Source organism: Oncorhynchus nerka, linkage group LG23 (assembly GCF_034236695.1).
Source record: "Oncorhynchus nerka isolate Pitt River linkage group LG23, Oner_Uvic_2.0, whole genome shotgun sequence".
NCBI lineage: Eukaryota > Metazoa > Chordata > Actinopteri > Salmoniformes > Salmonidae > Oncorhynchus > Oncorhynchus nerka.
In genome coordinates this window covers 32,171,315-32,299,750 of record NC_088418.1, presented here as the reverse complement: position 1 = coordinate 32,299,750, position 128,436 = coordinate 32,171,315, and the positions used below count along the sequence as shown (strand labels likewise).

General features: G+C 41.6%; 1 protein-coding gene across 2 annotated transcripts; it reads left to right on the top strand.

Moving 5' to 3' along the window:
* The first annotated feature begins 6,868 nt into the window (after positions 1-6,868).
* On the top strand, positions 6,869-71,670 carry si:ch211-180a12.2 (uncharacterized). Of its 2 annotated transcripts, XM_029629763.2 has the most exons (13): positions 6,869-6,951; positions 14,561-14,872; positions 15,229-15,531; positions 24,979-25,287; positions 25,771-25,881; positions 39,223-39,384; positions 40,917-41,150; positions 42,701-42,751; positions 43,039-43,293; positions 54,799-55,143; positions 56,777-57,055; positions 57,469-57,738; positions 71,319-71,670. In XM_029629763.2, the coding sequence occupies exons 1-13, from the start codon at positions 6,900-6,902 to the stop codon at positions 71,348-71,350; spliced, it is 2,715 nt and encodes a 904-aa protein (XP_029485623.1). In that variant the 5' UTR covers positions 6,869-6,899; the 3' UTR covers positions 71,351-71,670. The 2 variants fall into 2 exon arrangements, with proteins under 2 accessions (XP_029485623.1, XP_064864126.1); XM_065008054.1 differs by lacking the exon at positions 56,777-57,055.
* Positions 71,671-128,436: the final 56,766 nt, after the last annotated feature.

Sequence of the window (128,436 nt, the reverse complement as noted above, 5' to 3'; positions counted from 1 at the left end):
GGCAGTCTATGGGGTTACCACAGGGTTCAATTCTTGGGCCGACTCTTTTCTCTGTAAATGTCAACGATGTCACTCTTGCTGCGGATGATTCCCTGATCCACCCCTACGCAGACAACACCATTCTGTATACATCTGGCCATTCTTTGGACACTGTGTTAACAAACCTCCAAAACCAGCTTCAATGCCATACAACACCCCTTCCGTGGCCGCCGACTGCTCTAAAACACTAGTAAAACTAAATGCATGCTTTTCAACCAATTGCTGCCCGCCCGACTAGCATCACTACTCTGGACAGTTCTGACTTAGAATATGTGGACAAATACAAATACCGAGGTGTCTGGTTAGACTGTAAACTCTCCTTCCAGACTCATATTAAACATCTCCAATCCAAAACTAAATCTAGAATCGGCTTCCTATTTCGCAACAAAGCCTCCTTCACTCATGCCGCCAAACATACCCTCGTAAAACTGACCATCCTACCGATCCTCAACTTCGGCGCTGTCATTTACAAAATAGCCTCCAACACTCTACTCAGCAAACTGGATGCAGTCTATCACAGTGCCATCCGTTTTGTCACTAAAGCCCCATACACCACCCACCACTGCGACTTGTATGCTCTTGTCGGCTGGCCCTCGCTACATCTATAAGTCTTTGCTTGGTAAAGCTCCGCCTTATCTCAGCTCACTGGTCATGATAACAACACCCACACGGAGCATGCGCTCCAGCAGGTATATCTCACTGGTCATCCCCCAAAGCCAACACCTACTTTGGCCACCTTTCCTTCCAGTTCTTTGCTGCAAATGACTGGAACGAATTGCAAAAATCGCTTGTTGGAGACTTATATCTCCCTCACTAATTTTAAACATCAGCTATCTGAGCAGCTAACCGATCGCTGCAGCTGTACACAGCTCATCTGTAAATAGCCCATCCAATCTACCTACCTCATCCCCATATTGTTTTTAATTACTTTTTGCTCCTTTGCACACCAGTATTTCTACTTGCACATCTTCATCTGCACATCCATCACTCCAGTGTTAATTTGCTAAATTGTAATTACTTTACTACTATGGCCAATTTATTCCGTTACCCAATTTATTCCCTCCTCATGCCATTTTCACACATTGTATATAGACTTGTTTTTTAAATTATATTTTGTTATTGACTGTACATTTGTTTATTCAATGTGTAACTCTGTGTTGGTCTTTGTGTCGCACGGCTTTGCTTTATCTTGGCCAGGTCGCAGCTGTAAATGAGAACTTGTTCTCAACTGGCCTACCTGGTTAAAAAAAAAAAATTAAAGGTCTCAGAGCAAATAGCCTTGATTGTTACTCCCATCTCATTCCTCGCTCTCTTCCACGCGTCACTCAGCACTCGCGTGGGTGTGCTGGCAGGATGTACTGTTTTTTCATCTGTATATATGAATTACAAAATCATGTTTCTAGTCTATTGCATAGTTACAATGTGTAATAATTGATGTCCCAGGAGCAGGAGTGTTAAACACAGTTGAAGTGTACATACATATATATACACTGTATGTATACATACATGCCGACACAGCATCATTCACAGAAATGGCATTTGATACACCTGGTATTGGATATGACAGAAAAAAACTTCCAAATAGCGATCTCCTCGTAAATTAACTTTATGACAAAAAAATATGCTCAATCGTTTGTCTCTACATTAACTAACATATTCCTCTCAGTTGTACATTTTTTGCTTGACTCGTTATGATGTTATAACTACTTACATTTGCCTCCCCGTAATGTTTTGTCAGCCATCTTTGCTGAAGAAAGTCACCAGGGACGGGTGGCTCGCATCAAATTCGTCATTGGAACCACTCGATATGATTTGTCATATAAAAACCTTGGGACCAAAATGCATAATGAGTGCTCTAACTCCCCCTTGTGGTGGTCTGTGTAATATTTGTGTTGTGGAGAAATGACCAGGCAGGAGACGGGAGTACAGTTAGTTGTCGTTTAGTCAAAAACCCTCGTGCTCTACAGTTCCCGGCATTCCAGTGCGCATGTGCATTTCCTATTAGGTGTAGTAACGTAACACTGCCGATCTCTGTGTTATAGTGGGCAAGCCACTTGCTCTTTAGCAGACGCTGTTTGCAAGTCTTGAATGCTTCTTCGCATTGTGGGGACCAATTCCACTTTGTATCGGCCTGCAGCAGTTGGTGAAGCGGATGCAACAATGTGGACAAGTTTGCCACAAACTTTCCGTAATAGTTCAGGAGCCCCAAAAATGACCTCAGCTCTGAAATATTTGTGGGTGCTTGAGCGTTTACGATTGCTTCCACCTTGCTGTTGGTTGGGTGCAGGCCTTGTGCATCAATCTTGTATCCGAGATACTCCACTGAGTCCTGGAGGAACTCACACTTGCTGCGTTTCATTCTCACTCCGTATTTCTCCAGTCTTGACATCACTTTGTCTAGCACTACAAGGTGCTCTCCAATGGTTGGTGCTGACACGAGGATGTCGTCCATGAAGCACACAACATGGTCTATACCGTCCAAGATCTGATCCATTGTTTGTTGGAATATCGCTGGAGCTGTCGAGATTCCATAGGCCAAGCGATTGAATCTGAATAGCCCCTTGTGTGTATTAATGGTCAGATACTGTTCTGACTCCGGATCCAGCTTCAGTTGCTGATAAGCGAATGCCAGGTCCAGCTTACTGAAAACCTTCCAACCAGCTAGAGTGGCAAACAGATCTTCAGCGTTTGGTAGTGGATATTCCTCTGGTAGTATGCAGCGATTTACTGTGACCTTGTAGTCACCGCACATTCTGACGGTCTTGTCTTTCTTTGGGACTACAACAATCGGAGCGGCCCAGTCGCTCCTCGCTACTTTCGTTATTATGTTATTCTTCTGTAGGCGTGGTTTGTGAAAGATAGGCTTGGTTCCTTCTTGCACTCTGACTTTTGCTGTGAAGTCTTGTATTTCACCGTAGCCATCTTTTTAAAAGTTCTTTGTGCTTCTCCAGCATGTTAGTGAGTGTAGCCTGACTCACTGGTTTGTCATTTCTCAGACTGAAGATTTCTCCCCAGTTCAACTTGATCTTTTGTAGCCAGTTTCTGCCTAGCAAGGCTGATTTTTCTCCTTTAACAATGACGAGCGGTAGCGTCCACTCCTTCCCCTCATACCGGACTGGTACCTGGATCTGCCCTAACACAGGAATAGTGTCACCAGTGTATGAAGAAAGGCGGATGGACGCGGGCTGAAGAGGGCACTCTTTCAGTTTTTCTTTGTAGAGTCTCTCTGGAACCAGGGATACAGACGCTCCGGTGTCCAGCTGCATTTTTACTGGTTTTCCCGCTAACTCCATGTTGAGATAGATTCCATCTTTTAGTTGTTGAGCTGTGTACACTGTGAACAGTTCCACTACTGTTTCAGTTGTACCTTCCTCTTCTTGTGCTGCGTCTGACACTTTGTGCGCTCTTGCTGTGCGTTTCGAGGCTTTACACACTCTCTGTAAATGTCAAACCTTTCCACAATTGTGGCACTTTTCCTTTTGGAATCGACATTCACTGTGCTGATGATTATCTCCCCCACATCTGTAGCAACTTGGCTTAGACCTTTGAGATGTGGGCTGTTTTGTTCTTGTGTAACCTTGAGGACGGGACTGAAAAAAGTGTGACTTTTGTGAGCTTTTTTCACCACGTGCATCACTGACCTTGTGAACACCTTTCTGACGTTCTGCATGTCCCGATAGCTCAATAGTATCCCTGTGGGCAAGCTCGAGTCCAAGTGCTATATCACAGGCCTTCTTAAAGGTCAGGTCCTTCTCTGACAGGAGCCTTCTGTGATATGCTTCACCTGTGAGACCACATACAAACTTGTCTCGGAGAGCATCATCAAGAAATCGTGCAAACTCACATGTACTTGCCAGCCTTTTCAAAGCAAGGATGTAGTCAGCCACGGTTTCCCCTTGACTCTGGTGACGTTGGTAAAATCTGAAACGTTCTGCAATGAGAATTGGCTTAGGCTTGAAATACCTTGAAAGAGTTTCAGTCAGTTCTGCATAGTTCAACTCCACTGCTTTCATTGGTTCAATGAGACCTTTCAGCAATCCATACTCAGTTGGACCCAAAACACTGAGAAATACGTCTGCTTTCTTTCCATCTTTGATTTCATTTGCAGCCAGCCAACGCTCAAAACGCTACAAATAGGAATCAAAATCCTCTTTTGTAGCCTCAAACTCTGGTACTCGACCAATGGTTGCCATTTTCACAGTTAATTGTTCAGTTTCCTTATATTCCTTAATTTTCTGAATATTCATCTACTTCTTCACTTCAGAAGTTTCTGCAATTACTTCATTCACTGCACTCATTTGTATTAATGTACACACCGTGTTACGCCCCTTCTTCCTTTTTTTCCCCCTTGACAATATTTCTCCACTGAGATCGCCTAATTTCAATGGGTTCAATGACAGTTTCTTTTATTTAACCACCAGAGGGCAGTGTCGCTATTCTGGACTCCAATAGTCTTGCTACTTGGCAGCTCCTGAATACTGTACTAGCAGTGCTAGAAGTGCTTAGCCTACTCTACTGGCGAAAGAAAATAAAAAATAACTGACGAATTACATAATTATTTTGAGTTTCATTACTCACGCAACATTCTTCCCTTCAAGCAATGTCCGTTTATGTAGTTCAATCACCTCGTCACCACTGTAATATTTGTGTTGTGGAGAAATGACCAGGCAGGAGACGGGAGTACAGTTAGTTGTCGTTTAGTCAAAAACCCTCGTGCTCTACAGTTCCCGGCATTCCAGTGCGCATGTGCATTTCCTATTAGGTGTAGTAACGTAGCACTGCCGTAATGCATTACTGCTTAGTAACAGCACAGTAACTAATATAAACAGATGTAGATCCCAGATACTACACTCTGGAGCAATGAAGCCGTGACGCCGGGTATCTCTAAGTCCCGCGGTATAAACTCGCAACTTTTAAAGGAGGAACCACTGTAAAGCCTTTATTAAACAATTTATGTAAATGATGCTTTGGTCCTCTTATTGCTCACACAATTTCTATTTGGTGCAAAATGTTTAAACAGCATGATTGGGAATCAAAATGGCATGCCTTTCAATCTGGAGGGCAACCTTTTGCATCTCCCCAATGGTCCAAATGTGGAATCCGTACCCTGACCGATATCATGGTCAGTAAATATCCCGTAATCCGAACCATTAATTACACATTTTAAGTTTGTTAACAGACTGTATTTAATGCCAATGAAATGTTTTACAATGAAATTGGCCCCAACTCCACACTGTTCACTGTGTCCCCTAAATCAGGTAGGAACATTCCTTCATATGATGTGGGAGTGCCCTGCAGTTGAATGCTTCCGGGGAAAAGTTACGGAATTCATTTTGAAGTGCAAAAATTTTAATATTCCATGCTTGCCATTATGTTACTTAACATTGGTATTGTTGTGGGGGTGGGCAGGGAGGGATTTGGGGGAATCTAAGAGGAGACTCAGGGGATGGATGGTTGGGAGGGGACCTGATAAGTAACCTTGGTTGATGGGTGGGATAGGAATGGGTGGGCGGCATGCGGTCTTCGGGGGGGAGAATAGGTCAGGGTTATTTTTGTATGCATTTATTTAAAAAATGTTTTTACCTGTAACCCAAAACTAAATAAAGAAACGAGACTAAAAAAGAAACGTGTGTCAAATACAACATTGAGTAAATTACAGAGAGTAATTGAAAACACAAACTAGCTAGACTGATCATCGTATAATCTCCAAACAGGGATTAACACACAGTAATAATAACGACTGTCTAGTTACTGTCACACCCTGATCTGTTTCACCTGTCTTTGTGCTTGTCTCCACCCCCTCCAGGTGTCGCCGATCTTCCCATTATCCCCTGCGTACTTATACCTGTGTTCTCTGTTTGTCTGTTGCCAGTTTGTTTTGTTTCATCAAGGCTACCAGCGGTTTTCCCGTGCTCCTGTCTGTCTCTAGTTCCTGTTTTCTAGCCTTCCTGGTTTTTGACCATTCTGCCTGCCTTGACCCTGAGCCTGCCTGTCGTTCTGTACCTTGTTATACCACCCTGGATTACTGACCACTGCCTGCCCTGACCCTGGGCCTGCCTGCCATTCTGTACCTTTCGGACTCTGCTCTGGACTACTGCCCTCTGCCTGCCCTTGACCTGTCGATTGCCTGCCCTCCTGTTTTTGTAATAAACTTTTGTTACTTCGAAACTCTCTACATCTGGGTCTTCTCCTGAACCTTGACAGTTACAGCTAATAAAGTTAATGAATAATTGGTGAGGGAGGTAGTAAATACTTTATTGTTAAAAATTCAAGCAGTGGGTCTGGCTAATGGTTAACCACAATCAAAATGAAAGATCATTATAGGGGCTGGCCAGATAGCTGGAACAGGGACAGATCAGGAAGGAAAGGTGTGAACTGCTCTCACTGCTCTCTCCCTTTCTCCCCCATCAAATTGGCAATACAGTCCTTTCCCTTCATTCAAATCCAAGGGTAGCCTTCCTTGGGTGTTTGCCTACATAAGCTCAGTGGGGTTACCCACCAGCATTTGGCCATCGCAACGCAGCACCAATGTAAAGTAGCCAAAAACCTTGGCCGTAGGCCCAAATGAATTTTAAGTGACTGCTATCCCATTTGTGTGTCTTTGCACATTACTCTCACTCTTCCTTTGCTTTTTCTCTCCATCTGTCAGTTTGACTGGGGGGTGTGGGGGTGGGGTGGGGGGGTATTTAGCCAACTACAGCACAAGCCCCCTATTTTCTCTCCTGAGGGGCTTCGGGACAAAATGTCTTATCCCCCTGTGTCTCCTCATGGATAAAAGCCCGCCCACTGCCCCCCACCCCCCATATAAGAGCCGGTGAGGGAGAGATGATAAGAAGTTAGTCTTGGGACAAGCTCGGACCATGCAGTGTAAAGTCCTTCTCTGCCTCTACTTTCTGACAATCATAAAGCATGGTGAGTGTTGTGCCATTGCCCTCACACTCATGATAACAAACAAGCCACATTGATTTGCATGTTTGCCCTGGTTTCACATTAAATCCAGGTGACAATCTGCGAGTGTGGCGTTGTATGCGTTCAACTATCTCAGATAGCTGAATGATTGCTGTAATGTCGTTTTCTGATAGTGTCAATAGCAGTAGTAATAGTTAAATGAGGATTGGGTAAGTGTTAGACCATTATTCTGGTAAGCATTGGATTTACATGATGTTAGCATGCAGGTCAAACTTAAGTGTTGGTCATTTTGTTTATGGAGAATTCTAAGGTTTATATGTCAGACATTGGATTGTTTTTTCCGCAACACCTAATTTTGACAGTTGTCGGACTAGGATTCAGTATAGGCCTACAGTACGGTGGTGACTTAATATGCGTAGTTGCACATTATAGGGAATACATAAATTATTGCTTTTACTACTGTATGTGAATATATAATTAATGTTTGTTGCTAACCATTTTCTTTTTCTTTAAATGTGATACATGTCCATGTAAAGAGTTGTTTTAAAACTAATTAAAGGGCACAATCTAACGTTTTTCAGCCAAAAGGCAGTCCTGCCACTTGGTTTGCTACAAAGCTAATGGATGGGGTTGGAGAAATGTAACCACTTTCTGATTAGAGCTATGATGCAAGGACTGACCACTGTCCATGAGATCAACATGTTTAAGCTGGACATTGTCAGTGGCGTGTATTCATGGAAAAAATGTACAAAGAAAAAAATGTAATACATTTTATTTTGTCTCTTTGTGCTCCATCATTTTCCTTCAATTGACAAGAGACTGAATATATCTCACTGAAGAAAACATCAGAGTGAACAAAATAGCGCCTCTCTGTCTCTTTATGTGTAGCCCATCTATCTGATGCTATCTGGTCAAAAAGAGTATGATATTGTTGCTCTCCATAGCATTTGGCCTCCCTTGATAAAACATTTTTTATAACAATAATAGCCCATCAGCGTTGAGCTAAACTAAGTGAGCTCAACTGTAAATGGTTCTGGCTTTGGATTCACACCAATCACATCACACCAAAAGCCAAACGGAATTTAGAGAAAAAATTTGAATTGTTGCATCTTGTTATGTTGTTGTCCTCCAGTGGCTATAGCTAGCTAGCTATCTTAGCTAAAATTGACACTTTCCTAAATTAGCCATGGATGGAGATAGGGATTTGAACTTATGGTTTTACTGAATTCTCCGTACTGGCCAATGAATATATCGGCGATTCTGATCATACCTTAAATACGTACATTGTTCCCCTTGCCTGAGAGGATGGAAGTTCAATATGTAACTAGATGTAGCAGGTTGATGTTAATTAGCTGGTTCATCGTTGCACATGAAAGGAGGTTAGGCAAACATGCATTTTAGCCAGGTAGCCTAGAACAACAAACTAAAATCATGTACAGTATGATAGTTATAGACCGTTTTGGCAACATGAAAGAGAGGAGGATGGCATTTGCACTTTTCTACAAGTAGGGCGAGTCAACATGTTACGGCCCTGGATCGCTATTGATTCACTTTGACTGAATGAGCTGCAGAAGATCCTGAAACAAACTAATTGTGTTTCCATCTATGCTCAAAAGTGCTTAGGGTTAATAACAGACTCTTGAACTTGCCGAGTACAGTGTATTTGTAATGTCTTATCATCTTATCACTTGTCTTCCACTTCTTACCATGGTCATTCATCTGCATAGTTTGCTTGAATGCTTCTTGGGCTGTGTATAAGGCCTCTCACTATTGTTTTTTCGTTGCCAGAATGAGCTGCAAAATATTCTGAAACAAACTTAATTGGATTTCCATCTTGCCTGCGGGCAACCAACATCACACTGTGTTGAATGTACACTGATATTGTTTTGAATTATCAACTGAATAAATTCAATGTACACCCAACTAACAAAACTCAACTAAATGTGCATGTTGAAACTCTTGTACTTGCCTGGTATTAGCTTTTTGCAATGCCTGATCATCTTCCATCATTTTATACTTTGTCACGACTTCCGCCGAGGTCGGCTCCTCTCCTTGTTCGGGCGGCGTTTGGCGGTCGTCGTCACCGGCTTTCTAGCCATCGCCGCTCCGTTTTTCATTTACCCATTTGTTTTGTCTTGTTCCCTGCACACCTGGTTTTCATTCCCAATCACACATCAAGTATTTATTACTCTGTTCCCCCTCATGTCTTTGTGTGAAATTGTTTGTTACGTGTAGCCCGTATTAGTCTGGTTAGCACCGGGTCTGTGTTTGGCCCGTGTGTGTTGGTTATTTTGTACCATTTCGTGTACTTTGGGCGTATATGGCTATTTTCATTTGGATATGAATAAAGTGCGCCTATTATCACCCATGTCTGCTCTCCTGCACCTGACTTACCTTCAACCAGTAGCCCACACCGTGACACACTTCTTACCGTGATCAAACATTTGCATATCTTGTTTGAATTATTGTACTGTTTTATTGCATTGTTGTGTATTAGGCCAATATAAAGGCCAGGACATTACTGTAAATGAGCGCATTATTGCCTATTTTAAATTCATCAGAGAGCGAACAAAGAGACCAAAGATAACCCTGAAGAAGCTACAAAGCTCCACAGCGTGGATTGAAGTGTCTGTCCATAGGACCACTTTAAGCCATACATTCCACAGAGCTCGGCTTTACGGAAGAGTGGCCAGAAAAAACCCATTGCTTAAAGAAAAAAATTTGCAAACACGTTTGGTGTTCACCAAAAGGCATGTGGGAGACTCCCCAAACAACATCTAAAATGTATATTTTTGGCCATCAAGGAAAATGCTATGTCTGGTGCAAACCCAACACCTTTCATCACCCCGAGAACACCATTCCCACAGTGAAGCATGGTGGTGGCAGCATCATGCTGTAGGGAAGTTTTCATCAGCACGAACTGGAAAACTGGTCAGAATTGAAGGAATGATGGATGGTGCTAAATACAGGGAAATTCTTGAGGGAAACCTTTTTCAGTCTTCCAGAGATTTGAGACTGGGAAAGAGATTCACCTTCCAGCAGGACAATGACCCTAAGCGTACTGTTACAGCAACACTCGAGTGATTTAAGGGGAGACATTTACATTTCTTGGAATGGCCTAGTCAAAGCACAGACCTCAATCCAGTTCAGAATCTGTGGTATGATCTAAGGATCGGTGTCCCATCAACAGGACAGTTGTAAATCATGCAGCGCGTTATGTCAAGACCGCAAATTTTAGAGAAATGAAAAATGTCGGTACATATAAGTGTCTTATATCGGCTGAAAGCTTAAATTCTTCTTAATATACCAGCACCGTCCAATTTACAGTAGCTATTACGACAAAATGCCACGCTATTGTTTGAGGAGAGCTCCTAACAACAAAACACTTTTTTCACCACGATAGATTTGATAAGTTCACCTCTGAAGGTGAAATGTGTACTTACATTCTGAAATCTTGCTCTGATTTATCATCCAAAGGGTCCCAGAGATAACATGAAGTGTCGTTTTGTTAGATAAAATCATTTTTCATATCCTAAAAAGGTCCATGTAGCATGCACGATCAATTTTGTATTACCACTCGTTCAATTTGAAAAGAAAGGAATCTGTGAAAATCTCACCCTAAAAGTTGTTTCAACAAGTCAAATCACATTCGTATATATTCCTCAGAGATCCTAGAAGTTAACAAAACTTCACTATATCATTAGGGGTGTAGTATATCCTATAGGACACCATATTTGGTCAGAAAGCGACGCCTTCATGGCACGCCGATGACGCGGGCGGTCATCACTTGAACGACTGTATCTTTGTCAAACAAGCACCATTCGGGGTCAACCAAAGCTAGCTAGATAGCCAGTGAGCTGGGCTATATGGGAGTTTATGACTTTATATGTCATAAAATGTAGCTATTAACCTTGTACGACAGCATGCCTTTTCAATTTGGACAAGAATTATAAGGATATTCAGAGTTATGAAGTTATGAAACTGGTTGTTTTGCAAATGTTGAACTTATAATACTTGTTAATACTTGGAAAGACAAATCAAAGTCCAAGTATATAGATTTGACTATATTCTTGCAGAAAAATGTTATATGAATGCGAATGTCTCCTTCACGATTTTCCCAAATGTACCTGGGAACTTCACACTAAAAGTATTGCAGTTCACTCATACTTCAAGTTATCCATCTGAAACTTTGCACACACACTTCTGTTGGAATTACAACCAGGGTGATGGCTTTAACTGTGACCATTTCAACGATGGTGGTAGAAAAAGATTGGTTGTTTTTTTTCTTCGTATTTTCTTCTACCAGATCTATTGTGTTATATTCTCCTACATTCAATTCACATTTCCACAAACTTAAAAGTGTTTCCTTTCAAATGCTACCAATAATATGTATATCCTTGCTTCAGGACCTGAGCTACAGGCAATTAGATGTGGGTATGTCATTTAGGCGAACATTGAAAAAAAGGGGGCTATCGCTGAGAAGTTTTTAAAGGATTGATGTACACCAGTGGAACCCATCCAACTTGAGGAGCTGGAGAATTTTGCCTTGAAGAATGGGCACAAATCCCAGTGACTAGATGTGCCCAACTCATAGAGACATACCCCAAGAGACTTGCAACTGTAATTGCTGTAAAAGGTGGCTCTACAAAGTATTGACTTTGGGGGGTGAATAATTATGCACAATCAAGTTTTCAGTTTTTTTGTCTTATTTCTTGTTTGTTTCTCAATTAAAAAATATTTTGCATCTTCAAAGTGGTAAGCATGTTGTGTAAATCAAATGATACAAAACCCCCCAAAAATACATTTTCATTCCAGGTTATAAGGCAACAAAATAGGAAAAATGCCAAGGGGTGTGAATACTTTGACATGCCACCGTACTCCAAAAGCACAATATCAACAGTCATATCACAATTTAATCTTGTTTTGCTCTATCCAACTCCCTAAAAACCTTTTCTTAGAGAATAGTATTGTATTAGAATAGTTCAGAATAGTTTTCAGATCTTTCTTTACTTTACATGTAGCAAATATATCTCACATCTTGAGGTTTCACTCATAATTCACATTCAAAACCATGTTTATAGGGATAGTTTATGCATCATGTATTCTGTTTGTTGTCACTCATTACCTATCTTGTCGTCTTAGGGTCCACTAATCAGATCTTTCTCTTTATCAAGATTCCTACTATACATAAGCCTTTAGCAGGCACTTTTATCCAAAGCAATTTACGGTAGTGCACGCATACATTTTCAAATGGGTTGCCCCAGTGGGATTCGAATCCACAACCCTACCAACTAAGCCACACAGCTCTAGTTCTTTTTCTCTCAACCTCTCCTCTCCTTCCGCTCTCCTGGTCACTCCACCCATCATCCATCCATCATTCTGAAAGTTGTGCTAATATTAACACTTCACCTTCTCCTCAAGTATCAAACTTCACGGCTTGCCTTTAATCCTATCTACTAATATTTATAGCGCTTGTTATTTATTAATATAGGGAACCAGCCTTACCAGTGTTCCTGTAGTGGAACATTGTCTCCCAAGCCTTCCTATTGTATTTAGCTATATTTACCCTATATATAGCATTCTGCAAAATTGAGGCTAATTTTACCTTTTGAGAGAGATGCTGGTCAGAGGTGAGAAGAAATCCTGGAAAGAAAGTATGAAATGGAATTTCACCAACCTTCCTCCTTTTTAACTTGATGGTTTAGATTTGTGTGACATTGCATACATGTACTGTAGGCCTACTGTGTGTTCAAAGCCAATAGGAATGCATTCTTTTCACAACAATAATTTGCTGTTCTAACATTTTGTTGTAAGTTGTTGTAAGTTTTTAGCTCTGTGGTTTGTGTTTCTCTTGATTGCTTGACAATGGCTGTTATATGTATTTCTCAAGAAATTCCACTCGTGGAACAAGCAACAGTCAGGAATGTAGTTTGCCATAGGATACATACATCTGATACCATTCTGCAGGTTAACGTTTTTCATCATGAATCTTGTTCTGGAAGCAGCTCTGCAGAGTGGTCAGTAGCTGGCACAGCCACAAAGTCATGAAATATCATTTTAAATCTAACTCTAATTACACTGCTAACCCTAATGCCTAACCCTGAATTTTAAAAAAAAGTATTACAAATATCTGTTGTTCTGCCTCTGAACAAGGCAGTTAGCCCACTGCTCCTAGACTGTCATTGAAAACAAGAATTTGTTCTTAACTGACTTGCCTGGTAAAAAAAAAAAAATCTATGAACATTTGAATGTCTTGAAAAATGATTTGGCCACATGTAGTCTTAAATCTATACCCGGTACAGCTAGAAAAGGACCGACCTTCCCTTGGAGCCTGATTCTTCTTAGGTTCTTGCCTTTTAGGGAAATTTCCCTAGCCACTGTGCTCTGCACTGATTGCTCTTTGGGGTTTTAGGCTGTGCATCTGTAAAACACTTTGTGACAACTGCTGATGTAAAAAGGGCTTTATAAAATACATCTGATTGATTTATTGATTGATTGTGGTCTGCTGGGATAAGTAAATCTGCTCTAAACTCACTGAATTAACTCATGTTTCATCAACTGAGCTTTCAGTGACCAAGATGTATATATAGCTATTGATCTTACAGGTTATGTTGAACTTTACATAACTTCATAATTAAGATGTTGCTGATACTCAGAGATGGTAGTATCTCTATTTCTAGTATTTCTATTATGGTAGCATTTCTATGTATTTGACATATGTCTTTCAATTACTTTTTAGTATTTGGTCATTTGTATTTGAAATGTCTTAAAAAAACATGTCATTGTAGTTACTTACTGTAGTTGTAAGATACTTCAGGGAATGGTATTTTGCATTTTCAAATGACTAAAAATATTTTTCTACCATTGTTTATAGCACTTCAAAATGTTGTGGCCCCTGTCATGCCAAATTTGCTGCATTGGTATCAGAAGTCTGATGGCACTATCGTGTGAGGCCATGAGAGGTGTTGATGGATGAGTGGAGGTCCTTGAAATAAAGTTGTATGCACAGGGATGCACTTCCAGAGTGAGGATAATGGGATGAATTAACACGCCATGAACTGTGCCAATTAACTGGACTTTTGGTACTGCTCATAGCGTGTTAGCCAAGGGTGGGGAAGTTTATTTATAACTAATTTAAAGCTGAAATCCGTCAAGTGGGAAACACCGCCACTGTTCGACCCAGCACCTTTGTTATTGTTTTCGTTTTATTGATGAAACAGAGGAGAGGAGTGTCCAGCAGCATGGTAAAAATAATTGTAGTGCATATTCTGGTGTTCTATCGCGTGTGCAATGATGTCCGAGGGGGTAAAAACAGTGTTTGTTGTTTGAAGTAACTTGTTTTTTTTGTTGTAATAACCCAAAAGGGCATTTTTTCCCCCTTTACAGATTAGAAAATACAAAATACATTTATTTTAATTGCAGAATTTTTTCGGCACCAGTATTTTGTATTTTACTTTGGTACGTTAGTCTGAAGCGTGTTTTGTAACTAGATACATTTTGATGTAACTTCCTCCATCTCTGATGATACTTTTGATTGTCAATAAGGACAAAACCTTTATGAACATGTATATAGACCACTGATATTTTCAATTTTTTTCACTCTTTCTTTCAGTCTCCCCAACTGAAGTTTGGGTCCGGCCACATACGTCTGCCCTTCTCCCCTGTTCTATCTCAGTCCCTCCTGTAGGCGACTCTCTCCTGGGGATCAGTTGGACCTTCAACGGATCTCATATAGCCTCCTTCGGGACGACAGACGACAACCATGTCGACAAAGGCTTCAGTTGGGACACCAGTTTATTTGTCAATGGGACCTTCTCTCTGACTGTGCTTAATGCCACTCTTGACCAACAGGGCGTGTATGAGTGTCAAATCAGATACAACGTCTCCGAGCTACACTCCAGCAATGTTACATTGGACATCAAAGGTAAGTCTTTCATAGTCCTTTCAGTTTTAAATTAGGTCTAAGGCCCTGCTCAAATACCTCTCTTCCACACTTCCGTGATGTATTGAATGATCTAACATGTTTGGATAGGTAAAAACATGAGGTCCTCTTCACAGCTTTCACCAATCCAATAACATTCACTAAAGGGAGAAAGGAAAGGATGCCATGAAGTAGTTTCTAATTTGTAGTTGTTCCCTCATGTGACATTCATGTATCCAGTTCTCTCAGACAAGTAAGGGCAACAGGAAGTTAAGTAAAAAAACATTGGACACAACTGGTCATGTGAATCTGAACGCTTCACCATTGAAACAAATAAATTAATCTCTCTCATTTCTTAGTTCCACCCACTCTCTCCATTCCCTCCACGATGGTGGTACTGGATGTGAAGAGTGAGCTTCACTGTATTGCAGAGGGTTTTAGCCCTCCACTCATCTACTTCTCCTGGACCAGAGCTGGGGAGGTGGTCCAGCTAGAGCAAGCGGTCACAGCAGTCGACCGCACCCCAGAAGGGACCTACTGGGCGGTCAACATCTTGAAATTTATCCCTTTGGTGGACGACCAGAATGTGATCTATGGCTGTGTGGTCACTCACGCTGCCCTGGACAAACTGCTGAGCTTAGAGTTTCAACTCAGCTTCGTCTGTAAGTGTCAACTTTTCAATTAATTACTATCATTTGATTAATACACTACATGGTTATCAACATGATACATGTCAAGAGACCATTTTCAGATTTTTTTATGTGGTATAGAAGTTCATTGAAAAATAAATGATGTTTTTGTATGCTATTTTAATACATGAGAATTAACCAATGATATCAGGCCACACCCTGTAAGGGATTTCCTCCTCTTCTTCCGAAGAGGAGAGGCGAAAAGGATCAGAGGACCAATATGCGGCAGTGGTAAGTGTCCATGGTTCTTTTAATGCGAAAATGGACACATGAACAACTGAATACAAAAACAATAAACGTGGAATGAACACAGACACGGAAACAATCACCCACAAACACACAGTGAAACCCAGGCTACCTAAGTATGATTCTCAATCAGAGACAACTAATGACACCTGCCTCTGATTGAGAACCATACGAGGCCGAAACATAGAAATACCCAAATCATAGAAAAACAAACAGACTGCCCACCCCAACTCACGCCCTGACCATACTAAATAATGACAAAACAAAGGAAATAAAGGTCAGAACGTGACACAGCCGGCCATGAACACAGACACCTGTGTGTGTCTTTTGACACTATATAAATGAGTTATCCCGCAGTGTTTGTCATTATACCCTGATGAAGACAACTTGTCTGTCGAAAAGTTGGACATAAATATTTTTGCATCTGAGCTCCTAGAGTGTGGGGCTCTCCTTTATTTTTTAAGTGTTCTACTCCACTAGCCAGCACCTCGCTTGAGGTGTTCATTGAACATTAACAATTTGTCATTTAGAATTCTCACTATCCATTTCCATCCGCAGTTTGTGAGTAAAGTCATACCATATATAAAAAATGTATGACAGCTATGATGGGAACAGAACATTTCTGTGCAATTTTATAAATGCCGACAGATCATTTGTTCGTTCGACATGGTGGGATCTTTTTGTGCCAGTAAAGTTAATCATGCGAGAAATTTGTGGAAATGCCTTTATGCGCAAATGATGATATAACCATATTGAAGTAAGTCACGAGATGATATGGTTTGTGGTCCTCCCACTACAATTTCGGAAACAATGCAATTTAAATTAGGCTACAGATTAAATAAGTGATGAATTTCACAGGGTGGTGAAAGTGCATGGTATGAGCTTGATGCTGCTTTCTGATAAATATCGAGGGTCTTATTCTGCTGACACGATCAATACTTGACTGCAGTTTTGACAAATAAAAACACCATTCCCACTTATTCATAATCCCATTATGTAGACTAGCCTAACCACACAGCCTACAAGCACTGTATCTGAGAGCTGTTGCCTAGAGCGCAAGTGCCAAGACCAGAGTAGGGCCATTTGATATAGGGCCATTTGATATTTGGGGGGGCAGGGTAGCCTAGTGGGTTAGAGCGTTGGACTAGTAACCGGAAGGTTGCAAGTTCAAACCCCCGAGCCGACAAGGTTCAAATCTGTCGTTCTGCCCCTGAACAGGCAGTTAACCCACTGTTCCTAGGCCATCATTGAAAATAAGAATTTGTTCTTAACTGACTTGCCTAGTTAAATAAAGGTAAAATAAATCAAATAAAAATATTTAACGCAACAGTTTGACAAAACTAATCGGTAGAGTTGAAAAGGCACTGGAAACACAATGAACATTGGATTTTAGTCAGTACATGAAAACTTGAAGTGAATTGTGTGCACTATCACCACACTAATTTTTATCTGCAACAAGTCAGTTTGATGGAAACACCACTGGTGGGAAAATGTACATATTTTCTTTATGCGTATTTGAATAGTCGCATAAAAATTTTGCTAGGGAGAAGATGAACCAGGTGAACAGCAAGGCCCACCTAGCTTACCTGGAATTGAGGCGTTTGGCGGTGTGAAGATATGTCAGATTCCTGTGGGCAGTCCACACAATGAACAGATCAAATCAAATCACATTTATTTATATAGCCCTTCGTACATCAGCTGATATCTCAAAGTGCTGTACAGAAACCCAGCCTAAAACCCCAAACAGCAAGCAATGCAGGTTTAGAAGCACGGATGTTCCGCCCCCTCCAACCAGTGCCTCCATGCCAACGCCATCTTCATAGTGAGAAGCTCACGATTCCCCACATCTTGAGAATGCAACTTGAGATCCAGGCCAGAACGCTGGGACAGGACAGCCGTCACCCGAAACAATCGGTCTCAACCATGGACTGGCAGGTCAGGATGAACCAAGATGGGAGCTGTGGTGAAGCGGTGTTTGAGATCCCGGAATGCACGGTCAGCAGCTGGGGACCAAGTGAACGGAACCTTGGGAGAGGTGAGTGCAGACAGGCGGGAAGCCAGGGTGCTGTACTCCGGATAAAAGATGGCGAATCCCAGGAAACATTGCAGTTGCACCCTGGATGTTAGGCTGGGGCCAATCCACCACCGATCCAGGAACCATCTGTACACTCCATGCAACGATGATGTAACCCAGAAAGGGGATGGTGGAGCACTAGAATTCGCACTTCCCTGCTTTCTCCAGGAGGTGTTGGAGAACCTGTCGGAAGTGGAGCACGTGTTCTTTGGCGAAGCGGGAGAACACGAGGATGTCATCAAGGTAGACAAAGACTAACCGGTTCAACATGTCCCAGATAGCATCATTAACCAGAGCCTGGAACAGAGCAGAGGCGTTGGTAAGGCCAAATGGTATGACCAGATACTTGTAATGACAGCGTTGAAGGCAGTTTTCCACTCGTCCCCTTCCCGTAGCCGCACCAGGTGGTAGGCATTCCGTAGGTCCAGCTTGGAGAACACGGGAGCGACTCGAAGTCCGAGGAGATAAGGGTTAGGGGGTAGCGGTTCTTCACCGTTTTGTTGAGACCTTGGTAGTTGATGCATGGGCACAGGGTTTTGTCCTTCTCCACAAAGAAGAACACTGCGTTGGCAGGGGAAGGCAGAAGGACGGAGGAACACTGCAGCTAGGGAGTCCTCAATGTAGATTGCCATAACCTTGGTCTCCGGACCTGACAGAGTACAGTAGTCCCTGGGGCGGAGTGGTGCCTGGGAGAAGGTCTATCCCGCAGTCATAGGGTCAGTGCGGCATAAGCGAAGTAGCCTGGGCCTTACTGAAGACCTCCCGGCGACTTCCGAGTGGCAACTTCCGAGCCCCCAGGAAGACGTCCTGGGGCAGGTTGTGCTGACTTCAGGCAATGGGCCCCAGCCCATGATGGCACCAGAAGACCAGTCAATGTGGGGATTGTGTCGCTGGAGCCAAGAGAATCCCAATACCACTGGAACCTGAGGAAATTTAATAAGCAGGAATTGGATCGTCTCGCTGTGGTTCCCTGACAGACGTGGGTTGATGGGAGTGGTATTGTGGGTGACCCGGCCTACAGAGCGGCCGTCCAGTGCTCTAACGTCCATGGGAATGGAGAGGGGCTGTAGGGATGTCCAGCTCAGAACCAAGGTAGCGTTCATAAATCTCTCAGCCACAGAGTTAATGAGTACCTTGAGAGATTGACTGATTCCCTCATAGCAAAATTGCATGAAAAGGGGTGCGAATAAGGGGAGAGGAAAAGTTCTCCATATGGCCCACCAGATTTCTGGGTTCCAGGCACACAATTGCAAATGTGCAGAAATCCACCGCATAGTCTGCCACATTGCGGGAGTCTTTCCGAAGCTGATGTAACTTCCGGGCAGCCTCTCTCCTGGACAATGGAGCATCAAAAACTTTCACCTCTGCCACGAACTCCTCCAGACTGAAGCATACGGCCGACTGTTGTACTGCTGTAGCACAGGCGTGAGCCCTCCTGGACATCAGTGTAATGAGCTATGCTATCTTAGAGCGGCCCAAGGTGAAGGAGGAGGGCTGCAGCACAATGATGAGGGAACACTGAGCGAGAAACGCCCGGCAGTCCCGACTCTCCATCGAATCATTCTGGGGAGAGGTAAGAGGGGTTCTTTGGAAACCGGGGTGACCGGGGAGGCAGTGCTGCTTACAGCCGGGTTATTGAGAGGCTGGGAGGTTACCGTCGTGGTAGGTTGCCTAACAGACAACACGCAGAATTGCTTCAGCAATGTGTTCAATGCTTGGTCATGGCGTTCGGCCAAGGTCTGGAAGCCTTCCATAAGACCCCGAAGCACCTCCTCGTACCTTCCAGATGCAGACAGCTTCTATCTCAAGGCCATCAGACTGTTAAACAGCCACCACTAACACTGAGTGGCTGCTGCCAACACACTGTCATTGACACTGACCCAACTCCAGCCACTTTAATAATGGGAATTGATGGGAAATTATGTAAATATATCACTAGCCACTTTAAACAATGCTACCTTATATAATGTTACTTACCCTACATTATTCATCTCATATGCATATGTATATACTGTACTCTAGATCATCGACTGCATTCTTATGTCACTAGCCACTTTAACTATGCCACTTTGTTTACTTTGTCTACATACTCATCTCATATGTATATACTGTACTCGATACCATCTACTGTATGCTGCTCTGTACCATCACTCATTCATATATCCTTATGTACATATTCCTTATCCCCTTACACTGTGTATAAGACAGTAGTTTTGGAATTGTTAGTTAGATTACTTGTTGGTTATCACTGCATTGTCGGAACTAGAAGCACAAGCATTTCGCTACACTCGCATTAACATCTGCTAACCATGTGTATGTGACAAATAAAATTGGATTTGATTTGATTTTGATTTGTTGGAGTAACAAAAGTGTATTACTAGGTCAAGGGCAGGCAGAGGTCGGTAATCCAGATAGGGTGCAAAAGGTCCAGAACTGCAGGCACTCTCATAGTCAGAGCAGGCAGGGGTCAATAACCAAGTGTGGTGTGGCAAAGTACAGAACTGCAGGCAGACTCAGGGTAGGCAGACTGGTCAAAACTGGGATAAACTAGAAAACAGGCACTAGAACATACAGGCGCAAGGGGAATACTACTAGTAGGTTTCCCGAAACAAAACGAACTGGCAACAAACAAACAGAGAACACAGGTATAAATACACTGGGGATAATGGGGAAGATTGGCGACATCTGGAAGGGGGTGGAGACAAGCACAAAGACAGGTGAAACAGATCAGGGTGTGACACCATCATATCAATGTAAACTTGGAGTCATGCAACTTGTCGAGAAAGCATGCAGTTTATTAAAATCCACTAATTCCTTTAATTTGCCATGTTAAATAACACTAATAGGTGAGAACAATATATTTTGTGAACAAATGTTTAATTTTGGCGTTATAATGAGGTTGGTAGCAACATGGAAAATCGTTGTGGAAATCTGTTGCAGGTCAAGTCGACTATAAAATCCACAATGCAATACTCTCTCTATGGTCTGGCTGGCAAGCTAGGTAGCAACAGTGGTCGAAAAAGTACTCAATTGTCATACTTGAGTAAAAGTAAAGATACCTTAATAGAAAATGACTCAAGTAAAAGTCACCCAGTAATATATTACTTGAGTAAAAGTCTAAAATTATTTGGTTTTAAATATACTTAAGTATCAAAAGTAAAAGTATAAACCATTTCAAAATCCTTATATTAAGCGAACCAGACAGCATGATTATTTCTTTATTGACGATGGCCAGGGGCACACTCCAACACTCAGACACAATTTACAAATGAAGCATTTGTGTTTAGTTTGTCCTCCAGATCAGAGGCAGTAGCGTAACTAGTTAGCTGTAAAATCGCCTAAACAAACTGCATTATCAGATTTTGGAGTCTACAATCTCACCATGTCCAACCTGCAGATTGATATGCCTCACAGACAGGAGTCTGACATTCGCAATGACAGATACACATTTGAGGAGATGGGAAATGTTGCCCATGCTACGTCAATGGGCCGTGTATTGCATTCTGGGAGATTCTGTGACAAGGAGCACTCTCCTTCATGGTATGAATTTGAGTTTATTTCGTGCTAGTTTAAAAACCCAAAATTTGCACGAAGTACATTCTATACATTTCCACTGACTTTGAGAAGGTACTGCGCGATGATTAGCTTAAAAACCGTGTGAAGGGGCATGACAACGTGAACGCGATTGGTCAGCAGTATGTTGGGTGTGGTGTTTTACATTAATTGATTTGATTCCTATCTCGTTTCTATAATACCTCTGTCAACGGCACCATGCAATGCACCCTGGACTAAAGAGGCAGACAAATGTCAAAAATGTGCTACTTACCCTTACCCTTACCCTCTGTTAATTTACACATTTTTCAAGGTAAGAATATCGCAGAAGTATGATCAATGGCTCATTCGAGAGAAGATACCCTCCCGAGTTATGACATCGACCAGTATTGAAATCTGACATGTATGATAGACGTTTTCATAATCTAAAAATCATATTCCTATTAACTTCCAGTGTAGTGAAAAATCATATTCCTATTAACTTCCAGTGTAGTGAGACTATCACGGTGCTACCTCATACACAATGTATATAGATTCTTTTTTTTCTACTATGTTATTGACTTGTTTATTGTTTACTCCATGTGTAACTCTGTGTTGTTGTCTGTTCACACTGCTATGCTTTATCTTGGCCAGGTCGCAGTTGCAAATGAGAACTTGTTCTCAACAAGCCTACCTGGTTAAATAAAGGTGAAATGAAAAAAATTAAATTAAAAATACCGGCCAGATTGCTGCCTGTTTGAACGCCAATAACTCATGAAACGACGCAGGGAGTGTGCAAAACTGTCATCAAAAGGCAAAGGGTGGCTATTTGAAGAATCTCCAATATGAAATATATTTTGATTTGTTTAACACTTCTTATGGTTACTACATGATTCCACATGTGTTATTTCATAGTTTTGATGTCTTCACTATTCTACAATGTAGAAAATAGTATAAATAAAGAAAAACCCTTGAATGAGTAGGTGTTCTTAAGCTTTAGTAGTGTAGATGGATAATTTCAAATATGTTATTGGACCATAAACAGATATGGCTCATTAACCTATACGGTCCAAATAATGATGATCCACGCTTTGAAAATATAATAATTTTTCAACCTTACAAGCAATACAATACATTATTATTTTTATGGTGGAAGTTTATAATACGGTTTTAAATACCTCTATGGACCGTAAAGGAAATCACAATACAAACTATCACCCTCATGCACTTAAGGAAATCAGGAATCTCATAGATATGTTGGAACTAGTGGATATATGGAGGCTTAAATTTCCTGATGTCACGTCTACTCCCGCTCGACGTCGCCGGTTTACTAATCACTGGCTCTGACAACCATTACACACACCTGGCACCATCGTTATGCGCACCTGTGACTCATTATCAGACTCACCTGGACTCCATCACTTCACTGATTACCTCACCTATATCTGTATCTATATCTATACACTTTGGTTCATTCCGCAGACAGTATTAGTTATGTTTCATGTCCAGACGCTGCTCTTGTTTTGTCTCGTTCCATGTCACCCCCTTGCTTCTTGATTCCCAGCATCTCCGTTACACCTGACCTAGGGAGATATACATGGCGGAGGCTCAATCAAGTTAGTCACCTTGACTACCTTCTATTGTCATTCTCTCTCGCACCAAAAGTTTAAAAAGTGTTGATTGGGGACAGAAGGAGGTCAGACCATCAAATAATTGGCATATATATTACTCTGACAGAATTTCCACGTGCGAGAGGATATTGGAAATTTTATCAAAGCCTATTGGATGATAACTTGTTTTTAACTAGGGCAGAAGAATTTATAACGGACTTTTTCCAACATAATATATGTACACAGATCCCCTTAATGTATGGGACACTTTTAAATGTGCCTTTGGAGGCCATGCAATTCAGTACTCATCTCAAAAGAAAAAGTAATTTAGGTCAAGATTTAGGTCAAGAGTCCATATTAACAAAGGAGAGGGAAGAACAAACAGTACAGATAGCAATCAAACCTGTACCATAGAGGCTCAGAATAAGTTAGAGGAAAAGCAAAAAGAAATGGAAGAACTTATTCAAGAAGGATCAAGTGTAATATATTATAAAAAATCAAGCAAACTGGATGGAATATGGGGGAAAATGCACCAAATAATTGTTCTATCATGCTTCCAAAAATAATTTTCTGAAAGTTGTTACAAATGACGGAGTCACCCATGATTCACCAAACAATATTTTGAAAGAGGAAGTAAAGTACTTTAAGCATATGTTTACATTTGTCATGCAAAGGTCTGCCCGTTTCAAGGTAATTGACCGTTAATTAACATGAACACATTTAGCCTCCACGCATAGAAACCGCTGATTGGCGCCTTTGGGATATTTACATGAAAATATTTGAATAAATCTATTTGATAATATACACCATCACAATAAATCCATTATTTCTTTTAGGCAGCTCTAAAGAAACATTATGACATGAACCGAAGCTAATTGTATGGATTTCCTTTCTATTAATAATGTAAAATTGACAGCTCTACAGAAAGACTGATGTGAAGGCCAAATTACAGAGGAAGAACTTCTTGACGCAATTAATGCCTTTAAATCCGGGAAAACTAGGGCTGGAAGGCATACCAGTGGAAGTATACCAAACCTTTTGATATACTCAGAGGGCCGTTATTAGCATGTTTTAACCGCTCCTATAAAAAATGGTACATTATTAGACACATACCAAGAAGGTCTGATTTCATTATTACTGAAACACGATCCAAGTGGTAAATATAAAGATCCAGTCCATTAAAAAAATCGTAGGCCTCTTCAGCGTTGTGGTGCAAAAATGATAGGAAAATGCATAGAATTAAAAAGCTATTGTCTGATGTTATACATTGTAGACAATATAAGACAAGTACTGGAAACAATAGTACACTCTGAAAAATATGGGAAACCAGGCCAGGTATTCATAGCTGACTTTAAAAAGGCTTTTGATAAAGTATGACTGGAGTGTATATATATATATATAAATGCTTGGAATATTTCAATTTTGGAGAATCTCTTATAAAATGGGTTACACCTTAGGTGTAAAACAGTAAATAATGGCTACTAGAAATGAAGACTATTACAAGATCATCAGTTTCTTGGCAATTTCTCACCACGAATAGTCTTCATTTCTCAGAACAAGAATAGACTGACCAGTTTCAGAAGAAAGTTATTTGTTTTTGAGCCTGTAATCAAACCCATAAATGCTGATGCTCCACATACTCAACTAGTCTAAAGAAGGCCAGTTGTATTGCTTCTTTAATCAGGACAACCGTTTTCAGCTGTGCTAACATAATTGCAAAAGGGTTTTCACAGCGTGCCATTGGAACACAGGAGTGATGGTTGCTAATAATGGGCCTCTGTACGCCTATGTAGATATTCCATTAAAAAATCTTCCGTTTCCAGCTTCAATAGTCATTTACAACATTAACAATGTCTACACTGTATTTCTGATTAATTTGATGTCATTTTAAAAACAAGGACATTTCTAAGTGACCGCAAACTTTTGAACGGTAGTGTATAATTACTCTTTCCTCCCCAGACCTCCCGACTGTCACCCTCTCCGCAATGCCCTTGCCCTCCCGCGACTCCCCACTCACCCTCTCCTGCGACATCGAGGGCTTCTATCCGGAGGACGTCTCCGTTTCCTGGCTACAGAATGGCACGGAGCTCCCCGCACCTCTGCTGAGCGAGTCGGGCCTGGACGGCACCTTCAAAACCAGGCGCTACTACACCCTGAGCCCTGAGCAGAGGGAGCTAGCCGGGGAGGTGGAGTGTGTCGTCCATCTGCCCAGCGTCACTGAACCTGTGGTCACCTCCGCAGCCCTGGCCGACATCGACCCCATATTAGGTAAGAAAGAGAGGGGGTAGGAGATAGGGAGAAAGAGAGAGAAGAGGGGAAGAGGACAGAGAGAATATTCACAAATTCAAGAAATCCCAACATTGAGTTTGATCAAATTCTTAGCTGGGTTTCCACCATAACCCGCTCTTAGAAACAGCAGAGGGTGGTAAGAGGTTAGAGAGATGGACCAGTAACCAAAAGGACTACTTGATGAAAAAGCGTGGACTGAACTGGCCACAGGAGGGCTTCTGGTGTAAATCATTACTACCAATGCTGTTGTTCCCTTGAGCTAGGCACTTAACCCCAAAACTAGCTCTCCATCCAGGGGCGCTGCAACACCGCTGACCCTGTGCCTCTCAACGTGTGTGTGTCTGAGGTTGGGGAAAAGAGAACAAATGTATGTCCTTACCAAATGGACAATAAAGTGTATATTCTATTCAGCCTGGCCTCAAACATATTCTACCCTCCTCCCTTGTGTATCTCCTCTCCCAGAGACACAAACTGCGCTGACCAAGTCTGCCAAGGCATCTGTGGCTCTGATGTGCATCTCTCTGGTGCTGGTCTTTCTGCTCTGCTTTGGCTTCTCCTGGAGAAGGCGAGATGGTGAGTAAAACAGAATGTTATTTCACTTTATTAATAATGTACATCATATTTAAATATTCCTATATTTCCATATGTATATCTGAATATAAATACAGTATATAATGAATGATGTGTTCATGCACTGTGTACTGTAATACCTGCTAATGCCATCTCAATGAAAGTAGTATACACAGTATATAGATTGGTTGGTGCAACATATACCACCGTTCAAAAGTTTGTTGTCAGTTAGAAATTCTTGTTTTTTAAAGAAATGCCAAAAGAATTGTCCATTAAAATAACATCAAATTGATCAGAAATAATATGTTATTGCTGTAAATGACTATTGAAGCTGGAAATGGAATATCTACATAGGCGTACAGAGGCCCATTATCAGCAACCATTACTCCTGTGTTGTAATGGCACGTTGGGTTAGCTAATCTAAGTTTATAATTTTAAAAGGCTAATTGATCATTAGAAAACCCTTTTGCAATTATGTTAGCACAGCTGAAAACTGTTGTCCTGATTAAAGAAGCAATAAAACTGGCCTTCTTAAAACTTGAAGAGTATCTGGAGCATTATGGTTCAATTCTTGGACCAACTCTCTTCTCTGTGTACATCAATAATGGCACTCTTGCTGCTGGTGAGTCTCTGATCCACCTCTAAACTCTCCTTCCAGACTCACATCAAACATCTCCAAACCAAAGTTAAATCTAGAATTGGCTTCCTATTTCGCAACAAAGCATCCTTCACTCATACTGCCAAACATACCCTTGTAAAACTGACCATCCTACAGATCCTCGACGTCGGCGATGTCATTTACAAAATAGCCTCCAATACCCTACTCAATAAATTGGATGCAGTCTATCACAGTGCCATCCATTCTGTCACCAAAGCCCCATATACTACCCACCACTGCGACCTGTACGCTCTCATCTCACGATACATGGCCCCATTCATTCTTTCCTTTACACGGATCAGTCGTCCTGGTCCCTTTGCAAAAAAACAGACCCAAAGCATGATGTTTCCACCCCCATGCTTCACAGTAGGTATAGTGTTTTTTGGATGCAACTCAGCATTCTTTGTCCTCCAAACACGACGAGTTGCGTTTTTACCAAAAAGTTCTATTTTGGTTTCATCTGACCATATGACATTCTCCCAATCTTCTTCTGGATCATCCAAATGCTCTCTAGCAAACTTCAGACGGGCCTGGACATGTACTGGCTTAAGCAGGGGGACACGTCTGGCACTGCAGGATTTGAGTCCCTGGCGGCTTAGTATGTTACTGATGGTAGGCTTTGTTACTTTGGTCCCAGATCTATACAGGTCATTCACTAGGTCCCCCCGTGTGGTTCTGGGATTTTCGCTCACCGTTCTTGTGATCATTTGACCCCACGGGGTGAGATCTTGCGTGGAGCCCCAGATTGAGGGAGATTATCAGTGGTCTTGTATGTCTTCCATTTCCTAATAATTGCTCCCACAGTTGATTTCTTCAAACCAAGCTGCTTACCTATTGCAGATTCAGTCTTCCCAGCCTGGTGCAGGTCTACAATTTTGTTTCTGGTGTCCTTTGACAGCTCTTTGGTCTAGGCCATAGTGGAGTTTGGAGGGTGACTGTTTGAGGTTGTGGACAGGTGTCTTTTATACTGATAACAAGTTCAAACAGGTGCCATTAATACAGGTAACGAGTGGAGGACAGGGTAGCCTCTTAAAGAAGAAGTTACAGGTCGGTGAGAGCCAGAAATCTTGCTTGTTTGTAGGTGACCAAATACTTATTTTCCACCATAATTTGCAAATAAATTCATAAAAATCCTACAATGTGATTTTCCGGACTTTTTTTTCTTCATTTTGTCTGTCATAGTTGAAGTGTACCTATGTTGAAAATTACAGGACTCTCTCATCTTTTTAAGTGGGAGAACTTGCACAATTGGTGGCTGACTAAATACTTTTTTGCCCCACTGTACTTGTCCTCTTACTCAGTTGTGCACCGGGGCCTCCCACTCCTTTTTCTATTCTGGTTAGAGCCAGTTTTCGCTGTTCTGTGAAGGGAGTAGTACACATCGTTGTACGAGATCATAAGTTTCTTGGCAATTTCTCGCATGGAATATCCTTCATTTCTCAGAACAATAGACCGACAAGTTTCAGAAGGAAGTTATTTTTTTCTGGTCATTTTGAGCCTGTAATCGAACTCACAAATGCTGATGCTCTAGATACTCAACTAGCCCTTCTGCTGTATTCCAGTCGACTTGGACCAATTTACAAGTTTAATCTCTGAAAAATGTAGTTCATTTAATCTGATTGTCATAAGGTTCCATGACTTTGTCCACACAGGGCATCTTAACACACAAAATACATTTTGATTATTTTCATTACATTTTGTGTGTTTTATTTAACTTTTGTACACCTCTGGTGGTCCCGGTCAAAAATGACCGGTCATTAGAAATGAATGGGTGAGACTCCAATTTGGGTATAAAATTGAGTTCAGGCACATGCCCATTCATCAGATGGACACACTTCCTCTCCCAGACCCCCACATGCATATGTGTTTGAGCGCACACACACACACACACACCTCACTCCCCTTCTTGTGGTTGCCAATATACAGTTGAAGTTGGAAGTTTACATACTCTTCGGTTGGAGTCATTAAAACTCATTTTTCAACTGTTCCACAAATTTCTTGTTAACAAACTATAGTTTTGGCAAGTCGGTTAGGACATCTACTTTGTGCATGACACAAGTCATTTTTCCACAAATAATGTTTACAGACATTATTTCACTTATAATTCACTGTATCACAATTCCAGTGGGTCAGAAGTTTAGATACACTAAGTTGACTGTGACTTTTAAACAGCTTGGAAAATTCCAGATAACGATGTCATGGATTTAGAAGCTTCTGATAGGCTAATTGACATCCTTTGAGTCAATTGGAGGTGTACGTGTGGATGTATTTCAAGGCCTACCTTCAAACTCGGTGCCTCTTTGCTATACATCATGGGAAAATCAACAGAAATCAGCAAAGACTTCATTTTTTTTTTTTACATGTCTGGTTTATCCTTGGGATCAATTCCCAAACGCCTGAAGGTACCACGTTCATCTGTACAAACAATAGTAAGCAAGTATAAACACCATGGGACCACGTGGCCGCCATACCGCTCAAGAAGGAGATGAGTTCTGTCTCCTAGAGATGAACGTACTTTGGTACGAAAAGTGCAAATCAATCCCAGAACAACAGCAAATTACCTTGGGAAGGTGCTGGAGGAAACAGGTACAAAAGTATCTGTATCCACAGTAAAACGAGTCCTATATCGACATAACCTGAAAGGCCACTCAGGAAGAAGCCACTGCTTCAAAACCACCATAAAAAAGCCAGACTGCGGCTTGCAACTGATCATGGGGTCAAAGATTGTACTTTTTGGAGAAATGTCCTCTGGTCTGATGAAACAAAAATAGAACTGTTTGGCCATAATGACCATTGTTATGTTTGGAGGAAAAAGAGGGAAGGCTTGCAAGCAGAAGATCACTTCCCAACCGTGAAGCACAGGAGTGGCCGCATCATGTTGTTGGGGTGTTTTGCTGCAGGAGGGACTGGTGCACTTCGCAAAATAGATGGCTTCATGAGGAAGGACCATTATGTGGATGGGAAAATTATGTGGATATATTGAAGCAACATCTCAAGAAAAGTCAGGAAGTTAAAGCTTGGTCGCAAATGGATCTTCCAAATGGACAATGACCCCAAGCATACTTCCAAAGTTGTGGCAAAATGGCTTAAGGACAACCAAGTCAAGGTATTGGAATGGCCATCACAAAGCCCTGACCTCAATCCTATAAAAAAGTTGTGGGTAGAACTGAAAAAGGGTGTGCGAGCAAAGAGGCTTACAAACCTGACTCAGTTACACCAGCTCTGTCAGGAGGAATGGGCCAAAATTCACCCAGCTTATTGTGGGAAGGTTGTGGAAGGCTCCCTGAAACGTTTGCGCCAAGTTAAACAATTTAACGGCAATGCTACCAAATACTAAATGAGTGTATGTAATCTTCTGACCCACTGGGAATGTGATGAAAGAAATAAAAGCTGAAATAAATAATTCTCTCTACTATTATTCTGACATTTCACATTATTAAAATAAAGTGGTGATCCTACCTGACCAATGACAGGGAATTTTTACTAGGATTAAATGTCAGGAATTGGGAAACTGAGTTTAAATCTATTTGGCTTAGGTATATGTAAACTTCTGACTTCAACTGTAATCTTTCCCCCATTAGAACCACACCTGTTGGCATTCTCACAAACAATCACAACATTGTTTCAGTAATATATAGAACTTTTCTCGCAGCTCTGGTATATAAAGCTTTTTTGAGGCCTTGCAAACAATTAATTCTGTGGCAGCACAATGACCAAATGATATACTGTATGTGAGGCTCTTGATCATATCTTTGATCACGACACTGGTGAGGAGGAGAGAGGCCAGGAAACTGACAGTGAAGATGCATTAGAGGAGGAAGTGTCAGTAGTTGATGACAACAAAGAATATGATCCAGATCAAGAGACATCCGATGTGGAACAATTTAGTGATGAGAGGAGAGGTCGGCTGTCGGCTGTCGGCTGAAATGTTATCTGGATGACCCCAGAACCAACAAGATACGCCATATCTCGGGTTGATTACATAAAATCCTGCCACTATTTAAAAAATTTTGACACAAAGAAGTCTGTGATAAATAGCACAATATGTTTAATCTGAGTATTTGTTATAGTCAAAATAATCCATACATTATGCAACTCAAAAACGAGTTGTATGAGCTCAGGTCAATGAGGCCTACAGGCCATAAATAGCAAATTGAAGTTCAAAACTTCTGTCATTTGAGATGGACTGGTGCTACATATAGAGCCGGTTTCCCGGAAACAGATTAAGACTAGTCCTGGACTAAAAAGCATGTTGAATGGAAATTATTGGCACCCCTGTTTTCAATACCTCACCTTGCGAGGTTAACTGCATTGAGCCTTTCTCTAAAATGTTTTATGAGATTGGAGAACACTTGGGAGGGGTCTTAGACCATTCCTCCATTCAGAATATTTCCAGATCCTTGATATATGTTTTCTGTACTTATGGGCTGCCCTCTCCAATTCAAACCACAATGGGCTTTAAGTCCAGAGGCAGAGATGGCCATTGACATTTTTTTATTTTGTGGTCAATTAAGGCATTTCTTTGTGGATTTGGATGTGTGCTTGGGGTTATTGTCTTGCTTAAAGATATACTTGCGGCCAAGTTTCAGCCTCCTGCCAGAGGCAACCAGATATTTAGCTAACATGTCCTGGTGCTGGGTAGTTCATAATGCTGTTGACCATAATGCATTGCTTGCTGTTTGGGGTTTTTAGGCTGGGTTTCTGTACAGCACTTTGAGATATCAGCTGATGTACGAAGGGCTATATAAATACATTTTATTTTATTTTATTTGATTTGACCTTGAAGGATAAGTTTTACAATGAAATCTCTATTTTGGATGTAAATGGCATGTTGTAGAAAGGTTCAGACACATTGTTTTGGTGACTTCACTTAATTTTGAGAAGCTTACCCCAAACTGCAAATCAACTCCTCATCCTAATTGTGTAGTATGGGTGCCCTTAAAAACATGAACAAATACGTCCTTTTAGAAAAAGCAAAGCTCTCATTATACTTTATCCGCAATGTCATATTCTCTTTTGTGCAACTAGAGCCATTTCCTCAATACAGCTGTTCCATTCTCCGTGTAGCCTGCTACTACAGGTAACTGCCAAAATAAAGGAAACACCAACATAAAGTGTCTTAATAGGGCGTTAACCCAAAATGAGCTGCCAGAACAGCATCAATGCGCCTTGGCATAGATTCTAGACGTGTTTGGAACTTAATGTGTGGAAGCGCCCCATGCTTTCAATATGCTTTTCCTTTATTTTGGCAGTTACCTGTAGAATAAGGGAGAGCTATTCCTCAAGTCGCAACAAAATGGAATATAACGCTACGGATAAAGTTCGAAATTACACAATAAAAATGTAAAAATTACGATTTTATTTGATCTTTAATAAACAGTACAATACATACACATACAAATGACAACATCAACTACATCAAACCTGCTCAGACCCACTAACACACAGCCCATCTCCAGCGCCCGCATCATTTTCCGCCACATGGCCTGAAACTGCACCATTTTTTGTTTCTCTAAGTAGCCTACACACTTTCAATATTTAAATAATAAATAATTGTATTTTTCCATTGTGTTAATGATGGCAGATTTATTGATTTCCAAGTCTTTAGTATACGCTTTTTTAAAGCATGGCTCATTGGGTTCGAGGCTCAGCGTCGCTTTAATTAAAGATTGGTTCGCTATTGTGTATAACTGACCGCTCACTCTATCCTGTTGCAATGACCATATTAACGCAGTAAAATTGTAAGAGTCATGACCGCCGTAAAATTGTACATGACGGTTGAGTTAAAGTAATCTCCTCTTATGCACTCTGAACATGTTTTAGCAGTACTCAACTCGTTAATGATTATCAGGTCACTAATAGACTGGTACTCTGGGCTCTATTGTGCCTCTAAGCACTCTGATATCTATGCAAATTAAATCGAAATCACGTCAAACACTTATCATCAAAACACTATGTGCTTTTAAAACTGACCTCACTGTGATTGATACATTTGAAGTAAGAAGTTCAACAACAGGTTGAAACGGAGTGGAAAAAGTAGGCTTTGAAACAACCCATATGCATTTTAGAACGTAGGCATACACAGGCCTATAATTATTGTGCATTTGTATTTGATTTTGAATAGCCTAGTAATGGGGCATTTTTCTAAATATTTTCATGATTAATAGGATGACACAGTTAACTTTAGCAACAGAATATCTCACCACTGTGCATTTCCATCCCCTCCCCTCTCTCCTTCATTTCTTTCTCCAGCGAGAGACAGTTAACAGTTTAATTAAATATGTTTCATTGTTACTATCGATGTTCCCAAACAGATTTCACTTGGATTCCCTAATTAAGCAATGGGTAGCTGCAGGAATAGGTTTGAGAGACCATGGAATAGCCTAAAGAGTTTGGGCAAAATATGACCTGTCGCTTAGCGAAATAACCAGAGTAGCCTACCTGACATGAGTGAAAAGCATGGGCGGGAAAGTGGCCTCCATTCTGTATTCAAGTGCATATGGTTGACATACCTTTTTTCTCTTGCCTCTGTTCCAGCCCATTTAATAATGGGCTATTCTAAATTGAAACTAATTTGACATATTAGTAAAGACGAGATGAAATTGAGGATAGTCTGGGTGAACATATGATCTCTTGAAGAGAGAACAGCTGTGCAGCCTAAGGCAAGGAACAGAGCACAAGCTTTTTTTGCGACTTCTCAAATCATCAATAGCCTATAGTCGCATCATGCAGCCCATATACTGTATCTTTTGATTTCTAAGGCATTCTATGGTTTAAATCCTTCACAACTAAAGTAGCCAAATAACTCAATCTAACATCTAGAACCTGTTTCAAATTATCACTTTTACGCTCAACATAGGCACTTCATATGTGCACTCTCGCTCTGGAATGGGGAAAATATCCTTTCTACTTTTTTCAGCTAAGTTAAATTATATTCTTCTTACTATAAAATCATACAATATAAAATAATGACACCTGACTTATAAGCATGTCGTGTCTGCAAAATGAACAAACCTCCAGCCTATGGCATGGCACATAGCCAGATAACATACAGTGGGGCAAAAAAGTATTTAGTCAGCCACCAATTGTGCAAGTTCTCCCACTTAGAAAGATGAGAGAGGCCTGTAATTTTCGTCATAGGTACACTTCAACTATGACAGACAAAATGAGAAGAAAAATCCAGAAAATCACATTGTGGGATTTTTAATGAATTTATTTGCAAATTATGGTGGAAAATAAGTATTTGGTCACCTACAAACAAGCAAGATTTCTGGCTCTCACAGACCTATAACTTCTTCTTTAAGAGGCTCCTCTGTCCTCCCTTGTTACCTGTATTAATGGCACCTGTTTGAACTTGTTATCAGTATAAAATACACCTGTTCACAACCTCAAACAGTCACACTCCAAACTCCACTATGGCCAAGACCAAAGATCTGTCAAAGGACACCAGAAACAAAATTGTAGACCTGCACCAGGCTGGGAAGACTGAATCTGCAATAGGTAAGCAGCTTGGTTTGAAGAAATCAACTGTGGGAGCAATTATTAGGAAATGGAAGACATACAAGACCACTGATAATCTCCCTCGATCTGGGGCTCCACGCAAGATCTCACCCCGTGGGGTCAAATGATCACAAGAACGGTGAGCAAAAATCCCAGAACCACACGGGGGGACCTAGTGAATGACCTTCAGAGAGCTGGGACCAAAGTAACAAAGCCTACCATGAGTAATACACTACGCCGCCAGGGACTCAAATCCTGCAGTGCCAATTGTGTCCCCCTGCTTAAGCCAGTACATGTCCAGGCCCGTCTGAAGTTTGCTAGAGAGCATTTGGATGATCCAGAAGAAGATTGGGAGAATGTCATATGGTCAGATGAAACCAAAATATAACTTTTTTGTAAAAACTCAACTCGTCGTGTTTGGAGGGCAAAGAATGCTGAGTTGCATCCAAAGAACACCATACCTACTGTGAAGCATGGGGGTGGAGACATCATGCTTTGGGGCTGTTTTTCTGCAAAGGGACCAGGACGACTGATCCGTGTAAAGGAAAGAATGAATGGGGCCATGTATCATGAGATTTTGAGTGAAAATCTCCTTTCATCAGCTAGGGCATTGAAGATGAAACGTGGCTGGGTCTTTCAGCATGACAATGATCCCAAACACACCGCCCGGGCAACGAAGGAGTGGCTTCGTAAGAAGCATTTCAAGGTCCTGGAGTGGCCAAGCCAGTCTCCAGATCTCAACCCCACAGAAAATCTTTGGAGGGAGTTGAAAGTCCGTGTTGAGCAGCAACAGCCCCAAAACATCACTGCTCTAGAGGAGATCTGCATGGAGGAATGGGCCAAAATACCAGCAACAGTGTGTGAAAACCTTGTGAAGACTTACAGAAAATGTTTGACCTCTGTCATTGCCAACAAAGGGTATATAACAAAGTATTGAGATAAACTTTTGTTATTGACCAAATACTTATTTTCCACCATAATTTGCAAATAAAATTCATTAAAAAATCCTACAATGTGATTTTCTGGATTTATTTTTTCTCTAATTGTGTCTGTCATAGTTGAAGTGTACCTATGATGAAAATTACAGGCCTCTCTCATCTTTTTAAGTGGGAGAACTTGCACAATTGGTGGCTGACTAAATACTTTTTTGCCCCACTGTATGGTAGGCCAAGTCATGTTCTGTTCTTCTGAAATAAATTTTCTTCATGTCATAATGTTTCTTTAGAGCTGCCTAAAAGAAATAATGGATTTATTGTGATGGTGTATATTATCAAATAGATTTATTCAAATATTTTCATGTAAATATCCCAAAGGCGCCAATCAGCGGTTTCTATGCGTGGAGGCTAAATGTGTTCATGTTAATTAACGGTCAATTACCTTGAAACGGGCAGACCTTTGCATGACAGCCACAGCCGTAATCCCAGTTGCTCTGGCATATATTGTTCTATCGATTTTAAAGACTTAAACTATGTTGTCTGGTTTCTACATATAATCATACTTTTGATGGTACAAAACGGAGATACTATCTCCCATGTGTCCTATTGGTACAACATCTTAAGACATGCATCACTATACTGAGAACTTTGCAGTTTCTTAAATGACATATTTCACTGTTTTTGGAGACTTTATTCATGTTTTTCCAAACTACACAATGAGGATGAGGAAGTGATTTCCTGTTTGGGTAAGTTTCTCCAAAAGTGAAATCACTCAAAGTTATCTGGACCCTTCTATAACATTCAAATAATATTTTGTTGTAAAAAAAAGAGAACTTCTCCTTTAACAGTGGAACCGCCATAGGCCAACTCCCACTGAATCTTTTTTTTTTTTTTTTTACTTTTCCAAAATGTTTATTTTAAATTGAATTTTTTTCAGAAGGACATTGTTACCCTAATTAGCATTTGTACCCTAATGCTAATGTGTCTTTCTCACCTCACTGAATGAATGAATTTTTTTTATGAATGGGTGATAATTATGCACATTACTTCACAATTGAATTTAAATGAGCCCTAAATTAATGATAAGGAGGGTGAATAGGTTGGTTTTAATTTAGAAAGTGTAATGATGAGTTTGTTATGCCTATTTATCATTGGCGCTCATGTTAATAATTTGACCGAGCGTCTTGCAAGTTGATACCATTCTTTTTTACGTTGTACTTTGTAAAAAAAAAAGAGGCTGTTTTATTAACTATAAGGCTATTACAAATCACATTTATTGTAAAAGAAACTACAACATGCTACGTGTTTTTTCTGATTTTTGCTACATTGTTTTTTGGTTTTCTAATATTACCTAAGACCTTTTTTAAAAACAACCAAATTATTATTCTTCCGATAGCAGAAATGACATTTATTTATTAGACTGTTAGAATGTTGATGCGTCATTGGCTAGAAGAATTTGCTTTTTTTCACAAGGACTTTGTAGAATTATACAAATATATCAAATGTATTTATATAGCCCTTATTACATCAGCTCATATATCAAAGTGCTGTACAGAAACCCAGCCTAAAACCCCAAACAATAAGCAATGCAGGTGTAGAAGCACGGTGGCTAGGAAAAACTCCCTAGAAAGGCCAAAACCTAGGAAGAAACCAGGCTATGAGGGGTGGCCAGTCCTCTTCGGGCTGTGCCGGGTGGAGATTGTAACAGAACATTGCCAAGATGTTCAAATGTTCATAAATGACCAGCATGGTCAAATAATAAAAATAATCACAGTAGTTGTCGAGGGTGCAACAAGTCAGCACCTCAGGAGTAAATGTCAGTTGGCTTTTCATAGCCGATCATTCAGAGTGTCACGTTCGTTGTATGGATGAGACCAAGGTGCAGCATGAGATGAATACATCTTCTTATTTGATGAAACGAAGAACACTTAAACAAACTTACAAAACAACAAAACTAACGTGACGCTATATATGATAAGTGCAGACACAGGCAACTAACACATAGACGTAGATAATCACCCACGAAATACTCAAGGACTATGGCTGCCTAAATATGGTTCCCAATCATAGACAACGATAAACAGCTGCCTCTAATTGAGACCCAATCTAGGCAACCATAGACATACAAAACCCCTAGACTGGTCCCAACCCCATAAACATACAAAAACCCTAGACAGGACAAAAAACGTATATCACCCGTCACACCCTGACCTAACCAAAATAATAAAGAAAACAAAGAATACTAAGGTCAGGGCGTGAGACAGAGTATCTCTACCGCTCCTGCTGTCTCTAGAGAGTTGAAAACAGCAGGTCTGGGACAGGTAGCACGTCGGTTGAACAGGTCAGGGTTCCATAGCCGCAGGCAGAACAGTTGAAACTGGAGCAGCAACACGGCCAGGTGGACTGGGGACAGCTAGGAGTCATCATGCCAGGTAGTCCTGAGGCATGGTCCTAGGGCTCAGGATCTACGAGAGAGAGAGAGAGAAAGAAAGAAAGAGCGAAAGCGAATTAGAGAGAGCATACTTAAATTCACACAGGACACCGGATAAGACAGGAGAAATGCTCCAGATATAACAGACTGACCCTAGCCCCCCGACACACAAACTACTGCAGCATAAATACTGGAGGCTGAGACAGGAGGGGTCAGGAGACACTGTGGCCCCATCCAATGATATCCCCGCACAGGGCCAAACAGGCAGGATATAACCCCACCCACTTTGCCAAAGCACAGCCCCCACACCACTAGAGGGATATCTTCAACCACCAACTTACCATCCTGAGACGAGGCCGAGTATAGCCCAGAAAGATCTCCGCCACGGCACAACCCAATATCCTTGACTCAATTTAGAGAAATAACCATTCTTGTTATATTTTTACACGGATATATTTCCACAAATATTTATTGATGCAATTCATGGTTTACAATTACTTATCTGCAATTTATTGAGCCTTGGTGCTTATGTTTGCTCACCTTGTGTCTTGATATGCATCTGATCAGTATGCTAAATAGGACGCCCGGCAATGTTGTCTAGTGGGTACTTAAAGGCTGAAAGGCCAGGTGGTTCTCGTGTTAACAAGGGCCCCAGGACCACTGGAAGCAAGATGGCCCCATAACATAAAAGATACACCACCTGATTTTACAGTAGGTATGGGCTACTTTTCTGCATATGCATCTTTCTTTTGAAGCAAAACCCAGCACTGGTGTGAGTGGCCAAAGGGCTATATTTTCATGGTGCTATGGTCAGATTACATGAAAATTAGAGCTCTTTGGTCATGCACACCAGTGGTGGATTTTGTGTCAAAGGAAAGATGCATATGCAGAAAAAGTACCCCATACTTACTGTAACATCAGGTGGTGGATCTTTGATGTTATGGTGCTATTTTGTGCTACCGGTCTTGGGGCCCTTGTTAATGTCAACAGCATCATGAATCTTACCCAGTACCAGGACATTTTAGCCAAAAACCTGGCTGCCTCTGCCAGGAAGCTAAAGCGTGGCCTCAAGTGGATCTTCCAGCAAGACAATAACTCCAAGCACACGTCAAAATCCACAAATAAATTGTTAACTAACCACAAAATCAACATTTTGCAATGGTCATTTCAATCTCTGGACTTGTAGTTTGAACCTGTAGTTTGAGTTGAAGAGAGCAGTCCATAAACGCAGACACAGGATAGTCTTTTTTCCCCTCATCTTTATCAAGGGTGCCATAATTTCAGACCCCACTGTATGTATATAATTGCACTTTTATTATGAAGTTTTGTAACATGACTAGTCTCAGAAAATTGTGTTCATATCACCACTGACATATATCTCCCTCTCCTCTCCTCTCTCTCTGTCCCTCTCCCTCTCCTCTCCTCTCTCTCTGTTCCTCTCCTTTCTCTCTGTCCCTCTCCCTCTCCTCTCTCTCTCTCTCTGTCCCTCTCCCTCTCCCCTCTCTCTCTCTCTGTCCCTCTCCCTCTCCTCTCCTCTCTCTCTGTCCCTCTCCCTCTCCTCTCCTCTCTCTCTCTGTCCCTCTCCCTCTCCTCTCCTCTCTCTCTGTCCCTCTCCCTCTCCTCTCCTCTCTCTCTGTCCCTCTCCCTCTCCTCTCCTCTCTCTCTGTCCCTCTCCCTCTCCTCTCCTCTCTCTCTGTCCCTCTCCCTCTCCTCTCCTCTCTCTCTGTCCCTCTCCCTCTCCTCTCCTCTCCTCTCTCTCTCTCTGTCCCTCTCCCTCTCCTCTCCTCTCTCTCTGTCCCTCTCCCTCGTTCCCTCCCCAGAGAAGCAGAAGTTTTTAAATGTATCGGGGATCATTCTGCCTCCCCGGGTCATTGTGGGTCAGAAGGGCAGGGTGACCATCAGTGTGGAGGGGAGGAGGGTGGACAGGGTCCAGACCACCTGGTTTCTCAATGACACCCCCATTTCAGACACCTCACACACAGGTAGAGCCAAACCACAATATGTTACATAACATATTGTAAGCTTTATTCTAAGACATTTTAGAGGCCCATTCATGATTATAATATGTTATAAAGCATTATACTATTATAAAGCATCATAGCATTATATTCACTCTATAACATGTATTTGGACAGTGATGTTACATGTTTTAATGTGGCTTTAATGTGGCTATGTATATTAAGTAGTCAAAAGTTTAGCATTTGGTCCCATATTCCTTCCACACAATGACTACATCAAGCTTGTTGGATGCATTTGCAGTTTGTTTTGGTTGTGTTTCAGATTATGTCTTGTGTCATTTTGGAGCCACTTTTATAGTTAGAGTAAGAATAAGAAATGTTTCTGAACACTTACATTCATGTGGATGCTACTATGATTATGGAAAATCATGACTGCATCGTGAAAAATTATGAGTGTGAAAGTTAGAGTCACAAATATCATACTGTACCCCCCCCCCAAAAAAAAAAAAATTGCGAACCTCCCCTGTTGTTAGTAATAGTGAGAGGTTAGCATGTTTTGTTGTAGCCTCTTTAACATTATCCCTCATCGTTATTCATGATTCATTCGTGAGTTTTCCTAATCATGGCATAAGCGGGATTAATTTAGATGTGTTCAGAAACATTTGATCTACTCACTTAGAAAGAATATTACTGCTTATTCACCCTTCAGTTACTATTGGGCAAAACGTAAACCAAACCAAAACACAACCAAAACAAACTGCAAATGCATCCAACTAGTTTGTAAAGTCACAAGCCTGATGTAGTTATTTGCTTACAAGGAATATGGTACCAACTACAAAATGTTGGATGCATAAAATAAGTGCTTTCATTTTAAAATGCTAAGCGGATATGTATGAAAATATCTTCAAATTAATGGTGACACTCTGTACTGTTGCCTCATATGAAACATTTGATTTCAAATCCAAAATGCTGGAGTATAGAGACAAATTGAAAATGCTTCACTGTCCAAATGCATATTGTGTTGAGTGTATATACACATAGAGCCAGACCACAATGTCTCTTTCGGGTAACACTTTAATTACAGCCTACAGGTATAAAACATTATTATACAGTTAAAATGTATTGTAAGACATGCCATAAGCATGTATTATGTCTTATTATCATCTCATAATGATCCTGACTGAATCTCTGACAGAATTTGTATAGAATTTTCAGCCAGTTTAAAATGTCCTACATAGAGAGACAACAGTAGGCACCATAAAGGCTCATACAAGTTATAAAGTATTATACAAGTAATTATAAAAGGACTTTTAATTAAGTGAAGTATTACTTTATTTTGTCATTTATTTAGCATTTTGCCTTTGTTCAGTACATTATCTTAAGTAACTCGTTGCCTTTGGTCTTTTTCATGACATAATTTTACTAACAAATATTGTCCAACATCAAATGACCAGAATCCCGTCCCACATTCAAAGCGTACGCTAACAACACTAACTTTCTCCGTAACCAACTAAGCACCATGCTTCTACCCTACGGTCTCACTTTCACCTCCCCAGTCTCGGAGAAGGGTCCTCTGCTGCTCTCTGGTGGCGACGTGGGCTATTACAAGCTGCACACCCAGGGCCCGCTGCACTCGACGGGGGACAGCAGCAAGCAGCGACTGCTGTCCTCGCTCTCCTTCATCCCCCTGATCTCCATCCACAAGGGTGCGGTGTTCAAGTGCCAGGTGTCTTACGTGGGGAAAGACCAGGTTGTGGTGGAGAGGGTGTCAGAAAAGTTCACCATATTAGGTAAGGGACAGCTCTCGCAACAGGGTTTGTGTCAATTTTCTTCAATTCAGGAAATTTTATTGAATTAAAATGGAATAGAATACAACCCTGTCTCTTTTACAGAAACACTGTATTTTACGTTTTCTCTTCCTTCTGTCTCAGTCTACAGTGCCTTCAGAAAGTATTCATACCCCTGGACTTATTCCACATTATAGCCTGAATTCAAAATGGATTAAATAAAATAAAAATGGCACCCATATACACACAATAACCCATAATGAGAAAGTGAAAACATGTTTTTATATATTTTTGCAAATTGATTGATCGAGAAATACCTCATTTACATATGAAAATCACCTTTGGCAGTGATTACAGCTGTGAGTCTTTCTGGGTAAGTCTCTAAGAGCTTTCCACTCCCGGATTGTACAATATTTGCATATTATTCTTTTTAAAATTCTTCAGGCTCTCTCAAGTTGGTTGTTGATCATTGCTAGCAAGCCATTTTCAAATCTTGCCATAGATTCTCAAGTAGATTTAAGTAAAAACTGTAACTAAGCAACTCAGGAACATTCAATGTTGTCTTTCTTGGTAAGCAACCCCAGTGTATATTTGACCTTGTGATTTAGGTTATTGTCCTGCTGAAATAATAATTTGTCTCACAGTGTCTGTTGGAAAGCACACTGAACCAGGCTTTCCTCTAGGATTTTGCCTGTGCTTAGCTCTATTCCATTTATTTTTTTATCCCCCCCCAAAAAACCTAGTCTTTGTCGATGATAAGCATACCCATAACATGATGCAGCCATCACAATGCTTGAAAATATGATGTTGTGTTGGATTTGCCCCAAATTAATGTTTTGTATTCAGGACAAAGTTAATTTCTTTGGCACATTTTTTTTCAGTTCTACTTTAGTGCCTTACTGCAAATAGGATGCATGTTTTGGAATATTTTTATTCTGTACAGGCTTCATTCTTTTCACTCAGTCATTTAGGTTGCTATTGTGGAGTAACTACAATGTTGTTGATCCATCCTCAGTTTTCTCCTATCACAGCCATTAAACTGTAACTGTTTTAAAGTCACCATTGGCCTCTTGGTGAAATCCCTAAGCGGTTTCCTTACTCTCCGGCAGCTGAGGTAGGAAGGATGCCTGTATCTTTGCAGTGACTGTGTGTATTGATATACCATCCAAAGTGTAATTAATAACTTCACCATGCTCATGTGTCTTTGAATCTGTCTTTGAAATTCACTGCTCGACTGTGGGACCTTAAACTTATCTGTATGTGTGGGGTACAGAGATGAGGTAGCCATTCAAAAATCATGTTAAACACTATTATTGTCGAGAGTGAGTCCATGCAACTTACTTACTATGTTACTTGTTAAGCACATTTTTACTCCTGAACTTCATTTTTTTTTCTAAGAAACATAATTCCACTTTGACATTATGGGGTATTGTGTGTAGGCCAGAGACGACAAATCTCAATTTCATCCATTTTAATTTCAGATTGTAACACAACAAAATGTGGAAAAAAATACTTTCAAATTACTTGTCCTGTCCTCTCTTACTTTTCTTCAGCTCCCCCCAAGGTCTCAGAGATTCAGCTCACAGAGGCAGGTGATGACGCCAGTAAGATGAATTCAAGTTAATTTTAAATACAAATTAAAGTACATTGCATATCAGGATTGGAGTCAATTCCATTTCAACTTGACCAATTGCGTTTTTTTACAGTTTTGACAATATAGCAGACATTTTTATCCAAAACAACTTACAATTCAGTCCATGCAAAAGATGTTGTGTGTGTATGATCCCTGTGGTAATTGAACACACAACCTTGGCTTTGCCAGTGCTGCACTGTTACCAACTGAACCACACAAGTCTATATGCTGCATGTCTCTTTCCACTCTCTCCTCCAGGTGTGGTCACCCTGACCACCCAGGCCTCGTGCTTCCATCCAGACATCATCACCTTCCGTTGGTTCTGCCAGGGGGGCGAACTGAGCCCTGTGGCTTCCCAGGCCCTGTCTGCCCCACGGCCCGACACCCAGGGCTTCTTCTCGGCCATGAGCCAGTGCAAGCTGCCCCGCGCCGAGCTGGAGCACGGCGGCACCAAGGTGTGGGTGAGCGTCCATCACATCGCCCTCAAGCACCCCGTCACCCGCGAGACCCGAGGTAAGAGGAAGGTCGTGTTTGTGAGGGTGAAAGGTGTATTATTTGTTACATTAAATATAGTTTTTGGAAAAGGAGAGACTGCAATCCAAGCTTTGGTTTTATTTACCTAAGAGTCCACAGACTGCTTTTAGGCTAAGGAAACAAATACATAATTTCATAATTTGGGTCAACTACCCCTTCAAGGGAGGAGGGGCAGTAATGACATATTTTGTGTCTTTATCCACAAAAGTTTCATAAATGTAACAAATAGGTGTGAGGAATGACCAATGTTCCCTCTAAACTGCCAACATGCGCGCATACAGTAGTCCTAAGATTGTTGCACCGCTCCTTTGGACTGCCACTCAGAAATAGACCTATCAGCCCAAAGATTGTAATTCACTCAACTTTCTAGAGCTGTGGTCACCAACCGGTCGATCTCCAAGGCATTCCTAGTCAATCTGCAAACATTCCTGTAAAAATAAACTACGATAAAGCCTTCTGTTCCTATTTTCTTTTTATCTCGGGTTGTTGGTAGTAGGTGCACCCGATTCAGCTGCATTGCAGTGCTGGGTAGGTGAACTGTTGCCATTTTGAACCATTTAATTTGTCTGAAGGTACAAACTCTACCTTTCCCCCAGGCCCAGAGAGCAAATCAACTGCACTACAGGCCTACCGCTGACCAATCAGATGGCTCAGATGTCTGCAGTAATGTAGCAGGCATAAAAGAAAGCTACAAAACGTTTAAAACCACGACTAGAGAGAGACTGTCAACGAATACAGCAAAGAGATGCTGTTTTTAATTTGAATTCAACACTTATATAAGCCATAAAATCGCTTTCTTCCTATTTCCTCTCAGCGCTACAACAAGTACTGCAGCAGTAACATGCTGAAGATTTTACAATATAGGATTATCTTTGAAAGACAGGGTCTTGAAAAAGGAATGTTTCTTTTTTAGTTTATATTAATTTTGGGACTGGTCGAAACGTGTAACGTGTAACTGACCACAACGCTCGCGTTACGTGTGCGAGCATTGAAAAATAAACGTACACATACATGTTATTCAATCATTTCATCCAAACTGCTAGCAGCATTTTGATTTAGTCCATTCACACCAGACGCGATCAGGACATGCAGGTCGAAATATCAAAATGAACTCTGAACCAAATATATTCATTTGTCGACAGGTCTAAACGCATGAAACATACATGGCAATTTAGCTAGCAAGCTTGCTGTTGCTAACTAATTTGTCCTTGGATGTAAACATTGGGTTCTTATTTTACCTGAAATGCACAAGGTCTTCTACTCTGACAATTAATTCACAGATAAAAGGGTTAGTTTCTAGTAATCTGTCCTCCTTCAGTCTTCTTCTTCTTTGGATTTTTTATGGCGGTTGGCAATCATCTTTAAGGTGCATTACCACTACTAACTGGACTGGAGTGTGGACCTCTGTTCATCTGTCTATAACGCACGTGGGTATATGCTCCTATGCTCCAGTTACACGTTTCGACCTGTCCCCAAATTAATATAAACTCCGCAAAAAAAGAAACGTTCCTTTTTCAGGACCCTGTCTTTCAAAGAGAAATTCGCAAAAATCCAAATAACTTCAAAGATCTATATTGTAAAATCTTCAGTTTCCCATGCTTGTTCAATGAACCATAAACAATTAATGAACATGCACCTGTGGAACGGTCGTTAAGACACTAACAGCTTGCAGACTGTAGGCAACTAAGGTCACAGTTATGAAAACTTAGGACAATAAAGAGGCCTTTCTACTGACTCTGAAAAACACCAAAAGAAAGATACCCAGGGTCCCTGCTCATCTGCGTGAACGTACCTTAGGCATGCTGCAAGGAGGCATGAGGACTGCAGATGTGGCCAGGGCAATACATTTCAATGTCCGTACTGTGAGACGCCTAAGACAGTGATACAGGGAGACAGGACGGAAAGCTGATTGTCCTCGCAGTGGCAGACCACGTGTAACAACACCTGCACAGGATCGGTACATCCGAACATCACACCTCCGGGACAGGTACAGAATGGCAACAACAACTGCCCGAGTTACACCAGGAACGCACAATCCCATCAGTGCTCAGACTGTTTACAATAGGCTGAGAGAGGCTGGACTGAGGATGTGTAGGCCTGATGTAAGACAGGTCCTCACCAGACATCACCAGCAACAACGTCGCCTTTGGGCACAAACCCATCGTCGCTGGACCAGACAGGACTGGCAAAAAGTTCTCTTCACTGACAAATCGCAGTTTTGTCTCACATGGGGTGATGGTCGGATTCGTGTTTATCGTCGAAGAAATGAGCGTTACACCGAGGCCTGTACTCTGGAGCGGGATTGATTTGGAGGTGGAGGATCCGTCATAGTCAGGGGCGGTGTGTCACAGCATCATCGGACGGAACTTGTTGACATTACAGGCAATCTCAACGCTGTGCGTTACAGGGAAGACATCCTCCTCCCTCATGTCGTACCCTTCCTGCAGGCTCATCCTGACATGACCCTCCAGATTGACAATGCCACCAGCCATACTGCTCGTTCAGTGTTGGCCAGCGAAGAGCCCGGATCTCAATTCCATTGAGCACGTCTGGGACCTGTTGGATCAGAGAGTGAGGGCTAGGGCTATTCCCCCCAGAAATGTCCTGGAACTTGCAGGTGCCTTGGTGGAAGAGTGGGGTAACATCTCACAGCAAGAACTTGCAAATCTGCTGCAGTCCATGAGGAGCAGATGCACTGCAGTACGTAATGCAGCTGGTGGCCACACCAGATGTTCACTTTTACTTTTGACACCCCCAATCAGACCATGAACCAAGGTATGAGGTCAAAGGAATAGTCCGTAGAGCTCCGAGACAGGATTGTGTCGAGGCACAGATCTGGGGACGGGTACCAAAAAATGTCTGCAGCATTGAAAGTCCCCAAGAACATAGTGGCCTCCATCATTTTTAAATGGAAGAAGTTGGGAGCCACCAATAATCTTCCTAGAGCTAGTGATGTTGCACCTTCCTGTGCAATCAGGGGAGAAGAACCTTGGTCAGGGAGGTGGCCAAGAACCCAATGGTCACTCTTACAGAGATCCTGAGTTCCTCTGTGGAGATGGGAGAACCTTCCAGAAGGACAACCATCTCTGCAGCACTCCACCAACCAGGCCTTTATGGTAAAGTGGCCAGACGGAAGCCACTGCTCAGTAAAAGGCACATTGCTAAAAGGCACCTAAAGGACTCTCAGACCATGAGAAACAAGATTCTCTAGCCTGATGAAACCAAGATGGAACTCTTTGGCCTGAATGCCAAGAGTCACATCTGGAGGAAACCTTGCACCATCCCTACGGTGAAGCATGGTGGTGGCAGCATCATGCTGTTGGGATGTTTTTCAGCAACAAGGACCGGGAGACTAGTCAGGATTGAGAGAAAGATGAACGGAGCATAGTACAGAGAGATCCTTGATGAAAACCTGCTCCAGAGCTCTCATGACCTCAGACTGGGGTGAAGGTTCACCTTCCAAAAGGACAACAACCCTAAGCACACAGCCAAGAAAACACAGAAGTGGCTTCGGGACAAATCTCTGAATGTCCTTGAACCCGATCGAACATCTCTGGAGAGACCTGAAAATAGCTGTGCACAGACACTCCCCATCCAACCTGACAGAGCTTGAGAGAATCTGCGGAGAAGAATGGGAGAAACTCCCCAAATACAGGTGTGCTAAGCTTGTAGAATGCTCTAATCGCTGCCAAAGGTGCTTTTTTATTTTACCTTTTATTTAACTAGGCAAGTCAGAAGGCAAAAGGCCTCCTGAAGGGATGAGGGCTGGGATTTAAAAATAATAATAATAATAATAAAATCAAAATATAGGACAAAACACACATCACGACAAGAGACAACACAAAACTACATAGAGACCTAAGACGACAATATAGCATGGCAGCAACACATGACAACACAGCATGGTAGCAAAAAAACATGGTAGCAACACAACATGGCAACACTATAACATGGTAGCAGCACAAATCATGGTACAAACATTATTGGGCACAGACAACAGCACAAAGGGCAAGAAGGGAGAGACAACAATACATCATGCAAAGCAGCCACAACTGTCAGTAAGAGTGTCCATGATTGAGTCTGAATGAAGAGATAAAACTGTCCCGATTTGAGTGTTTGTTGTAGCTCGTTCCAGTCGCTAGTTGCAGCGAACTGAAAAGATGAGCAACCCAGGGATATGTGTGCTTTGGGAACCTTTAACAGAATGGGACTGGCAGAACGGGTGTTGTATGTGGAGGATGAGGGCTGCAGTAGATATGTCAGATAGTGAGGAGTGAGGCCTAAGAGGGTTTTGTAAATAAGCATCAACCAGTGGGTCTTGTGACGGGTATACAGAGATGACCAGTTTACAGAAGAGTATGGAGTGCAGTGATGTGTCCTATAAGGAGCATTGGTGGCAAATCTGATGGCCGAATGGTAAAGAACATCTAGCCGTTCGAGAGCACCCTTACCTTCCTATAAATTACGACTCCGTAATCTAGCATGGGTAGGATGGTCATCTGAATCAGGATTCGTTTGGCAACTAGGGTGAAAGAGGAGCGATTACGATAGAGGAAACCAAGTCTAGATTAGGACAATAAAGAGAGAAGAGAGAAGGACAGTGTGTCATCTAGCCATACTCCCAAGTACTTGTATGAGGTGGCTACCTCAATCTCTAAACCCTCAGAGGTAGTAATCACACCTGTGGGGAGAGGGGAATTCTTATAACCAAACCACATGACCTTTGTTTTGGATGTGTTCAGAACAAGGTTAATTAAGGGCAGAGAAAGCTTGTTGGACACTAAGAAAGCTTTGTTGTGGAGCATTTAACACAAAATACAGGGAGGGCCAGCTGAGTATAAGACTGTGTCATCTGCATATAAATGGATGTGAGAGCTTCCTACTGGCTGAGCTATGTTGTTGATGTAAATTGAGAAGAGCGTGGGGCCTAGGATCGAGCCTTGGGGTACACCCTTGGTGACAGGCAGTGGCTGAGACAGCAGATGTTCTGACATTATACACTGCACTCTTTGGCCTGGTTTTGTAACTACCTTTCTCAAAGACCCCTCAGAGACACCAATGCTCCTTAGCCGGCCTACAAGAATGGAATGGTCTACCGCAGGTATTCCCAAACTGGGGAATGCCGTCGGGGTACGCCAAATAAAAATATATTATATTTTCCAATGGGGCTATACATTTGGGTGAGGTTTCTTTCTCGCCTGAGTAGCCTCGTTTCACTGCCAAAAATAAAATTAAACCACCTAGTGTTCAGCAAAATAAAAACACAATGTCAAATACAGCTAGCCTAGGCAAATAAATAACATCCAATCACCTTAACCGTTATGCTCTCGCGGGAATTCCACTAACATATGTAGCCAAACGTAGCTTCTGCTCATTCCGTTTGCTCGAAAATGGATAAATGGTTAAAAAAAAGTAAGGCCCACGTCCATAGAGACACATACCAGCTCTACTGGTAGTACTGCTACTCCCAGCAGTACTACACCTGCACCTGTCGACGACACAAGTTGATCTGCTTCTACGAGCACAACCAATGCTAGCATCAGTAATTCTACATTTGTTGTTAGCCTGTTAGCATGGACACTGACAGTTGTCAATCTGATGGAGCTGAAGAGCTACTACCAACTTACCCGGGAAAGCACCAAACAACAGACAGGGATGTTGGACCATCGAAGAGGTGCAAATATGATGAGAACTACATTGATTTGGGGTTCACATATATTGGGAGTAGTGGCTTTCCTCAGCCAGAGTGTGTTTATATGTGCAAAAGTACTATCTCACAACTCGATGAAACCTTCACTCTTGTGCAGACATTTAGAAATAAAACATGCCACTTTGAAAAATAAGTCACAGGAGTTGTTTGAGTGAGAACTAAGACTACTTTTGAGTAATAAGACATGTATAAAAGCAACAGATACCATTAAGAAGGGCTAGAAGTGTTTTGTATGATGAGCAACTGAGTGGCTAGGACAGGCAAGACTCATACTATTGTGGAGGACTTAATTATTCCTGCTGCCGTGGATATGGCTGGGACAATGCTGGGGGAAAAGGCCCCAAAAACTATACAGACAATGTCTTCATCAAACAACTGTTTCACGACTCATCAGTGACATGGCAGGAGATGTTGTGAAACAATTACTTGTATAATTTCTGCACTATGGAATGATATGGGCAGCGACCATGTAACACTTTTACAACATACCGTGTGCTGGTTATCAAGAGGCAAAGTATTGACACATTTTTTTTAAATTGAGAGACGACCTTAAAGTTTTCTTTACTGACCATCCTTTTCACTTGTCTGACCGCTTGCATGATGACAAGTTTCTCACACGACTGGCCTATCTGGATGATGTTTTTTCTCGCCTGAATGTTCTGAATCTAGGATTACAGGGACTCTCCGCAACTACAGTTGAAGCTGGAAGTTTACATGCACTTTGGTTGGAGTCATTAAAACTAGTTTTTCAACCACTCCACAAATTTCTTGTTAACAAACTATAGTTTTGGCAAGTCGGTTAGGACATCTACCTTGTGCATGACACAAGTAATTTTTCCAACAATCGTTTACAGTAATACAATAATACAATAATTCACTGTATCACAATTCCAGTGGGTCAGAAGTCTACATACACTAAGTTGACTTTGCCTTTCAACAGCTTGGAACATTCCAGAAAATGATGTCATGGCTTTAGAAGCTTCTGATAGGCTAAATGACATAATTTGAGCCAACTGGAGGTGTACCTGTGGATGTATTTCAAGGCCTACCTTCAAACTCAGTGCTTCTTTGCTTGACATCGTGGGAAAATCAAAAGAAATCAGCCAAGACCTCCAAAAAATTATAGACCTCCACAAGTCTGGTTCATCCTTGGGAGCAATTTCCAAATGCCTGAAGGTACCACCTTCACCTATACAAACAATAGTATGCAAGTATACACACAATGGGACCACGCAGCCGCCATACCTCTTAGGAAAGAGACGCGTTCTGTCTCATCGAGATGAACGTACTTTGGTGCGAAAAGTGCAAATCAATGCCAGAACAACAGCAAAGGACCTTGTGAAGATGCTGGAGGAAACAGGTACAAAAGTATCTATATCCACAGTAAAACGAGTCCTATATCAACATTAATCTGAAAGGCCGCTCAGCAAGGAAGAAGCCACTGCTTCAAAACTACCACTTTTCTGCAGGAGGGCCTGGTGCACTTCACAAAATAAATGGCATCGTGAGGTAAGGAACATTTTGTGGATATATTGAAGCAACATCTCAAGGCATCAGTCAGGAAGTTAAAGCTTGGTTGCAAATGGGTGTTCAAAATGGACAATGACCCCAAGCATACTTCCAAAGTTGTGGCAAAATGGCTTAAGGACAACAAAGTCAAGGTATTGGAGTGGCCATCACAAAGCCCTGACCTCAATCCTATAGAACAGGCCTCACTTACAGCTTTGTCAGGAGGAATGGGCCAAAATTCAGCCAACTTATTGTGGGAAGCTTGTGGAAGGATACCCAAAACATTTGACTCAAGTTAAATCATTTAAAGGCAATGCTACCAAATACTAATTGAGTGTATGTAAACTTCTGACCCACTGGGAATGTGGTGAAATAAATAAATGCTGAAATAAATCATTCCCTCCTACTATTATTCTGACATTTCACATTCTTAAAATAAAGTGGTGATCCTAACTGACCAAAGACGGGGAATTTTTACTAGGATTAAATGTCAGGAATTGTGAAACTGAGTTTAAATGTATTTGGCTAAGGTGTATGTAAACTTCCAACTTCAGCTGTATATTCAATGTGCGGGACAAAATTCAATAAAATGCTAATTAATTACTTAAAAATCATACAATGTGATTTTCTGGATTTTTGTTTTAGATTCTGTCTCTCACAGTTGAAGTGTACCTATGATAAAAAATGACAGACCTCTACATGCTTTGTGTAAGTAGGAAAACCTGCAACATCGGCCGTGTATCAAATACTTGTTCTCCCCACTGTATGTGAGAGTAGATTCTCGGCCCTCACTAGCATGAAAACTAAATACAGGCACAGACTGTGTGTGGAAAATTATTTAAGACTAAGATTCCCTCCAATACCGCCCAACATTGCAGTTACATGCATCCTTTCAAGCACACCCTTCTCATTAACCTGTGGTGAGTTATTCACAGTTTTCAACAAATAAGGTCTAATATGTAATATGGTTAAATAGAGAGCAAGATTATTGATTATTATTATATTATTATTTGTGCCCTGGTCCTATAAGAGCTATTTGTCACTTCCCATGAGCCAGGTTGTGACAAACTCACACTCATTCTTATGTTGAATAACTGTGTCGTATAGTGTGTGTGTGTGGCAGGCTTACAATGAAGGCAAAAAAACAGCATTTGACGGTGTGCTGACCCTGGATGAATGTTTGAAGGGGTACGGGACTATACAATGTTTGGGAACCACTGGTCTACCGTATCAAAATCTTTGGCCAAGTAAATTAAAATTACACCACATTGCTTAGAATCCAGGGCAATGGTGACCTCATTGAGGACATTTTAAGGTTGCAGTGACACGGAGCGGAAACCAGATTGCATACCAGAGAGAATACTATAGACATCAAGAAAGCCAGTCAGTTGATTATTGACAAGCTTTTCGAACACTTTTGATGAACATGGCAAAATAGGCCTATAACAGCTAGGATCAGCCCCTTATAATAAAAGACGAACCGTGGCTGCCTTCCAAGCAATGGGAACATCCCCAGAGAAAAGAGACAGGCTTGGCGATTATAGGGGCAGCAGAAAGGGTCTAAACCATCTGACCCAGAAGTTTTTTGGGGGTCAAGTTTAAGGAACTCCTTTAGCACCTCGGACTCAGTGACTGCCTGCATGGAGAAACTTTGTAGTGTGACAGAGGGAGGATCATCAGGGCTAGTCGCATTAGAAGGGGTGTGAGATGAGGAAATGTTGGATGGGCAAGGAGGCGTGGCTGAGTCAAATAGGAATCCTGACTTAATGAAGTGGTGATTTAAAAGCTCAGCCATGTGCTTCTTGTCAGTAACAACCACATCATCAACTTTAAGGGATATGGGCAGCTGTGAGCAGGAGGGTTTATTCTTCAGGTCTTTAACCATTTTCCAGAACTTCTTGGGGTTAGACCGACAGAGAGAGAACTGCTCCTTAAAGTAACTAACTTTGGCCTTCCGGATAGCCTGAGTGCACTTATTTCTCATTTGCCTGAAAGAGAGCCAGTCAGCCTGAGTATGCGTGTGCCGAGCCTTTCGCCAAATGAAATTCTTGAGGTGGAGTAACTCTCCAAGATCACCGTCGAACCAGGGGCTGAACCTGTTTTTAATTCTCATTTTCTTTATGGGGATGTGTTTGTTTACAATATCAGTGAACATATTTTTTTTAAAGGTCCAAGCCTCTTCGAAAGATCAAGCCGATTTAAAGAGGCCAGGTCATGAAGGATGGCTTGCTCATTAAAGTTTTTTAGAAAGCATCTATGACAAATCAGGACATGTTGTTTCACTGAGCAGCCATTATGAACACAGGCTGTAAAATAGTGATCACTAAGGTCATTACAGAAAACACTAGACTAATACCTATCAGGATTATTTGTGAGGATAACATCGAGGAGAAAGTCAAAATTGGGGCTAGTAACATTAATGGGCCAGGGTGTAAATGCACATTTCCAGATATCATCAACACTAATACAATCAATGCACAGCAGAGGACAGGGAGTGCTGTGCTGATTTATGACATTTGAATGTGCATTAGATGGAAACGATCATATTATACAGCAATTTCATTAGGTAACATGAATGCAAAGCCGGCGAGACATGGTTCGAATAGGATGGGAGGCCAAGAGTCCATGTAACCAATAGAGAGTCAGAGTACCGAGTGTGGGAACAAACAATCTGTCCCACAGTTGGGTAAACAAGAAAGTTCATAGTCAACAAAGCATGCAGGAGTCATGAGGCAAATAGCAAAATACACAAGAAAAAAATATAACGACTTGGGGCTAGCCATTGTAAGTTCAGAGTCACTCGCCCCAACAGTGCCTGTGTGCTGGAAGCGAGCGAAAGCTCGGGAAAAGGGGGGGAGTGTGGTGGGGGTCCCTGTACCAGACGGGGGGAGACTACCAGGGCAGACGGAGAACAGATCTCCAGGTGGAATCCAAGCAGCAGTGCAGCAGGCAACGGGAGTAGGTGTCACACCCACTTGGGAGAAGCTTTTTTCTGGAGGCAGATTTATTGTAGAAAATTTGCTGAGTAGAGTGTTGGCGGCTATTTTGCAAATGACATCGCCGAAGTCAAGGATCGGTAGGATGGTCAGTTTTACGAGGGTATGTTTGGCAGTTAGATTTAATTTTGTATTGGAGATTCTTAATGTGAGTCTGGAAGGAGAGTTTACAGTCTAACCAGACACCTAGGTATTTGTAGTTGTCCACATATTCTAAGTCAGAACCGTCCAGAGTAGTGATGCTGGACGGGCAGGCAGGTGCGGGCAAGGATCGGTTGAAGAGCATGCATTTAGTTTTACTTGCATTTAAGAGCCGTTTGGAGGCCACGTAAGGAGAGTTGTATGGCATTGAAGCTCGTCTGGAGGTTAGTTAACAGTGTCCATTGAAGGGCCAGAAGTATACAGAATGGTGCTGTGTTCGTAGAAGTGGATCAGAGAATCACCAGCAGTAAGAGCGACAACATTGATGTATACAAAGAAAAGAGTCGGCCCGAGAATTAGAACCCTGTGGCACCCCCATAGAGACTGCCAGAGGTCCGGACAACAGGCCCTCCGATTTGACACACTGAACTCTATCTGAGAAGTAGTTGGTGAACCAGATAATTTGTAGTCAGCAGTAGGGGAGTGATTGCTTCCTGCAAGAGCACAAAACAAATACATTTCTAGACATCTTTGAAAAGCTTTGTCTTAATGGGGTACTGTTGTATTTTGAGGCGGTCTTGAATAAGCTAAGTAGCCAATAGGCAGAGGGTAGCATCATTTGTCTGATTCTCTGTAGTAATGGTATCGGAATAATAATGCATTTTATTAGGTAAAGTGGTTTCTTCCAAAAAAAAACAACACAACATTTTCAGTCGCCTCCTTGTCTGAAGGACAAGTGGATAAACAGGTTAATGTCAACCCCTGCATGTTTTTTTCAAAAGTTTCATTGAATGTCGGCCTAAATTGAACACCACACATTGGCTGCTACTGTAGGCTGAATGATAGAACAGCTATTTCCATATTAAAATGTTATGGGAAGCTTTTATTCCATTGTTTTTGATGGTAGGCCACACTGGTTAGACGTACATTATGATCAAATAGCCACAGTAGCCTACATGGCTGTTAAAACTGTAATTAAAGTGGGTACAGCCTCAGTGGTCACAGTAAATGTGCGCTGGAAGTTGCACAGAATGTTAAATTTTGCGCTCAACAGACCTGAAATTTGCTCAGTGTAGAATTTTTTGAACATTGGTCCACTCATCTTCAATTACATCTTGTTCCTTGCAGGTTTCATAAAGAGGCCCAATGTGTCCGAGATCATCAGCTCTGCCTCCTTCCCTGGTCAACATTTGACATTGGGCTGTGACATGACTGGGTTCTACCCTCCAGGCATCTCAGTCACCTGGCTCCATCTGAGAGAAGGAGAGGTGGATGACCGAGAGGAAGAGGTGATAGAAGGAGGAGAAGTCTGGGGGCCCCTGCTGAGCGGTCCCAGTACCTACCGTGCCAACGCCACTCTGAGGAAGAGGAGAACAAATGAAGAGAAGGAGAGCGCAGGAGGGGTGGTGTGCCGAGTGGAGCACTGTTCGCTGGAGGAGCCCATCGAGAGACGGTGGAGAAATATTCTTATCGGTACCTGTCTCTCTTTAGTCTACATTCATGTAATGTGAACATTTACATTTACATTTAAGTCATTTAGCAGACGCTCTTATCCAGAGCGACTTACAAATTGGTGCGTTCACCTTAAGACATCCAGTGGAACAGCCACTTTACAATAGTGCATCTAAATCTTTTAAGGGGGTGAGAAGGATTACTTTATCCTATCCTAGGTATTCCTGAAAGAGGTGGGGTTTCAGGTGTCTCCGGAAGGTGGTGATTGACTCCGCTGTCCTGGCGTCGTGAGGGAGTTTGTTCCACCATTGGGGGGCCAGAGCAGCGAACAGTTTTGACTGGGCTGCGCGGGAACTGTACTTCCTCAGTGGTAGGGAGGCGAGCAGGCCAGAGGTGGATGAACGCAGTGCCCTTGTTTGGGTGTAGGGCCTGATCAGAGCCTGGAGGTACTGAGGTGCCGTTCCCCTCACAGCTCCGTAGACAAGCACCATGGTCTTGTAGCGGATGCGAGCTTCAACTGGAAGCCAGTGGAGAGAGCGGAGGAGCGGGGTGACGTGAGAGAACTTGGGAAGGTTGAATACCAGACGGGCTGCGGCGTTCTGGATGAGTTGTAGGGGTTTAATGGCACAGGCAGGGAGCCCAGCCAACAGCGAGTTGCAGTAATCCAGACGGGAGATGACAAGTGCCTGGATTAGGACCTGCGCTGCTTCCTGTGTGAGGCAGGGTCGTACTCTGCGGATGTTGTAGAGCATGAACCTACAAGAACGGGCCACCGCCTTGATGTTAGTTGAGAACGACAGGGTGTTGTCCAGGATCACGCCAAGGTTCTTAGCGCTCTGGGAGGAGGACACAATGGAGTTGTCAACCGTGATGGCGAGATCATGGAACGGCCAGTCCTTCCCCGGGAGGAAGAGCAGCTCCGTCTTGCCGAGGTTCAGCTTGAGGTGGTGATCCGTCATCCACACTGATATGTCTGCCAGACATGCAGAGATGCGATTCGCCACCTGGTCATCAGAAGGGGGAAAGGAGAAGATTAATTGTGTGTCGTCTGCATAGCAATGATAGGAGAGACCATGTGAGGTTATGACAGAGCCAAGTGACTTGGTGTATAGCGAGAATAGGAGAGGGCCTAGAACAGAGCCCTGGGGGACGCCAGTGGTGAGAGCGCGTGGTGAGGAGACAGATTCTCGCCACGCCACCTGGTAGGAGCGACCTGTCAGGTAGGACGCAATCCAAGCGTGGGCCGCGCCGGAGATGCCCAACTCGGAGAGGGTGGAGAGGAGGATCTGATGGTTCACAGTATCGAAGGCAGCCGATAGGTCTAGAAGGATGAGAGCAGAGGAGAGAGAGTTAGCTTTAGCAGTGCGGAGGGCCTCCGTGATACAGAGAAGAGCAGTCTCAGTTGAATGACTAGTCTTGAAACCTGACTGATTTGGATCAACATTGTTAGTATAGACTTCATTTAAATGTTGTTTAGCAGTACACCAACTGTTTTAAGACTGTAATTGGTCGTATGCACTTTCTTATATAAATGATCAAACAGTATATATATATATTTGAAAGTATATGTTATATTCAAGGAATTCTATCTACTATACATTTTCAAAATACTTTGACCTTTAATCCTCCCTCTTTCTCTCTCTCTTTTTCCCAGCTGCTCCCTCCATCCCCTCCTCTCTTACTGTCCATTGGACCAGCGAGGGTGTTGGGGTTTTCAATCTCTTGTTGACGGGAGGCCACCCAAAAGCTAAACTGCTCTGGGCAGCAGGGGGCACCACCCTCATACCGCTGGTGTCCAACGAGACTGGCGGGAAAGGAGTGGACGGACAGAGAGAGTTTAGGAGCGTGTGCGCTTTGGAGAGATCCACTTGCTGGATCAGTCAGACAGACGGAAATGGTCAGATGGACAGTCGGAAAAACGGACACACACTTAGTGGGTTTTTATTAACACTAGTGAAACAGTACCTGTCCATGTTAGAACTGGATTGTGTTCATTAAGCATCAAATGGAAGAAAAAGGACTGAAAAGGGAGGGACTACAAGCATTTGTCTAATAAGAAACGCTCATTTAGTTTTCAGTTTCAAAACTATTTGCAATGATTTGCCTTATTGAACATCTCCCTGTTTCGACCCAAGCTAATGCTATTGTGGCTAATTAAGTCAAGGTTATGTGTGCTTATGCAAACTCATTGCGCATATGATTTAAGTTTAAACATTAGCTGGAAGTGTGCAACATTTCATAAGCATATTCATTAGTAATACAAATCCTATGCAGTACTTGTACATGCATTCACATTTTATCCAGTAAAATGACTAAATATCTCTTTATATCTATTAATGTCTGTAGAAACAAAAGCCGCAGTCGCTGACCCCGAAACGGAAGGAATAGAGTACATTGACGAAAGAGAAGGAGAGAACAACAACGTGGAAAGGAAGGTGACGCAGATGGAGGTGGAGGATGAGAGTAGGGAAGAGGAAGAAGAAGGAGTGGAAACGTTGCACATAAACAGGGTGAACATGAGAAAGGGGCCCAGAGGGGAGGAGAGAGCACGACTGAGAGTGAGCGTGGAGATCACCCACCCAGCCCTTAAGCTACCTGTGCACCGAACATGGACAGGTACTGTATTACACTGCTTATCCTATAAAATCATTCAAATGTAATATTTCTATACCATATCACATACAGGCCTATCCAATGAAACTTATACTATAACATTGCTATATGCTGTCAAAGTAACAGCATATATGAACTAAATGGTAACTTTAAAAGTAAAGTTGTTGGGCTTGCTTTAGCTCTTTATAAGTATTTTTGTGCTTATGGAAGAAGTTTAAAAAGTTTTACTTTACTATTTAAAGCAAATCATACATATAGACAAAGTAAAATATTTGGTCTAATTATTTTTGATAGACTACTATATCAACCTTTATTTCTTTCGATTGTGTGGCAGTTAGATCGCAAAAATGGCTAAACTACAGTTGATGCGTGTGAAAACTGATACAAGAAAGATACAGAACAAAGCGATCTTCTGTCAGAAGATGGGAATAAAAGGCAGGATCATGTGGACAACACTCTTAGGAAAGCAAAGCAACTCAATCATGCATGCTGTGGGTTTCAGATAAATAGATGCGCGATTTACTTTTGTGAAACGTTTAGTGTAAAATAAATTTGATTTTAGTTGAATGATGATGTAATGAAAATAAAGTGTTACGCTATTTGTGGAAGAAATATGATGGTGCATCTAGTGATGGCAGCTCTTTAAAAGTATTTTTGTGGTAGTTGAAGAACTATGTAGAATAGGTTTGTACATTGCATTCGGAAAGTATTCAGACCCCTTGACTTTTTCCACATTTTGTTACATTACAGCCTTGTTGTTTTTTGTCATCAATCTACACACAACACCCCATAATGACAAAGCAATATCATTAAAATAAAAACTGAAATATCACATTTACATAATGTGATTTACACCCTTTACTCAGTACTTTGTTGAAGCACCTTTGGCAGTTATTAAGGCCTTGAGTCTTCTTGGGTATGACGCTACAAGTTGGCACGCCTGTATTTGGGGAGTTTCTCCCAGTCTTTCCTGCAGATCCTCTCAAGCTCTGTCAGGTTGGATGGAGAGCGTCACAGCACAGCGATTTTCAGTTCTCTCTAGAGATGTAAGATAGGATTCAAGTCCGGTGTAACGATCTGAGTGTAGTGGGTGAGAAGTCAGGCGCAGGAAGCAGAGAGTTCAGGGGAGTGCTATTTTAATGCACAAAGAAACGGCGAACATAAGCCAACCCTCACGAAAACACAGGGCGTAATGAACAAACAAATGCCCCAAACAGGGGGACTTAAACTGTCCAGGAAAAACCACAAAAATGGGAAAACACGAAACCCATAGATGTGCACACAAGTACACCAAACAGACGGTCACAATAATTAATCCCGCACAAGGAACCAGGCGGGCCGGCTGACTAATAAAGCCTCACTACTATATTACCTAACTCAAAACAGGTGCACTCAATAAACACATAAGGAGGGGGAGGAAATAATCAGTGGCAGCTAGTAGGCCGGCGACGATGACCGCCGAGCGCCACCCGAACGGGAAGGGAAGCGTCCTTCGGTCGGAGTCGTGACATCCGGGCTCTGGCTGGGCCACTCAATGACATTCAGAGACTTGTCCCGAAGCCACTCCTGCGTTGTCTTGACTGTGCTTAGGGTCGTTGTCCTGTTGGAAGTTGAACCTTCTGGAGCTCTGTCAGAGTGACCATCGGGTTCTTGATCACCCCCCTGACCAAGACCCTTCTCCCCTGATTGCTCTGTTTGGCCTGGCAGCCAGCTCTAGGAAGAGTCTTGGTGGTTCCCAACTTCTTCCATTTCAGAATGATGGAGGCCACTGTGTTCATGGGGACCTTCAATACTTCAAGATACCCTTCCCCAGATCTGTACCTCGACACAATCCTGTCTCAGAGCTCTACGGACAATTCCTTTGACATCATGGCTTGGTTTTTGCTCTGACATGCAAGCTGTGGGAACTTATATAGACAGTTGTAGGTGTGTGCCTTTCCAAATCATGTCCAATCAATTAAATATACCACAGGCGGACACCAAGCAATTTGTAGAAACATCTCAAGGATGATCGATGGAAACATGCTGCACCTGAGCTCGCTTTTGAGACTCATAGCAAAGGATCTGAATCAAATCAAATCTAAGTGTATTTGTCACGTGCGCCGAATACAACAGGTGTAGACCTTACAGTGAAATGCTTACTTACAGGCTCTAACCATAGTGCAAAAAAAGGTATTAGGTGAACAATAAGTAAGTAAAGAAATAAAAACAACAGTAGAAAGACAGTGAAAGACAGTAGCGAGGCTATATACAGTAGCAAAGCTATAAAAGTAGCGAGGCTTCATACAGACACCGGTTAGTCAGGCTGATTGAGGTAGTATGTACATGTAGATATGGTTAAAGTGTCTATGCATATATGATGAACAGAGAGTATCAGTAGCGTTAAGAGGGGTTGGCGGGTGGCGGGACACAATGAAGATAGCCCGGTTAGCCAATGTGCAGGAGCACTGGTTGGTCGGGCCAATTGAGGTAGTATGTACATATGTACATGAATGTATAGTTAAAGTGACTATGCATATATAATAAACAGAGAGTAGCAGCAGCATAAAATAGGGGTTGGGGGGGAACACAATGCAAATAGTCCATTAAGCCATTTGATTACCTGTTCAGGAGTCTATGGCTTGGTGGTAAAAACTGTTGAGAAGCCTTTTTGTCCTAGACTTGGAACTCCGGTACCGCTTGCCATGCGGTCGTAGAGAGAACAGTCTATGACTGGGGTGGCTGGGGTCTTTGACCATTTTCAGAGCCTTCCTCTGACACCGCCTGGTGTAGAGGTCCTGGATGGCAGTGATGTACTGGGCCGTATGCACTACCCTATGTAGTGCCTTGCGGTCAGAGGCCGAGCAATTGCCGTACCAGGCAGTGATGCAACCAGTTCAACCATGCTCTCGATGTTGCAGCTGTAGAACCTTTTGAGGATCTCAGGACCCATGCCAAATCTTTTTCTTTCCTGAGGGGGAATAGGCTTTCTTGGTGTGTTTGGACCATTCTAGTTTGTTGGTGATGTGGACACCAAGGAGCTCTCAACCCGCTCCACTACAGCCCCGTCGATGAGAATGGGGACGTGCTCGGTCCTCCTTTTCCTGTAGTCCACAATCATCTCCTTAGTCTTGGTTACGTTGAGGGATAGGTTGTTATTCTGGCACCAACCGGCCAGGTCTCTGACCTCCTCCCTATAGGCTGTCTCGTCGTTGTCAGTGATTAGGCCTACCACTGAATAAGGTTTTTATTTTTTTATTTTTTATAAATGAGCAAAAAACAGTTTTTTCGCTTTGTCATTATGGGATATTGTGTGTATATTGATGTGGAATATTGTTTAAATACATTTTAGAATAACGTAACAAAATGTGGAAAAAGTCAAGGGATCTGAATACTTTCCGAATGCACTGTATGTATACCTACTGATATCTAGCTGTAGTTCTAGCTAATAAATACAATTTTCAGGATAACAGTCATCACTGAAAAGTACATTTCCTGAATAAAATGTGGTGTGCTTGCTAGTTTGTTTTAAAGTATTTATGGTTTTTAAATAAGTTATAGTAGTTTTGGCAGATTATACTTGAAAAAGTAGGCAGATGAAAATATTGATTGATTGATATGATAGGATAGCCTGAACTTGTGGAAGTTGGTTTGGTGTCTCTAGCTTGAATGGTTCAAAGGTTACATTTAATCTTAGTGGGTATTATATGCTAATTTATGCTCATTTAAGTAGTTTTAATTCATAGTGCAAACCAGAACTTGACCAGAGCTAGAGTGAACCAGAGCTAGCTAACTATGCCCAGGACCAGAGGTGGACCAGAGACTAGAGCAGTAGTTGTGGTCAGTAATTTTGTGGTTGTGGTCATTATTTGTGGTTTAGTCGTTGTGTTCAGTAGTTGTGTGGTTGTGGTCAGTTTTGTGGTTGTGGTCAGTAGTTGCGGTCAATAGTTGTGTGGTTGTGATCATTATTTGTGTGGTTCAGTAGTTGTGTGTCTAGTAGTTATGTAGTTATGTCAGTAGTTATGTGTTTGTGGTCAGTAATTGTGGTCAGAAGTTTTGGTAAGTAAGTGTGTGGTCAGTAGTTGTGTGGTTGTGGTCAGTAGCTGTGGTCAGTGTAATATTCATATGTGTAAACAATTGTAATTGGATGCATTAGAGGAGGCATTAGCCAAGCAACAGAAATCTCTCAAGGATATGCTTACAACAGGTGTTAGCTGAGGCGGTGGAACCACTCAAACAGAAAACATCAAGACTTTAGCGGCTGTTGAAGCTCTTACAATCGACATTGAGAGAAGGATGAAAGTGATTGACAACCTGTCTGCTAAAGTGGACAATCTGCAAGCTGAAAATAGGGAAAGCAAGATGGAAAATCAACGACTGTTCGTCACAACTGGAGAAGATGCAGCTCAAGATGGCTGAAATGGAGGACCGTTCACGTCGCTCAAATGTCAAATTAATATCTTTAAAAGGAGGAGACGAGACTGACGATCCCATCGAATTCCTACAGAGAATGAGCCCAACCATATCTCACAAGGTTGAGATTAGAAAGAGCCCATCGCACCTACTCGGGACCTGGGACTAGTAATGCTTCAGACAGACAAAGAATGCTGATCTTCAAGGTCCTCCGGTACATCGACTGCCAAGCCATTCTACAAGGAGCCAGAGCAGCAGAGCTCATTCACCACGCTGGTAATGTACTGCTGTGAGGAGGAAGACTCAACAACGGGGCCATGCAAGGACCAGGGAACCTATGGAATAAGTAAACTGGTCAGGAGGATTTATCCACTACTCCAAGGAGTTTTGACAAACATTTTATCTAACTACTTGGGATCATTATGAACTTTGACAGTGGAGCATCAGCAAGCTAGCTAGCGAACTAGCTTTCCAGCTAGCAGGGTGATTAGGACAGTAACTGGGACAGCTTGGGACAGGTAGCTAAGTAAGTCATCATCATCACAACTGTTAGCTAGCTAACTGATTATCTATTCAGTGGTGTTCAGTATTACCTAAATGTCGTTGAAAGTTCATCTAGTTTCTATAAAAGAAAATTGTATTTTATAGCTAAGTTACGTTTACAATGTTCGTGTGATTACTTGTCTCATGTTGCTGTGACAATGACAGCGTAGCTAGAGAAGTCAACTATCACCACTGAATTATTTAGCAAATTAGTTCTCCATTTTTGTGCTACGTTAAGGCTTAATCATTCAGTCAATTGAGCATTTCTTGCTAGATATTTAGGAAATGGAGTGAGACGTACAGGGATATTTGGGGGGGTTTAGTGATAGACACCGCTGCGTTCAGTCATAGGTCTTAACATTGAGTGGAGAGGGAGGACTTTTGTGTCCTAAGCTGTCAGGGAGGGGAGGGATTATTTGTATCAACTGTTTTGATACATTTGTCAGGGTTTTGGGGTGGAATGGCAATCTGAAGGGTTTTGTCATTTTATCCAAAAATGGATATGTTTACAGTTTTTTTTCAGGAATATCTGGTATACGGTTCTTTAGTTGGAAACTAAATAGTCATTTTATAGTTATCATAAATTACTTTTCTCCCTTTTCTCCATCAAACTGGTATTCACATTACCACAGATGGATCATGGCTAATTTTGTGATAATTTCTTGTAATCTGAGGGGTTCTACTGAGCCAAATAAGCGAATGTCTTGATGTATTACATAAGAATAAAGTTGACATGTCTCTATTACAAGAGACACATCTTTTAGAGGGTGATGTCCATTGACTTCAAAACAACAACGGGCAGCTGTTTCCTGCTTTAAATCTAAAGGGGTACTTATTCTACATAAACGCAATCTACCCCTTACAATTGAAAAAAGGGGAAATTATAAACAGGGCTGATTTACTAACATATGTTCCACTCTGTATGTGTTTAAATAGCGTTTGTATCTATTTATGCTCCTATAACAAAGATTTTCTCCCTTCAGAGAGAAAATTATATGCATATTATTGGAGCTGACATGAATGATATTATTGATTCTTAGCTAGATAGATCTGGACCTTCTCATAACTCATCACAAGTGATTGCTTCCAATGCACTTAAACCATTTCTTAAAGATCTTAGTTTTAGTAACTGTTGGAAATGTCATAATCCCAAAACTAAGGACTATACATGCTTTTCTGCGAGATTTAAGACTTTCTCAAAAATGTACTGTTTTGTACTGTTTTAACATCTACTGATGTTACAGGTAACATGGAATTTATAAAAACATTACTGGCCATTCTATCTGATCATAATCCCATTCTTTGTAAATTAAAAATCTTACCAATGAATATGTGTGCACCAAGATGGAGGTTTAATAATACTTCACTACACAACTCTGATTTCATCTTCAAGTTTTGATCTTAAACATAAAAAAAAAAAAAATTAGAAATAAGTTACCACTCAGTGGAGGACTCAACTATGGTATGGTTAGCTGTAAAAGGTTTCACACTACACATCTTCCCTCGAATTTACAGAAATTAAGACTTTAGAAGATCAGTGAATTGGAAAATCATTGGGAAATGCTGGAAGACTCTTAAAAACAACCATTCAACAGAGAGAGAAATTGATCTAAAAACCAAGTAGACTGGAACTTAATGACTTGTTGTGACGTAGAGTAGAATTCATTATGCAGAGGGTGAGACAAAAATACTATTTTCAAGGGAGTAGGCCTAGCCACGTACTGGCGCTGCAGCTTAAACATGCTTTAACAAGACCATCAATACAGCTGATCAGATCTCCTACTAAGGGACTGTTATCTTATCCTACAGAAATAAATACAACTTTTACAGCATATTATTCAGATTTATACAGTTCCTCACATAGCTTTGATACTTCTGCTTGTTCGGCAGTTCCTGGAGAACCTTACGTTGCCCAAACTTTCTCAAGAAGAAACAGTTTTATTAGAGGACCCTGTCACTATCTCAACTGAAAGCTGCTCTTTTAAATATGAAGAAAGATAAAGTGCCTGGTATTGATGGAATACCTCCTGAACTCATTCTCCTTTTTGGGATGACCTAGGATCAGTTATTCTTGAATTATTTAGCAAATTAGTTCTCCATTTTTGTGCTACGTTAAGGCTTAATCATTCAGTCAATTGAGCATTTCTTGCTAGATATTTAGGAAATGGAGTGAGACGTACAGGGATATTTGGGGGGGTTTAGTGATAGACACCGCTGCGTTCAGTCATAGGTCTTAACATTGAGTGGAGAGGGAGGACTTTTGTGTCCTAAGCTGTCAGGGAGGGGAGGGATTATTTGTATCAACTGTTTTGATACATTTGTCAGGGTTTTGGGGTGGAATGGCAATCTGAAGGGTTTTGTCATTTTATCCAAAAATGGATATGTTTACAGTTTTTTTTCAGGAATATCTGGTATACGGTTCTTTAGTTGGAAACTAAATAGTCATTTTATAGTTATCATAAATTACTTTTCTCCCTTTTCTCCATCAAACTGGTATTCACATTACCACAGATGGATCATGGCTAATTTTGTGATAATTTCTTGTAATCTGAGGGGTTCTACTGAGCCAAATAAGCGAATGTCTTGATGTATTACATAAGAATAAAGTTGACATGTCTCTATTACAAGAGACACATCTTTTAGAGGGTGATGTCCATTGACTTCAAAACAACAACGGGCAGCTGTTTCCTGCTTTAAATCTAAAGGGGTACTTATTCTACATAAACGCAATCTACCCCTTACAATTGAAAAAAGGGGAAATTATAAACAGGGCTGATTTACTAACATATGTTCCACTCTGTATGTGTTTAAATAGCGTTTGTATCTATTTATGCTCCTATAACAAAGATTTTCTCCCTTCAGAGAGAAAATTATATGCATATTATTGGAGCTGACATGAATGATATTATTGATTCTTAGCTAGATAGATCTGGACCTTCTCATAACTCATCACAAGTGATTGCTTCCAATGCACTTAAACCATTTCTTAAAGATCTTAGTTTTAGTAACTGTTGGAAATGTCATAATCCCAAAACTAAGGACTATACATGCTTTTCTGCGAGATTTAAGACTTTCTCAAAAATGTACTGTTTTGTACTGTTTTAACATCTACTGATGTTACAGGTAACATGGAATTTATAAAAACATTACTGGCCATTCTATCTGATCATAATCCCATTCTTTGTAAATTAAAAATCTTACCAATGAATATGTGTGCACCAAGATGGAGGTTTAATAATACTTCACTACACAACTCTGATTTCATCTTCAAGTTTTGATCTTAAACATAAAAAAAAAATTAGAAATAAGTTACCACTCAGTGGAGGACTCAACTATGGTATGGTTAGCTGTAAAAGGTTTCACACTACACATCTTCCCTCGAATTTACAGAAATTAAGACTTTAGAAGATCAGTGAATTGGAAAATCATTGGGAAATGCTGGAAGACTCTTAAAAACAACCATTCAACAGAGAGAGAAATTGATCTAAAAACCAAGTAGACTGGAACTTAATGACTTGTTGTGACGTAGAGTAGAATTCATTATGCAGAGGGTGAGACAAAAATACTATTTTCAAGGGAGTAGGCCTAGCCACGTACTGGCGCTGCAGCTTAAACATGCTTTAACAAGACCATCAATACAGCTGATCAGATCTCCTACTAAGGGACTGTTATCTTATCCTACAGAAATAAATACAACTTTTACAGCATATTATTCAGATTTATACAGTTCCTCACATAGCTTTGATACTTCTGCTTGTTCGGCAGTTCCTGGAGAACCTTACGTTGCCCAAACTTTCTCAAGAAGAAACAGTTTTATTAGAGGACCCTGTCACTATCTCAACTGAAAGCTGCTCTTTTAAATATGAAGAAAGATAAAGTGCCTGGTATTGATGGAATACCTCCTGAACTCATTCTCCTTTTTGGGATGACCTAGGATCAGTTATTCTTGAATTGCTTAACATTGCTATTGAAAAAGGACAACTCCACAGCGACATCAATACAGCTATTATATCCCCAATCCCTAAGAAAGGAAAAGACCTCACAAATTGTGCAAATTTTCGGCCAATCAGTTTAATCGGAACAGAAATGAAGATGGATGCCAAAGTTCTAGCCATGCGTCTAGACAAAGTTATTAACAAGATCGTACATCCTTACCAAACAGGGTTTATTAAGGGTCGTCATGCAGCCGATAACATGCGCCGCCTGTGCTGTGTTATCTTTAGATGCAAAGAAAGCATTTGACCTCTTAGAGTGGGAATATTTATGGCTTGCATATTTTGGTTTTGGGGCTATATTTATACATATGATTCACACCATGTATGTGAATCCTTCTATTATATCTACAGGCACTACCCATTCTAATCCATTTATCATACAACGAGGATGTAAACAACGTTGTCCCGCCTCCCCTATGCTATTTGCTTTCTCCCTTGAACCGCTGGCACTAAGCATATGTCAAAATTCGGCTTCCTCACATATCAAAATCAAACAAACTGAACAAGCAATTTCTCTGTATGCAGATGGGATACTGCTCTACATCGCAAACGCTCAGAAATCCCTCCAGCCAATAATGTCTATTTTCACAGCATTCAGCTCATGGTCTGGTTACAAGACCAACCAACTGGTCTAAATCAGCTCTACTACGTCTTAACTCGGCTATGGGAAACGTGCAACTACCACCCATGGTCCCAGTGAAGAAACAAATGTATGCATTACCATATCCCCCTCTATTCCACTACTTGCAGGAAGAACGATTTAGAAATCTTTCAAAAGATCCAAAAATACATAAAAAGATGGTCCACTAGGGCCACTTCTTTGCATTCTAGAATCTCAGTTATTAAAAGGAATGTCCTCCCTCAATTTTAAAAGTTTCATGTTACCACTGCCTCCTCCTATAGACTATTGTTCTAAACTCTGTCATAAAGAAGTTAATTTGGGGGAGAAAGAGACCACAAATTAAATATGCAACACTATAGAGAACAAAAGCATCAGGTGGACTTGCAGTTCCAAATCAGAAATTGTATCACCTATCATTCCAAATAAATTTCCTGAAGACCTGCTTAAACCCAGAGGCTTCTGTTCCTAGGCATGCTATGGAAGAGTCAATAGTTTCACCAATTAGATTACAAAAAAAAAATCTGGATTGACTCCTAAAAAAAAAATTGCATTATTGTTTGGACCCATTATAGCATACTCAGTAAATGTGTGGAAATTTACAGAGAAGCATATGAGATCTAATCTTAAATGGCTTTCATACTCTCCAATATGGCATAATAAAGAATTCTTCGTGTGTAAGAAAACATATCAGATTATTGGTCTAAGGGTATTTATACTTTCAAAGCCATATTCAATTTGAATGGACTCCTCAGTTCCCAGGATTTTTTTTATGTCCCAGGTTCATCATTTTGTCTTTACCTTCAACTCTGCCTATCCATGCGAGCCTATGGGGTCCCTTGGGGAGCAGAACTAGCAGTACACCCAGTGGTCATTAGTTATGTGGTTTAGTAGTTGTGTGGTCAGTAGTTGTCTGGTTGTGGTCAGTCGTTTTGGTTTTGGTAAGTAGGTGTGTGGTTCAATGGTTGTCTTCAGTAGTTGTGTGGTTGAGGTCAAGCTAGTTGTGGTCAGTAGTTTTGTGGTTGTGGTCATTAGTTATCGTTCAGTAGTTGTGTGGTGTGGTCAGTCTAAACTACAGTTGTTGCGTGTGAAAACTGAAAAGTGTGGTTCAAAGCCATTTTAGCTGTCACGCTATGCACAGGACCAGAGCTAGTGCATAACAGACCAGTAGTTGTGGTCAGTAGTTGTGTGGTCAGTAGTTGTGTGATTGTGTTGCAGGTTCTTTGGGCCCTACAGTATGGACATGGTCAGTAATTGTGGCCATACGTTGTGTGGTTGTGGTCAGTATTTTGGTCAGTAGTGGTCAGTCATTTTGGTAAGTAGTTGTGTAATTCATTAGTTGTGGTCAGTAGTTGTGTAGTTTTGATCAGTAGTTTTGTTAAGTAGTGTTGTGGTCAGTAGTGGTCAGTAATTATGTGGTCAGTAGTTGTTTAGTTGTGCATAAGTTGTGTGGTTCCGTAGTTAGTAGTTGTGTGGTTGTGGTCTGTCGTTTTGGTACGTAGTTGTGTGGTTCATTAGTTGTGGTCAGTAGGTGTGTGGTTCTGGTCAGTAGTTTTGGTACGTAGTTGTGTCGTTCATTAGTTGTAGTCAGTAGGTCTGTGGTTGTGGTCAGTAGTTTTGTGGGCAGGGTAGCCTAGTGGTTAGAGCGTTGGACTAGTAACCGGAAGGTTGCAAGTTCAAACCCCGAGCTGACAAGGTACAAATCTGTCATTCTGCCCCTGAACAGGCAGTTAACCCACTGTTCCTAGGCCGTCATTGAAAATAAGAATCTGTTCTTAACTGACTTGCCTGGTTAAATAAAGATTTTAAAAAATTTAAAAAGTGGCCAGTAGCTTTGTGGCCAATAGGTGTGCGGTTCAGTAGCTAATTGTGGTCAGTAGTTTTGTGGTTTTAGTCAGTAGTTGTGGTAGTTTTTTAACGTTTTTTTATTTCACCTTTATTTAACCAGGTAAGCTAGTTGAGAACAAGTTCTCATTTACAACTGTGACCTGGCCAAGATAAAGCAAAGCAAAGCAGTGCGACAGCAACAACAACACGGAGTTACATGGAATAAACAAGTGTACAGTCAACAGAATAGGGGGAAAAAATAGTCTATATACAGTGTGTGCAAATGGCATGAGGAGGTATGGCAATAAATAGGCCATTTATTACATAACAAAGTAATTACAATTTAGCAGATTAACACTGGAGTGAAAGATGAGCAGATGATGATGAGCAGATGATGGTGAGTAAGTAGTGATACTGGTGTGCTAAAGAGCAGCAAAGTAAATAAAAACAATATGGGGATGAAGTAGATAGATTGGGTGGGCTATTTACAGATGGACTATGTACAGCTATAGTATTCCAGGTTTAGTAGTTATGGTCATTAGTTGTGTGGTTCAGTAGGTGTGTTGTCCCTAGTTATGGTCAGTAGTTTTGTGGTTGTGGTCAGTATTTGAGGTTTAGTAATTGTGGTCAGTAGTTGTGGTCAATAGTGGTCAGTAATTATGTGGTCAGTAGTTGAGTGGTTGTGTTGCAGGTTATTTGGGCCCTATAGTGTGGACATGGTCAGCAGTTGTGTTTAGTAGTTGTGCCGTTGTGATCATAAGTTGTGTGGTTCAGTAGTTTTGTGGTTAGTAGTTGTGTGGTTCATTAGTTGTGGTCAGTAGGTGTGTGGTTGTGATCAGTAGTTTTGGTATGTAGAGGTGGTCAGTAGTTTTGTGGTTGTGGTCAGTATTTGTGGTTTAGTAGTTGTGGTCAATAGTGGCCAGTAGGTGTGTGGTTGTGGTCAGCAGTGGTGGTCAGTAGTTTTGTGGTTTTAGTGAGTATTCCAGGTTTAGTAGTTGTGGTCAGTAGTTTTGTGGTTGTTGTCATTAGTTGTGTGGTTCAGTAGTTGCTGTGGTCAGTAGTGGTGGTCCGTAGTTTTGTGGTTGTGGTCAGTATTTGAGGTTTAGTAGTTGTGGTCAGTAGTTGTGTGGTTGTTGTCAGTAGTTGTGGTCATTACTTTTGGTAAGGCAAAATTTATGCTAATTTTATGACAAAGCAAAGAGAACTTCAAAATTTCATGTACTTGTATTGGAATGTGCAGCTGTTTTTGGTAAGTAATACATCTTCTAGTTTCTGACATGACTTACTGCATCTTTAATGAAAGCATTTGGTGGTTTACTGAAACAGCTCTACTTATTGATTGGTAGAAGCTATTCCTGTTCTGATTTCAGATTTGAAAAGCAGACAAGTAGAGGAACATTTTATACACTAAGTTTTTGTCTGCATTTTTGGGGGAGTAGTCAAAATGGCAGTTTGGAAGAATTTGGGAAAAAATGTGTCAATGCAGTTACTAAAACAGCTGTATTGTTTGATTGGTAACAGATATTTTTTTTGTTACGATGACAGATTTGAATAACAGAAGTAGACGAAGATGTTCTGACCTCTACATTTTTGTTTAACTTGTTGGGAAAGTGGCCAAAATGCCAGTTGTTTATAAAAAATTAGATGAAAATTTCTTTGACATTACTTCTGAGTTCAGATTCAAAAAGCAGAGGAAGATTTTACATGTTCTAACCTTTTGTCTAATAAGTAGTTGGCAAATTGGTCAAAGTAGCTGATTTTGTGTTAAGAGTTGCATCATAGCATTTACAGTGAATGGAATGTTGAAAGTGATGATGTCACAATGGGGCCTTTAGAATGCTGAGGAAATCCCAGGAAAAGTAAAAAGATATCAATGTTCTACAAGCACACTATTCCAGACCGATCTGCATGTCTTGACGTTTGAATGACGTTTCTAGCTTAAACAGTGTAGGAGGAATCACGTTCCAAAGAAAAATAAGAAGTATGTCAAAGATTTAAATGGGGGTTGTGCGTCACAAACCCCACTAATAATACAGTGTAACTACAGTATAATAAGTCAGAAGTTTGTCAAAGATTTAAAGTTGGTGCTTTCGCAAGCCCCATTAATTAATTAAAATAATGCATCACAAGAAATACACTTAACTTATATGCAACATATAGTATATCACAGGACATAACTCTAACTCCTGTCTTTTTTTTTGTTGCAGAGCCCAAGGAAGAGGTTTCATCTTCACTGTGAATGGGGCCTACAAAATGTGTTTATTTTTTATAACATAGATATAAAATACTTATGGTATATGACTCCTCAGGATGTCACACTTTATCCTATAAGTAAGCATTTCACTGTTAGTCTACACCTGTTATTTACAAAGCTTATGACAAATACATTTGATTTGATGCTTGTTCCCGCATAATGTCATTTGTAATTGTATGATTCATACATTTCATATTCAAGTCATATTTCATTTCAGGTTCAGCGCAACGTGTGTCGCATAATCTTCTAAAAACATATACATTTTTGAAAATGTAATTTTGTCAATAAAATCTTGGTTCACTTTTTGTGCAGAATCTCATTTAAGTTGGGGGGACAAAACAGTTCTATCTTCCTTTACACTGACATTGTACTGTGTTGTTCATTGTTTTTACATCGGGACAAAATGTGTGAGCCTGATGCGTTTCAAAAATAGACGTGGTTCTCTGTCTCTTGCTTTCACCTCAACCACAATTTAAACAAGGGGAGTGCATTTCACATGCTTTCACATTGCACATTTCACACACTTCTGCCTTGATCTCAGTGTTAATAGTCAAGTATTAACTTTTTTATTATTTATAATTATATTACTTATGTTCTGTGCAATGTCAATGCATAATCTGTATCATTGGATTGGTTCTTCTGTAGCCAAAGCCACATTTAACATATTAATTTAGTTTACTTTGTTTGCTCTTATAGATTTGGACTCTTATACAGAAAAGGAACAAGGTTATTGTCTTTTTATAGTCAAGCAGACTTGGGTCAGTGAAAGAATGTTCCAATTGCCAGGTGATTAAGAATCCATGTGGTATAGCACTGTCTGCAACTAATCTTGATATAAAGTAATAGATTTAGACATATTTTTAAAATTTATATAGCCTACATTACAGCCGTACACTATCGATCCTATTGATCACGCTTCCCGCAATGATGCGCATGCAACATGCCAAAATTAGTAATGCGTTCAGTTATCCTCTTCCTCATATGGATGTATACCGGACATCTCAGCCTCAAGAACAACATTTCTACAAGCTGTTACCGAAATGCCCATTTTTAAATTTGCTCACGTTTAGACCGCTCATCGGAAAAGTTATTTGTAGGACAATTAATAGGCCTATTTTGGGATTTTATGTTGTCTCTGCGTTTGACAAAATAATAAATACCAAGAAGTAGTTTACCTCAGTGTCACGCCCTAGCCTTAGTATTCTGTGTTTTCGTTATTATTTTGGTTAGGCCAGGGTGTGACATGGGGATTTATGTGGTTTGTTTTGTCTGGGGTTGTTTGTAGTTATGGGATTGTGGTTAGAGTAGTACTCTAGGTAGGTCTATGGTTGCCTAGAGTGGTTCTCAATCAGAGGCAGGTGTTTATCGTTGTCTCTGATTGGGAACCATATTTAGGCAGCCATATTCTTTAGTTCTCTTGTGGGTGATTGTTCCTGTCTCTGTGTTTGCACCAGATAGGGCTGTTTTGGTTTTTCACATTTCTTGTTTTGTTATTTCACATTTCTTGTTTTGTTAGTCTATTCATGTATAGTTTCTTTATTAAAGAACCATGAATAATAACCACGCTGCGTTTTGGTCCGCCTCTCCTTCGACTCAAGAAAACCGTTACACTCAGGTTCCAGTTTGATGTAGGCCTACTCTGATCTGAAGTTTATCATCTTATCGAAGAAGCCACTGAAACACCAAAAGATGGACTCACCAGCAAGCCCCCTTTCTCATGCTGGGAGGACTTTCTGGACAGTTTGGGTGAGTTTATGTGCTGAAATAATTTACTGAAGGACACTGTTTCTATAGCCTACAAAGAATGATATATTATGCACAATTGTCCATGGTACTAGCTTTTGTTACTATTACTGGGTCGTTCCACCAATTCTGTGCCTTTTGAGACGTCTAACTTGGACCAAAAAAGTTTCACCTAATTTTTACATTGTCATAAAGAGCACAAGTTCAACTTTATGAAAAACATGTTTCCCGTCTCAAAATGTTACATAAAAACATACAAGTAAGTGTATATTAACTAGAGTCGATTGACAAACCGGTGCGTTATAAAAAAAAATACCCATCATAATCTGTCAGTTTTTTTTTGCATTGGATGCATCTAAATCACCCACATCCGCCGATGTCGCACTTACACATCTGAGGAAACCAGGCACCATCCTTGTGGTGGCAGGATCATGCTGTGGGGATGTTTTTCGGCGGCAGGGACTTGGTGACTAGTCAGGATCGAGGGAAAGATGAACGGAGCAAAGTACAGAGAGATCCTTGATGATAACCTGATCCAGAGTGCTCAGGACCTCAAACTGGGGCGAAGGTTCACCTTCCAATAGGACAACGACCCTAAGCACACAGCCAAGACAATGCAGGAGTGGCTTCGGGAAAAGTCTCTGAATGTCCTTGAACCCGATGGAACATGTCTGGAGAGACCTGAAAATAGCTGTGCAGCCAATCTCCCCATCCAACATGACAGAGCTTAAGAGGATCTGCAGAGAGCAATGGGAGAAACTCTCCAAATACAGGTGTGCCAAGCTTGTAAAGTCATACCCAATAAGATTTAAGGCTGTAATCAATGCCAAGGTGCTTCAACAAAGTACTGAGTAAAGGGTCTGAATGCTTATCTGAATGTGATATATAATTAGCAAAAATTTCCCAAAACAACTTTTTGCTTTGTCATTATAAGGAATTGTGTATAGATTGAGGAAAAAAACGACAATCCATTTTAGAATAAGGCTGTAACGTAACAGAATGTAGAAAGTCTAGGAGTCAAGGGGTCTGAATACTTTCCGAATTATTTTCAGACCCCTTGACTTTTTCTACATGTTATGTTACAGCCTTATTCTAAAATTGATTAAATAAAACATTTTCCTCCAAAATCTACACGCAATACCCCATAATGACAAAGTGAAAACAGAAATACCTGATGTACATAAGTATTCAGACCCTTTGCTATGAGACTCGAATTTAACTCCAGTGCATCCTGGTTCCATTGATCATCCTTGAGTGTTTCTACAACTTTATTGGAGTCCACCTGTGGTAAATTCAATTGATTGGACATGATTTGGAAAGGCACACACCTGTCTATATAAGGTCCCACAGTTGACAGTGCATGTCAGAGCAAATACCAAGCCATGAGGTCGAAGGAATTGCCCGTAGAGCTCAGACTTTTTATTGTTTTATTTAACTAGGTAGGCCAGTTGAGAACAAGTTCTCATTCACAACTGCGACCTGGCCAAGATAAAGCAAAGCAGTGCGACACAAACAACAGAGTTACACATGGATAAAACAAACGTACAGTCAATAACACAATAGAAAAAGTCTATATACAGTGTGTGCAAAGGAGGTAAGATTAGGGAGGTAAAGGCAAAAAAATAGGCTGTAGTGGCAAGGTAATTACAATTTAGCAATTAAACACGAGTGATAGATGTGCAGAAGACTAATGTGCAAGTAGAGATACTGGGGTGCAAAGGAGCAAAAATAAATAACAAAATGGGGATGAGGTAGTTGGATGAGCTATTTACAGATGGGCTATGTACAGGTGCAATGATCTGTGCGCTGCTCTGACAGCTGATGTTTAAAGTTAGTGAGGGAGATATGAGTCCCCAGCCTCAGTGATTTTTGAATTTGTTCCAGTCATTGGCAGCAGAGAACTGTAAGGAAAGGTGGCCAAAGGAGGAATAGGCTTTGGGGGTGACCAGTGATGTATACCTGCTGGAGCACGTGCTACGGGTGGGTGCTGCTATGGTGACCAGTGAGCTGAGACTCTATCTGAGAAGTAGTTGGTGAACCAGGCGAGGCAGTCATTTGAGAAACCAAGGCTGCTGAGTCTGCCGATAAGAATGCGGTGATTGACAGAGTCGAAAGCCTTTGCCAGGTCAATGAATACGGCTGCACAGTATTGTCTTTTATCGATGGTGGTTATGATATCGTTTAGGACCTTGAGCGTGGCTGAGATGCACCCATGACCAGCTTGGAAACAAGATTATATAGCGGAGAAGGTACGGTGGGATTCGAAATGGTCGGTGATCTGTTTGTTAACTTGGCTTTCAAAGACCTTAGACTTGGGCGAGTTGCTGTGGGGGGTGCAGGACTGTTGATCGGGGTAGGGGTAGCCAGGTGGAACGCATGGCCAGCCGTAGAAAAATGCTTGTTGAAATTCTCAATTATCGTGGTGTCAGTGGTTCCTAGGCTCGGTGCAGTGGGCAGCTTGGAGGAGGTGCTCTTATTCTCCATGGCCCTTACAGTTTCCCAGAACCTTTTGGAGTTTGTGCTACTGGATGCCAATTTCTGTTTGAAAAACCTAGCATTTGCTTTCCTAACTGCCTGTGTATATTGGTTCCTAACTTCCCAGAAAAATTGCATATCGCAGGGGCTATTTGATGCTAATGCAGAACGCCACAGGATGTTTTTGTGCTGGTCAAGGGCAGTCAGTTCTGGAGTGAACCAAGGGCTATATCTGTTCCTGGTTCTACATTTTTTCAATGGGGCTTGCTTATTTAAGATGGTGAGGAAAGCACTTTTTAAAGAATAACCCAGCATCCTCTACTGCCGGGATGAGTACAATATCCTTCCAGGATACCCAGGCCAGGTCGACTAGAAAGGCCTGCTAGCTGAAGTGTTTTAGGAAGCGTTTGACAGTGATGAGGGGTGGTCGTTTGACCGCAGACCCATTGAGGCAATGAAGTGTTATGCAGGGGTGGACCCAACAGCGATTCAACAGACAGAGTCTTTTAATGTCCAAACAGGGAAAACATAAATCCCAATCTTTACAGGAGATGTCCAAACAGGCAATGAATCTAGTAGTGAATTGCTGAGATCCTGGTTGAAGACAGCAGAGCAGTGTATATCCTTCCTGTTTTGGCCCATGACAATCGGTGATCGCTGAGATCCTGGTTGAAGACAGCAGAGGTGTATATCCTTCCTGTTTTGGCCCTGTCCGGGGGTGTCATCGGTTGGGGCCACAGTGTCTCCTGACCCCTCCTGTCTCAGCCTCCAGTATTTATGCTGCAGTAGTTTGTGTTGGGGGGCTAGGGTCAGTTTGTTATATCTGGAGTACTTCTCCTGTCCTATCCAGTGTCCTGTGTGAATTTAAGTATGCTCTCTAATTCTCTTTCTCTCTTTCTTTCTCTCTCTCGGAGGACCTGAGCCCTAGGACCATGCCTCAGGACTACCTGACATGATGACTCCTTGCTGTCCCCAGTCCACCTGGCAGTGCTGCTGCTCCAGTTTTGACTGTTCTGCCTGTGATTATTATTATTTGACCATGCTGGTCATTTATGAACATTTGAACATCTTGGCCATGTTGTGTTATAATCTCCACCTGGCACAGCCACAAGAGGACTGGCCACCCCACAGCCTGGTTCCCCTCTAGGTTTCTTTCTAGGTTTTGTCCTTTCTAGGGAGTTTTTCCTAGCCACTGTGCTTCTACACCTGCATTGCTTGCTGTTTGGGGTTTTAGGCTGGGTTTCTGCACAGCACTTTGAGATATCAGCTGATGTACGAAGGGCTATATAAAATAATTTGATTTGATATAGAGGGCAGGTTGGTCAGGATGATATCTATGAGGGTGCATTGTTTACAGATTTGGGGTTGCACCTAGTAGGTTCATTGATCATTTGTGTGAGTTTGAGGGCATCTAGCTTAGATTGTAGGACAGCCGGGGTTTTAAGCATGTCCCAGTTTAGGTCACCTAACATCACAAGCTCTGAAGATGGGGGGCAATCAATTCACATATGGTGTCCAGGGAACAGTTTGGGACAGAAGGTGGTCTATAACAAGCGGCAACTTGTTATAGACTTGTTTTTGGAAAGGTGGATTTTTAGAAGTAGAAGCTCAAATTGTTTGGGTACAGACCTGGATAGTAAGCCTGCAGAATTCTGTCCATCTTTGCAGTAGATTGCAACACCGCCCCCTTTGGCAGTTCTATCTTGTCTGAAAATGTTGTAGTTTGGAATTAAAATTTCAGAATTTTTGGTGGTCTTCCTAAGCCAGGATTCAGACACGGCTAGAACATCCGGGTTGGCAGAGTGTGCTAAAGCAGTGAATAGAACAAACTTAGGGAGGAGGCTTCTAATGTTAAATGTTAACATGCATGAAACCAAGGCTATTACGGTTACAGAAGTCGTCAAAAGAGAGCGCCTGGGGAATAGGAGTGGAGCTAGGCACTGCAGGGCCTGGATTCACCTCTACATTGCCAGAGGAACATAGAAGGAGTAGAATAAGGGTGCGGCTAAAAGCAATAAGAATTGGTCTAGAATGTCTGGAACAGAGAGTAAAAGGAGGTTTCTGGGGGCGATAAAATAGCATCAAGGTATAATGTACAGACAAAGGTATGGTAGGATGTGAATACAGTGGAGGTAAACCTAGGTTTTGAGTGATGAAGAGAGAGATATTGTCTCTAGAAACTTCATTGAAACCAGGAGATGCCATTGAATGTGTGGGTGGTGGAACTAATAGGTTGGATAAGGTATAGTGAGCAGGACTAGAGGCTCTACAGTGAAATAAGCCAATAAACACTAACCAGAACAGCAATGGACAAGACATATTGACATTAAGGAGAGGCATGCTTAGTCGAGTGATCAAAAGGGTCCAGTGAGTGGAGAGGTTGGTTGGGGGTCACGGCGATTTAGACAGCTAGCCAGGACATCGGTAGCAAGCTAGCATAGGATGGAGGTCTGTTATTAGCCACCTCTTGCGTTCCGTCAGTAGATTAGTGGGGTTCCGTGTGGTAGAGGGGATTACTCCAAATCACACAACAACAACAAAAATAAAAACAATAGATATAGTTATAGAGGCCCAGGAAGAAAACATAATAATAATAAAAATAAATATTGTCTATTCAGATAGCTGTCTTACCGGCTGCTAACGGTTAGCAGGCCGCAGATGGGCGTTCAGGTAACGTTGCGACGGAGGAGCCAGCCGGATAACTCCTTCGGGTAGATAACGTCGGCAGTCCAGTTGTGAAGGCAGTAAAACGGGTCCGGATAGGTGACTGCAGCCCAGGAGTGATTGATGGAACTCAGGAGTGATTGACGGAGCTGGCTAGCTCCGGAATAATTTATGTTTGCTCCGGAATCGACGAAAGCCAATAGTCACACGGATAGCAGCTAGCTAGCTGTGAGATCCAGGTATGAATGTCCAGAGAGCAGTTGAAATCCAGGGACATGGAGAGAAAAATTGGTCCGGTTCCGAGCCGCGCTGCGCCGTACAAAACTGACGATAGATTTTCGAGCTAAAGGATAGCTGATGACCACAAACCGTGGTTAGCTGAATACTAACGATTTGCCAGTAAAGAAGCTAACTAGCTTCTGAATTAGCTTCTGGATTAGCTTCTGGATTAGCGTCTGGGCTAGCTTCTGGCTAGCTCCTGGCTAGCTTCTGGCTAGTTTCTGGCTAGCTTCTTGGAGGATTACAGATTTGAGGTAATACTTTTTTATAAATATAAATTGGTGTTTTGAAGATGAGTTGATGGAAAATGAAAAATAAAAATGTAATGTGAAAAAAGTTGTAAATATATATATATATATATATATATATATATATATATATATATATATATATATATATATATACGGGACACGACAAGACGAGGACAAAAGACGTCTGAACTGCTATGCCATCTTGGAAAAGCACATCACCAGAGGAACAAAGCAGGAGTAGGATAAGGGTACAACTAAAGGCTTTAAGAATTGGTTGTCTAGTGCGTTCGGAACAGAGAGTAAAAGGAGCAGGTTTCTGGGTGTGGAAGAAAAGATTCAAGGCATAATGTACAGACAAAGGTATGGTAGGGTGTGAATACAGTGGAGGTAAACCTAGGCATTGAGTGACGATGAGAGAGGTTTTGTCTCTGAAGACATCACTTAGACCAGGTGAGGTCACCGCAAGTGTGGGAGGTGAAACAAATGGGCTAGCTAAGGCATATATATTGAGCAGGGCTGGAGGCTCTACAGTGAAATAAGACAATCATTAACCAAAACAGCAATGGACACGACATATTGACATTCTGGAGAGGCAAGCGTAGCCGAGTGATCATAGGGACCAGTGGGAAGCTAGGCGAGCTGGAGACACGGCGATTCAGACAGTTAGCGGGCTGGGGCTAGTAGAAGGGCCTTAGGAGGACGTTGCGACTGAAGAAGTCTGTTGTAACCCCCTCAGACGGTTACATCGGCAGACCAGACGTGTTGGATCGGCAGGGCTCCGTGTAGGCGGTAAAAGGGTCCAGGCTGATTGGCAAAATAGGTATTGTAGCCCAAGAAATTGGCTGATGGTCCTCTTCAGCTAACAGTCCGATATGCTCTAGACAGCTAGCGGGCCGCGGCTAGCAGGCTAGCAGATGGGCATTCAGGAGACATTGCGACGGAGGAGCCTGTTGAAACCCCTCGGGCGGATTACGTCGGTAGACCAGTCGTGATGGAATCGGCGGGGCTCCGTGTCGGCAGTAAAAGGGTTCCAGGCCAATTGGCAAAATATGTATTGTAGCCCAAGGAGTGGCTGATGGACCTCTTCAGCTAGCTGGGAGATGGGCCTAGCACGAGGCTAGCTCCAGGCTCACTGGTGCTTGCTTCAGGACAGAGACGTTAGCTAGGGGGTAGCCACTCGGATAACAGCTAGCTAGCTGCGATGATCCAGGTGAAAAGGTTCAGAGCTTGCGGTAGGAAACCGAAGATGTGGAGAAAAAGCAGTCTGGTATGCTCTGTTTTAAAAAATAAAATAAAAATTTTAAAAAATATATTTCTTTATTTAACCAGGTAGGCTAGTTGAGAACAAGTTCTCATTTGCAACTGCGACCTGGCCAAGATAAAGCATAGCAGTGTGAACAGACAACACAGAGTTACACATGGAGTAAACCATTAACAAGTCAATAACACAGTAGAAAAAAAGGGGGGAGTCTATATACAATGCGTGCAAAAGGCATGAGGAGGTAGGCGAATAATTACAATTTTGCAGATTAACACTGGAGTGATAAATGATCAGATGGTCATGTACAGGTAGAGATATTGGTGTGCAAAAGAGCAGAAAAGTAAATAAATAAAAACAGTATGGGGATGAGGTAGGTGAAAATGGGTGGGCTATTTACCAATAGACTATGTACAGCTGCAGCGATCGGTTAGCTGCTCAGATAGTTGGTGAGGGAGATAAAAGTCTCCAACTTCAGCGATTTTATTTTATTTTTTTGTATTTAAAAAATATATATATATATTTATTTATTTTTTTTGCAATTCGTTCCAGTCACAGGCAGCAGAGTACTGGAACGAAAGGCGGCCAAATGAGGTGTTGGCTTTAGGGATGATCAGTGAGATACACCTGCTGGAGCGCATGCTACGGATGGGTGTTGCCATCGTGACCAGTGAACTGAGATAAGGCAGAGCTTTACCTAGCATGGACTTGTAGATGACCTGGAGCCAGTGGGTCTGGCAACGAATATGTAGCGAGGGCCAGCCGACTAGAGCATACAAGTCGCAGTGGTGGGTGGTATAAGGTGCTTTAGTGACAAAACGGATGGCACTGTGATAAACTGCATCCAGTTTGCTGAGTAGAGTGTTAGAAGCCATTTTGTAGATGACATCGCCGAAGTCAAGGATCGGTAGGATAGTCAGTTTTACTAGGGTAAGCTTGGCGGCGTGAGTGAAGGAGGCTTTGTTGCGGAATAGAAAGCCGACTCTTGATTTGATTTTCGATTGGAGATGTTTGATGCGAGTCTGGAAGGAGAGTTTACAGTCTAGCCAGACACCTAGGTACTTATAGATGTCCACATATTCAAGGTCGGAACCATCCAGGGTGGTGATGCTAGTCGGGCATGCGGGTGCAGGCAGCGATCGGTTGAAAAGCATGCATTTGGTTTTACTAGCGTTTAAGAGCAGTTGGAGGCCACGGAAGGAGTGTTGTATGGCATTGAAGCTCGTTTGGAGGTTAGATAGCACAGTGTCCAGTGACGGGCCGAAAGTATATAGAATGTTGACGTCTGCGTAGAGGTGGATCAGGGAATCGCCCGCAGCAAGAGCAACATCATTGATATATACAGAGAAAAGAGTCGGCCCGAGAATTGAACCCTGTGGCACCCCATAGAGACTGCCAGGAGACAGCATGCCCTCCGATTTGACACACTGAACTCTGTCTGCAAAGTAATTGGTGAAAGCAAGGCAGTCATGCACAGCTACTGAGTCTGCCGATAAGAATATGGTGATTATCGAAAAGCCTTGGCAAGGTCGATGAAGACGGCTGCACAGTACTGTCTTTTATCGATGGCGGTTATGATATCGTTTAGTACCTTGAGTGTGGCTGAGGTGCGTGACCGGCTCGGAAACCAGATTGCACAGCGGAGAAGGTACGGTGGGATTCGAGATGGTCAGTGACCTGTTTGTTGACTTGGCTTTCAAGACCTTAGATAGGCAGGGCAGGATGGATATAGGTCTGTAACAGTTTGGGTCCAGGGTGTCTCCCCCTTTGAAGAGGGGGATGACTGCGGCAGCTTTCCAATCCTTGGGGATCTCAGACGATATGAAAGAGCGGTTGAACAGGCTGGTAATAGGGGTTGCGACAATGGCGGCGGATAGTTTCAGAAATAGAGGGTCCAGATTGTCAAACCCAGCTGATTTGTACGGGTCCAGGTTTTTCAGCTCTTTCAGAACATCTGCTATCTGGATTTGGGTAAAGGAGAACCTGGAGAGGCTTGGGCGAGGAGCTGCGGGGGGGGCGGAGCTGTTGGCCGAGGTTGGAGTAGCCAGGCGGAAGGCATGGCCAGCCGTTGAGAAATGCTTATTGAAGTTTTCGATAATCATGGATTTATCGGTGGTGACCATGTTACCTAGCCTCAGTGCAGTGGGCAGCTCGGAGGAGGTGCTCTTGTTCTCCATGGACTTCACAGTGTCCCAGAACTTTTTGGAGTTGGAGCTACAGGATGCAAACTTCTGCCTGAAGAAGCTGGCCTTAGCTTTCCTGACTGACTGCGTGTATTGGTTCCTGACTTCCCTGAACAGTTGCATATCGCGGGGACTATTCGATGCTATTGCAGTCCGCCACAGGATGTTTTTGTGCTGGTCGAGGGCAGTCAGGTCTGGAGTGAACCAAGGGCTGTATCTGTTCTTAGTTCTGCATTTTTTTAACGGAGCATGCTTATCTAAAATGGTGAGGAAATTACTTTTAAAGAATGACCAGGCATCCTCAACTGACGGGATGAGGTCAATGTCCTTCCAGGATTCCCGGGCCAGGTCGATTACGGAGCCGCAGTCAACGACCTCCCTAAAACACTTCTGTGTTTAGGGACTGTCAGTGATGAGGGGTGGTCCCTAAAACGGCTCCGTAGCGGATACAGGCAATGAGGCAGTGATCGCTGAGATCCTGGTTGAAGACAGAGCGGAGGTGTATTTGGAGGGCCAGTTGGTCAGGATGACGTCTATGAGGGTGCCCTTGTTTAGAGTTAGGGTTGTACCTGGTGGGTTCCTTGATGATTTGTGTGAGATTGAGGGCATCTAGCTTAGATTGTAGGACTGCCGGGGTGTTAATAATGTTGGGGCTAGCCCTGAATACTGCACCTTCTGGAGGAATTCGGCACCCATATAAAACATGATACATTTTTGTCAAAAGTTGCTAATATATGCAAATAAAAATTATTATCGAATAGGAAACACTCTAAAGCTTCTAAAAACCGTTTAAATTTTGTCTCTATGTAAAGCAGAAGTCTCAGGGCATGCATTCTCCCAAAGTCTCTCTTGTAATGAAAAAAGTTGCCACCACTTCAACGTCAGTATACACACTTCCCAAGCAGTTATAACCATGGAAACAGTTTCTACGTCTTCAGCGTGAAGCCTGCTGAACTGTGAGTGCGCTCACGAGACGTTCAGCGTGCCCAAACGTCCCGGTGACGCAAAAAAAAAAGTTTCACCAATGGGAGCTGGGAAATTTCTCTCTTTCCTCAGGATGGACTGAACAACATGTGTTTCTCTGTTAGCCCTCACGATTGCTGTAGACCTTTATAACATGTTAAGGCTTAATTATAAACATAGTTTGACAAGTTTACTCTGAAATATAATGTATAGACGTTTTGGTGCGCATCCACTTGAAATTTGCATACATTTCGACCGAAAAGTGGCTAGTTAGAGAACGGAAAGACACAGACTTGAAAACTGAACGCTAACTTGGTGAGTATTAACCCTTCCAGGTCTTCTGAAGGAAGAACAGCCATGGTAAGGGAATATTTATGTCTTCATTTTGGGTTTCTGTCGACTCCAAGATAGAGGAGTCAGTATGCTAAATGGGAGCGCCGCCTCCCTATTATAGCCTAGTAAACGCAAAATGTAACGTTAAAAATAATTGTAACATAGCGATTGTATTTAGAAGAAGTTTATCTTGCCATACATATGTAAAACATTCATATTTAGTCAAAGTTTATGATGTGTATTCCTTGTTTGCTGACGTTATCTGCCGGAGCTATTTTATTTCTCCTGACATTGCAGTAGCATTTTTTGAACGATGCATAATTGTAAACAGAGATTTATGGATATATATTGCATATTATTAAAAAAAAAATGAATGTACTGTGTAACATGTTATATTACTGTCATCTGATGAAGATTTCAAAAGGTTAGTGAAATGATTTTTCTTTTAATCCTGCGTTTGTTGATTGCATATTTTTTCCTACTTGGCTATGCTAATGAGGTATGTATGCAGTGGTGGTTGGACATAAATATGTGCTATGTTTTTGCCGTAAAACATTTTAGAAATCTGACTTGCTGGGTAGATAAATAACTTCTTTATCTTTCATTTGAGCCATTTTTCAAGCGATTCTGTGGAGGTTAAATATTTTTAGGATTATTTCTTGCGTTCCCTGCGCCACATTACAGCTCAGGGGGGATGGGGGGTGATCCCAAAGGGGATCATGTATCCCCATCAAGGCATATCCCAGTTTAGGTCACCTAACAGAACAAACTCTGAAGCTAGATGGGGGGTGATCAATTCACAAATGGTGTCCAGGGCACAGCTGGGAGCTGAGGGGGGTCGGTAGCAGGCGGCAACAGTGAGAGACTTATTTCTGGAGAGAGTAATTTTCAAAATTAGTAGTTCGAACTGTTTGGGTATGGACCTGGAAAGTATGACATTACTTTGCAGGCTATCTCTGCAGTAGACTGCAACTCCTCCCCCTTTGGCAGTTGACGGAAGATGTTATAGTTTGGTATGGAAATCTCTGAATTTTTGGTGGCCTTCCTGAGCCAGGATTCAGACACGGCAATGACATCAGGGTTAGCAGAGTGCGCTAAAGCAGTGAGTAAAACAAACTTAGGGAGGAGGCTTCTGATGTTGACATGCATGAAACCAAGGCTTTTTCGATCACAGAAGTCAACAAATGAGGGTGCCTGGGGACATGCAGGGCCTGGGTTTACCTCCACATCACCCGCGGAACAGAGAAGGAGTAGTATGAGGGTGCGGCTAAAGGCTATCAAAACTGGTCGCCTAGAGCGTTGGGGACAGAGAATAAGAGGAGCAGGTTTCTGGGCATGGTAGAATATATTCAGGGCATAATGCGCAGACAGGGGTATGGTGGGGTGCGGGTACAGCCCAGGCACTGGGTGATGATGAGAGAGGTTGTATCTCTGGACATGCTGGTTGTAATGGGTGAGGTCACCGCATGTGTGGGAGGTGGGACAAAGGAGATATCAGGGGTATGAAGAGTGGAACTAGGGGCTCCATTGTGAATTAAAACAATGATACTAACCTGAACAACAGTATACAAGGCATATTGACATTTGAGAGAGACATACAGCGAGGCATACAGTAATCACAGGTGTTGAATTGGGAAAGCTAGCTAAAACAGTAGGTGAGACAACAACAGCTAATCAGCTAGCACAACAACAGCAGGTAAAATGGTGTTGACTAGGCAACGGGGCCGACAGATAAAACAAACAAGCAGAATGGAGTACCGTGATTAATGGACAGTCCAGCGTGCATCAGCTATGTAGCCAAGAGATCAGTGTCCAGGGGGCAGCGGTGGATGGGGCAGGGAAGCTGGACTGGCGAGTGTTATCCAGGTAAAAAAAAAAAACTAACAATGACTAACTAGCTTGTAGCTAGTTAGCTGGTGAGCTTCTGGAGGTTCTTGAGTGTGTTCTAAAAATTAAAAATAATAGCGATTCCGTATCACATTGGGTGATGCAGGTTTCCGGAAGGTATAAACAAATTAAAAATCGAAAAAGAGATAGAAAGTAAATATGGGTCCAGTGAGTGTTTGGGATGCGGCGATTCAGACGGTTAGCGGGCCTGTGCTAACAAGTAACAGTTCGTAGGCCGGGGGTAAACAAGGTAGCAGTTAGCGGACCGGAGCTAAACAAGCTAGCAGTTAGCAGGCCGAAATAGCAAGCAAGGAGATAGCAAGGGCTAGAGAGTTAGCCTTTTGGGGGACGTCGTGATGAGGTGAGTCTGTTTATTCCTCTTCATGCGGTGACATCGATAGACCGGTCGTGGGCCCGGGTATTGTAGCCCAGGAGTATGCTACGGTGGTAGCACAGGTGCTCTGGCCGGGCTAGCTTCAAGCTAAGTGGGTGGAAACGCTAGCCAGGAGTAATCATCCGGGGTTGCGGTTTAGCTAGATAACTAGTTGTGAAGATCCAACTGAAAAATGTTCCGTTTGCGGTGGGAATCCGGGGATGAAAAATAAATAGGTCCGTTATGCTCTGGTTAGAGTCGCGTTGTTCGAACTGGCGAGAGCTTTCCGAGCTAAAGATTATCTGATGACCGGTTAGCTGAAGACCGCTAGCATAGCTGGTGGTTAGCTGGCTAGCTTCAGTTGAGGGGTTCCGGTTCCGAAGTAAATATAAATACTTTAGGAAAAATAGCTACATAGGGTGAGGCGGGTTGCAGGAGAGTATTTGGAAGCTTAGGTTTAGCAAAATGTTTTTAAAGAGATATGCGAAGAAAAATATGTAAAAACGAAAAAGAAACGATATATACAAGGGACACGACACGACAGGACGACTTACTGCTACGCCATCTTGGAAACAAGAATCGCTCTGTGCAGACTGGCAGGAGTTGACCAGGCTAAGGTTAGTTGATGACCGCTAGAAGTGGCTAACTGACTACTAGCTAGTTAGCTGGCTAGCTTCTGTTGGGAGTTCCAGTTCTAAAGTATAAAAAATTGCAGATCCATACCACATTGGGTGAGGCGGGTTGCAGGAGAATATGTTGAAACTGAGGGTAAAAAATATATATGAAATATATACGAAGGAAAAAATATATATATACACAGGACACGACAAGCCAAAGATGTCTGAACTGCTACGCCATCTTGGAATGGCGAGACAGGATTGTGTCGAACATTTCTGCAGCATTGAAGGTCCCCAAGAGCACAGCTGCCTCAACCATTCTTACAGGGCATTCAAAAAGTATTCAGACCTCTTGACTTTTTCCAGATGTAGTTACTTTACAGCCTTATTCTTAAATGGATTAAAGTGTTTTTCCCATCAATCTACTAACAATAGCCCATAATGACAAAGCAAAATAATGTTTTTACAAATGTATATAAATGTAAATGTGACATTTCAGAAGTATTCAGGCCCTTTAGTCAGTATTTTGAGTCTTCTTCGGTATGACGCTACAATCTTCTCTGCAGATCTTCTCTGCAGATTCTCTCAAGCTCTGTCAGGTTAGATGGGGAGTGTCGCTACGCAGATATTTACAGGTCTCTCCAGAGATGTTAAAGTCCGGGCTCTGGCTGGGCCACTGAAGGGCCACTCAGCCACTCCTGTGTTGTCTTGGCTGTGTTCTTAGGGTTGTTGTCCTTTTGGAAAGTGAACCTTCGCCCCAGTCTGAGGTCCTGAGCGCTCTGGAGCAGGTTTTCATCAAGGATCTCTCTCTCCAGTCCCTGCCGCTGAAAAACATCCCCGCAGCATGATGCTGCCACCAACATGCTTCACCATAAGGATGGTGCCAGGTCCAAGCGGGCTGTCCTGTGCCTTTTACTGAGGAGTGACTTCCATCTGGACACTTTACCATAAAGGCATGATTGAGGTGCTGCAGAGATGGTTGTCCTGTGATAGGCCTCACAAGCTCACAGTACAGGACCGTAGAGTGTTGTAGTGCGTAAAAGAATTGTCTGTCCTCAGTTGCAACACTCACTACCAACCCTCACTACTTTTGTCCATGTAGTGTATGATTAAATGTATTTAATAATTTAACCAATAACTGGTGTCATACCTTGACTACTCGTTCTGCAATGGCCGACAAATTGTGGGATCACAGACCATTGTGTCATGGTAATATATTGCATACCACTAAAATGCTTTCATGTTCTTTCACTACATGCCGCAAAACCATGGTATATTGACTCCATCCATGGTAGAATGGTCACTTCCTGCCATGGTTTTTTGGTCACTACCATGGTAGGAAAATAACATGGTAATTCCACCAGTACCATGGTATTTTCCTGACATATTTTTTTTGTCACTACCATGGTAAAAAAAAAAGAAACGTACCATTGTATTTCCACCGGAGCCATGGTATTTTCCTTCCATGTTTTTGGGGGTCAAATACCATGGTACTTTCCTGCCATGGCAGTGATGAAAAACTTGTGATAGTACCATGTTTTTTTTTATTGTGCTACCATGGTACATTTTTGCATGGGAATTATCAGAGATGCTTAGTAAAGTAACTTAAAACATATTTTCTGCTGCTTCCATCACTCTGATCTGATCTGACAGGGTCTGGATACAACCAGGTCTATATGGAACGAGTCAAGTTGTCCTCGGGTCTGTTCGGAACAGGGCCTCTATATTTTATAAATGTATTTATGCATATCAGGTCTAGGTGGAGCTGCTAAGACCTCTAATTTGGAGTTATTTTTCATTAAATAAACACACACAGTGAATTATTAGGCATACAGTGATGATTTAAAAAGTAAAATTAAAAGGACTGCATGGGGGCTTTAATCCTGTCAACTATTAAGTTTGTCTCCTTGTTGAGGAGGTTGACCCCGGGGGGAAGTTGATCCCTCTAGGTATCCCAAAAATATATGAAACAATTATTTTGAATTGGGCCATTACTACTGTAGGCTGGAGAAACTCATTGAATAACACATTCAGAAATGGCAAAAAATGAATAAGAAACAAGGTTTTGAACAATCTTACCCCTTCATTCGGGTAGGATTTGTGTTTCATTCTATCGTCTTTCCTCAACTCTCTTGTAGTTTTGTTCATTCAGTAAGTATTGATAAACTTGGCCAATTCCTCTTTGTTTTCTGTATGAGAAAATGTAAAGTGTAAGTGTGATATATTTAGCTCATTCCCATTCCCTTTCCGGTTCTGCCTCAATGTCTCTTTTCCATTTCTTCTCTTTCACTCCATCCATCCTTTCAGTATGCAACCCAACACATTTTACTATACATGCAAACCCAACCCACCCTACTCTCTCTCCCTCTACACAGATTTGGCACGCAACATAAGCCCAGTAATTTATCAGATACTTTCAAAACTCTGGCATGGGACTCTTTCCATCTGTGTTTTGATTTGTGGGAGAGGCCACCAGTTGGCCAATTGACCATTACCAACTCAGTGAGATGTATCTCCTTGTCCTGCTTGCCCACAATCCACTGTGTTAAACCAAGTCCCAAGGAGGGGACTGGTTGGTCTTTGAAGAAGACTGCATATTCCGGTTTTACCATAATTAAGCATGTGAATCAGAGAAAGTGTCAACTCAAAATTCTTCATAAACATAAAGCTGGCGAGCTAATTCCATATGAGCTAAAACAACTGTTTCATTAAGTTATCACATAGCTAACTAGCTAACAAACACACTTTGCAATTTAGGTAGCTAATAGCAGACTTAGGAGCTTGTTAGACTTAGAAGCTAGTTTATTATATGACAAACTTGTATTAAATCATAAACAGTGGATTTGGCCAATATAGATTAGATATACATGTTTAATTACAACCATAGAGACATAACTGTTCTAACTAGCTAGCTATATCAACAACAACCAGTTAGTGGAGCTTGCTAGCTAATGGTATATCTAACTAAAACCTAACCTAAAGTTAGCTTAGCTAACGTTAACTAGCTATCCAGCTAGAACTAACGTTAGCTGTCTAGTGCTATTTAGCTAGCATTACCTAGCTAGCACCAAATATGATCTATTCCTTTGCTAGCACTAACGTTAGCTAGTTAAGCTAACACGCTAGCCTTAGCTTGCTAACATTAGCTAGCTAGCAATGTTAACTTGGCTAGCTAACGTTAATGTTAGTTAGTGCAGGCACAGGAAATGAAAACCCAGAGTTACCTCTGCCGCAAAGGATAAATTCATTAGAGTTAACTGCACCTCAGATTGCAGTCCAAATAAAAGTAACAGACACATCTCAACATCCACTGTTCAGAGGAGACTGCGTAAATCAGGCCTTCATGATCGAATTGCTGCAACGAAACCACTACTTAAGGACACAAATAATAAGAAGAGACTTGCTTGGGCCAAGAAACACGAGCAATGGACATTAGACCTGTGGAAATCTGTCCTTTGGTCTGATGATTTGTGGTTCCAACCACCGTGTCTTTGTGAAATGCAGAGTAGGTGAACGGATAATCTCCACGTGTGGTTCCCACCATGAATCATGGAGGTGTGATGGTGACACTGTCAATGATTTATTTGGAATTCAAGGCACACTTAACCAGCATGGATACCACAGCATTATGCAGTGATACGCCATCCCATCTGGTTTGCGCTTAGTGGGACTATCATTTGTTTTTCAACAGCCCGTTTTAATAGAAATTTGCTTGCAGCTCCTATAGGTTCCACTAGATGTCAACAGTCTTTAGAAATTGGTTGAAAAAAAGGACTATTTGTGATGTTTATGGGACATATTGGAGTGCCAACAGAAGAAGCTTGTCAAAGGTAAGGCATGAATTATATCTTTATTTCTGAGTTTCAAGTCGCGCCTGGCGGGTTGAATTATGATTGTCGGTCTTTGTTTGATGGGGTGCTGTCCTCAGATAATAGCATAGTTTGCTTTCGCCGTAAAGCCTTTTTGAAATCTGACACGTTGGCTGGATTAACAACATGTGTAGAATTAATTTGTTGTATTGCATGTGTGATTTTGTGAAAGTTTCATATTTAAAGTCATTTAATTTGAATTAGTCATTTCACCAGATGTTGTCAAATCGATCCCGCTAAAGGGATTTGGTCCAGTAGAAGTTTTAAGCATTAATCATTCTCGTCTTGTCTTTATGCTTCGGTCCACAGTCAGCACACAGCTTCGGGGGATTGTGTAAGCAAGTCCCACAAACAAATCGGTAGCACTGTACACAGTTTTCATGGGCACCTGTCGCAAGTGTCGCATAATTTTTCTGAAGCAGTTGTGTGGCATAGTCTCTCGGGAAAAAGTCCACCCCATACCTATCAGACCAAAATAATTTCTCATCCATTTTCTTTCAGCTGTATGCCCCGCAGACATAAAAGTTGATAATATATGCTTTGAGTTCATCCATAGACATGTCCAACATACTGTTTCCTTTTCCATGGGCAACAGTACAATCTCTGGTGTTCTGCAACATCTGCATGTCACATAAACTCGTCACTCTTTTCTACCCAAACCGTGCCAAACCGTGCCAGACTTCTGTCTCACCGTGGCAACTGGGATCACCAGTTGCCTCTGTTCTGGTTTTTCTGTGGCAATGCTCAGGCATCGGAGACTCGAAGTCAACATCCAAAATCAGATGACTCTTCATCAGCAACGTCGATTTTAAGCTCAATATGCGTTCCTCCATCCTACTCCAACTCATCTAAATTCTGCAGCATTTGCAATGCTGTCAGTGCCTCCATTTGTTCGGTTCGCCTTGCCATTGTGAACTACACACATTGTATGTTGTACTCCGTGTCTGATTTGACTCCCCGAGGGAATTATATACCTTTTCCAGCCTTTCATAATAAAATAATTAGATCCCCCACAACTCCTACAATTCTTCATCATTACACTATTGTTCTAAATTCAATCATCCTCTTCACCCTAATCTATCAAATTCAATCACCCTATTCACCCTCATCAGTCACATGCACCCTTATCAATTTCTATATGTTTTCTATCGCCCATTCATCGACTGACAACAGCATAACATATTTTTATTTTATAATGTTACTGGTTTTTGCTGAGTAGCCAGATTAATGCTGCCGCACTAGTGGTCATGTGCTGAATGCATGGACCGCATGGATATTCTTGGAAAAAGTTAAATTTGGAAATAGAGCTGCACCTCCTGAATTTTGAGAGTTATTTAGCAAAGGTAAGTGTCATAGAAATTCCAGAATATGCTCTTTCTGATACAATATAGAAATCAATATGTTTTACCTGCATGTGACTCTGAAGGAAGATTTAATAAAGTGATCCTCTTTTCCCTGCATCTGTCAATTGCAAGATGTGCCCAACTGTACAATTTGACAACTGATAGGCCTAATATTGTCACTCACCAGATTATTAGGCTCTCTTATTATGTGTGAACTTAGTTTATGTATATTGTAGGTGTAGTTTTGATGGCCCTGCTGTGCAGGCTGACTGACTGGCATTGTTTGTTTCCTTCTCACCAACTGGATAGAGTCAAGGATATGTTTTGCATTATTCTAAAGTGTTCTTTTTTCCCTTGCAATACATTTGATTAGTAATAGAGTTACAGCAAATAAAACAGTCCTGTAACACCTTTTTACAAAGTAAAACGGAAAAGACAATGGTATCAACCCGCCAAAGCTGGGGCTACCGAGTGGCGCAGCACTTTAAGGCACTGCATCTCAGTGCCTGGTTTGAATCCAGGCTGTATCACAACTGGCCGTGATTGGGAGTCCCATAGGGTGGCGCACAATTGGTCCAGTGTCGTCTGGGTTTGGCCGGTGTAGGCCGTCATTGTAAATAAGAATTAGGTCTTAACTGACCTCCCTAGTTAAATAAAGGTTAAATATTTTTATTTTTAAAAATAAATAGGCATAACACAAACTCATTACAAGAATTAAATCAAGCTCTTCACCCTCATCATTCAGTTAGGCCTAATTTAAATTTGATTATGAAGTAACTTATGAAGCAATTATCGCCCATTCATCCATTTGTCATTCATTCAGTGATGAGAGAGAGTTGCATTAGTGCCTGGCTGGGTATCAAAATACCAATGTGAAAGAAAAATAAAGTAAAAAGGCTCAAAATATTTTCTATATGTGATTTCAAAGTTTTGACAAATGAGCACTGTAAAATACAAACATTTAGGAAATGTCAGGAAGGAGCAGGACACAGCTTTTTTGGAGGCTGATATTTTTTCTTTACAAAATCAAACATCAATGGCCGTTGGCTTATGGCGGATTCTAGTGTTAAGAACGGTAAAAAGGCCCCTATTGTTAGAACTTGTCACGACTTCTGCCGAAGTCGTTGCCTCTCCTTGTTCGGGCGGTGCTCGGCGTTCCTTCTAGCCATCATTGATCTATTTTTCATTTTCCATTGGTTTTGTCTTGTCTTCCCACACACCTGTTTTCAATCCCATTCATTACCTGTTGTGTATTTAACCCTCTGTTTCCCCTCATGTCTTTGTCAGAGATTGTTTTATTGTCAGTGTTGTTTATTTGTTGTGTTGGTGTGCGACGGGTCCTCGTACCCATGTTTTTTCATGTCTGTACTTTTTAGTGTTATGGGGCATGTTCTGTGGACATTTATTAAAAGACTCCATTTACACTCCATTTTGACTCTCCTGCGCCTGACTTCCCTGCCACCTATACACACGGTGCTGACAGAACTACTTTAGAGGTATCCTTTATCTTCTTTAACTGTCCCGTATATGAAAAGGATCCCTCACAGATGTTACACTAACTTACATTTTATATGAGTCGGACAAGTTACAACATATCAAGCTGAGACTCAGCTGAGAAAAGATGTGTTGAACAAGATAAAGCTACACAGAATGTTATGAGAATACCATGCAGGCCTGTCCCTGACAACAACAAAAAAAATCTTGGTTGACCGAAAGTAGTCTTGCAGAATCTACAAAAGACAGCAGGAGCGGGAGGATTGTTCGAAATTGATTGGCCCAACATTTTTATAGTATATTTTTCCATATGTGATCGACGGCTCAAATCGGTCTTATGTAGCAACATTTGAAATTGTGTTTTTAACTTTGGATAAAAGTAGAGACAGAGATACAAAATATTATTGAGAGCAGTAGCAACATATTTGCAGTTCTCCATGATTAATGTTATATCTTTCGAAACTGCAGTAGAAAGGATTATCTACGTATAACAAGCAGTTCATTTTATAGACACAAGATGCTACACTGCAGACCAATCTCAAACTCTTATCTCGGCATATCCAGCCCACTCATTATCTCAGTCAATCATGGCTAGCGGGAAGGTTCCTAACTTTTTGTTTGGCTGAACCAACTAGGCTCGTAATTTAACAAATGTATCCATATTTACAGAAGCATTAAAGTTTGTTATTAAGTCACATGAAAGTTCACATGTTCGAGAATGCATTTCTGCCCCCCAAAAATGCATTTTGATTTAAAACGTTTTTTAAAAATAACGTTCAAACAGCTCTCCTGTGAAGTCGTGACTTGCGACCTGCGCCTAGTTTCCTGAAACGGGTCACACATATACACACCCTATGTGTTTTAATAAAATCAACTATATTCATTGAGCTTGTCTGAAGATTTAAGCTTATGGTTTTGATGAAATAAGACAAATGCCTGAAGAGGGCGCCAGAGATCTAGATAACCAGAATGAAAAAAAACATTTTTAACCTTTATTTAACTAGGCAAGTCAGTTAAGAACAAATTCTTATTTTCAATGACAGCCTAGGAACAGTGGGTTAACTGGGCAGAACAACAGAATTGTACCTTGTCAGCTCGGTGGTTTGAACTTGCAACCTTCCGGTTACTAGTCCAATGCTTTAACCACTAGGCTACCCTGCCGCCCCAATGTTGCAAGTTCTCTAGCACCAGCTTTGGGCCGGACAAATAGGATGATTGTTTTCTACCTGTAGGCTGCAATGTTTTAATTTGTTGGCTTTATGTAGGCTGTTTTTACATAGTTGGCAATATAAATTACTTTTTAGGTTTATATAATTTTCTTTTAGATTTGGATAGAATTTTGATTAACAACATGACAATGATTGAGATATGAAGACGTTATTATAAATTAAATGAAACTTTCTCCAAAATGTGCATATGAAACCATAACTGGCACGCAGATCGGTAGAAATGGTAAGATAAATATGCATTCCACATGAGCAAGGTTGTCGACTCCTCCTGTAGCCTATTACCGGCAACTTCAGGAGAGTAATGGTAGAATCTGCAAAAGCCAGCAGGAGAGGGAGGAGAATAGCTGGGTCAGGTTAAGGTTCCTGAGTGGTGCAGCGGTCTAAGGCACTGCATCTCTGTGCTAGAGGTGTCACTACAGACCCTGGTTCGATTCTGGGCTGTATCACAACCTGCCGTGATTGGGAGTCCCATAGGGCGGCGCACAATTGGCCCAGCATTATCCGGGTTAGGGGAGGATTTGGCAGGGGTAGGTCGTCATGGTAAATAAGAATTAACTGACTTGCCTAGTTAAATAAAGGTAAAATAAAAAAATAACAAATTGTATCAAATATTCTGAGCCCTCTAAGTTCCAGTGCCAGTGAGCTTGAGACAGACACAGCTGTAGGCTATTTGTGCAAAAGATAAGAAGCAGTGCTCGATTTGGGCAGGAGCTCACCAAAGCTGAGTACCTGAAATGTCCTATTACTTGAGCTCCTGTTCCTCTAATAAAGTGGTTCCCAAACTTTTTATAGTCCTGTACCCCTTCAAACATTCAACCTCCAGGTGTGTGTCCCCTCTATAGCACCAGGGTCAGCGCACTCTCAAATGTTGTTTTTTACCATAATTGTAAGCCTGCCACACACACATTGTGAGTTTCTGTCACAACCTGGCTCGTGGGAAGTAACAAAGAGCTCTTATCGGACCAGGCCACATATAATAATATAGCAATAATCAATCATTTTTCTCTTTATTTAGCCATCTTACATATAAAACCTTATTTGTTCATCAATAATTGAGAATAACTCACCACAGGTTCATGAGAAAGGTGTGCTTGAAAGGATGCACATAATAACTCTGCAATGTTGGGTTGTATTGGAGAGAGTCTGTCTTTTAAATCATTTTCTACACACAGTCTGTGCCTGTATTTAGTTTGTATGCTAGTGAGGGCCGAGAATCCACTCTCACATACAGTTGAAGTCAAAAATGTACATACACCTTAGCCAAATACATTTAAACTCAGTTGTTTTACAATTCCTGACATTTAATCCTAGTAAAAATTGCCAGTCTTAAGTCCGTTAGGTTCACCACTTTATTTTAAGAATGTGAAATGTCCGAATAATAGTAGAGAGAATTATTTCTTTCAGATTTGATTTCTTTCATCACATTCCCAGTGGGTCAGAAGTTTACATACGTTTACATACGTTTACATACATTCAACTAGTGTAACTCTGTGTTGTCTGTTCACACTGCTATGCTTTATCTTGGCCAGGTCGCAGTTGTAAATGAGAACTTGTTCTCAACTAGTCTACCTGGTTAAATAAAGGTGAAATTAAAAAATAAAAATTGGTAGCATTGCCTTTAAATTGTTTAACTTGGGTCAAACATTTCAGGTAGTCTTCCACAAGCTTCCCACAATAATTTGGGTGAATTTTGGCCCATTCCTACTGACAGAGCTGGTGTAACTGAGTCAGGTTTGTAGGCCTCCTTGCCCGCACATGCTTTTTCAGTTCTGCCCACAAACGTTCTATAGGATTGAGGTCAGGGCTTTGTGATGGCCACTCCAATACCTTGATTTTGTTGTCCTTAAGCCATTTTGCCACAACTTTGGAAGTATGCTTGGGGTCATTGTCCATTTGGAAGACTCATTTGCGACCAAGCTTTAACTTCCTGACTGATGTCTTGAGATGTTGCTTCAATATATCCACATAATTTTTTTCTCTCATGATGCCATCTATTTTGTGAGGTGCACCAGTCCTCCTGCACCAAAGCACCCCCACAACCCCCGTGCTTCATGGTTGGGATGGTGTTCTTCGGCTTCCAAGCCTCCCCCTTTTTCCTCCTAACATAACGATGGTCATTATGGCCAAACAGTTCTATTTTTGTTTCATCAGACCAGAGGACATTTCTCCAGAAAGTACGATCTTTATCCCCATGTGCAGTTGGCAACCATAGTCTGACTCTTTCCCTTCATAATCTGTTAGGGAAAGACTAACTTCGTCTCACAGTGTCACACTCAGTGTCACACTCAGTGTCCCTGTCAATGGAACCTCGCCAGGACTAGTGCCCCCACAAGGTGTCACCAGGCTCCGGGCCCTCGTTCCAACAAACCTAACCAGTCCTACTGTGATCAATTCAGTACTATGGGCTGGACTTTTGGTTGCCCTCAACTGGCTGATTTAACAATCATGTCCAAGGATACTTCACTTAAGAACACTTATCTACTCAACTCAGTCCTGCTAGTCACCTCAGCTGTGTCCTCTTAAGGAGGACCTCGCTCTGAGCGTACCCTGAACAGGGGCTTCTTAACCTATTGGTAGATTGTCTTGCTCACTTCTCTCAATACTATGTTCGGGATATGGTCTCCACCCATGGCCGCTTCCTCTCAGATCTTGGACTGGTGCAGCTGTTCATTTAGGAGTGTGGTTCTCCTGAGATCCAATTTGGACCCCCTGTGCACAGTTTTACCCAGATCTTCAGGAGCGGCCAACAGGTGATGTTACATATCCCATCCTTGTCGCCAAATAATGTGTATATTTTAATCAATAATAAGGAGAGACAAGGTCAATCAGCATGAAAAATGTATCGATAATGGAGCTGGTCACACCACCCACAAAGTGAATAGACTGATAGACCACTGAGTGGAGTGAGCCTCTGGGTTATATACTATCTCAGGATAAGTGCAACCTCAGAGATGATGTATAATGGTTCCAAACACTAAAGCCACACATCCTATGCCAGACCTTGGCCCCAAAATACAGAGAGCTTTATGTTTTGTTCAGTACTCAGAACTTAAAAGGACATTTGTTGTTACTTAGTCTCCACCCTGCTAAAAAGGGAACCGGGGGAATGAACAATCTCCCCCAAGGAGGCTGTGACTGACACACAGACATTGTGGAGACCAGTGATTGGTTCCCCATTACTCACACCATCCCTTCACATGGTTTGCAATAGGTAAAGAAACATATTCACATATGGAAACTATGTTCCCTTCTGACCTCCTTTGCCCTATTCTCTTTCTGATATGCTGCACCGCAACAGGGACATGTGATGGGAGAAGTCAGGCTTGTCTCTTTCTGGGCCCCAGGCGACTGAGGCCCATATGAGGGAGGAAGTGCAGCCGCCAACACCAGAATCTGAAGGGAGACATAACAACAGTAATTAAAACACGTAAGCATATTCTGCAAATGAGACACCTTATAGCAATGTTACTTAGCTAATTCTAATTTTTCCCCCACATACTGCGGTCCCTATTTATTTAGCTCTTTCCTCACTTCCTTGCCTTTGTTCAACCATTTGACTTGGCTTATCAACCCTTCCCTCAAAGTATTTAATTTAGAAATGTCCCTTAAAATCTCCCCCCTAGTGGTTAAGCCTAGCATTTAAGAGCGTTGGGCCTGTAACTGATAGGTTGCTGGTTGCTGGTTCGAATTCCAGAGCCAGCAAGGTGGAAGAATCTGCTGCTCTGCGCTTGAGCAAGGCAGTTTTCTCCCAACAACAACTGCTCCCCAGGCGCTGAAGACAGGCATATATGTCGATTTAGGCAGCCCCCCTGCACCTCTCTGATTCAGAGGGGTTGGACTAAATGCAGAATACACATTTCGGTTTAATGCATTCAGTTGTGCAACTGATTAGGTACTCCCTTTTACCATCTGTTTTAAAGCGAAAGAGCGAGACCAGGAAACACTCTTGTTTTTGGATGACTCGTCTATGGTCTTAAGGTAAAGAAGAACATAAAAGCCTTACACACAGTGAGTATTCTGTAAACACCACCTTTTTTATACACGAGGGGAGGTCCTCGGACACACACATGTATACATAGCACTGTGGACACACCAAGCGACACAAGGTCTTGCCAGGTACATTGAAAGACGTTTGTATTTTTAAAACTGATTGTTAAAAGAAGCGTATAATTAATTGAATGCTTTGTGCTCACAACCGAGTCAAATGTGAGAGGGCAGCCCAGATGACCAAGTGGCTGAACAACATCTGGCTGGCAAACCAGGTTGCAGAGTACATGAAGGAGGCCGCGATCCAGAGGGCTCAGTGGACCAGAAGAGAACGGGGCAAAGACAGTTGAGATTGTCAGAAAGTATCTGCGTCTGCTGGATACTCCAGGCATGATGGGTTACATTTTTTACAAAAACATGAGACTTTTCATTCTGTTTGCTGTGATTAACTAGCTTGGCTGACGTGACTCACGTGACTCACAGCACAGGTAGAGCTGTGACTACACTGGTTTGGAAAGGAGGCTGTTTGATCATGCAATATTAGCTAATAAATTGTGCGACGGTGTTTGATTGGTTCTCTCAAATGTAATTTTTTTCTCAGGGTTGATACCTCTCATTGCTGGATTTGAAAATCCGACCATTGTAATAGTAGGGGGCGGTGCTCAGGGGCTGTGTGTCACGTCTACTCCCTGCGCTCAACGCCGCCAGTCTACTAACCACCGGTCCTGGCAACCCCTCATTATGCACACCTGACAACCCACATTATGCACACCTGCGCCCCATCATGAGGCACACCTGGACTCAGTCACTACCCTGATTACTCCCCCTTTGTCCAGCACAACCTAGCAACACTCTTCAGGCGGTATTGGTTATGTTTCCTTGTCAGACATTGCGCTTGGTTTTTATCATTCTACGTTCATTATTATTATTATTAAACTCACTAACTGCACCTGCTTCCTGACTCGACGTTACAGAATAATGCCTCAACAATAGGAAGCAGCAGTTAATCAGGACATCTCCCAGATGGGGAGCAAACAGGGACACCTACTTGACACCACACTCACTCAAAAGTTCTGCAGGCTCTAGTTTTGTCCAATCTTGATTATTGTCCAGTTGTGTGGTCCAGTTCTGCAAGGAAAGACCTAGTTAAGCTGTAGCTGCCCCAGAACAGAGCTGTACATCTTGCTCTACATTGTAATCAGAGGGCTGATATAAATACTATGCATGCCAGTCTCTCTTGGCTAAGAGTTGAGGAGAGACTGACTGCATCACTTCCTTTTTGTAAGAAACAGGAATGTGTTACATTCAAAATGGTTTGCGTAGTCAACTTACACACAGCTCTGAAACACACACTTACCCCACTAGACATGCCACCATGGGTATTTTCACTGTCTTCAAATCCAGAACAAATTCAAGAAAGCGTACAGTATTATATAGTGCCATTATTGCATTGAACTCTGTTCCATCTGATATTGCTAAAATAAACCGCAAACCTGGTTTCAAAAAACAGATAATGCAACACCTCAGGGCACAACGCCTCTCCCCTATTTGACCTAGATAGTTTCTGTATGTATTTTGCGGAGGCAGGTAGCCTAGTGGTTAGAGCGTTGGGCCAGTAACCGAAAGGTTGCTGGATTGAATCGCTGAGCTGACAAGGTAAAAATATGTTCTGCCCACTGTTCCCTGGTAGGCCATCATTGTAAATAAGAACTGACTTGCTTAGTTAAAAAGTTTAAATAAACAAATATTTTAAAAATTGATATGTAGGCTACGTGTGCACTGGATGCACTAATCTCCATGGCCATCCGTCTGGAATACCTTCTCCGGGACAGTCGGGACACCCATTGCCTCTCTCCCCCCTTAGTTGACTGTTCAGAGCCTGAACCAATGGAGGTAGGGGCCACATGCCTCCTCGTGGCTGAGCGACGCTGTCCCTAATGTGGCCTGGACGGGCACCAGCTTTAATGGTGTCCCAACCCAGAATCCACAAGAGCAGAGGGACAGCCCCGTGATCATCCATCTCTTGGGTTAGGTGTGAATAATCCATCACTTTCTGCCAAACCTTTTTTAGTATCGATTTCACTAGCTGGCTGTCCCTCATATATTGTTTCTACAGCTCTAGCGGATTTCGGTGCTGCTGGGAATTTTATTGACCAGGCCCTTGCCTCCTTCCTGCACATCACCTCATAGCTGCTCTCCTCTCCATTTCCAGTCCAAGTTTAGGATATGCGACAATTGGGATCTGTCACTATTACGCACGTCACAGCTCCACTCACCCTCCCCGAGGGACCCAAGCACCAGGAAAACCTTCCCTTCCTCATTACCTCTGCACCCTTGCACAAAGTCATCCTTGGCCTCCCGTGGCTCCAACTCCATAATTCCACCATCTCCTAGTCAGAGGGGAGGATTACCGCCTGGGGACCAGAATGTCAGATTATGTGTTCTCCCGCACCCTGTGGTTCCACGTTGGTGGAGGGCCCTGAGAGTGTCCGCGAGCCCATTAATCGGTCCTCCTGTTTTGGGATGCCCCGTGTATTGGGATGTAGATGCGGGCATCCACCAGGGTTTGGAGAGGGCTCCTGCCACCTGGCCCCCGGAGCGCAGCTACATCTCCACGGGGGTCAGAGATTGGTTGCTGACCTGGGCACACACATCCCTCGCCACTGGACACCCAGGTATCACCCGCACCACTCAATCCCTTTCTGAGAAATACTGGCGGCCCACTTTGACGCAGGACGTTGCATACTATGTCAACTCATGTTCAGTATGTACTCAATCTAAATCTCCCTGGCACGCTCCAGCAGGTAAACTCCGTCCCCTTCTCGTGGCTCAGCAATCCTGGTCTCATCTGTCCGTTGATTTTGTCACTGATTTCCCATCCTCTGATGGTTTCACCACCATTTTGGTGGTTTTGGACAGATTCTTAAAATCATGCAGTTTCATCCCTCTCTCCATACCTCTCTCCAGGTCGTAGGGGCACTGTTCCAGAGGATATAGTGGCCCCCAATTTACATCACGTGTATGGAAGGTTTTCATGGATAATCTAGGGGTCAAGATCAGCCTCACCATGGCAATCTAACAGGCAGGTGGAGAGGACGAACCAGGAGTGGGGGACGTTCCTGAGTAGTCACTGCCAGGACCGGCAGTGGGCTTGATTCCTTCCATGGGCTGAATACGTCCAGAATTCATTGCGACACTCCCTTCCAGTTTGTTCTGGGTTATCAGCCGGCCCTGGCTCCGTTGGCTACAAGCCAGACCAACGCTTCTGCAGTGGGCGAGTGGTTCAGGCAAGCAGAAGAGGACAATACAAAACAAGATGGAATGATGCCCTTGTGATCTGCCATCAGAAAGAGCAGGCGGCTCACCACCGCAGTGAGGCTCCCGTGTTCCATCCTGATGTTGACGTCTGGCTCTCCACCAGGAACCTCCCGCTCTCTCTGCCCTGTAAGAAGTGGAGTTCCTGGTTTGTGGGGCCAGTCAAGGTCATACAGAGGGTCAACAAGGTAACATACAGATTTCAACTCCCCACTAACTACCATATCTCACCATGATTTCCTTCTCAGGCCGGTGGGTTCCTGGTCCTCTGGCTGATGCCGTCCACCATGACACACTTCCGCCTCCCTTAGACAATGAGGGGAGCCCTGCCTATGTCGTCAGATCACTCCTGGATTCCCAACTTCGTAGGGGTTGGTTCCAGTACCAGGTGGACTGGGAGGGGTGCAGTGCTGGGTTCCGGTGGACAACATTCTAGATCCCAACATCATCCGAGAATTCCACCTTCCGGCCCGCTCCCCACCCTCAGGGTTGTCCTCCTGGCCGACGTTGTCCTGTGGCTGGTGCTACGCAGGGGGATACTGTCATGTCTACTCCCTCTCCGGGGCGCGATTTCACCGGTCCTGGCAAACCGTCACTATGCACATTTGGCAACCCTCATTACGCACACCTGCACCCCATCATGAGGCACATCTGGACTCCATCACTACCCTGATTACTCCACCTTTACCTAGCTCTCCCTAGCATCACTCTTCAGGCAGTATTGGTTATGTTTCCTCGTCAGACGTTTCTCTTGTTTTGTATTGTTCTATGTTCATTATTATTAAACTCGCTAACTGCACCTGCTTCCTGACTCCCTACGTTGACGTTACGCTGTGGGGTGTTTTGAGTGAGAAAGACTGAGGAGAGCCAACCACAGCCCCCTTCATTATCGACGCATTGTGCCAACAACATCAAAGAGCCATGCCAGACTATGAAGTTAGGTGTTAGCCAGACAAGTGATTAACTACAATGGAAAGTAACTGTTTTTCTGGCTACCACATAACACAATTTGAAGTAATGTGGGGCAGACTCTCACAATAATTAAACATCATTGGGTGTGGATACAGTGAGAATGTGGATCTGAGTAAGTGTGATGTCAAACATTTTTATGGATATGTACAGTATGGAAATTATCATGGGAATTCTAACCAATAAGGAGAGTCTTTGTTGTTTCTTAAAACAATCATTTTAATATAAATTAATTATTGCAATAATGGAGCTGGTCAATGACCACCCATAGGTGATCGTTGAGAGCCCAATGATTCTGAGTTGGGGCTTGCCTTATATAGCCCAACCTTGCTACATTTCCTTTATCCATAAGCTATAAAAAATAGTCGCACTCTCCATAAACTCACAGTAATTTATTGGGTAAATCACCAATGTTTTGGCATCACTGTGCCTTCTTCAGGGTGACGAAGGCACAGTGATGCTGAAACATTTGGGATTTACCCAATAAATTACTGGGAGTTTATATATGGGGTGTGCGACTCTTTAGCTTATAGTTTGTTCACAGTTACTCAGCACCTCTACATAAAAAGTCTGGGTGTGCGCCAGCTCATGTTTTTTATTTGACATTTCCTTAATCCACCACAACTGTCTCAATGTGTCGAACCAACAAATATCTACTGGATGATGTGGCCAAATGTTCGGAGTCCTCTGTTCTCCTGCGAGTACTAAGAACTGTTTGTTCTTAGAATAGAGGATAAGGAGAGACTTTGTTCGGGAACAGAGACACCTCGTTCCGAACATGCAAGTTTCAGAGTACAGAGGGTGGGGGTGGGAACACAGCCGTGGTGAATTAGGTTATGTGTTATGTGAACACAGCAATTTACACAACCAGAGTAACAGGATTGTGCACACCTATAATTTATATAAACCTTAATGTAATGCTAAGTATACATTTTCCTTACACTCCCCTCAAGACACAGTTTATATAAAAATGTAAGGGTAAAAACATTAAATAATTATTGTTGTTGTTCTTATGGCTGGGGGCAGTATTGCGTAGCTTGGTGCCCAGAGTAAACTGCCTGCTACTCAGGCCCAGTTGCTAATATATGCATATTATTAGTAGATTTGGATAGAAAACGCTGAAGTTTCATCAAAACTGTTTGAATGATATCTGTGAGTATAACAGAACTCATATGGCAGGCAAAAACATGAGACAAAATCCAACCGGGAAGTGGCAAATCTGAGGTTTCTAGTTATTCAAGTCATTGCCTATCGAATATACAGTGTTTATGGGGTCATATTGCACTTCCTAAGGCTTCCACTAGATGTCAACAGTCTTTAGAACCTTGCTTGAGGCTTCTACTGTGAAGGAGGTGGGAATGAGAGCTGATTCAGTCAGGGGTCTGCCAGAGTGGCATGAGCTGATCACACGTGCTCACATGAGAGCGACCTGCGTTCCATTGCAATTCTAAAGACAAAGGAATTCTCCGGTTGGAACATTATTGAAGATGTGTGTTAAAAATATCCTAAAGATTGATTCTATACATTGTTTGACATGTAATATAATTTTTTGAACTTTTCGTCTGAACTTTCACCTGGACTTGCCCGCGCCTCATGATTTTGGATTTGTTTACTAAACACGCTAACAAAAGGACATCAATTATGGACTTTATCGAACAAAACAAACAGTTATTGTGGAACTGGGATTCCTGGGAGTGCGTTCTGATGAAGATCCTCAAAAGGTAAGTGAATATTTATAATGCTATTTCTGACTTCTGTTGACTCCACAACATGACGGGTATCTGTTTGGCTTGTTTTGTTGTCTGAGCGCTGTACTCAGATTATTGCATGGTGTGCTTTTTCTGTAAAGTTTTTTGAAATCTGACACAGCGGTTGAATTAAGGAGAAATGGATCTAAAATGTCATGCATAACAGTTGTATTTTTATCAATGTTTATTATGAGTATTTCTGTAAATTGATGTGGCTCTCTGCAAAATCACCAGATGTTTTGGAACTACTGAACATAACGCGCCAATGTAAACTGAGATTTTTGGATATAAATATGAACTTTATCGAACAAAACATACATGTATTGTGTAACATGAAGTCCTATGAGTGTCATCTGATGAAGATCCTCAAAGGTTAGTGATTCATTTATCTCTATTTATGCTTTTTGTGACTCCTCTCTTTGGCTGGCTGTGTTTTTCTGTGACTAGGCGGTGACCTAACATAATCGTTTGGTGTGCCTTTTTGAAATCGGACACTGTGGTGGGATTAACAAGTTTATCTTTAAAATGGTGTAAAATACTTGTATGTTTGAGGAATTTTAATTATGAGATTTCTGTTGTTTGAATTTGGCGCCCTGCACTTTCACTGGCTGTTGTCATATCGATACCGGTAGCAGGATTTCAGCCATAAGAAGTTTTAAGCATACATTTAAACAAACAAAATACATCTTTCTGGTGCCTGACATTGAATCCATGGTTAACAACCTTCCTTTGGGTTGCTGAGTTTAATACCTTATTTATCAAAACACAATCAGGAAAATAATAAACATACTATTTAATTCACACAAGCTTCATTATAGCAAATGGGACAATCATCCTGCTGACAACGAGCGCAGTAGTAGGGGTCAGCGTGATAGAAATGTTCATCTCGTTGAGAACCCTTCCTACACCAGTGTAATTGGCTAAAACATAACCAAACTAAATTTTGTGATGGCATTGTCAGTGTGCCTCCATGCTTTGCACAAGTCCTTATATTCTAAAATCAAATGATTTCTCTAACAGGTTGGGACCTACATGGTTGAGTACCTGCACCAGGTGGAGGTGACGAGACTCTTCCCATTTGTGTTGGCTCTTGGGGACTGCTCACAGGTGTTTACAGTCATTAGTGGACACCCATTGGAGAAAGGTACACTGTTTGGAACACTGGATGTGTACTTCAGGCTGTGGTGTGTATTCATGGATGCCAAGGGAAGCTAGGCTTCCCAACAAAAATGTACCAATAAAAAAAATGAAATCATTTTTCGTCTACCTTTGTTTCATAACTTTCCTTGAATTCGCAAAAGGAATGTATCTCACAGGAGAAATCATTTGAGCAAGCGAAACAGCACCCCTCTGTCTCTCTACATGTAGGCCATATATCTGATGCTGCCTGGTCCAAACGAGTATGACATTGTTTCTGCCCGTAGAATTGATGGCAAAGGAAGCCAGTGAGCATCTGGCCTCCCATGATAAAAAAAACTATACAAAATTGACCAATCAGCATTGAGCTAAACTGAGTGAGCTCAACTGTGAATGGTCCTGGTGCACCAAAAAAAAAGTGTCAAGGGAAGCCAGCTTGGATTTTGCCATCACTCCTATTAAATCCCATTGAGAGCGTACATCATTGAGATAAACATTTGAATGGTTGCGTCTCATTGTATTGTTGGCCTCCGGTGGCTAGCTAGCTAGCTAAAATGGCTCCTTCAAGATATAAAATTGCCATGGATGGAGATAGGGATTTGGACTTGTGGTTTTACTTAATTCTTCATACTGGCCAATGATTATAACGGCCATTCTAAGCCAACCATTTATTCATACATTGGATGGAAGTTCAATATGTACAGTAGCTACATGTAGAAAGCTAATGTTAACTAGCTAACGTTGCCCATTAATGGAAGTTAGGCAAGTGAGCAAGTATTTTAGCCAGTTAGCCTAGGACAACAAAAAATAAAAGTGTGTACTGTATGACAGAATGATAGACCGTTTCGTCAACATGAAAGAGACGTTTCTCTACAAGTAGGGTGAGTCAACATGTTTTTATACTTGCACAAAATCAAATCAAATGTTACTGGTCACATACACATGGTTAGCAGATGTTACTGCGAGTGTAGCGAAATGCTTGTGCTTCTAGTTCCGACGGTGCAGAAATATCAACAAGTCATCGAACAATTCTACAACAACTAATATACACAAATCTAAGTAAAGGGATGGAACAAGAATATGTACATATAAATATATGAATGAGCGATGACCGAGCGGCATAGGCAAGATAGTATAAAATACAGTATATACATATTGGATGAGTAATGAAAGAAATGTAAACATCATTATTAAAGTGGCATTAATAAAGTGACTAGTGATCCATTTGTTAGAGTGGGCAATGATTTCAAGTCTGTATGTAAGGCAGAAGCCTTTCTGTGTTAGTGATGGTTGTTTAACAGTCTGATGGCCTTGAGAGGGTAGCGGAGTGAACAGCCAGTGGCTCGGACGGTTGTTGTCCTTGATTATCTTGTTGGCCTTCCTGTGACATTGGGTACTGTAGGTGTCCTGGAGGACAGGTAGTTTGCCCCTGGTGAGGAGTTGTGCAGACCGCACGACCCTCTGGAGAGCCCTGCGGTTGAGGGCAGTGCAGTTGTCATATCAGGAGGTGATACAGCACGACACGATGCTCTCAATTGTGCATCTGTAAAAGTTTGTGTGGGTTTTAGGTGACCAGCCAAATTTCTTCAGCCTCCTGAAGTTGAAGAGGCGCTATTGCCGCTCTGGATAAGAGCGTCTGCTAAATGACTTAAATGTAAATGTAAATGTATTGCGCCTTCTTCACCACACTGTCTGTGTGAGTGGATCATTTCAGTTTGTCCGTGATGTGTATGCCGAGTAACATAAAACGTTCCACATTCTCCACTGCTGTCCCGTCGATGTGGATAGGAGGGTGCTCCCTCTGCTGTTTCCTGAAGTCCTCATCTCCTTTGTTTTGTTGACGTTGAGTGAGAGGTTGTTTTCCTGACACTACACTCCGGGTGTCCTCACCTCCTTCCTACAGGCTGTTGGTGATCAAGCCTACTACAGTTGTGTTGTCTGCAAACTTGATGATCGAGTTGGAAGCGTGCATGGCCACACAGTCATGGGTGAACAGGGAGTACAGGAGGGGGCTGAGCATGCACCATTGTGGGGCCCCAGTGTTGAGGATCAGCGAAGTGGAGATGTTGTTTCCTACCTTCACCACCTGGTGGCGGCCCATCAGGAAGTCCAGAACCCAATCGCACAGGGGGTTGTTGAGACCCAGGGCTTCAAGCTTAATGATGAGCTTAGAGGGTACTATGGTGTTAAATGCTGAGCTGTAGTCAGTGAACAGAATGTGGGACCTCCAATGGGATAGGGAAGTGTGCAGTGCGGTTGCGATTGCATCGTCTGTGGACCTATTGGGGGCGGTATGCAAATTGCAGTGGATCTAGGATGACAGGTAACGTGGAGGTGATATGATCCTTGACTAGTCTCTCAAAGCACTTGAAGATGACAGAAGTGAGAAGTGCTACAGGGCGATAGTCATTCAGTTCAGTTACTTTTGCCTTCTTGGGTACAGAAACAATGGTGGCCATCTTGAAGCATTTGGGCACAGCAGACTGGGGTAGGGAGAGATTGAATATGTCCGTCAACACATCAGCCAGCTGGTATGTGTGCGCGCACACACACACAGAGAAATCAGAACCATGGATAGCCACATCATATTTAGCTTACGTTGATTGAATTAAAAAAAAATTGGTATCTTTTAGTTGTCACTGTATTAGACTAAGCAGCTGGACAGAGGTTGCTATCCAGTGATAAAAACAAAGGTGTGGTTGAATTTATTTTGCCACTGTGTCTTCTTATTGTCTCGGCCTTAAGGCCTATGTACTGTATCACGGTCGCAAGGCATATGAATTAAAAGGCTTATAGAGCAAACAACACAATTATTACAACACATAGGTTGTCACCAACACGCCGCTACTGGTTTCAAGTCCTATTATGTGTTTGATATTAACTCTCCCACTGTGCCCCAGCATGGAAATTCCTACACACCACAGTGTATCAGCTGCCAGGAACAGAATACCCTGCAGTAAGACTGTTGCGAGCATGTCTTTTTTCCCCACTGAACAATAGTGGATAAGTATCTGCTCTTGTATGCAGTGTGAGAAGTGACAGGAGGAAGCACAGCCCTCCTGCTGATGTGTTCCTGTGAATGAATAGATCCATGGATGGATAAGTCATGAGTGTATCATTCCAATGCTAATATGCTCTTTAGGCACTATTTATAGCTCTGTTAAATTGACTTTTAGTTCGTTTTCTAATGCATTTGTGCCTGCATTTTCCGACAGTAAGTTATGTGGCTCGTTCTGGTATTCTTTCATTTTATCACAATTTATTTTAAATACAAATGTTACGTTTTGGGAATTGTGAAGTGCTTTATGAATAAAATTCAAATAAAAGTAAGTCATTAGTTCATGTCCTTAGTAGAGTGACCTTCAAATTGAATATTTTACACTTGTTTTGTGTAACAATGTTTTAACTCGACCCAAATGTAGAACATTATTGTAATGGCAAAACAGCATGTTGTGTGTGTGTGTGCTGTCACCTAAGAGAGCCGAAATGTGTCAGTGAATGTGAATATCTATGAATTAGCTCTGGCACGGTCTGATAGACAGATCTGTGTTAATACCACTTAAAACAGACTGTCACGCACTCATGCTTTGTGTGCACATCAATTTCAATTGAGGCTTTAGTCTAATGTTTGGATTGTTTGGTTCATAAAATAATATAAATAAATTCTCATCAATCTTATGAAATCTTGTCTTGTGAAATAACATATTTAGACAATAAGGCGTTGTTTCAATGTGCTATTTAAACAAATTATATATTCTTGTATATGTTCACTGACGTGATGCATGTTCTGAAACGCACACAATAGAAATGAATGATTTGAAATTCAACATTGTATCGGAAAGGGAGTGGGTGGGATGGTAGAAGGCAAAAATAAACAAGCAAAATTTCAATTAGGATGACACTGAAAATAACCCAAGGATTACATAAATTACCCAGCTACTGGGTCAATCCCCCAACCAAATGTGCTGGGTTTATGTCATAACCCAAAATACTGGGTTGTTTTAACCCAGCAATATCGTCTAATTTACCCAGCAGTTGGGTCAAGGGCTCAATCCAAGGCCCTGGGTTAGAAGCACAACCCAAATCCCTTGGGTTGAATTATGTCAATGCTGTGTTTGAGTAACAATGATTCATTTTGGAAAAATAATATGAATTGCCATATTAGGCATAACTAAATGTCTACCTTTTAAGATGCCAAAATATAAATTGTTTTCAGTATCCCAAAAAAAAATTCTGATTGTTTCAGTGCATGCACAGGGCCACCATCTTCAAAGGTCACTCGAAAGGTCAATTGTTCTGAACTGGGTTTGATTTAGTTTTTGTTGTTTTAATGATTAAAATTGTGTTAATTGTCTTTTAAACTTCCGTTGGTTAATCTATTGCTCAGTTATCACTTGGCTCATGTAAATAATGATGTAGTTGTCCCTTTAAATATCCTAAGGTCAACATCCCCATACTGTTCACATTTCTCATGTAAATGTTGCAGCTACATAAAAATATTTTTTTAAATGTATTTGCGAAATATCCAATCTTTTCTTCATTTCCATGCTGATGATTTGTATTGGATTTATTTTTTATCTGTTAGACATTGAAAACATGTTTACGGTAGTATATTTTACTACATTTAGTATTTTTAGTTTTTTTTTCTCTGTGAAGTAAGTTCATTTAAAGTTTTGGTTTGGTTTATGTAGATACATTTCAATGTTTAACACAGTAACCAAAAGCCTGATCTAATTTGCATATTCAAACTGAGTTTGCGGCAAACAGAATGTTTCCCAGAATTGTTTGCCAGAAGTTCACAAGTTGCCGCAAGTTTACTACAACAGTTCCCCGCAAAACTCATTTGCATGTGAAAATATGAGCTTGCAGCAAATTTTCCAAAGCTTTGCCACAACTGTTTGCCAGAAGCCATTTTCCGGTAAGGAGGCCAAGCATTTTTGGTAACCACTGCAATACACAATTTTTCTTGGTTGATAAAGTTTGAGAGAAAGTTTGTTTGTCTACCGGATCAAGCTCGTGTACAGTAAACGTATGAATTATGGCTGTGTTGCTTATTGGCTTTTGTGTAATTCATTTGCACACTATGTATCACCCATACTAAGCCTACATCTGTGTCTGGTGTGACACTAAGCTTTGTGGATTCAGTTGACTGTTTTTTCTCTGTCCTTTCTCTCTCAGTACCCACTGTCCTTTTGAATCACAATACCGGCTGTCCATCTCATTCCCTATACTGTCTCCTTCACCTTTCTTCTCTCCCTGAAATCCCTGTCCAGGTCCTCATGATAAAATCTTTATGGGGAAATTCTTGAAAGTGATCCTGATGCCTTTTTAAACTGGCATGTTTGCAAAGATATTTATAAACAAAACACACTTGTCTTGCCCTGTCCAGGTCTGCTACCCTGATCGCCTCACGCTGATCCGCAGCAACCACGAGTCATGGCAGATCACACTGCTGTACAGTTTCTATATGTATTTATTAAGGTTCCCCATTAGCTGCTGCCTTCTTACTGGGTCCAAACACATTAAGGCAGTTACATTACACATAAAACAAAAGATAAAACAGTACATTATATAACATTATTACACCACTACATATCTACAATACAAAAAAGTTCTAATACCACCATACAATAATATTACAATGTACGTGTGTGTTAGCGTGTGTCTGTACCTGTGTGTGTGTCTCTTCACAGAAGAGACCATAAGGGTTATTTTTATCTGTTCCATAAGGTGTATTTTTTATCTTTTTTAAATTTTTAAATCTGATACTACTGCTTGCATCAGTTACCTGATGTGGAATAGAGTTCCATGTAGTCATGGCTCTATGTATAACTGTGCGCCTCCCATAGTCTGTTCTGGACTTCGGGATTGTGAAGAGACCTCTGGTGACATGTCTTGTGGGGTACACATGGGTTTCTGAGCTGTGTGCTAGTAGTTTAAACAGACACCTCAGTGCATTCAGCATGTCAACACTTCTTACAAAAACAAGTAGTGATCAAGTCGATCTCTCCTCCACTTTGAGCCATGAGAGATTGACATGCATATCATTAATGTTAGCTCTCTGTGTACATTTAAGGGCCAGTCGTGCTGCCCTGTTCTGAGCCAATTGTAATTTTCCTAAGTCCCTCTTTGTGGCACCTGACCGCACGACTGAACAGTAGTCCAGTTGGAACAAAACTAGGGCCTGTAGGACCTGCCTTGTTGATAGTGTTTTTAAGAAGGCAGAGCAGCGCTTTATGGACAGACTTCTCCACATTTTAACTACTGTTGTATCAACATGTTTTGACCATGACAGTTTACAATTTAGGGTTACTCCAAGCAGTTTAGTCACCTCAACTTGCTCAATTTCCACATGATTTATTACAAGATTTAGTCGAGGTCTAGGGTTCAGTGAATGATTTGTCCCAAATACAATGCTTATAGTTTTGAAATATTTAGGACTAACTTATTCCTTGACACCCATTCTGAAACTAACTGCAGCTCTTTGTTAAGTGTTGTAGTCATTTCAGTTGCTGTAATCGCTAACATGTATAGTGTTGAGTCATCAGCATACATAGACACACTGGCTTTACTCAATGTTGTTAGTAAAGATTGAAAAAAGCAAGGGGCAGCTGCCCGGGGGAATTCCTGATTCTACCTGGATTATGTTGGAAAAACTTCCCTTAAAGAACACTGTGTTCTGTTAGACAGATTTATCTTTATCCACAATATAGCAGGGGGTGGAAAGCCATAACACATATGTTTTTCCAGCAGCAGACTATGATCGATAATGTCAAAAGCCACACTGAAGTCTAACAAAACAGCCCCCACAATCTTTTTTTATCATCAATTTCTCTCATCCAATCATCAGTAATTTGTGTAAGTGCTGTGCTTGTTGAATGTCCTTCCTTATAAGTGGGCTGAAAGTCTGTTGTCAATTTGTTTACTGTAAAATAGCATTGTATCTGGTCAAGTACCATTTTTTCCAAAAGTCTACTAAGTGTTGGTAACAGTCTGATCGGTCGGCTATTTCAGCCAGTAAAGGGGGCTTTACTATTCTTAGGTAACAATTACTTTTGCTTCTCTCCAGGGTTGAGGACACACTTTCTAGTTGGCTTAAATTGAAGATGTAGCAAATAGGAGTGGCTATATTGTCTGCTATCATCCTCAGTAATTCTCCATCCAAGTTGTCTTACCTCAGGTGGCTTGTCATTGTTGATAGACAATTATTTTTTCACCTCTTCCACACCCCCATACGGATTCAAAATTATACTGCTTGTCTTTCATAGTTTGGTCAGATATACTTGGATGTGTAGAGTCGGCGTTTGTTGCTGGCATGTCTCCTTTGAGCTTTTCTCCTTTGCCAATATAATCCATCCACCTGACAGGTGTGGCATATCAAAAAGCTGATTAAACAGCATGATCATTACACAGGTGCCTCTTGTGCTGGGGACAATAAAAGGCCACTCTAAAATGTGCAGTTTTGTCACACAATACAATGCCACAGATGTCTCAAGTTTTGAGGGAGCGTGCAATTGGCATACTAACTGTAGTAATGTCCACCAGAGCTGTTGTCGGGGAATTGAATGGTCCTTTCTCTATCATAAGCCACCTCCAACGCCATTTTAGACAATTTGACAGTACGTCCAACCTCAGAACCGCAGACCATGTGTAACCACGCCAGCCCAGGACCTCCACATCTGGCTTCTTCACCTACAGGATCGTCTGAGACCAGCCACCCAGACAGTTGATGAAACTGAGGAGTATTTCTATCTGTAATAAAACCTACTGTGGGGAAAAACGTATTCTGATTGGCTGGGCCTGGCTCCTCAGTGGCTGGGCATCTCGCAGGCCCAACCATGGCTGCACCTCTGCCCAGTCATGTGAAATTCATAGATTAGGGCCTAATTTATTTATTTAAATTGACTGATTTCCTTATATGAACTGTAACTCAGTAAAATCGTTGAAATTGTTGCATTTATATCTTTGTTCAGTATACTTTTTAGCTACTTTGCAACTAATTAGCATGTTAGCTAACCCTTCCCCTAACCTAAACTTTTAGCTAACCCGTTCCTTATCCTTAAAACCCTTTTGCCTAACTCCTAACCCGTTCCTCCCCGTCTCTGGCCCACACTCCAGTACAGTAGGTGGCGGTAAGGCACCTTTGGATGTCAACCGCCGAAACACTGTTTTGTGAATTCTTTCCTCACTTCCTTCCTTGACGCAAGTGCCCGGAAGAGACTTTCCACGTTGTCAATTTTTCCCGTTAAATCGCAAAACTGGATTATAAATGATCAGACACACCACAGGACGATTTTCAAAAGGACGTAGGTTAGTCCCTCGCAACGATTTCTTTGATCTTAAATGGCGTTTATATTTGCTGGGAAAGTTTGGGCCAAGTGTGTTAGCAGCACTCTAGCTAACCTGTCATTGTTTTTGCCGTGAAAAGGAAGCGTTCACCGTTATTTATCTTGTTGGCTAGCTATCCATTTCACAGTGCGAAAAATACGGCAAAATTGTTATTTTACGTGCTACCTCGTTTATCTGAATTAGTTATAGCATGCTCCTCCTCGTCTCTGGGGGGAGCTTGTTAGTTAACTAGCTAGCTACTCTAGCCACAATATGGCCAGGATATTCAGTGTCTTTGGGTATACGACTTGTGTATCAATCATACGTAGATTGCTAGCTAACGTTAGGTACTGATATTGTTCACTGGGCTAGTGTTTGCTACATTGCTAGCTAACTAGTTACTATGTGTTATTATTGTGCCATCTACTGTATGCTGCTCTGTACCATCACTCATTCCTATATCCTTATGTACATACTCCTTATCCCCTTACACTGTGTATAAGACAGTAGTTTTGGAATTGTTAGTTAGATTACTTGTTGGTTATCACTGCATTGTCGGAACTAGAAGCACAAGCATTTCGCTACACTCGCATTAACATCTGCTAACCATGTGTATGTGACAAATAAAATTTGATTTGATTTGAAATATCAATTGCAACATTAATGTTACTGGCCAGCGCTGGCTAACTTAGCTACTTGAAGTGTGTACGTAAATTCTATACAGTGTGTTAGAGTGCGCTCTGGGCGTTCGTAAACTTCAGAGCGTTTCGTTCTGGCGGAGGAGTAAAGTTGATGCGAGCGTTCTGACCTCAACGGCAGTCAAGCACCCAAGCTAATAGGCTATCTTGCTACTTCTACACAAATGAGAGAACCTCACTCTGACCATTTTACTCACCCTAGCAGAGATTGTAAGGCAGTTTGTTATCCATGGCGTTGGCGACTAAATGTGCTGTTGGCAACAATTATTGTTTTTCGACATTTACTGACACGTGCAATCAGTTATTTGTGCTTTGGCACACTCAGATGAGTGCTCTGAATAGGTTGGACACATTAAATGTAACTTTTTATTATTAAAAAACGAGTTCATTGCATCCGCCGTGGAGCTCAGTTTCATAATATTACCATCTGTCCCAACTGCATGCCGTAGTTTAAGTTACCTCGAAAAAAAACAGGCATTATTATAGGGCATTTTCAACCTGCCAACTCCTATTAGTTCTATTGAGCACTGTCACCGAGGTAAAGACAGTTTCAGGTTGGATATTCAACGGATATTCGCATGTAGTTTTCCTTACGTTCACCAAAAGCAGTTAGGGACCGTCAACAGTGACAAATTTCAATAGCTCTTTAACCATTACTCCGAACACTTTCAAAACTGGTTGTAGCTAACCTGATGGCATAGACACACATTACACACCCTTTAGTTTGTCCATTTTCATCTCGCATGATTTTACATGAATTTTTCAAAATGTAGAATTCCAATAGCTCCTTTGTCATGTGACTTCAAACAAGGATCAGAATATCCACTCAGTGGCTCTACACATTGCACATCCTTTAGTTTGTCCATTTATCTCGCATGGTTTTAGATGAAAATGTAGAATTTCAATTGCTCCTTGGGCATGTGACCTAGTGACTTCAAACAAGGTTCAGAATGTGCACTCAGTGGGCCTACACATTGTACACCCTTTAGTTTGTCCTTTAGTAGCGTACCACCTGGACAACAACCAGTGAAATTGCAGAGCACAAAGATTCTAAATGCACCATTCGTAATATTAAGCATTCTTGTAAATACATGTCTTACGTCATTTCAAAGCTTAACATCTTATTAATCCAGCCTCTGTGTCAGATTTCAAAAAGGCTTTACGTCAAAAGCAAACCATGCGATTATCTGAGGAGAGCACCCAGCTAACAAAAGTATTACTAGCATTTTCCAACCAAGCATTAACGTCAGAAATAACAATAAAATCAATCACTTACCTTTGAAAATATTCCTCTTGTTTGATTAACATCCATTTTTATGGCCTAACACGAAACATTTATAAACCGCTTGCGTCGTGATTTCCATCTCATTCAACTTTGGACGAAACATTTGTGGTAAATACACACTAAACACACATTTATCCAGTCATGGTTGGTTTCATTGCAATCCTCTGTTTGTTAGTAACACAATCACACTTTATGGCTCTTTTCCCGGGACGTATTGACCGAAACAAATCCATTTGAAGACACCAATCAATGACCTCATTGCGCACCAATGGTAGGAGCGGTCTATCTTTGATTGACTGTATTTTGGCCCAATGATCACTGATCATCTTGAAATCTAGCTTGGAAGATAGCCAATGAGCTGAGGTAAATAACAATATGTAATGGTTATAAGTTCGAAGACCAGCCTTTGTCGTAAACTCTGGCGTAAAACGGATTCATTTGCCATTGAAAATCCTACTTGACGGAGCCACGAGTGTTACGCATAGCACTACATAGTGAAGAGCATTTTTAGCAATTTTATATATTTAAATTATGGCGAATAAATCAGGAAAAGCTCAAACAAAGTCTAGATATACAGATGTAACCCAAATTATAGAAGAAATTGATAGGATACTACAATGTTCTCCACAAGACCACAAAATGGTACAAGACATTTTTCTATAATTTCATTGACATTGCTGTGGTGAATGCCTTCATCCTCCAAAAGGAAATGGCCAAGAGTTGTGGACAGCCCCCCCCCCATTTCACAGCTAGCCTTCAGGGAGCTGCTCATCGAGGAGCTTGCTAGCCACAGCACATTCTGTCCCCTCTACCTCTGTCCCTTCTGCTCAAACCAGTGGTGTTCACCTGCCCAGATTAATCTCTGCAGGAATGAATGTGCCTCAGGGCAAAAAAGGGCACAGTAAGGATAGGTCGTTGTGCCCTTTGTCACAGGAAATGCCCCATCACCTGCACCACCTGTTCATTAAGCCTCTGCTTTACACCAGAAAGAGACTGCTATGGGCCATGACACCAGCAGCACAATATTGTGTAGAGGACTGAGGGTCTTCACAATATTGTAAATAGAAAATGTGTAAATAGTTACCCTTGTTATTTTATTTATTTTTTTATATATATTTTTGTTGGTGTGTGTTAGAATAGCATTTATGTATTTTGTATATAGTTCTTTCCTTCAAAATGTATCACTGTACCAATTCGGCCACTTGTGTGGGACACCTGGGTGACTTCATGCTCAATGTTATGTTGCTCGCTCAATTTTGAAGTTATCTGTCTAAAACTTTGCTCAGCTATTGTTGCCATCTTATGTTCTTCATTCAAATCATCCCCAGCATCCTATCTGTATGTTAGCCTGTTCTTGGTCATTTGAAAGATGCAGCAACAATAAAAAAACAGAACTTTTGTTTATTTCCTTGTATTTTCTTCTACCAGATCTGTGTTATATTCTCCTACATTCAATTCACATTTTTACAAAATTCATATTATTTCCTTTCAAATGATACCAAGAATATGCATATCCTTGCTTCTGGGCCTGAGCTACAGGCAGTTAGATTTGGGTATGTGTCATCAGACACAACTTCAATTAATTACAAAACATTTCACAGTGTTAACGTGATGGGGATACATGATCCCCTTTGGGATCACCCCCCATCCCCCCTGAGCTGTAATGTGGCGCAGGGAACGCAAGAAATAATCCTAAAAATATTTAACCTCCACAGAATCGCTTGAAAAATGGCTCAAATGAAAGATAAAGAAGTTATTTATCTACCCAGCAAGTCAGATTTCTAAAATGTTTTACGGCGAAAACATAGCACATATTTATGTCCAACCACCACTGCATACATACCTCATTAGCTTAGCCAAGTAGGAAAAAATATGCAATCAACAAACGCAGGATTAAAAGAAAAATCATTTCACTAACCTTTTGAAATCTTCATCAGATGACAGTAATATAACATGTTACACAGTACATTCATTTTTTTTTCAATAATATGCAATATATATCCATAAATCTCTGTTTACAATTATGCATCGTTCAAAAAATGCTACTGCAATGTCAGGAGAAATAAAATAGCTCCGGCAGATAACGTCAGCTAACAAGGAATACACATCATAAACTTTGACTAAATATGCATGTTTTACATATGTATGGCAAGATAAACTTCTTCTAAATGCAATCGCTATGTTACAATTATTTTTAACGTTACATTTGGCGTTCACTAGGCTATAATAGAGAGTCGGCGCTCCCATTTAGCATACTGACTCCTCTATCTTGGAGTCGACAGAAACCCAAAATGAAGACATAAATATTCCCTTACCATGGCTGTTCTTCCTTCAGAAGACCTGGAAGGGTTAATACTCACCAAGTTAGCGTTCAGTTTTCAAGTCTGTGTCTTTCCGTTCTCAAACTAGACACTTTTCGGTCGAAATGTATGCAAATTTCAAGTGGATGCGCACCAAAACGTCGAAAGTATACATTATATTTCGAGTAAACTTGTCAAACTATGTTTATAATTAAGCCTTAACATGTTATAAAGGTCTACAGCAATCGTGAGGGCGAACAGAGAAGCACACGTTGTTCAGTCCATCCTGAGGGAAAGAGAGAGAAATTTCCCAGCTCCCATTGGTGAAACTTTTTTTTTGCGTCACCCGGGACGTTTGGGCACGCTGAACGTCTCGTGAGCGCGCGATTCTCACAGTTACACGCCCCATCGAAAGCAGGCTTCACGCTGAAGATGTTTCCATGGTTATAACTGCTTGGGAAGTGTGTATACGATGACGTTGAAGTGGTGGCAACTTTTTTCATTACAAGAGAGACTTTGGGAGAATGCATGCCCTGAGACTTCTGCTTTACATAGAGACAAAATTTAAACGGTTTTATAAGCTTTAGAGTGTTTCCTATTCGATAATAATTTTTATATGCATATATTAGCAACTTTTGACAAAAATGTATCATGGTTTATATGGGTGCCGAATTCCTCCAGAAGGGGCAGTATTCAGGGCTAGCCCCAACTTTCTCTTTATCCCTGGTTGATGTACATTTCAGAGCCTCTTCAGTGTGGATGGGGTATAGCAGACATTTTCAACAACAAAGACTGCACTTCCAGTTTGTGTTCTTAACTCAACTCTTTTGTCTTCATTTCTAGGCACAGCACATGGCCAACACCGTTGGCATTCAAAACATTCAATCATAACAAAACAAACCGTGACACGTTATGAATAATATCAAATATCAATGCAGTATGAAGAATTAGCCATCCATTGTGTTATATCATAAATTGTCTTACATGCCGTCACTGTTGTCAAAAATGTATAAACATACGAACCCAGTTAGTCTTTGGGCCACATCCAGGTTCTTTATCAATGGCACACATGAAGCAGTTGTTGGCTTTGTTGAACTCATAGACATGAACTGAACATATGTCTGTCGCACACAACTACAGAAAAATAAAGAATTTACATTTACTTTGAATTATATATCATTACATACCAGACATTATTTAGTATATCCTCAGCCTTTTCTTTTCGCTGTTGCTCCATGTGTTTTTGAAGGTTCCATATCAATTTGGGAGGGGATGTTGGGAAGTTCTGTGCAACTTCCTTGGCCATCTACACCAAAAATAAAATAGAGTTTTTGACCTAATTGTCACATAACAGCTAACCATTCATTATTGAAAATATAACTAGCAAACCTGCATTACAAAGACCCCACAGCTGAAGGTGTCCTGCTGCATGGCGTGAGTTATTTCCACTCCTTTCCACTTTATGTCCGCCAGTCTCTTTTCCATGGCAGGGTCTTCTCATTTGGAAGCATTCTCTTTTTTTATGTAAACAATAATGGAATTATGATTGGTTATAGGCAAATTAATACACAAGCCAAATTTGTATGCTGTTTTCCGTATCACTATAATCTAGTAGTAATTTACGAGTATAGGTAATTTCCTTTATGCCCCATTCTACACACAGCCTATATTATAGGCACTGAACCATTTACAGGACAATAAAATTGGATATATGATCCAACCCTATCACAACGTGAATAAATGTAGAGAGTTTGTAGACAGTTTCATCAGTATGCCCACCCAATCTATGACAATAGAGAATGAATTGTAAGCACCAAAGTGTGTTTCTCAAAATAATATCTGAAAATGTCAATTGTTGATCATAATACATCTATTTGCAATAGCAATTTATAATATATGCAGTTGAGGGATATTCCATGTACCAACACTACATGTAGGACGGACATTCCCACATAGTATTTTTTTCCCACCTTTATTCAACCAGGTAGGCCAGTTTAGAACAAGTTCTCATTTACAACTGCGACCTGGCCAAGATAAAGCAAAGCAGTGTGACACAAACAACAACACAGAGTTACACATGGAATAAACAAACGTACAGTCAATAACAATACAAAAGCCTATATACAGTGTGCAAATGAAGTAAGATTAGGGAGGTAAGGCAATAAATAGGCCGTAGTGGAAAAATAATGACAAATTCACAAATAAACACTGGAGTGAGATGTGCAGAAGATGAATGTGCAAGTAGAGATACTGTGGCGCAAAGGAGCAAAACAAATAATAATATGGGGATGGGCTATTTAAAGATGGGCTACGTACAGGTGCAATGATCTGTAAGCTGCTCTGATAGCTGATGCTGAAAGATAGTGAGGGAGATATGAGTCTCCAGCTTCAGTGACTTTTGCAATTCGTTCCAGTCATTGGCAGCAGAGAACTGGAAGGAAAGTCGGCCAAAGGAGGAATTGGCTTTGGGGGTGACCAGTGAAATATACCTGCTGGAGCGTGTGCTACGGGTAGGTGCTGCTATGGTGACCAGTGAGCTGAGATAAGGTGGGGCTTTACCTAGCAAGGACTTATAGATGACCTGGAGCCAATGGGTTTGGTGACGAATATGAAGCGAGGGCCAGCCAACGAGAGCATACAGGTCGCAGTGGTGGGTAGTATATGGGGCTTTGGAGACGAAACGGATGGAACTGTGATAGACTGCATCCAATTTGCTGAGTTGAGTGTTGAAGGCTATTTTGTAAATGACATTGCCGAAGTCAAGGATCGGTAGGATAGTCAGTTTTACGAGGGTATGTTTGGCAGCATGAGTGAAGGATGCTTTGTTGCGAAATAGGAAGCTGATTCTAGATTTAATTTTGGATTGGAGATGCTTAATATGAGTCTGGAAGGAGAGTTTACAGTCTAACCAGACACCCAGGTATTTGTCGTTGTCTACATGTTCTAAGTCAGAACTATCCAGAGTAGTGATGCTAGGCTGGTGGGCAGATGCGGGCAGCGATCGGTTGAAGAGCATGCATTTAGTTTTACTTGCATTTTAAGAGCAGTTGGAGGCCACGGAAGGAGTGTTGTAGGCATTGAAGCTCATCTGGAGGTTAGTTAACACACTGTCCAAAGAAGGGCAAGAAGCAAACAGAATGGTGTCGTCTGCATATAGGTGGATCAGAGAATCACCAGCCGCAAGAGTGATATCATTGATGTTTTCAGAGAAAAGAGTCGGCCCGAGAATTGAACCCTGTGGCAGCCCCATAGAGACCGCCAGAGGTCCGGACAACAGGCCCTCCCATTTGACACACTGAACTCTATCGGAGAAGTAGTTGGTGAACCAGGCGAGGCAGTCATTTGAGAAACCAAGGCTGTTGAGTCTGCCGATAAGAATGCGGTGATTGACAGAGTCAAAAACCTTGGCCAGGTCAATGGATACGGCTGCACAGTATTGTCTTTTGTCGATGGTGATTATGATATCGTTTAGGACCTTGAGAGTGGCTGAGGTGCACCCATGACCAGCCCGGAAACCAGATTGCATAGCGGAGAAGGTACGGTGGGATTCAAAATGGTCGGTGATCGGTTTGTTAAATTGGCTTTCGGAGACCTTAGAAAGGCAGGGCACGGTAGAGAGTATCTCCCCCTTTGAAGAGGGGGATGACCGCGGCAGCTTTCCAATCTTTGGGGATCTCAGACGATACGAGAGAGAGGTTGAACAGGCTAGTAATAGGGGTTGCAACCATTGCGGCGGATCATTTTAGAAAGAGAGGGTCCAGATTGTCTAGCCCACCTGATTTGTAGGGGTCCAGATTTTGCAGCTCTTTCAGGACATCAGCTATCTGGATTTGGGTGAAGGGGAAATGGGGAAGCTTGGGCAAGTTTCTGTGGGGGGTGTAGAGCTGTTGACCGGGGTAGGGGTAGCCAGGTGGAAAGCAAGGCCAGCCGTAGGAAAATGCTTCTTGAAATTCTCGATAATTGTAGATTTATTGGTGGTGACAGTGTTTCCTAGCCTCAGTGCAGTGGGCAGCTGGGAGGAGGTGCTCTTATTCTCCATGGACTTTACAGTGTACCAGAACTTTTTGGAGTTTGTGCTACAGGATGCAAAATACTGTTTGCAAAAAGGCCTTGCTTTCCTAACTGCCTGTTGTATATTGGTTCCTAACTTCCCTGAAAAGTATATTGCGTATCATATCGCGTGGGCTATTCGATGCTAATGCAGAACGCCGCAGGGTGTTTTTGTGCTGGTCAAGGGCAGTCAGGTCTGGAGTGAACCAAGGGCTATATCTGTTCTCAGTTCTACATTTTTTAAATGGGGCATGCTTATTTAAGCTGGTGAGGGAAGCACTTTTAAAGAATAACCAGGCATCCTCTACTGACGGAATGAGGTCAATATCTTTTCAGGATACCCGGGCCAGGTCAATTATAAAGGCCTGCTCGCTGAAGTGTTTTAGGGAGCGTTTGACTGTGGTGAGCAGTGGTCGTTTGACCGCGGACCCATTACTGACACAGAAAATGGTGCAGTGATCGCTGCGATCCTGGTTGAAGACTGAAGAGGTGTATTTAGAGGACGTGTTGATCAGGATGATATCTATGAAGGTACCCGAGGTTACGGATTTGGAGGTTTACCTGGTAGGTTCCATGATAATTTGGGTGAGATTGAGGGCATTTAGTTTAGATTGTAGGACGGCCGGGGTTTTAAGCATATCCCAGTTTAGGTCACCTAACAGTACAAACTCTGAAGATGCATGGGGTACAATTCATTCACCTATAGTGTCCGGAGTGCAGCTGAGGGGGGTCTGTTACAAGCGGCAACAGTGAGAGACTTACTTCTGGAAAGATGGATTTTTAAAAGTACAAGCTCGAACTGTTTGGGCACAGACCTGGATAGCATGACAGAACTCTGTAGGCTGTCTCAGCAGTAGATTGCAACTCCACCCCCTTTGGCAGTTCTGTCTTGGCGGAAAATGTATACACATACATAGAGGCATTTTCCCGCTATCAGAATCCAGAATGGATATGACAATGGGGCCAGCACAGGATGTAATACACCCTTTAAACAATCTACTTTTTGATCTTCTTGACTTCTTATCTGGTAAACTGCTACTATGTGTCAAGAAAAGAGCCCCAATTAGGGGTTAATGTACTCCAGTAAGAAAGAGCTGGTTTAGATTAAAAACGATTGCCCTGTGTCCCCGTTCAGAGGCATGAGAGACTAGTCAGTGGTAGAATTGAGTTGGCACTTTATTTGCCCAAACACCTATAGACCCACAAGGTTGAGATTACTCATGGACAGTAAATTAGTAATATATATATATTTTTGCATTGATGCATTGTGTCTTCTAACTGTCCAAGAATAGTGTTAGGAAATATTTGTTCCCATAAATACAAAGGAGGATGTCTCTCCTCATAGCGCTGGCACTTTAGTCAGACTGTGCACCACAGAGCCAATCAGGAGCGAATACATACAGGTCAACGGTGCCAATTGAAAGTCGAGGGGTGTGTCTGTGCCTTTTGGATTACTCTCTTTACAGAGAACCCCTGTGGTTGAAGTCTGCTCTGCGCATGTCTGAAAGTGGCCGAGCCAGCAGCCAAGAGAGTTTCACAGTATGTCATGAAAAAGTATTACACTTATGAATGTTTGCAAAATGCTAATAAGTATTAGATCCAGTACAATGGAATAACTAAGACCTGAATTTGAATGCAGCGTGTTCTGATTCCTCCTTCTCTTTCTGTCCAGCAGGGTCAACCAAAAACACTTGGCCTGATGGTTCATGCAGATACTGGGGAAGCAATATAGAAATGTATTGATCCCTTAAATGATTTTACTATTAAATGACCCATATCACAACCCTCTTACCTCTTCATAAAAAATGTACCTACATTTTTGGGGGAAAAAGGATTTTACTCACAAAAGACGTATGTAATTTATTTTCCCAGTTAGAAATAGTAGGCCATGCATCAAATAACTTTTTTCATAAGGGAAAATGAACCCTCAAATGCAATATTGCATTTTGTAAGTTGTCTGCAGGTGGCTTGTTGTGAATGCACTCAAATATCAAGTCATTATCAGGTTATGTAAACTGCATTCTAAAACTCAACATAGAAGGATTTGTCTTAATTAATGTACAGTATATGAAAGTGATGCTATGAAAAGGATTCTTTCATGTTATCAAGCTCACTGACTGACAAATCACTGCCTATTACTGTGATTAAAAAGAGCATATGAAACATTGTTTTTCATGAGGCTTACCTGTGCGCCATTCTTTAAGCACCTCTGTTTGAACACCTCTGCTGTCCTTGATCCATACCACATACAGCCATTTGCGGATCTTTTCAGTGTCCATGTGAAAGATGGTTATTGCAAGGATGGAACATTTGTTGACTTAAAAAATGTTTTTAACACCCATGTAAAATGAAGGCCTGCAGCTTAGACTTAAGTCTAATAGCATGAGATGAAAGTAGACAAACATCAGAGTGTGCGATATGAAGGTATAGTCCGTGGACATTCTGAACCTTGTTTGAAGTCATTAGGTCACATGACCAAGGAGTTATTGAAATTCTAAATTTTGAAAGATTCATGTAAAATCATGTGAGATGAAAATTGACAAACTATAAAGGGTGTGCAATATAGAAGGGTAGTCAGTGGACATTATGAACCTTGTTTGAAGTCAGTAAGGTCATATGATCAAGGAGCAATTGAAATGTGAATGTAAAAAAGTTTGTACTTTGTTTACGCTCCCTAACTAATTCAACTTGGAATACAAAATCCTGCTCACATTTCTACATGTTTATTAGCTTTGGAAAGCGAATTAATGTCCAAATCGTGAAAATAAGACCTGTGCAATGTTGTGCGCAATTTTTCCAACGTCATGACACTTATTTGGAGTCCGTGGCTCAAGTGGTTTGAAAGCTATTGTGGTTTGAAAGCTATTGATGTTTGAAAGCGCAAATATCCAATTTAAAACTGTCTTTACCTCTGTAGCACCGTCTCACCAACTCGCCTTCTGAACGTTCTATTCCCAGCCCATTGTTCTATGTTACAATGCCTGCTTCGCAACTGGTGGCAATGAGACATGCCCACGTTAAACTCTTATAGGCTGACCACACCGCTCGCATCGCAAAATAAATGTAGAAATCAATGTTATTCAATTATTGCACCCACACTGCTCGCGCGCGTCAACGGGCGTCTGCGTTGCCAAGTGCTAAAATAGAAGTAATTCCTATTTCGGACACAGATCGCGTTGCAAGTCCTGCCTCTCCCATCTCTTAATTGGTTTATAGAAGCAGATACCCACGTGCCATCTCCTCATTGGTTATACCCACGTGGGTGATTGATAGACGAACTGTTGCCGGTTGTCGTGGTAATACTATGACAGTTTAGATGCCAATCACCATATAAGTTAAATGAAGAAAAAGCCTGGAAGGAAGAGAGATGACTAGAAATGATTAGGTTGACTGTTTTTCTGTGGATTAATTGTCAGAGTAAAGGACCTTGTGCATTTCAGGTAAAATAACAACCTAATGTTTATATCCCAGGATATATTAGCTAGCAACAGCAAGCTAGCTAAATAGGACAAATTAGCTAGCAAGTGCAAGCTAACTAGCTAAATTGCCATAAATGTTTAATGCTTTTCGACCTGTCCCCAAATTAATGTCATTGGTTCAGAGTTTGTTTTGATATTTTAACCTGCGTGTCGTGATCCCGTTTGGTGTAGGGGGACAAAATAAATGTATGCACGTCGGTATGGGTTCCGTGTTTCTGCATCTTTAAGCACGGGAGGTATCGAAATAACAGGTCTACTGCTTTTTGCACATTATTTCAATGAGAATGGCAGATATAACTTGCATGTGAATTTGGTCAGATGTAACAGCTTTAAGTTTAATAGTAAAACATCAGTCTAGATATATCTTTCTCTCCCTTGAGTATAGAAATGTTTTTGAATTTGTAGTCCTGCTCAACCCTTGCACTTGCCCCACTGCAGTTCATAGCCAGGTTCTGTAGCCAATGTATTAGCCCAAGTCTCCCTCTTTTCCTAAGAGAAGCAGTCTAGATTCTAGCCATTAACGTTCAAAAGATATTACTTTTTTTCTATCGTGCATTGGCGGGTCGCTTGGCTGTTCTGAAACTAGGCAACTTGCGGATCGGGCCGTTAACCATTTGTTTAGTCTACAACTTGTTCAGTCATATTACCTCATTAGCTAGTTATAGCTAACAACCTGGGGTGCGTTCAGCAGGACACAATGTTTTGGAACGTTCTGATTAGAGGTCGACCAGTTATGATTTTTCAACACCGATGCCGATTATTGGAGGACCAAAAAAAAGCTGATACCGATTAATCGGCCGTTTAAAAATATATATATATATTTGTAATGATGCAATTACAACAATACTGAATGAACACTTATTTTAACTTAATATAATATATCAATAAAATCAATTTAGTCTCAAATAAATAATGAAACATGTTCAATTTGGTTTAAATAATGCAAAAACAAAGTGTTGGAGAAGAAAGTAAGTGCAATATGTGCCATGTAAGAAAGCTAACGTTTAATTTCCTTGCTCAGAACATATGAAAGCTGGTGGTTCCTCAATGTTCAATGCTGGTGGTTCTTCAATGTTCCCAGGTAAGAAGTTTTAGGTTGTAGTTATTATAGGACTATTTCTCTCTATACCATTTGTATTTCATATACCTTTGACTATTGGATGTTCTAATAGGTACTTTAGTATTGCCAGCCTTATCTCAGGAGTTGATAGGCTTGAAGTCATAAACAGCGCAATGCTTGAAGCACAGCGAAGAGCTGCTGGCAAATGCAGGAAAGTACGGTTTGAATGAATGCTTACGAGCCTGCTGCTGCCAACCACCGCTCAGTCAGACCACCCTATCAAATCATAGACTTAATTATAATATAATAACACACAGAAATACGAGCCTTAAAAACAAAACGTTTATTCTTTCAGTGAAATACAGAACCGTTCCGTATTTTATCTAACGGGTGGCATCCCTAAGTCTAAATATTGCTGTTACATTGCACAACCTTCAATGTTATGTCATAATTATGTTAAATTCTTGCAAATTAATTACGGTCTTTGTTAAGGAAGAAATGGTCTTCACACAGTTCGCAACGAGCCAGGCAGCCCAAACTGCTGCATATACCCTGACTCTGCTTGCACAGAACGCAAGACAAGTGACACAATTTCCCAGGTTAAAAGAAATTCATGTTAGCAGGCAATATTAACTAGAGGTCGATCGATTAATCGGAATGGCCGATTAATTAGGGCCGATTTCAAGTTTTCATAACAATCGGTAATCAATATTTTTGGACACTGATTTGCCGATTTTTCTTATTATTATTATTATTTTTTAACCCACCTAGGAACCGTGGGTTAACTGCCTTGTTCAGGGGGACTTTTACCTTGTCGGCTCGGGGATTCATTTTTGCAACCTTCCGGTTACTAGTCCAACGCTCTAAACCACCTGCCTTACATTACACTCCACGAGGAGCCTGCGTGGCAGACTGACTACCTGTTACGCGAGGGCAGCAAGAAGCCAAGGTAAGTTGCTAGCTAGCATTAAACTTATCTTATAAAAAACAATCAATCTTAACATAATCACTAGTTAACTACACATGGTTGATGATATTACTAGTTTATCTAGCGTGTCCTGCGTTGCATATAATCGATGCGGTGCCTGTTAATTTCTCATTGAATCACAGCCTACTTCGACAAACGGGTGATGATTTAACAAGTGCATTTGCGACAAAAGCACTGTCGTTGCACCAATGTACCTAACCATAAACATCAATGCCTTTCTTTAAAATCAATACACAAGTATATATTTTTAAACCTGCATATTTAGTTAATATTGCCTGCTAACATGAATTTCTTATAACTAGGGAAATTGTCACTTCTCTTGCGTTCCGTGCAAGCAGTCAGGGTATATGCAGCAGTTTGGGCCGCCTGGCTCATTGCGAACTGTGTGAAGGCCATTTATTCATAACAAAGGCCGTACATAATTATGACATAACATTGAAGGTTGTACAATGTAACAGCAATATATGAAATACAAATCGTATAGAGGGAAATAGCCCTATAATTCCTATAATAACTACAACCGAAAACTTCTTACCTGGGAATATTGAAGACTCATGTTAAAAGGAACCACCAGCTTTCACATGTTCTCATGTTCTGAGCAAGGAACTTAAACGTTAGCTTTCTTACATGGCACATATTGCACTTTTACTTTCTTCTCCAACACTTTGTTTTTGCATTATTTAAACCAAATTGAACATGTTTCATTGTTTATTTGAGGCTAAATTGATTTTATTTATGTATTATATTAAGTTAAAATAAGTGTTCA

Bases quoted from the DNA above. Each gene is read 5' to 3' on its own strand.
- si:ch211-180a12.2 (XM_029629763.2), top strand. From the start codon at position 6,900: ATGCAGTGTAAAGTCCTTCTCTGCCTCTACTTTCTGACAATCATAAAG. The intron at 41,151-42,700 runs GTAAGGGACAGC...ACTTTTCTTCAG, and splicing joins AGAAAAGTTCACCATATTAG to CTCCCCCCAAGGTCTCAGAG. The intron at 42,752-43,038 runs GTAAGATGAATT...TCTCTCCTCCAG, and splicing joins AGAGGCAGGTGATGACGCCA to GTGTGGTCACCCTGACCACC.